Genomic DNA, 144,179 nt, shown 5'->3' on the forward strand with positions numbered 1-144,179 from the left:
ATGTCTGAAGAGCCGGACCCACTGTTACTGTGCGCGGGCGCCCGGAAGTGACGTCTACCTCTGCCAGAAATGCCCCATCTGAAAGTGCCCTCCGGATCATAGCGCCATCTATACACCCTTCCTAGGGAATAATCCTGCTCATCTCGGGTGAACTTAGTGCGCTTACGGGTTTCTATGATTTTCTTCAAATCTCCCACATTGGTCTCAACCTGAGTAAGCAGCTTGGACGATTCTTCAGTTGGTAAGCTGTTAACAATTACTGACTCAATTTCTTTAAGTTTCATTTGTTGCTCCGCTGTTTCTTTATTCAAACAATCCACAGTGAGCACCAACAGGTCCATTGAAAATTTATTTAGTATTTGTTCAAACACGTCACAATAGAACTTGTTATCCCTCATTAGTGTCGGGCGGGCAGTCATTATCAGACCCCGGAGGGATCCGCTTCACCCTATGGTACTCACTCAATGTGGTAGCGTGCAGGTCATAGGCCAATTTCTTTTTTGCTAGTTTCTCATAGTCCTTAGAGACAGATTCTGATTGTGCCATTTTTAAAAAATCTCTAGAACCTTTAGTTAAGGTAGTGATCCTTGCAGGGAAATGATGAATCGCTTCTTAGAGCGTGGTTACCCCAAAACATTGTTGGAGAAGGAGGCTCAATCTGTTTCTCTTATTCCTAGGGCTTCATTGTTGTCTACTGAACCAAAAAATCATATGCCCCTTAAAAGCAAGGAAGAAAGAAAGAAAGGGTGAGTCTAAAAGAATGGTTTTTGTGTCAGAATACAACTGTCAGAGCTATAGGATTAATAATATTATTAGGAAGCATTGGCCTTTATTGTCCAAATGCTATCCTAATATTTCTGAATTTATGGAGAATCCAATGCCTGCCTTTAAAAGAGGCCATAATTTGCAACAAAAATTGATTAGGGCTGATATTGGTAGCTCTAGGATTGGGGATGGTCAGAGATTTTTGACTGACAGGAATAGGGGTTGTTTTCCATGCCTGGGATGCTCATGTTGTGGTAATATGATTAAAGGATCTATCTTTTATCATCCTAGTTCAGGCAAAAAATATCAAATTAAGAACTTCTATACCTGTCACTCAAAATTTGTTATTTATTTAATCAAGTGTCCCTGTGGGCGGAGCTATGTGGGCGAGACCACTAGGCCCATCAGGGATAGAATAGTAGAACATAAGAGCTCTATTAGAATAAAGAATGAAAAGTCCCCTGTTGCTTGTCACTTTAACTCAGCTGGACATGCTATTAACCAATTACGATTTCAAGTGATTGATTATGTCCCTATTCCCAGGAGAGGAGGTAATAGGGAGTTGTTGCTCCATCAAAGAGAGAGATTTTGGATTTTTGAGTTGAACACCCTCCAACCTATAGGGCTTAACAAGGATTGGGATTTGTCAGTGTTCCTATAGAATAACCTTGGGTTTGTTTTCTGTGCTGATGTTCTTTCTTTGTTAAGCAATATTTGTAACTTTTTTTGCATCTCCAATAATTATTTACCTTAGTTTATAAGGAATGATTCTTGCACTATGTGTATATATAGTTAAATATTGTATCAATTTTGATTGTATATTTTGAAACAATTTAATATATATACTTTTTAATCTTTAATTTGTATCTTTGTAATATATTGATTTGGTAAAACGTTTTGGAATGTGCCAAGTAAATGAATGAGTTAAAATGTATCCTATATAGGAGGAAATTACTCTTTGCTGCCACCTAGTGGATGTGGGTATATTAAGAAGCTTGTTACCTCAATGTTTTATGCTTGACAAAGGGAGGAAGCTCCCGAAACGTCGCTGCTTTGTTTGCTGTGCTCCAAATAAAGACCATTTGTTAAACTACTGATTGCTGCCATACTTCTTGGATTTTAACTACATTTTGTGTAGGGTTTGGTGGTACCCCTACATGGCGTGCAAGTGGTTCAGGTGCTGACTGATACTTTCTGGACATTTCTAAGTAAAACAACACCAGGCTAATTTCAAAAAGGTCTCTTCTATAGCGGAGACCTGATTAACGTAAAGCTGACTCGTTCAAATAAGATCAATAAATTTGTGACATTTAAATATTTGCTGAGTAAGCTTCTAAAAGCAGGGAGGTTTCATAACCTCATGGTAGTGCCCCTGACGCGCGTTTCACATAACGCTTCTTCAGAGTTATGCCACATTACAATTTTATCCCAAGGTTGGTTAAATAATGCTGAAAAAAGTAATAGCAGGCATATTTATCAAGCTCCGTACGGAGCTTGATGCCCCGTGTTTCTGGCGAGGCGGAGAGACATTGCCAGAAATCAACCCAATCGAATACGATCGGGTTGATTGACACCCTAGCGAGCGGCCAATCTGCAGGGGGCAGCATTGCACCAGCAGTTCACAAGAACTGCTGGTGCAATGATAAATGCAGAGAGTGTATGCTGTCGGATCACATTAATAAATAGGCCCCATAATGTTCTTGTGCCAAATGCCCTTAGGTAAAATATCTCACTCGCCAAGAACAGACTGGTTGTTTTGTAATCCAGGCTGGTACAAGAAGGAAAAATTGTTTACAGTTCACTTAGCAAAACTCCTCCTATGGAGTTTAGGTACCAAGGCTTTTCATTATGTGTATTAACACTTTAACCACACTCCAACTGGAATCTTGTTATCACATATCAATCCTTCTGCTAATATACTAATAATTCCAGCAAACTGCAGGCTGTATACCAGTGCAAACAGAAAAAAAGTTCTTTACCTTTCACCTATGGAGGAGTCTTGCTAAGTGAAAGGAAAAGAACTTGTTGTTCTCGCTCCAAGTTTTGAATATACTTTTTGTCTAAAGATTTATGGATTGTTATGTAAACATATAAAATATTGTTTTGATTTTTACTTATAGTGTATGTATATAACTAATTATTTTGCCCATATATATTATTTTTATTCCTGTGCTAGCAATTTTTTTTATTTTTTTTTATTTAAATGAGCTACCGTTTCTTTAACATTGTCTGTATAAATGATGTGAAAGATCGTGGCTTCATATGGCAGTGATCAAGTGGTCAATAGTACGAAACGCGTCTGATTTGGAGCCACGGTCTGCCATACTGTTATAATTGTTTTTAAATTGAAATTTAATTTTAAATATGGACACAGACCATGTAGGAGCTGCACATATGTATGCAAATCTAGAACATTCATCTCTAGCAACACAGGGTTAACTTATAATGTAAATACAAGAATTACCTGCAACACTGGCCATGTTGTTTATCTAATCACTATGTCTATTTCAGTACATATGGGTCACTACTCTGACACTAAAATACAGAATTAGGGAACATTTATTAACAACAGAAGACCCTAACTCAAAATCCCTGTCTCAGAACTTTTGGTTTCAGTAAATTAAAAAGCATCTTAACATTTATACTGTCCTTACATGAAACTGAAGTAACTACATAAAGGGTTAGTTAATTAAATATATGGTATCAATAGAATATGAAATTCACAAATTGAAAAAAATATTACATTGTCCTAGACTCCTAGGTTTCCGTTAATTAGTAAGTATCAATACTATTGTAATTGCATTTGTAACGCGTCCGTCGCCGTTGGCAGTTGCACACGCATCCTCAAAAGGAATGTTGGCAGCGCGCAGCCAAAATAATTCACCTGGATGCAGTGAAGATTTCAGTAGCTCTCATCCTATATCAAAATCAGCCAATAGGATGAGAGGTACTGAAATCTTATTGGCTGATTTGAACAGCCAATAGGATTTCAGTAGCTCTAATCCTATTGGCTGTTTTGAAAAATTCAGCCGATAAGAATGCAAGGTACCCCAAATTGATTGGGAAAAAGGAGAGTGTTTGTAACACAAGTATCCTAAATTAGTCCACAAAGGAAGTTTATGGAGGGTGCTGAGTGCCAAAAGTAATGAGTGAATATAAATGGAAAAGAAGCACCTATAGCAGCACTCGCTTATAGAGAGTATGGGGAGGTAGGCACTCCTATCATTAAAATATAACTTTTAATAATGATCCAAAAAATATAAAAATCTGTAGGAGATGGATAACACAAACATCATATAGTTTTAAAAACAGCACAGATGGACAGCACCTACAAACAACAACCCAAACAGTGATGATAGCACTGGTAGTTAAATACTGGGATTAATATAGGGCCCCCTAATATTATATATGCGCATATATTAGTCTATTAAGAGGACACTGTCCAAACATGTTAAAGGGGTAAATACCCCAATAGGGGGTGCCTATATATAGACCCTGAGTTACTGGCCAAATCCTGAATGTGGAACAATTTTCACACAAACGGATATGAAAAACTGTATGAACAATTCAACCACTAAAATAGAGGGAACACAGTATATCTCTCTGGCAAACAGGCCAGAGAGATATACACAGAGACAAACCCAGTATAGTTAGCCTAATCCGAGTGTGGCACAAATTTCACACACATGGACTATACTAATATAACACTAAATAATATTTAAGGGAAAAGCCCAAAACAAGTAGTACCAAGTAATTAGTATTATAGTTAGGCTAAGTTAACAGATCTATGTGGAACATATTTCACACATAGGGATTGTGTATTGAAGGCAGCGGTCGCCTGATTTCAAAGGCGAACATAATGTAGGGTTACCTACCCTTATATAGCATATAGTGGCCAATCAGAATGGGGGTATTGTGTACACACCCCTATTTAAGCCTATCCGATAAAGTGGTGAACCAATTGGTCCATCCAGTCATGTGAACATGTCACGTGATTACAAAGGATGACATCAGTGATGACATCAGTGAGGGGGAGTTTATAATGCACGAATCACAGGACATGGGTGTGTTAGATTATACAGTAAACATTGTCAGAGCTTATTGTGAAATAAATCCCATATTTGGTTATCACGTAATAAACCACACAATCCCATTACATGTCATTGATGTTAGTAGCAGTCATACATGTGTGGCTATGGCAAACACCTAATAGCAGTTTTGAACAAATAACACTGGTGTGAAAGTTACTCATATAATATATATGAAACCATACAGCATAGATTGCTGCAAATGCTATGCACAAAGATGATAATGTCCACAGCACTCCAAATGACAAATTCTTTTATTTCAGGACACAATAAAACAGCAACGTTTCGGGATTAATTTCCCTTAATCATGCATGGGTTAATACTGTGATGTGTGAACTTTTATACCCTGTGTATTGGCGCCAAATGGCAATTTTTCATCACTTAATGCCTCTCTGACACCATCTAGTGGTGACCACATGTATAACTATACAACATTAAAACAGATATATTAAAAACAAAGAAAGAGTTACAAAGTTGTTACACTATTGGTACTGAATAATGCTACATGTATAAAGCATATTATGTATGTACATATTGTATATCTTATTTGAAATTAACCGCTTATTGAGGGTTTTCTACATTTATCTCAATTCTACTTTTTTACTTTTTTACAGGTATACAGACATATCCAACTCTTTATTTAACCCCTTAGGGATCATGGTTTCCAATTTATGTATCCACCAAGATTCTCTTTGTTTGAGAACTTTCTCCCTGTCCTGCCCGTTTCTCTGAGTTTTTACATGATCTATGACTTGCCACCTAATCTGGCAAATATTATGCCCTTTTGTAATAAACTGACTTGACACTGGTGCTTCAGTATTGCCACAACGTATATTAGAGCGATGTTGGCTCATTCTGTCTTTCACCTTGCGAGTGGTCTCGCCAATATAGAACAAAGAACATGGGCATTTAATAAGATATATCACGTGAGTGGTATCACATGTATAGTAGCCATTGATTTCATATTTTGTACCTTTATATGGGTGGTGAAAATTTTTTCCTTTTATTATAGAACTGCAACTCATACAGTTAAGACAGGGATATGAGCCTAAGTTTTTCTTGGTAATACAGGACTGTACACTAATTTTACTAGGGCCCACATCAGATTTTACCAAGTGGTCCCTCAAATTTTTTACTCTCCTGTGAGCTATGAGTGGGGGGTTCTTGAATATGGATACCTTCTCATTGCAGTCCCTCAGCACATGCCAATGCTTACATATACTTTTTGAAACTTCTTTGCTGAGTGGACTGTATTGAGAAATGAATACCATTCTATTGTCCTTATCTTTAGGGTTACTCATTACTTGTTTTCTTTGAAAAATATCAATTTTCTTTTCTTCAATTAATTTTTTTGGATAGCCTCTATTCAAAAATTTATTGGACGGGGGCGGAGCTAAGCCACGCTGGGTGATGGCTGTGTTTCACTAGAGCTCCTTAACCTTCAAGCCATACGAAGCATAGAACAATGACAAAAGTTCCCCTTTTTATAATTATTTAATTCAATTAGTGCGGTGGAGCATCAACGTAACTTTAAAGTGCGACACAGCCCGGGAAAACTTGTGCCGGATCACTAATGGGAGAAACTAGAGGTGATGGAAGCGCCATCTTTACTACTTCCACAAACGCAGGGATAACTACCACCACAAGCGGCACTTGGCATCTGTACACATTACCGCACGGAAGCTGGGAGCAACACGACAGCAGCAACTGACCCCAACTGAGGGGCCGAGGACACGCTGCCATTCTGAGAGGTGAGCTGCACGCCCTCACGGGCTCCCTGAATACACTTAAAGGACGGTAGCGAGGCCTCAGTGCGCCACACATATAAGCACACAAACTTCTTGGCCTGCAACGGCTCGGTGCGGCCCTCTCCTCACCTACCAGTAAAACGTGATACCTCCCTCGGAGTCCCTTACAGCGAGAGAGAAGGGAGAAATAACAAATAATACAAAATAAATATAACTTAAGAGTGCCACCTTCATTCACTTACCTTACTCCATACAGAAGCCATATTGTATCCCGCGCTCCCGGCGGGGGGGAGAGCAGAGTGTCGCACTGACAGTGCTCTATTACCAGCCCAAAACATTAATGACCTAAAAGGATACGATTTGTGTTATATTATAGCCTCCCAAGCCCCTGGACAGCAGATTCAAACAACATATAGAATACTCAAGCACAGGATATAATAAGGCAAGGTGCTTGATTAACAGGCTTGGTCTTGAAACATCTGAAGGCTACTACACAGAGCATAAGATAAACTTATACCTCCGTTGTTACCTTTCTCTGCAAACAAAAGCTCACCTTGAGGTTGATATCAGAAAGAGAGTGGGGGAGGAAGGGAACAAAGTGAACTGACATCTTTAATAAGTTATGTACCCCCCACAGAGACACTTTCACTGCTTTATATAACCTGCTGAAGGACAAAAGGGATGCCTGGCAAAAGACAACAAAGAGAAGTCAAAAGTACTACAACTGGCACTCTAAACAAATATCTTAAACAGGCAGATTTGCTGATCCCTGAAGCGCCTGAGAAAAGGGAAAACAACCCACAAATTGATAACTCTCAACATAAAGACCCAATTATGCAGGGCCAACAGCTAATTACAAAAGAGGACTTACTGCACCTCTCTTCTAAGGAAGATATTAGGGATGCTGTACAAGAAATGCGAAATCTCTTTAATGAACTTAGGAGGGACATCACAGCCTTAGACACAAGAGTCACGCAGGTAGAAGCAAAACAACAAGAACACACAGCCTCTGAAAAAGCCATTACCACAGAGATCCAAATTCAATCTGAAACAATTCAACAACTAAATGATAAAATCGAGGATCTTGACAACAGGGGGCGAAGGAACAATTTGCGTTTTAGAGGAATACCAGAATCCGTTCATCCCCCAGCCATAGACGGTTGCTTGCAGAGTCTGTTCCGCACGCTGAAGGAATCCCCCTCATCGCCAGATATTATCCTAGAACGCGCTCACAGAGCGCTTAGGGCGAAACCTCCACCTAAAGCCCCCCCCAGGGACATCATTGTCCGGTTCCTAAACTATAGGGACAAGGAAGAAATCCTCAAACAGGCACGTCTTAAACATCCCGTACACCATGCAGGGGTGGAGATACAAATTTTTTCTGACCTGTCACCAACCACCCTCCAGAAGAGAAGGGAACTAGGCCATATCACAGCCAAACTGCGGGCCCACAAAATACAATATCGATGGGGCTTTCCGGTATCAATAGTGGCCACTCACCAGAACAAAACAGCTGTATACCACCCAGGGATGGATGAAAGAACTTTTTACTCTGGACTATCTATTGATGGCGACCAACCTCAAAGACCCAACACACACCCCCAGGATCCCTCGACCTCACGTTCTAACATCTGATTTCAGAGACCATCTCCTCATGAAGGAGATTAATATCTCAATCTGAAAAGTCCACTGTTGTATCCTTTTGCACTTTGTCACACTTTGCCGTGACATTAGTTACCTCATACTGGACATTATGCTACAAGGGTCATCCTGGGGAAGGCCTCCTCCGGGTGCACCTTCCTTATAACAATTAGCTTAAAATGTTTAACCTGTTGAATGGAAAAGTTTTTAAAGTTACTGCAAATGATGGTAAAAAAAAAAAAAAAAAAAAAAAAAAAAAAGAGTTATAATAATCTTTTGCCAATGTAAGTACTAGACATTTGTCCGTGTTCCTTCATGCCTGTCTAACATATTTTTTTCTACCTCCTTCCTTCAATCACCCGAATTAAGAACTTGTTACCCTCTCATTACAAATTAGAAAACACCTTGGGACATCCTTTATAATCTCAAAACTAACCTGCTGTACATACTCATAACATACACCTGAAACTTTAGACTAACCCTCATCCCTACTCTCCTAAACTGACCTCCTTTTCGTCATTTACACAAGCACTCCCACTCTCTTTAATACCCTATACCTACCCCTACCTCCATCCCACCTCTTACCTATCATTTACTCCAATGTTCCCCTCTCCCCCTTCACTCATTTATACCCTCTTACTTCTAACTTCCCACGCTTGGCCCATTCCCCTCCCAAACTCCACTCTATTCTTCCCCCCCCATCAGTTCCCAACTAATTACATACCTTTTAACACCTCAATTCCACTCCCTCCCCCACTCTTACCTAACCCCCTTCTTTTCGTCACCTACTCTCCCTCTACAACTTCCCTTTACCACACCCCTCCCCCCCATTACCCCTTTCCATACACTCTCGCTACAAGTTCACATAATTTTATTTAGCTGCATGGATAGGCTCCACCGCACTGACCTAACATTGTTGACAGGGAATTAAGACACATCATCCTTTTTTTTTCGTGTGAGCTTGAGGGTTACGACCCCGTTCACGACCCTATCTCTTTTCTTTATCTTGGTATCACTCACTTAGCAACTTAGTTGCTCAAAAAAGAATAATTCTTGTTTTATTTACTGAATTGTTACTGCATAAGACAGTAAACAGGATTGTACCTTCTCTTTCTTTAATGTCCTCTCTCTCTCTCAATTCTTGCTAAACCCCCTATTCCCCTTAATTTCCTCTTCTGAAAGCACTCAACTTTCTCTTTCTCTCCCCCTCCCTCATCCCACTCTCCTAGTCTGCTTCCCCCTCCTTAACCTCCCTTCCCCTACCCCCCCTTTTTTTTTTTTTTTTTTTTTTTTTCTCCCCCATACAGAATGAATCATCAGCCAAGCAGACTCCGCTCACATGACCTGGTGATGACCACCATCAATGCCAAGGGCCTAAATAATGCAGGTAAAAGGTCTATAGCCTTCAGAGCGTTAAAAAACCTTCATAGTCATATCCTGTTCTTTCAGGAGACTCACTTCCGAAAAGGGAGAGAACCGAAATGGTTCAACTCTCAATACCCTACAGCTCATTTTGCCTCAGGGCTATCCAAAAAAGGCGGAGTGGGCATTCTAATACACCACTCCATACCTTTAAAGATCTCACATGTTGAAAAAGATCCAGAGGGGAGATATTTGATTATCACGGGACTCCTCTACGAACACCCCATAACGTTAGCCACGATATACAGTCCAAACACAGAACAGCATACATTTATTACCAAAATTTCAAAACTTATCCTTGACCTTGCGAAGGGACCGGTGTTCCTCTCGGGAGACTTTAACATCCCGATGGATGTAACGCTAGACACATCAAACGGAGCATCGAGCACCCCATCTAAAATAATAAAATCTGTAAAAAACACAATTGCAAGCCTCCAGCTTCACGACATTTGGCGCACTCTGCACCCAACACTCAAAGATTTCACATATTTTTCGTCCCCCCACAATAAATATTCCCGCATAGATTATTTCTACACAGACTCCAATGGTATAGACATGATTAACGAATGTTATATAGGCCAAATATCTTGGTCAGATCACGCACCAGTCACATGCTCAGTCCAATGGCCAGACTTCCCCCCCACGACTTACATCTGGAAACTCGATGATTTTCTCTTAAACGACCCCACCATTATTGCAGAAATCCAAAAATCACTCGCTGTCTATCTGACACATAATGATCCTAGACAAACTTCGACCACGAACGTATGGGAAGCGCATAAATGCGTAATTAGAGGGGAATTCCTCAAAATTAAAGCACGCATTAACAAACAAAACAGACTTAAACATACCAATCTTCTACAAACTATAACACAGCTGGAGGGTAAACACAAAAGCAACCCCTCAGACAAAGACACCAGAGAGGCTCTGGATGATGCTAGAGGGGCCCTTAGAACACTCCTTCTAGAAGCACATAACCGTAAAACTCTTAACATGAAACAAAAATATCATGAAGGCAGTAACAAACCCGGCAAACTGCTCGCCAGAGCGGTACGCAGGAAGCAGCTGAAAACATACATTCACTTCCTGCAGAACCCAGATGGAACCCTGATAAAAGGTAGCAAACAAATAGCAAACTCCTTTCACTCTTTCTATCAATCCTTATACAACATTAACCAACCCACAGACACCTCACATCTTTCTGCGGACATACGCACTAGGAGCCAACTGATAGATCAATACTTAAAGACATTGAAATTACCACAATTAGACTCTGAACAAAGAGACAAGCTGGATTCACACATCACTACAGATGAACTCCTACAGGCTATTAAGGACTTCCCAAGCGGGAAGAGCCCAGGCCCTGATGGCTTTTCTCTAAAATATTATAAGACATTTAAAGATACACTGGGACCCCTTATGCTCCAACTCTTCAATGAACTAATAGAACACCCAACACTACCAGCAACAATGTTGAAAGCACATATCACTGTTCTGCCCAAACCGGGTAAACCACCGAACTCCCCATCAAACTTCAGGCCCATCTCCCTTCTGAATCTGGATATTAAAATCTTAGCCAAAATTCTTGCAAACCGCCTAAATAAATACCTCCCAACCCTAGTACACACCGACCAAGTGGGTTTTGTCCCGGGCCGCGAGGCCCGCGATAACACCACCAAGGTGACCCAAATAATTAATTATGCACAAGTCGAGGGGGTGCCGATAGCACTGTTTTCGACCGACGCGGAGAAGGCCTTCGACCGCGTCGATTGGCTTTTTCTGCGTCGAGTCTTGAAGGTCATGAATTTTGGAGATCCCTTCATCAACATGGCCTTCGCACTCTATTCATCACCTAATGCTCAGATTAAAATAAATGGCACATTATCAAACACCTTCCCCATATCCAACGGCACACGTCAGGGATGTCCCCTGTCACCATTATTATTTGCCCTCTCTATAGAAGCCCTAGCTCAAAAAGTACGCCTCAACCCCCTGATTGAGGGAGTCCGAATAGGAGACAACGAACATAAACAGGCACTATATGCCGACGATGTTCTCTACACCCTATCTAACATTGAAACATCGATACCTGAACTCCTCGGGGAACTGGAGGAATTTAGTAAGCTTTCTAACTTTCAGCTAAATTTATCAAAATCAGAGCTACTCAATGTTAATTCCCCCCCCGAAAAGATTCAATTCCTCACAATGAACTATAGGGTCCCGATCTCACCAGCCAGGTTAAAATACTTAGGCATATACCTAACAGCTTCCCCCGTAGACTTATTTAAAAATAACTATATTAACCTAAGAAATGAAATAATTAATGACCTTTCCTCATGGAGGAATAAATCCCTATCTTGGCTGGGGAAGATAGGCCTCATCAAGATGAATGTTCTCCCGCGAATCCTATATGTCCTACAAACCCTCCCTATCCATCTGCCTAAGGATTACCTCACCAACCTTCAGAGAACATTAGAACAATTCATTTGGTCAGGAACAAAACCTAGAATACCTAAAAAGACACTCTACCTTCCCAGAGACAGAGGGGGCCTGGGCTTCCCAAATCTCACACTGTATAGAAGAGCTATTCATCTTCAAAGGGTGATAGAATGGGCCCACAACACACAACAAAAACAATGGGTCAGAATAGATGGTCAAATCCTTCAGCATAACAATGTTGCCTCTCTGGCATGGACCCCCTCAGCCAAACGCCCCAAAAATATACACAGATTCCACTTGATTTCAGAAACTCTTTTAGAATGGGATAGAACCATAGCCTCCAGTACTCACATATCTACTCACTCATCTCCATTAATTCCAATCCTGGAAAACCCTGATATTCCCTACTTCACGCTGTGCAGACGCTTAATTGCACCATACAGCCTGAGACAAGGCTCTATATATAGCGCACTTGCTGACGGTAAACTCAGACCTCAAAGGGAAATGGCAGAATGCTATGGTGACATCTTCACATCATGGATGAGATATCACCAACTGTACCACTACCTAATGCACCACAAACATAAAAACGATTTCTGTAGGGACCTCACCCCATATGAATCTCTCTGCTCAGCCCTAACACCACCCAAAAGGATTATCTCAAAAGTATATAAACTACTACTCACTCCACCCGATACACAGTTGCCGACATACACTAGAGCATGGAACAACGATCTACATAACATTATTGAGGAAGAAGAATGGCTGAAGTCATTCCGCATGGTCCAATGCTCCTCTGTCTCGGCGACTGTCCAAGAAATACAGCTCAAATTACTCACCAGATGGTACTATACACCATCAAGACTACACCGCCTCTTCCCATCGGTCACTGCGACCTGTTGGAGGGGTTGTGGAGAGACAGGCACACTGTTACACATTTGGTGGGCATGCCCCAAACTAACAAATTACTGGTCAACGGTTATCGAGACTATGTCAGAGAAACTAAACATACAAATACCAAACACACCTGAAACCCTCCTCTTCCTGCACCTCCCTGAACAAATGGAGAAGCAGAAAAGGGCGCTCCTCCTGATTATGCTTACAGGAGCAAAAAGGCTCATTCCCAGACTGTGGAAGTCTTCAGAGATACCATCTATCTCAGACTGGCGAAATGCAGTGGAGGAACTGCTTGTGCTAGAAAAACTGCATTACTCATTGAGCAAACAATTACCCTTCTACGACGCAATGGTGTCTATGTGGAAATAAAATTGCCACATCTGCTATAGCTCTTAGACTCTGGATACACCCTCTGCCTCCCCAATTTTTTTTTTTTTTTTTTTTTTTTTTTTTTTCTCCCCTCTCCCACCCTCTCCTTTCCTCACCTTCTGCTTCCTTTTCTTTCCTCACCTTCCGCCTCTGGACTGACTCTCTTTCTAAACCTGATGAACATACTATTTTGCTGAATAATATTTAACTGCACTTAAATGTTAATATATGGTTTTTATGTTCAAATATATATAATTTAATGTTGAAAACTCAAGCTAAATACTGACGAAGAGCTTGCAAGCATGCAAAAGGACAATTGTTGTTAAAGTCTGCTGAAAGAGGGAGATAACAATCCGGCCTAGTCTGGGCCCTCCATGGACTTTTACTTTATTTTTATACGTTTTTTTTTTTTTTCTCATACTAAACCAAGGACAATTCGAATTTAATTTCTCCTTCTCTCTAGACTGAATGCTTGTTACTGTCGAGCTCCTCGTTTTTGTAATACTGTTCTTTTCATTTCAATAAAGCTTGTTGAAAAAAAAAAAAAAAAAAAAAAAAAAAAAAAATTTATTGGACATCTCCTCAATCCTCAGATTGCATTTCTGTTCATTGCTCACAATTCTCTTTACTCTGAGCAATTGACTCTTTGGGAGTGATTCCACCAATGGCCTGGGATGAAAGCTGTGGAACCTTAATAGTGTGTTCTTGTCAGTATCTTTTGTGTATAAGTCAAATTCTAAAGTGTTACCTATTTTGCTTATTCTAGTGTCTAGAAAAGTTATGCTTTCTTCACTATAAGTAATAGTGAGTTCCAGGCCTTCAACAGACGAATTAACCTCCCTTACAAATTCTTCCAGGGATCCAATGCTGCCCCACCATATGCCAAAGACATCATCTATATATCTCCACCATACTGAACCAAACTGTTTAAATATATCATTTTCATAGATAAAACGTTCTTCAATTTCATTCATGAATAAATTGGCATATGATGGGGCAACACTGGACCCCATGGCTGTGCCTCTCAGTTGCACATACCAATCATCTTGGAATAGGAAATAGTTCCAAAAGAGTATAAGTCTGAGTAAATCTTCAATGAATATGCCCTGTTTTCTTGTGCATATATTATTGTTCAAGAGATTTTGCATAACAATAGCGATACCTGTCTCATGTTTGATACATGTATACAGACTTTTTACATCCATAGTATATAATATATACCTATTGGACACAAATTCAAGAGATCTGGCCCTTTCTAGAAAATGGTTAGTATCCTTCACATAAGATGACATTTTGTTAACCTCTGGTTGCAAAATTTTGTCTAAAAAGATAGAAATGTTAGAATATGCTGATTGTATACTTGAGACAATGGGTCTGCCTGGGGGCCTTTTATCATGTTTGTGAATTTTTGGGACTGTATAAAAAATTGGAGTACGTGGATTTTGTACATATAAATATTCCTTCAATTTCTTATCGATAACACCATCTTTATGTGCCTTATCCAATATGTGAGTTATTTCTTTTTGTATGGAAAAAATTGGATTATTGTTTAATTTTCTATACGTACTTTTATCCTGTAATTGGTTTTGAATCTCCCCAATATAATAACTTTTATCCATAAGGACTGTGGCCCCTCCCTTGTCGGCCCCTTTCAATATGAGATTGGTTTGTGCTTTTAAAGATTTTAAAGCTTTTTTATCATCATATGAAAAGTTGGTATTAACGATTTTTTATGCTTACTTGTTTCTTTCAATTTTGCAATATCGTTCTCTACCAACTTTACATATGTATTAACACTGTGTTCATTTATAATAGGGTTAAAAGTGCTGTTTTTCTTACTTAGCCCCAATTTTGATAATTACCAATCACAAGTTTGTTGTCTCTCTAGTGTATTACCATTATTACCTTTATTTGCAAACCAGTATTTCAACTTAATATTTCTAAAGAATTTGAACAAATCTTTTTCCAATTCAAAAAAATTCACATTAGTGTAAGGGCAAAAAGAAAGGCCCTTATCAAGCAATTTCTGCTCATATGAAGTTAGTTCATGTCCCAAAATATTAACAACAGTTGAAATGTCATTCTGCAAATTGCAGTTTACTTGCGGTTTTGGACTTTCTTCTTGTTGCCGGGTTTCCTTGTTGTCATGCCTCCCCTTCTGCTTCCACCGGTTGTGCTTTCGGCCCCCTCTCCGGTACTTTCTTCCCCGCTCTGCTCCAAAGGGGATGGTGATAGCTCCGACTAGCTGCCTTGTGACGATGATCCGGAAGTGCCTCTCTGCTGAGGTGTGCGTTGCGCATTGGCTATGCGTCTGCCTCTTCCTCTATTGGTTGGCCTGTTGCTATTGTTACCGGAACGCCATTTGTAAACGAATCCCCTCCGGTAGTCATCTTCATCTCTGAGGAACTTGATCCGCTTTGTTTCTTTGATCTCGATCTGTGTTGTCTTGATATTTCCTTCAATCTGTGTCTCCAAGGCTGACATCTCCTCCGTTGTCATTATTTTCAGCAGCTTGTCACGGCTCTCTTTAATCTTCGTTTCTTGTACCTCCATCTCCTTTAGGAGCGACTCTACGGTGAGTACCATTAAGTCGTAAGAACATTTATTCAGGATCGCCTCAAATGTGTTGCAATATTCTTTGTTGTCCCGTAATAAAGTAGGACAGGTACTCATCCGGAGTCCTCTGGGTATTCTCTTTACTCGGTAGTATTCGGCCAAGGTGGTAGCGTGGAGATCCCATCTCATGTGCTTGAATTTCAATTGTTCATATTCTTTACCCAAATTCTCGCTTGGCTGTATTTTCAAGAAATCTCTTGATCCTTTTACCAGAGTGGTGATGCGTGCTGCATCCATTTCTGTATAAGCAAATGTTCTAGTACCATCAGTACCCATATTAGTGTCCTTTTCCATGTCATACAGGTTGTGTAGAAGTGCATGTTCCTAGGCAGTATAGTATTGCAGGAAAAAAGTAGAATGGAACAGCACTTTCTATGAAATGGGTGCTCGTGTAGACCGGTGAACTGCCTATTCACCAATGAGATATAGATATAGCAATGAGACTAGCAAGCTTGGAAAACACTTTAAATCAAGTTAACAAGCAAATATAAAAAATGGTACTGTGCCTTTAAGAGAAACAAAATTTTGTCAGAATTTGAAAAACAGTGAAAAAATGCAGTAAATCAAACGAAATTTTTACAGTGTGTATAATAGGCTAACAGCATTGCACCCACTTGCAAATGGATGATTAACTCCTTAGATCAAAAAACAGATCAAAAAAACGAAATAGACGTTTTTTAACAGTCACAACCAACTGCCACAGCAAGCTGTGGCCCTACCTTCCCCAATAAATGACTTTGGAAAGCCTTTGGGCCCTTTAGAGATGTCCTATAGCATTCAGAGGGCCTTTGAGGGAAGCTGGATGTCACAGTTTGTAATTTTAACTGCACCAACTGTAACTTTTATATTACAACAGTGGAAAGCCTCAGGAAACTGTTTCTAGTCAAAATTTAAGCCAGCCATGTGGAAAAAAACTAGGCCCCAATAAAGTTTTATCACCAAAGCATATATAAAAACGATTAAACATGCCAGCAAACGTTTTATATTGCAATATCATAAGGGTATTACCCCTGAGAGTAAGCATGATACCAGTCGTTATTAAATCACTGTATTCAGGCTTAACTTACATTAATCCGGTATCAGCAGCATTTTCTAGTGTTTTCCATCTCTAGAAAAAATTATAACTACACATACCTGATAGCAGAATAAACTGCACGCCATTCTCTCGCTGAAGTTTTACCTCATCTGTGTAATCCCCTCAGACATATGTGAGAACAGCAATGGATCTTAGTTACAACCTGCTAAGATCATAGAAACCTCAGGCAGATTCTTCTTCTATTTACTGCCTGCACAACTCCGGTACTATTTAAAAATAACAAACTTTTGATTGAAGAAAATAAACTAGCTATATTTAACCACTCTCTCCTACAACGTCCTGGCTTGTTGAGAGTTTCAAGAGAATGACTGGCTATGACAGTTAGGGGAGGAGCTATATTACAGCTCTGCTGTGGGTGTCCTCTTGCAACTTCCTGTTGGGAATGAGAATATCCCACAAGTAATGGATGATCCGTGGACTGGATACACCTTACAAGAGTAATTGGGTTTAATGTCCCTTTAAGCATCATAACGCCAAACTGTCAATAAAACTGACCGTCCTGCAAGTTATCAAAACAGGGATTTGGGGTGGTAATATCGAGCAGATGTTATTACAGGCTGAAAGCCGATGGATATTTTGGTTCTATTCTATGACACCTAATGGCATGAATGAAAATCATGGTTTTGGAGCTTTCCTATGAAAGGCTACCTATGTTACTACCACACTGTTGGGCATATATATAATTTGCAGATATCACTAACATCATATACCCTATACAATATTGGGCTCCAACAATATATTGTGCTACTTTTTTTATATATATATATCTGATTAAATGCATATATAAACACTGGTTAAATAACATTATGTTCCCATGCACAGATAAATACTTGTGCACATTTAAAGTATGTTGATTACAGTCACAATACCTGCATAGCATTTGCAGGAAAAAAGTAGAATGGAACAGCACTTTCTATGAAATGGGTGCTCGTGTAGACCGGTGAACTGCCTATTCACCTATCAGAAGTCACAAAGATGATAATGTCCACAGCACTCCAAATGACAAATTCTTTTATTTCAGGACACAATAAAACAGCAACGTTTCGGGATTAATTTCCCTTAATCATGCATGGGTTAATACTGTGATGTGTGAACTTTTATACCCTGTGTATTGGCGCCAAATGGCAATTTTTCATCACTTAATGCCTCTCTGACACCATCTAGTGGTGACCACATGTATAACTATACAACATTAAAACAGATATATTAAAAACAAAGAAAGAGTTACAAAGTTGTTACACTATTGGTACTGAATAATGCTACACAGGAGAGTAAAAAATTTGAGGGACCACTTGGTAAAATCTGATGTGGGCCCTAGTAAAATTAGTGTACAGTCCTGTATTACCAAGAAAAACTTAGGCTCATATCCCTGTCTTAACTGTATGAGTTGCAGTTCTATAATAAAAGGAAAATTTTTTCACCACCCATATAAAGGTACAAAATATGAAATCAATGGCTACTATACATGTGATACCACTCACGTGATATATCTTATTAAATGCCCATGTTCTTTGTTCTATATTGGCGAGACCACTCGCAAGGTGAAAGACAGAATGAGCCAACATCGCTCTAATATACGTTGTGGCAATACTGAAGCACCAGTGTCAAGTCACTTTATTACAAAAGGGCATAATATTAGCCAGATGAGGTGGCAAGTCATAGATCATGTAAAAACTCAGAGAAACGGGCAGGACAGGGAGAAAGTTCTCAAACAAAGAGAATCTTGGTGGATACATAAATTGGAAACCATGATCCCTAAGGGGTTAAATAAAGAGTTGGATATGTCTGTATACCTGTAAAAAAGTAAAAAAGTAGAATTGAGATAAATGTAGAAAACCCTCAATAAGCGGTTAATTTCAAATAAGATATACAATATGTACATACATAATATGCTTTATACATGTAGCATTATTCAGTACCAATAGTGTAACAACTTTGTAACTCTTTCTTTGTTTTTAATATATCTGTTTTAATGTTGTATAGTTATACATGTGGTCACCACTAGATGGTGTCAGAGAGGCATTAAGTGATGAAAAATTGCCATTTGGCGCCAATACACAGGGTATAAAAGTTCACACATCACAGTATTAACCCATGCATGATTAAGGGAAATTAATCCCGAAACGTTGCTGTTTTATTGTGTCCTGAAATAAAAGAATTTGTCATTTGGAGTGCTGTGGACATTATCATCTTTGTGACTTCTGATAGGTGAATAGGCAGTTCACCAGTCTACACGAGCACCCATTTCATAGAAAGTGCTGTTCCATTCTACTTTTTTCCTGCAATACTATACTGCCTAGGAACGTGCACTTCTACACAACCTGTATGACATGGAAAAGGACACTAATATGGGTACTGATGGTACTAGAACATTTGCTTATACAGAAATGGATGCAGCACGCATCACCACTCTGGTAAAAGGATCAAGAGATTTCTTGAAAATACAGCCAAGCGAGAATTTGGGTAAAGAAAATGAACAATTGAAATTCAAGCACATGAGATGGGATCTCCACGCTACCACCTTGGCCGAATACTACAGAGTAAAGAGAATACCCAGAGGACTCCGGATGAGTACCTGTCCTACTTTATTACGGGACAACAAAGAATATTGCAACACATTTGAGGCGATCCTGAATAAATGTTCTTACGACTTAATGGTACTCACCGTAGAGTCGCTCCTAAAGGAGATGGAGGTACAAGAAACGAAGATTAAAGAGAGCCGTGACAAGCTGCTGAAAATAATGACAACGGAGGAGATGTCAGCCTTGGAGACACAGATTGAAGGAAATATCAAGACAACACAGATCGAGATCAAAGAAACAAAGCGGATCAAGTTCCTCAGAGATGAAGATGACTACCGGAGGGGATTCGTTTACAAATGGCGTTCCGGTAACAATAGCAACAGGCCAACCAATAGAGGAAGAGGCAGACGCATAGCCAATGCGCAACACACACCTCAGCAGAGAGGCACTTCCGGATCATCGTCACAAGGCAGCTCGTCGGAGCTATCACCATCCCCTTTGGAGCAGAGCGGGGAAGAAAGTACCGGAGAGGGGGCCGAAAGCACAACCGGTGGAAGCAGAAGGGGAGGCATGACAACAAGGAAACCCGGCAACAAGAAGAAAGTCCAAAACCGCAAGTAAACTGCAATTTGCAGAATGACATTTCAACTGTTGTTAATATTTCGGGACATGAACTAACTTCATATGAGCAGAAATTGCTTGATAAGGGCCTTTCTTTTTGCCCTTACACTAATGTGAATTTTTTTGAATTGGAAAAAGATTTGTTCAAATTCTTTAGAAATATTAAGTTGAAATACTGGTTTGCAAATAAAGGTAATAATGGTAATACACTAGAGAGACAACAAACTTGTGATTGGTCATTATCAAAATTGGGGCTAAGTAAGAAAAACAGCACTTTTAACCCTATTATAAATGAACACAGTGTTAATACATATGTAAAGTTGGTAGAGAACGATATTGCAAAATTGAAAGAAACAAGTAAGCATAAAAAAATCGTTAATACCAACTTTTCATATGATGATAAAAAAGCTTTAAAATCTTTAAAAGCACAAACCAATCTCATATTGAAAGGGGCCGACAAGGGAGGGGCCACAGTCCTTATGGATAAAAGTTATTATATTGGGGAGATTCAAAACCAATTACAGGATAAAAGTATGTATAGAAAATTAAACAATAATCCAATTTTTTCCATACAAAAAGAAATAACTCACATATTGGATAAGGCACATAAAGATGGTGTTATCGATAAGAAATTGAAGGAATATTTATATGTACAAAATCCACGTACTCCAATTTTTTATACAGTCCCAAAAATTCACAAACATGATAAAAGGCCCCCAGGCAGACCCATTGTCTCAAGTATACAATCAGCATATTCTAACATTTCTATCTTTTTAGACAAAATTTTGCAACCAGAGGTTAACAAAATGTCATCTTATGTGAAGGATACTAACCATTTTCTAGAAAGGGCCAGATCTCTTGAATTTGTGTCCAATAGGTATATATTATATACTATGGATGTAAAAAGTCTGTATACATGTATCAAACATGAGACAGGTATCGCTATTGTTATGAAAAATCTCTTGAACAATAATATATGCACAAGAAAACAGGGCATAGTCATTGAAGATTTACTCAGACTTATACTCTTTTGGAACTATTTCCTATTCCAAGATGATTGGTATGTGCAACTGAGAGGCACAGCCATGGGGTCCAGTGTTGCCCCATCATATGCCAATTTATTCATGAATGAAATTGAAGAACGTTTTATCTATGAAAATGATATATTTAAACAGTTTGGTTCAGTATGGTGGAGATATATAGATGATGTCTTTGGCATATGGTGGGGCAGCATTGGATCCCTGGAAGAATTTGTAAGGGAGGTTAATTCGTCTGTTGAAGGCCTGGAACTCACTATTACTTATAGTGAAGAAAGCATAACTTTTCTAGACACTAGAATAAGCAAAATAGGTAACACTTTAGAATTTGACTTATACACAAAAGATACTGACAAGAACACACTATTAAGGTTCCACAGCTTTCATCCCAGGCCATTGGTGGAATCACTCCCAAAGAGTCAATTGCTCAGAGTAAAGAGAATTGTGAGCAATGAACAGAAATGCAATCTGAGGATTGAGGAGATGTCCAATAAATTTTTGAATAGAGGCTATCCAAAAAAATTAATTGAAGAAAAGAAAATTGATATTTTTCAAAGAAAACAAGTAATGAGTAACCCTAAAGATAAGGACAATAGAATGGTATTCATTTCTCAATACAGTCCACTCAGCAAAGAAGTTTCAAAAAGTATATGTAAGCATTGGCATGTGCTGAGGGACTGCAATGAGAAGGTATCCATATTCAAGAACCCCCCACTCATAGCTCACAGGAGAGTAAAAAATTTGAGGGACCACTTGGTAAAATCTGATGTGGGCCCTAGTAAAATTAGTGTACAGTCCTGTATTACCAAGAAAAACTTAGGCTCATATCCCTGTCTTAACTGTATGAGTTGCAGTTCTATAATAAAAGGAAACATTTTTCACCACCCATATAAAGGTACAAAATATGAAATCAATGGCTACTATACATGTGATACCACTCACGTGATATATCTTATTAAATGCCCATGTTCTTTGTTCTATATTGGCGAGACCACTCGCAAGGTGAAAGACAGAATGAGCCAACATCGCTCTAATATACGTTGTGGCAATACTGAAGCACCAGTGTCAAGTCACTTTATTACAAAAGGGCATAATATTAGCCAGATGAGGTGGCAAGTCATAGATCATGTAAAAACTCAGAGAAACGGGCAGGACAGGGAGAAAGTTCTCAAACAAAGAGAATCTTGGTGGATACATAAATTGGAAACCATGATCCCTAAGGGGTTAAATAAAGAGTTGGATATGTCTGTATACCTGTAAAAAAGTAAAAAAGTAGAATTGAGATAAATGTAGAAAACCCTCAATAAGCGGTTAATTTCAAATAAGATATACAATATGTACATACATAATATGCTTTATACATGTAGCATTATTCAGTACCAATAGTGTAACAACTTTGTAACTCTTTCTTTGTTTTTAATATATCTGTTTTAATGTTGTATAGTTATACATGTGGTCACCACTAGATGGTGTCAGAGAGGCATTAAGTGATGAAAAATTGCCATTTGGCGCCAATACACAGGGTATAAAAGTTCACACATCACAGTATTAACCCATGCATGATTAAGGGAAATTAATCCCGAAACGTTGCTGTTTTATTGTGTCCTGAAATAAAAGAATTTGTCATTTGGAGTGCTGTGGACATTATCATCTTTGTGACTTCTGATAGGTGAATAGGCAGTTCACCGGTCTACACGAGCACCCATTTCATAGAAAGTGCTGTTCCATTCTACTTTTTTCCTGCAATACTATACTGCCTAGGAACGTGCACTTCTACACAACCTGTATGACATGGAAAAGGACACTAATATGGGTACTGATGGTACTAGAACATTTGCTTATACAGAAATGGATGCAGCACGCATCACCACTCTGGTAAAAGGATCAAGAGATTTCTTGAAAATACAGCCAAGCGAGAATTTGGGTAAAGAAAATGAACAATTGAAATTCAAGCACATGAGATGGGATCTCCACGCTACCACCTTGGCCGAATACTACAGAGTAAAGAGAATACCCAGAGGACTCCGGATGAGTACCTGTCCTACTTTATTACGGGACAACAAAGAATATTGCAACACATTTGAGGCGATCCTGAATAAATGTTCTTACGACTTAATGGTACTCACCGTAGAGTCGCTCCTAAAGGAGATGGAGGTACAAGAAACGAAGATTAAAGAGAGCCGTGACAAGCTGCTGAAAATAATGACAACGGAGGAGATGTCAGCCTTGGAGACACAGATTGAAGGAAATATCAAGACAACACAGATCGAGATCAAAGAAACAAAGCGGATCAAGTTCCTCAGAGATGAAGATGACTACCGGAGGGGATTCGTTTACAAATGGCGTTCCGGTAACAATAGCAACAGGCCAACCAATAGAGGAAGAGGCAGACGCATAGCCAATGCGCAACGCACACCTCAGCAGAGAGGCACTTCCGGATCATCGTCACAAGGCAGCTCATCGGAGCTATCACCATCCCCTTTGGAGCAGAGCGGGGAAGAAAGTACCGGAGAGGGGGCTGAAAGCACAACCGGTGGAAGCAGAAGGGGAGGCATGACAACAAGGAAACCCGGCAACAAGAAGAAAGTCCAAAACCGCAAGTAAACTGCAATTTGCAGAATGACATTTCAACTGTTGTTAATATTTCGGGACATGAACTAACTTCATATGAGCAGAAATTGCTTGATAAGGGCCTTTCTTTTTGCCCTTACACTAATGTGAATTTTTTTGAATTGGAAAAAGATTTGTTCAAATTCTTTAGAAATATTAAGTTGAAATACTGGTTTGCAAATAAAGGTAATAATGGTAATACACTAGAGAGACAACAAACTTGTGATTGGTCATTATCAAAATTGGGGCTAAGTAAGAAAAACAGCACTTTTAACCCTATTATAAATGAACACAGTGTTAATACATATGTAAAGTTGGTAGAGAACGATATTGCAAAATTGAAAGAAACAAGTAAGCATAAAAAAATCGTTAATACCAACTTTTCATATGATGATAAAAAAGCTTTAAAATCTTTAAAAGCACAAACCAATCTCATATTGAAAGGGGCCGACAAGGGAGGGGCCACAGTCCTTATGGATAAAAGTTATTATATTGGGGAGATTCAAAACCAATTACAGGATAAAAGTATGTATAGAAAATTAAACAATAATCCAATTTTTTCCATACAAAAAGAAATAACTCACATATTGGATAAGGCACATAAAGATGGTGTTATCGATAAGAAATTGAAGGAATATTTATATGTACAAAATCCACGTATACAATCAGCATATTCTAACATTTCTATCTTTTTAGACAAAATTTTGCAACCAGAGGTTAACAAAATGTCATCTTATGTGAAGGATACTAACCATTTTCTAGAAAGGGCCAGATCTCTTGAATTTGTGTCCAATAGGTATATATTATATACTATGGATGTAAAAAGTCTGTATACATGTATCAAACATGAGACAGGTATCGCTATTGTTATGAAAAATCTCTTGAACAATAATATATGCACAAGAAAACAGGGCATATTCATTGAAGATTTACTCAGACTTATACTCTTTTGGAACTATTTCCTATTCCAAGATGATTGGTATGTGCAACTGAGAGGCACAGCCATGGGGTCCAGTGTTGCCCCATCATATGCCAATTTATTCATGAATGAAATTGAAGAACGTTTTATCTATGAAAATGATATATTTAAACAGTTTGGTTCAGTATGGTGGAGATATATAGATGATGTCTTTGGCATATGGTGGGGCAGCATTGGATCCCTGGAAGAATTTGTAAGGGAGGTTAATTCGTCTGTTGAAGGCCTGGAACTCACTATTACTTATAGTGAAGAAAGCATAACTTTTCTAGACACTAGAATAAGCAAAATAGGTAACACTTTAGAATTTGACTTATACACAAAAGATACTGACAAGAACACACTATTAAGGTTCCACAGCTTTCATCCCAGGCCATTGGTGGAATCACTCCCAAAGAGTCAATTGCTCAGAGTAAAGAGAATTGTGAGCAATGAACAGAAATGCAATCTGAGGATTGAGGAGATGTCCAATAAATTTTTGAATAGAGGCTATCCAAAAAAATTAATTGAAGAAAAGAAAATTGATATTTTTCAAAGAAAACAAGTAATGAGTAACCCTAAAGATAAGGACAATAGAATGGTATTCATTTCTCAATACAGTCCACTCAGCAAAGAAGTTTCAAAAAGTATATGTAAGCATTGGCATGTGCTGAGGGACTGCAATGAGAAGGTATCCATATTCAAGAACCCCCCACTCATAGCTCACAGGAGAGTAAAAAATTTGAGGGACCACTTGGTAAAATCTGATGTGGGCCCTAGTAAAATTAGTGTACAGTCCTGTATTACCAAGAAAAACTTAGGCTCATATCCCTGTCTTAACTGTATGAGTTGCAGTTCTATAATAAAAGGAAAAAATTTTCACCACCCATATAAAGGTACAAAATATGAAATCAATGGCTACTATACATGTGATACCACTCACGTGATATATCTTATTAAATGCCCATGTTCTTTGTTCTATATTGGCGAGACCACTCGCAAGGTGAAAGACAGAATGAGCCAACATCGCTCTAATATACGTTGTGGCAATACTGAAGCACCAGTGTCAAGTCACTTTATTACAAAAGGGCATAATATTAGCCAGATGAGGTGGCAAGTCATAGATCATGTAAAAACTCAGAGAAACGGGCAGGACAGGGAGAAAGTTCTCAAACAAAGAGAATCTTGGTGGATACATAAATTGGAAACCATGATCCCTAAGGGGTTAAATAAAGAGTTGGATATGTCTGTATACCTGTAAAAAAGTAAAAAAGTAGAATTGAGATAAATGTAGAAAACCCTCAATAAGCGGTTAATTTCAAATAAGATATACAATATGTACATACATAATATGCTTTATACATGTAGCATTATTCAGTACCAATAGTGTAACAACTTTGTAACTCTTTCTTTGTTTTTAATATATCTGTTTTAATGTTGTATAGTTATACATGTGGTCACCACTAGATGGTGTCAGAGAGGCATTAAGTGATGAAAAATTGCCATTTGGCGCCAATACACAGGGTATAAAAGTTCACACATCACAGTATTAACCCATGCATGATTAAGGGAAATTAATCCCGAAACGTTGCTGTTTTATTGTGTCCTGAAATAAAAGAATTTGTCATTTGGAGTGCTGTGGACATTATCATCTTTGTGACTTCTGATAGGTGAATAGGCAGTTCACCGGTCTACACGAGCACCCATTTCATAGAAAGTGCTGTTCCATTCTACTTTTTTCCTGCAAATGCTATGCAGGTATTGTGACTGTAATCAACATACTTTAAATGTGCACAAGTATTTATCTGTGCATGGGAACATAATGTTATTTAACCAGTGTTTATATATGCATTTAATCAGATATATATATATATAAAAAAAGTAGCACAATATATTGTTGGAGCCCAATATTGTATAGGGTATATGATGTTAGTGATATCTGCAAATTATATATATGCCCAACAGTGTGGTAGTAACATAGGTAGCCTTTCATAGGAAAGCTCCAAAACCATGATTTTCATTCATGCCATTAGGTGTCATAGAATAGAACCAAAATATCCATCGGCTTTCAGCCTGTAATAACATCTGCTCGATATTACCACCCCAAATCCCTGTTTTGATAACTTGCAGGACGGTCAGTTTTATTGACAGTTTGGCGTTATGATGCTTAAAGGGACATTAAACCCAATTACTCTTGTAAGGTGTATCCAGTCCACGGATCATCCATTACTTGTGGGATATTCTCATTCCCAACAGGAAGTTGCAAGAGGACACCCACAGCAGAGCTGTAATATAGCTCCTCCCCTAACTGTCATAGCCAGTTATTCTCTTGAAACTCTCAACAAGCCAGGACGTTGTAGGAGAGAGTGGTTAAATATAGCTAGTTTATTTTCTTCAATCAAAAGTTTGTTATTTTTAAATAGTACCGGAGTTGTGCAGGCAGTAAATAGAAGAAGAATCTGCCTGAGGTTTCTATGATCTTAGCAGGTTGTAACTAAGATCCATTGCTGTTCTCACATATGTCTGAGGGGATTACACAGATGAGGTAAAACTTCAGTGAGAGAATGGCGTGCAGTTTATTCTGCTATCAGGTATGTGTAGTTATAATTTTTTCTAGAGATGGAAAACACTAGAAAATGCTGCTGATACCGGATTAATGTAAGTTAAGCCTGAATACAGTGATTTAATAACGACTGGTATCATGCTTACTCTCAGGGGTAATACCCTTATGATATTGCAATATAAAACGTTTGCTGGCATGTTTAATCGTTTTTATATATGCTTTGGTGATAAAACTTTATTGGGGCCTAGTTTTTTTCCACATGGCTGGCTTAAATTTTGACTAGAAACAGTTTCCTGAGGCTTTCCACTGTTGTAATATAAAAGTTACAGTTGGTGCAGTTAAAATTACAAACTGTGACATCCAGCTTCCCTCAAAGGCCCTCTGAATGCTATAGGACATCTCTAAAGGGCCCAAAGGCTTTCCAAAGTCATTTATTGGGGAAGGTAGGGCCACAGCTTGCTGTGGCAGTTGGTTGTGACTGTTAAAAAACGTCTATTTCGTTTTTTTGATCTGTTTTTTGATCTAAGGAGTTAATCATCCATTTGCAAGTGGGTGCAATGCTGTTAGCCTATTATACACACTGTAAAAATTTCGTTTGATTTACTGCATTTTTTCACTGTTTTTCAAATTCTGACAAAATTTTGTTTCTCTTAAAGGCACAGTACCATTTTTTATATTTGCTTGTTAACTTGATTTAAAGTGTTTTCCAAGCTTGCTAGTCTCATTGCTAGTCTGTATAAACATGTCTGACATAGAAGAAACTCCTTGTTTATTATGTTTAAAAGCCACGGTGGAACCCCCTCTTAGAATGTGTACCAAATGTACTGATTTCATTTTATGCAATAAAGATCATTTTCTGTCTTTAAAAAAATTATCACCAGAGGAATCTGACGAGGGGGAAGTTATGCCGACTAACTTTCCCCATGTGTCAGACCCTTTGACTCCCGCTTAAGGGACTCACGCTCAAATGGTGCCAAGTACATCTAGGGCGCCCATAGCGTTTACTTTACAAGACATGGTGGCAGTCATGGATAATACACTGTCAGCGGTATTAGCCAGACTACCTGAACTTAGAGGTAAGCGAGATAGCTCTGGGGTGAGACAAAATGCAGAGCATACTGACGCTTTAAGAACCATGTCTGATACTGCCTCACAATATGCAGAAGCTGAGGAAAGAGAGCTTCAGTCAGTGGCTGATGTTAATGACTCAGGAAAGATACCTGATTCTAATATTTCTACATTTAAATTTAAGCTTGAACACCTCCGCATGTTGCTTAGGGAGGTTTTAGCTGCTCTGAATGACTGTGATACCATTGCAGTGCCAGAGACCGGATAAATACTTTGCAGTGCCGGTGTGTACTGATGTTTTTCCTAATACCTAATACAGAAATTATTAATAAGGAATGGGATAGACCAGGTGTGCCGTTCTCTTCCCCTCCTATTTTTAGAAAAATGTTTCCAATAGACGCCACCACACGGGACTTATGGCAGACAGCCCCTAAGGTGGAGGGAGCAGTACTACTATCCCTGTCGAGGACAGTTGTGCTTTTTTTTAGATCCAATGGATAAAAAATTAGAGGTTACCTTAAGAAAATATTTATTCAACAAGGTTTATCCTACAGCCCCTTGCATGCATTGCCCCTGTCACTGCTGTTGCGGCGTACTGGTTTGAGTCTCTGGAAGAGGCTTTACAGGTAGCGACTCCATTGGATGACATACTTGGCAAACTTAGAGCACTTAAGCTAGCCAATTCTTTTATTCTGATGCCATTGTTCATTTGACTAAACTAACGGCTAAGAATTCTGGTTTTGCTATACAGACACGCAGAACGCTATGGCTTAGATCATGGTCAGCTGACGCGACTTCAAAATCTAAGCTACTTAACATTCCCTTCAAGGGGCAGACCCTATTCGGGCCTGGTTTGAAGGAGATTATTGCTGATATCACTGGAGGAAAAGGTCATGCCCTTCCTCAGGACAGGTCCAAATCTAGGGCCAAACAGTCTAATTTTCGTGCCTTTCGAAACTTCAAGGCAGGTGTGGCATCAACTTCCTCTAATGCTAAACAAGAGGGAACTTTTGCTCAATCCAAGACGGTCTGGAGACCAATCCAGACCTGGAAAAAAGGTAAGCAGGCCAAAAAGCCTGCTGCTGCCTCTAAGACAGCATGAAGGAAATGCCCCCTATCCGGTAACGGATCTAGTAGGGGGCAGACTTTCACTCTTCGCCCAGGCGTGGGCAAGAGATGTTCAGGATCCCTGGGCGTTGGAAATTATATCCCAGGGATATCTCCTGGACTTCAAAGCTTCCCCCCCAAAAGGGAGATTTCACCTTTCACAATTATCTGCAAACCAGATAAAGAGAGAGGAATTCTTACACTGTGTACGAGACCTCCTAGTTATGGGAGTGATCCATCCAGTTCCAAAGGAGGAACAGGGACAGGGTTTTTACTCAAATCTGTTTGTGATTCCCAAAAAAGAGGGAACCTTCAGACCAATTTTGGATCTAAAGATCTTAAACAAATTCCTCAAAGTTCCATCATTCAAGATGGAAACTATTCGTACCATCCTACCAATGATCCAGGAGGGTCAATATATGACTACAGTGGATCTAAAGGATGCTTATCTTCACATTCCGATACACAAAGATCATCATCAGTTTCTCAGGTTTGCCTTCCTAGACAGGCACTACCAGTTTGTAGCTCTTCCCTTTGGATTAGCTACAGCCCCAAGAATCTTTACGAAGGTTCTGGGGTCGCTTCTGGCGATCCTAAGGCCATGGGGAATAGCAGTGGCCCCTTATTTAGACGACATCCTGATTCAGGCGTCAAACTTCCAAATTGCCAAGTCTCATACGGACATAGTGTTGGCATTTCTGAGGTCGCATGGGTGGAAGGTGAACGAGAAAAAGAGTTCTCTATCCCCCCTCACAAGAGTTTCCTTTTTAGGGACTCTGATAGATTCTGTAGAAATGAAAATTTACCTGACGGAGTCCAGGTTATCAAAGCTTCTAAATTCCTGCCGGGTTCTTCATTCCATTCCGCGCCCTTCGGTGTCTCAGTGTATGGAAGTAATCGGCTTAATGGTAGCGGCAATGGACATAGTGCCGTTTGCACGCTTACATCTCAGACCGCTGCAACTATGCATGCTCAGTCAGTGGAACAGGGATTACACAGATTTGTCCCCTCAACTGAATCTGGACCAAGAGACCAGGGATTCTCTTCTCTGGTGACTATCTCGGGTTCATCTGTCCAAAGGTATGACCTTTCGCAGGCCAGATTGGACAATTGTAACAACAGATGCCAGCCTTCTAGGTTGGGGTGCAGTCTGGAATTCCCTGAAGGCTCAGGGATCGTGGACTCAGGAGGAGTCTCTCCTTCTAATAAATATTCTGGAACTAAGAGCGATATTCAATGCTCTTCAGGCTTGGCCTCAGTTAGCAACTCTGAGGTACATCAGATTTCAGTCGGACAACATCACGACTGTAGCTTACATCAACCATCAAGGGGGAACAAGAAGTTCCCTAGCGATGTTAGAAGTTTCAAAAATAATTCGCTGGGCAGAGATTCACTCTTGCCACCTATCAGCTATCCATATCCCAGGTGTAGAGAACTGGGAGGCGGATTTTCTAAGTCGTCAGACTTTTCATCCAGGAGAGTGGGAACTCCATCCAGAGATTTTTGCACAACTGATTCATCGTTGGGGCAAACCAGAACTGGATCTTGTGGCGTCTCGCCAGAACGCCAAGCTTTCGTGTTACGGATCCAGGTCCAGGGATCCCAAGGCGACACTGATAGATGCTCTAGCAGCGCCCTGGTCTTTCAACCTGGCTTATGTGTTTCCACCGTTTCCTCTGCTCCCTCGACTGATTGCCAAGATCAAGCAGGAGAGAGCATCAGTGATTCTGATAGCACCTGCGTGGCCACGCAGGACCTGGTATGCAGATCTAGTGGACATGTCATCCTTTCCACCATGGTCTCTGCCTCTGAGACAGGACCTTCTACTTCAGGGTCCTTTCAACCATCCAAATCTAATTTCTCTGAGGCTGACTGCCTGGAGATTGAACGCTTGATTTTATCAAAGTGTGGCTTCTCCGAGTCAGTTATTGATACCTTAATACAGGCACGAAAGCCTGTCACCAGGAAAATTTAACATAAGATATGGAGTAAATATCTTTATTGGTGTGAATCCAAGGGTTACTCATGGAGTAAGGTCAGGATTCCCAGGATTTTATCTTTTCTCCAAGAAGGTTTGGAAAAAGGATTGTCAGCTAGTTCCTTAAAGGGACATATTTCTGCTCAGTCTATTCTTTTGCACAAGCGTCTGGCAGATGTTCCAGACGTTCAGGCATTTTGTCAGGCTTTAGTTAGAATCAGGCCTGTGTTTAAACCTGTTGCTCCACCATGGAGCTTAAATTTGGTTCTTAAGGTTCTTCAAGGAGTTCCGTTTGAACCTCTTCATTCCATAGATATCACACTTTTATCTTGGAAAGTTCTTTTTTTGGTAACTTTTTTACTCGGCTCGTAGAGTCTCTGAGCTATCTGCCTTATAATGTGATTCTCGTTATCTGATTTTTCATACGGATAAGGTAGTCCTGCGTACCAAACCTGGGTTCTTACCTAAGGTGGTATCTAACAAGAATATCAATCAAGAGATTGTTGTTCCATCCTTGTGTCCTAATCCTTCTTCGAAGAAGGAACGTCTATTACACAATCTGGACGTGGTCCGTGCTTTAAAGTTTTACTTACAAGCTACTAAAGGTTTTCTTCAAACATCTGCTTTGTTTGTTGTCTACTCTGGACAGAGGAGAGGTCAAAAGGCTTCGGCAACCTCTCTTTCTTTTTGGCTAAGAAGCATAATCCGCTTAGCTATGAGACTGCTGGGCAGCAGCCTCCTGAAAGGATTACAGCTCATTCCACTAGAGCTGTGGCTTCCACTTGGTCCTTTAAAAATTAGGCTTCTGTTGAACAGATTTGCAAGGCGGCGACTTGGTCTTCGCTTCATACTTTTTCAAAATTTTACAAATTTTATACTTTTGCTTCTTCGGAGGCTATATTTGGGAGAAAGGTTTTACAGGCAGTGGTTCCTTCCATTTAAGTACCTGCCTTGTCCCTCCCTTCATCCGTGTACTTTAGCTTTGGTATTGGTAACCACAAGTAATGGATGATCCGTGGACTGGATACAACTTACAAGAGAAAACACAATTTATGCTTACCTGATAAATTTATTTCTCTTGTGGTGTATCCAGTCCACTGCCCGCCCTGTCATTTTAAGGCAGGTAATTTTTAAATTTAAACTACAGTAACCACTGCACCCTATGGTTCCTCCTTTCTCGGCTTGTTTTCGGTCGAATGACTGGCTATGACAGTTAGGGGAGGAGCTATATTACAGCTCTGCTGTGGGTGTCCTCTTGCAACTTCCTGTTGGGAATGGGAATATCCCACAAGTAATGGATGATCCGTGGACTGGATACACCACAAGAGAAATAAATTTATCAGGTAAGCATAAATTGTGTTTTTTTTTTTTCTTTCATGATTTAGAAAGAGCATGCCATTTTAAACAACTTTCCAATTTACTTCTATTGTCTAATTTGCTTCATTCTCTTGCTATACTTTGCTGAAAAGCATATCTAGATAGGCTCAGTAGCTACTGATTGGTTGCTGCACATAGATGCCTCGTCTGATTGGCTCACCCATTTGCAATGCTATTTCTTCAACAAAAGATATATAAAGAAAGAAGCAAATTAGATAATAGAAGTAAATTGGAATGTTGTTTAAAATGGTATTCTCTATCTAAATCATGAAAGAAAATTTTGGGGTTTAGTGTCCCTTTAAGAAAATTTCTGGCTACTGTTGTTAAGGTTTTCCCTTTATTGCTATCCTCAGTGCTATTTTTAATGTTGTTAATATATTCACCAAGCCGGGTGCGTACCTCTCTTGTTGTGATCTTCACATAGTATTTATTACAGTCACACTGTAAACATTCTAGGTTTTGCTGTTAGCAAAATCTGTCAATTTTTTTATATCTTTTGGGAAAGTCTGTATTTCTTTGCGGTTATGCTTGAATTTACAGAATGAACAGGACCCACAGCTGTTGGTTCCTGAGAAAGCTTTTTTTCTGGTTTTTACGTATGAAGTGGCTTCTCACTAATTTGTTGCTAATAGTTGGAGCTCTTTTCCAACTAAATGCCACATATTCCCCAACCATATCTCTCAAGTCCTCATTAGTTCAGAGGATATCAGAATGTTTATTCAAAATATTTGTGATTTCTTTGTGTTTTTCATTATAAGTCGTTATAAACCACACTTTCTGATCAAAACCAGTGGTTTTGTTTTTGGTTACTAGTAGGTTTTCTCTGTCCGTGTGTAGCGCTCTATGGAACACTTTTTTAATTACCTTACAAGTATAACCTCTGGTTTTAAGTCTGTCTCTTAGTTCTTTGGATCGTAAGAAAAATTTGTTGAGTTCTGAGCAGTTCCTCCTCAGTCTCAGGAATTCCCCGACAGGTATCGCCTTTTTAGTGTACCAGGAATGGCAACTGCTAAACTCCAGTATAGAGTTGGTACCTGTGGGTTTCCTATAGAGATCTGATTTAATTTATCCAGTGCTATCTTTTGTTAATTTAACATCCAGGAATTCAACTTCATTTGGAATAATAGAGTAAGTCAATTTTAAATTGAAGTCATTAGAGTTCAGAATGTCCAAAAACTCTTTAAACAAATGCTGCCTTTCCATAGAATCAGCAGGTCATCTGTGTATGTAACACAGCCAAAATATTATATTTTCAGTATATTTCGTAAGTTGGTCATTGAATACCATTTCCTGTTCCCACCACCCTAGATAGATGTTAGAGTAGGTGGGGGCGCACGAGGAGCCCATGGCTGTTCCCTGAGTTTGTAAAAAGAATCTGTAATTGAAAACAAAGAAATTGTGTTTCAAGACGAATTCAAGAAGTTTAACAATGAAGTGGTTTCTGTCCTGTTTCTCTTGTGCTTCCATATTAAGAAAGAATTGTACAGTTTCACACCCTTTGTCATGTCTAATAGAGGTATACAAAGATTCAACATCACATGTGATTAGTAGTGTGTCTGTTTCAACAATTATATCTTCTCGTTTACTTAGTACATCCATAGTATCCCTTACGTACGAGGGTAAGGTTAATACTATGTATCTAAACCTTAGATCAAGGAATTTACTCGCTGGTTCACATAAGCTCTCTATGTTAGAGACGATTGGGCATCCTGGTGGTTTGTCTTTGTTTTTATGGATTTTTTTGTAATAGATAGAAGGTGGAGATTTTAGCATGTTTAACAGTTAAAAATGTCCATTCGTTTTCTGTAATACAACCTTTTAATTTAGCACGGTTAATAAGATTATTGCACTGATTCATAAATACCGCAAGGGGATTGGAGAATAATGGTTTATAACAAAGTTTGTCATTAAGCTGTCTCATAGCCTCTTTAATGTACATTTCTTTCTTCAAAATGATGACATTACCCCCCCTTGTCTGCTGGTTTCAGCACATCATCACAGCTTTCGATTTCCACTAGGGCTGCCCTTTCTTCCTTAGTTAAGTTGTCAATAGGTTTATTAGCTAAGTTAAGCAGTTCACTTGTTACTACTTTTAAAAAAGCCTTGATAAGAGGATATTTTTGGGGTGGCATAAATTGGGACTTTTTCTCAAGTACCCAGTCCAAGTTTCGATCAGTATAGTTAACTGTACCACTCTCAGTTTCTTCTAAGAGATCATATAGTATATTGAGTGTTTGTTGGTCAGTATAGTCAGTGTCCTCATGTTTACAATACATTTTTTTCAGAGTTAATTTACGACAAAATAGATTTAAGTCCTTTAGTAGTGAGAACTGATCAAGAGTAGCGGTAGAGGAGAAGGATAGTCCTTTAGAGAGAACATGAATATGATTTGGTGATAGTACTCTCTTAGAAAGATTAATTATCTGTATGTTCTCATTACTTGAGTTTACCACCTTGGTCTCCGGGACCAGTCCTTCCATCTCCTGTGCTGGTTATTGGACCTGTAGCCCCACCTCGTTCTGTCTCTGAGTGATCTCTCCTCTTCCCTTCCCCCTCCTTGTCCTTCTGCTGTTTGTCTCTTTATAGGTGCTTTTTTGGTTACCGTATTTCTGTCTAAAAAAGAAGCCTGCTGTGTGCTATCTGAGGTACCAGCTGTTTCGCCGTCACTATCCTCTATGGCTGAGGTATCATTGTCAGAGGTGTTGTAAGGTTTAGTAGATGGTGTAGGGTTTGTTGATCTGCGTCTAGGCAATCTGTCATCCCAAGTAAACACTCTACCTTTTTCAAAATCCTTAATGTCTCTCTTTATTTTAGCACATTTACGGCTAGATTACGAGTTTTGCGTTATGAGTAAAAAAGCAGCGTTATGGGTTATAACAGTGTAAGATAATGCCTTTAAGGAACTCAATTTACAGATAAGAATTTACAAATATGAGTGCAATTCTTCCAGAGGTATCTTTATCTCTTTGTTATTCCAGTTATGTTTATTGTTTGAATTTCTAAGTGGTTTAAATATGGTTTTCTATCACCACAGAATTTAATTACCCAATTGGAATGAAAGGTAATCTCAGATTTAGTGGTGAGCAATTTTATAGAATGAATTGTGGTATACAGGGAGTGCAGAATTATTAGGCAAATGAGTATTTTGACCACATCATCCTCTTTATGCATGTTGTCTTACTCCAAGCTGTATAGGCTCGAAAGCCTACTACCAATTAAGCATATTAGGTGATGTGCATCTCTGTAATGAGAAGGGGTGTGGTCTAATGACATCAACACCCTATATCAGGTGTGCATAATTATTAGGCAACTTCCTTTCCTTTGGCAAAATGGGTCAAAAGAAGGACTTGACAGGCTCAGAAAAGTCAAAAATAGTGAGATATCTTTCAGAGGGATGCAGCACTCTTAAAATTGCAAAGCTTCTGAAGCATGATCATCGAACAATCAAGCGTTTCATTCAAAATAGTCAACAGGGTCGCAAGAAGCGTGTGGAAAACTCAAGGCGCAAAATAACTGCCCATGAACTGAGAAAAGTCAAGCGTGCAGCTGCCAAGATGCCACTTGCCACCAGTTTGGCCATATTTCAGAGCTGCAACATCACTGGAGTGCCCAAAAGCACAAGGTGTGCAATACTCAGAGACATGGCCAAGGTAAGAAAGGCTGAAAGACGACCACCACTGAACAAGACACACAAGCTGAAATGTCAAGACTGGGCCAAGAAATATCTCAAGACTGATTTTTCTAAGGTTTTATGGACTGATGAAATGAGATTGAGTCTTGATGGGCCAGATGGATGGGCCCGTGGCTGGATTGGTAAAGGGCAGAGAGCTCCAGTCCGACTCAGACGCCAGCAAGGTGGAGGTGGAGTACTGGTTTGGGCTGGTATCATCAAAGATGAGCTTGTGGGGCCTTTTCGGGTTGAGGATGGAGTCAAGCTCAACTCCCAGTCCTACTGCCAGTTTCTGGAAGACACCTTCTTCAAGCAGTGGTACAGGAAGAAGTCTGCATCCTTCAAGAAAAACATGATTTTCATGCAGGACAATGCTCCATCACACGCGTCCAAGTACTCCACAGCGTGGCTGGCAATAAAGGGTATAAAAGAAGAAAATCTAATGACATGGCCTCCTTGTTCACCTGATCTGAACCCCATTGAGAACCTGTGGTCCATCATCAAATGTGAGATTTACAAGGAGGGAAAACAGTACACTTCTCTGAACAGTGTCTGGGAGGCTGTGGTTGCTGCTGCACGCAATGTTGATGGTGAACAGATCAAAACACTGACAGAATCCATGGATGGCAGGCTTTTGAGTGTCCTTGCAAAGAAAGGTCCCTATATTGGTCACTGATTTGTTTTGTTTTTGAATGTCAGAAATGTATATTTGTGAATGTTGAGATGTTATATTGGTTTCACTGGTAAAAATAAATAATTGAAATGGGTATATATTTGATTTTTGTTAAGTTGCCTAATAATTATGCACAGTAATAGTCACCTGCACACACAGATATCCCCCTAAAATAGCTATAACTAAAAACAAACTAAAAACTACTTCCAAAACTATTCAGCTTTGATATTAATGAGTTTTTTGGGTTCATTGAGAACATGGTTGTTGTTCAATAATAAAATTAATCCTCAAAAATACAACTTGCCTAATAATTCTGCACTCCCTGTATTTGTACAACCAAACTAGCACTTAGATTAATGTGGTGATTAATAATGAGGTTAGAAGACCCAGTATTAAGTTTCAAATGAGTTATTATTCTCAGTTAACAGTACTCCTCTTTTGATAAGGAAGTTAATTTCTGGTTTGGATTTCAATATGGCAAGTTTAACAGGTATAAACAAAGTTCCAATATTATTTACATGTGACTTGTTATCATCTGTACCTTTGAATCTTTAGCGAGCAGTTCTGGAATTCCTCTTTGCCTCCGCTCTGTGATTACTGCAGGAGAGATCTCTGCCAACGCAGCTTCTGTGTTTGCGCTAAACCGGAAGTGACCGGTATCGATAGTCCTTAGCGCTTCTGGGAGATGTAGTCCCTGGGTCTGTGAGAGGAATGAAACAGGCGAGGTGAGTGAAATACTTGCGATAGTGATATTTAGGTGAATGAGAGCTGTTGCCAAGAATTGAATCCTTCCCCTTGTAGGACGAAGTAGTTTTAGTAGTACAGTTTAGTCAGTCCTTCTGTTTGAGCAGCAAGTAGTGTTACCAACGGTAGAGCAGGAGTGGTGATTTTCCTCTCAGGTAGTGAGATAGAGGTTTGGTTCTTCAGGTGTTCGTGACTAACGAATTAGAATAACTAAGCAACGTTACTTAGCTGTTGTTGAAATTTAAAGGAGAGGTAACCAATAGGAACAGACATGAAGGAACAATTGCTTAAAGACACAGTAACCCTTACAAACGGTGCTTTTTCACAGCTGTCCCGCACACTTTTTTGGCCTTAACGCAAATTAACTTACGCAATTTGCGTAAAGTCTTTTTTCAATGGGACTTCCATAGCGCCGATATTACAAGCTTTTTCTGGGAGGCCAAAAAGTGAGCGGTACAGCCTATCCCGCAAGATTCATAACGCAATCTAAAGTCAGTAGTTATGAGTTTTACGCTACAAAGCTGTAGCATAAAACTCATAACTTAAGTGCTAAAGAGTACACTAACACCCATAAACTACCTATTAACCCCTAAACCGAGGCCCTCCCGCATCACAAACACTACAATAAAATTATTAACCCCTAATCTGCTGCTCCAGACATCGCCGCCACTATAATAAACATATTAACCCCTAAACCGCTACACTCCTGCCTCGCAAACACTAGTTAAATATTATTAACCCCTAATCTGCCGCCCCTAACATCGCTGCCACTTACCTACATTTATTAACCCCTAATCTGCCACCCCCAATGTCGCCGCCACTATACTAAATTTATTAACCCCTAAACCTAAGTCTAACCCTAACCCTAACACCCCCTAACTTAAATATAATTAAAATAAATCTAAATAAAAATTGCTATCATTACCTAAATAATTCCTATTTAAAACTAAATACTTACCTGTAAAATAAACCCTAAGCTAGCTACAATATAACTAATAGTTACATTGTAGCTAGCTTATGGTTTATTTTTATTTTACAGGCAAGTTTGTATTTATTTTAACTAGGTAGAATAGTTACTAAATAGTTATTAACTATTTCCTAACTACCTAGTTAAAATAAATACAAATGTACCTGTAAAATAAAACCCAACCTGTCTTCCACTAACATCTAACATTACACTACAATTAAATAAATAAAAAAGCCCCCCCAAAATAAAAATAAAAACTCTAGCCTAAACTACCAATAGCCCTTAAAAGGGCCTTTTGCAGGGCATTGCCCCAAAGAAAACAGCTCTTTTACCTGTAAAAAAAAATGGAAACAACCCACCACCCACACAACCAACCCCCCAAATAAAATCCTACCTAAAAAACCTAAGCTCCCCATTGCCCTGAAAAGGGCATTTGGATGGGCATTGCCCTTAAAAGGGCATTTAGCTCTATTTCTGCCCAAACCCTAATCTAAAACTAAAACCCACCCAATAAACCCTTAAAAAAACCTAACACTAACCCCCGAAGATCCACTTACAGTTTTGAAGACCGGACATCCATCATAAACGAAGCTGGGAGAAGTCCTCAGCGAAGCGGCAAGAAGTACTCAACGAAGCCGGGAGAAGTCTTCATCCAAGCCGGCAGAAGTGGTCCTCCAGACGGGCAGAAGTCTTCATCCAGACGGCATCTTCTATCTTCATCCATCTGACGAGGAGCAGGTCCATCTTCAAGACATCCGGCACGGAGCAATTAAAGGTGAAAAAAATCCTATTGGCTGATGCAATCAGCCAATAGGATTGATCTTCAATCCTATTGGCTGATCCAATCAGCCAATAGGATTGAGCTCACATTCTATTGGCTGTTTCAATCAGCCAATAGAATGCAAGCTCAATCCTATTGGCTGATTGGATCAGCCAATAGGATTGAAGCTCATTCCTATTGGCTGATTGCATCAGCCAATATGATTTTTTCACCTTTAATTCCGATTGGCTGATAGAATTCCAGCAAATCGGAATTAAAGGGACGCCATCTTGGATGATGTAATTTAAAGGAACCTTCATTCATCTTTAGTTGTTGGAAGAAGAGGATGCTCTGCGCCGGATGTCTTGAAGATGGACACGCTCCTCGCTGGATGGATGAAGATAGAAGATGCCGTCTGGATGAAGACTTCTGCCCGTCTGGAGGACCACTTCTGCTGGCTTGGATGAAGACTTCTCCCGGCTTCGTTGAGGACTTCTTGCCGCTTCGCTGAGGACTTCTCCCGGCTTCGTTTAGGATGGATGTCTTCAAAACTGTAAGTGGATCTTCGGGGGTTAGTGTTTTTTTTAAGGGTTTATTGGGTGGGTTTTATTTTTAGATTAGGGTTTGGGCAGCAATAGAGCTAAATGCCCTATTAAGGGCAATGCCCATCCAAATGCCCTTTTCAGGGCAATGGGGAGCTTAGTTTTTTAGGTAGGATTTTATTTGGGGGGTTGGTTGTGTGGGTGGTGGGTTTTACTGTTGGGGGGTTGTTTGTATTTTTTTTTACAGGTAAAATAAGTGATTTATTTGGGGCAATGCCCCGCAAAAGGCCATATTAAGGGCTATTGGTAGTTTAGGTTAGGCTATGTTTTTTTATTTTGGGGAGGGGGTTATTTTGATAGGGCTATTAGATTAGGTGTAATTAGTTTAAATATCTGATAATTTGCTTTTTTATTTTGTGTAATTTAGTTTTTTTTTTGTAATTTAGGTAATTGTATTTAATTTATTTAATTGTAGTGTAATGCTAGGTGTTAGTGTAAGACAGGTTAGGTTTTATTTTACAGGTACATTTTTATTTATTTTAACTAGGTAGTTAGTAAATAGTTAATAACTATTTAGTAACTATTCTACCTAGTTAAATAAATACAAACTTGCCTGTAAAATAAGATAGCTTAGGGTTTATTTTACAGGTAAGTATTATAAATGAAATAGGAATTATTTAGTTATTAATAGTAGGTTTTATTTAGATTTATTTTAATTACATTAAAGTTAGTGGGTGTTAGGGTTAGACTTAGGGTTTGGTTTAGGGGTTAATAACTTTAGAATAGTGGCGGCGATGTTAGGGACAGCAGATTAGGGGTTAATAACAGTAATGTAGGTTGCTGCAATGTTAGGGACAGCAGATTAGGGGTTAATAATATTTGACTAGTATTTGCGATGTGGGAGTGCGGCGGTTTAGGGGTTAATGTGTTTATTATAGTGGCAGCGACATTGGGGGCGGGAGATTAGGGGTTAATAAGTATAATGTAGGTGTCATGATGATTTTTGGACTGTGGCATTTGGGGACCGAGAGCTTTAAAATGACACCCTGGAAGTGCCGCCGCTCCACCGGGATCACCCTGAAACCGCCACCCCTGGGTCCTGGGCCTGTGGCTTCTATGGAGGTGCCAGCCAGGCTGTGGTCACTTGCCAGCTACAGAGCTGCAGTCGGCAGGGAGGAAGCAGGACCCGTTTGGCGGAGCTACCCAGTCGGGGTAGCCGGGGTATCCGTCACAGGCGCTATGGAAGTCCCATTGAAAAAAGACTTTACGCAAATTGCGTAAGTTAATTTGCGTTAAGGCCACAAAAGTGTGCGGGACAGCTGTACCTACAAGACTCGTAATAGCAGCGGTAGTGAAAAAGCAGCGTTATAACCCATAACGCTGCTTTTGTACTCATAACGCAAAACTCGTAATCTAGCCGTTTGTATTTATTTTAATTAGGTAGCTAGTAAATAGTTAATAACTATTTACTAACTAGTCTACCTAGTTAAAATAAATACAAACTTACCTGTGAAATAAAAATAAAACTTAAGATAGATACAATATAACTATTAGTTATTTTGTACCTAGCTTAGATTTTATTTTAAAAGTAAGTATGTATTTAGTTTTAAATAGGAATTATTTAGGTAATAATTGTAAGTTTTATTTAGATTTATTTTAATTATATTTAAGTTAGCGGGTGTTAGGGTTAGGTTTAGGGGTTAATATATTTATGTAGTGTTAGTGATGTGAGAGGCTAGAGGTTTAGGGGTTAATAACTTTAGTATAGTGACGGCGACATTAAGGGCGGCAGATTAGGGGCTGATAAATGTAGGTAGGTGGCGGCAATGTTAGGGCCAGCATATTAGGGGTTAATAAATGTATGTAGGTGGCAGGGATGTTGGGGGCGGCAAGATTAGGGGTTAATAACTGTAATTTAGGTGGCGGCGATGTTAGGGGCGGCAGATTAGGGGTTAATAATGGTAATGTAGGTGACAGAGATGTTAGGGCGGCATATTAGGGGTTAATAACATTATGTAGGTGGCTGCAATGTTAAGGATGGCAGATTAGGGGTTAATAACATTATGTAGGTTGCAGCGATGTCGGGGGCAGCAGATTAGGGGTGTTTAGACGTGTTTTTTTAAGTTAGGGTGATAGGTTTATACATAACTTTTTCTTTCCCCATAGACATCAATGGGGCTGCGTTACAGAGCTTTTGTTTCTGCGATCGCAGGTGTTAGGCTTTTTTTTAGCCGGCCCTCCCCATTGATGTCTATGGGGAAATTGTGAACGAGCGTGTCAAAACAGCGCTTGTATTTAGGTGAGGTATGGAGCTCAATGCAACCATATCGCCCGCGCAAGCCATTTTTTTTTAAACCTGAAATAACAGCACTATAGGGAGGTGAAATACCGCTGCTTTTGTGGCGGTCATTAATTTCCCTATAGCGCTGAAAACTCATAATCTAGCTGACTGTCTTTAACAGTTAATAGAATATGTGGGAAAAAGTAAAGTGTGTGTAACATAAGTATATTATATTAGTCCACAATGGAAATTTATGGAGGGTGCTGAGTGCCAAAAGTAATGAGTGAATATAAATGGAAAATAAGAACCTATAGCAGCACTTGCTTATAGAGAGTATGGGGAGGTAGGCACCCCTATCATTAAAATATAACTTTTAATAATGATCCCAAAAATATAAAAATTCTTAGTAGATAACACAAACATCATATAGTGTTAAAAATGGCACAGATGGACAGCACCTACAAACAATAACCCAAAGAGTGATGATATCACTGGTAGTTAAATACTGGGATAAATATAAGGCCCCCTAATATTATATATGCGCATATATTAGTCTATTAAGAGGACACTGTCCAAACATGTGAAAGGGGTAAATATGTGCCTATAAATAGACCCTGAGTTACTGGCCTAATCCTGAATGTGGAACAATTTTCACACAAACGGATATGAAAAACTGTATGACCAATTCAACCACTAAAATAGAGGGGACACAGTCCTAATTACATATAAAGCAAACAGGCCAGAGAGATATACACAGAGACAAATCCAGTATAGTTAGCCTAATCCGAGTGTGGCACAAATTTCACACACATGGACTATACTAATATAACACTAAATAATATTTAAGGGAAAAGCCCAAAACAAGTAGTACCAAGTAATTAGTATTATAGTTAGGCTAAGTTAACAGATCTATGTGGAACATATTTCACACATAGGGATTGTGTATTGAAGGCAGCGGTCACCTGATGTACATTTCGCCGTAGCTTTTTCAAAGGCGAACAGGATGTAGGGTTACCTACCATTATATAGCATATAGTGGCCATTCAGAATGGGGTATTGTGTACACACGCACTTATCCCATCTTGAAAATCGCCCCTGACTGGTTCTGTGTTTTTGTGCATGATGAGGTTATGCTGCTGGGAGTCTGTGACTTACCCCACCGAGACAGAGGAGGCAGTGTTCTGAGTCTGACAGTAAATAACTCAGTCACTGAAGTCCCTTGTAAAGTGCTGTCTGGGTCTGTTGGACTCACTTGGTCCCATGGTTGAGTCGGCTTTGTAAATATGCTACAGTTTGACTGACTTAGCTACATGTTATGCAGTGAATGCTTAGGGGGATATCTATCAAGCCGTCAACCGCAAATACGCTGGAATTCCGCAGCGTAATTGTGGCAAGCTTGATTCGAACAAGTTATCAAAGCCTACAGACCGGCAAAACATACAATCCGCCGGTCTCAATCCAACACAGATAGATGCGTCATTACAGATGTTCCAAATACATATTCAGGACTATTTGACACTTTTTCAAAGTTATCAAATAGTTAACCGGTACGCTCGCGGCTATTCCGGCCCAGCGTACCTGGTTTTCAATCTGCCACCCTGGAGGCCACAGATGCCATAGGAATCAATAGGAGTCTGAAATCAGCAAAAGCTTATGTTTGATGCTGCCAGATATCCCATTAATTTATATGGTAGAAAACCAGTAACGTTTACACCTAACACACTAACATAAGCCCTGAGTCTAAACACCCCTAATCTGCTGCCCCGACATCACGACAACTACATAATTTTATGAACCGCTAATCCGCCGCTCCCGGACCCCGCCGTAACCTAAATAAAGTTATTAACCCCTATCCCACTGCTCCCGGACCCCACCACAACTAAATAAATGTATTAACCCCTAAACCCCTGGCCTCTCACATCACTACCACTAACTAAACCTATTAACCCCTAAACCACCAGCCCCCCACATCGCCATAAACTAAATTAAGCTATTAACCCCTAAACCTAACAATCCGCTAACTTTACATTAAAATTACAACATCCCTATCTTATAATAAATTAAAACTTACCTGTAGAATTAAAAGAAACTATATTAAACTATTAATTAACCTACCCTAACTATTATACTAAAATTGCATTAAACTACCAATTAAATTAACTAAAAAAAAACTAACCCTACTCAAATTACTAAATTACAAAAAACAAACACTAATTTACAAAAACAAACAAACACTAAGTTACAAAAACAAACAAACCACAGTATCAAAAATAAAAACGAATTACACCTAATTTAATAGCCCTATTAAAATATAAAAGCCCCCCAAAATAAAAAAAACCCTAGCCTACAATAAACTACCAATGGCCCTTAAAAGGGCCTTTTGCGGGGCATTGCCCCAAAGAAATCAGCTCTTTTACCTGTAGAAAAAAATACAAACAACCCCCCAACAGTAAAACTCAACCAAACCCCCCAAATGAAAACCTAAACCCCCTAAATAAACCTAAGCTAACCATTGCCCTGAAAAGAGCATTTGGATGGGCATTGCCCTTAAAAGGGCATTTAGCTCTTTAACATTGCCCAAACCCTAAGCTAAAAATAAAACCCACCCAATAAACCCTTAAAAAAACCTAACACTAACCCCGACGATCCACTTACAGTTTTCGAAGACCGGACATCCATCCTCATCCAGGCGGCAGATGTCCTAATTGAAGCGGGCAGAAGTCTTCATCCAAGCGGGCAGAAGTCCTCCTCGAAGCCGGCAGAAGTCTTCATCCAAGCGGGCAGAAGTCCTCATCGAAGCCGGCAGACGTCTTCATCCAAGCGGCAGAAGTCTTCATCAAGACGGCATCTTCTATCTTCATCCATCCGGGGCGGAACGGGTCCATCTTCAAGACATCCGGCGCGGAGCATCCTCTTCTTCCGATCATCACTGGAGAAAATTAAGTTTCCCTTTAAGTGACGTCATCCAAGATGGCGTCCCTTACATTCCGATTGGCTGATAGAATTTTATCAGCCAATAGGAATTAAAGGGGAAACAATCCTATTGGCTGATCCAAGGAATTAAAGGGGAAACAATCCTATTGGCTGATCCCCTTTAATCCCTATTGGTTGATAGAATTCTATCAGCCAATCGGAATGTAAGGGACGCCATTTTGGATGACGTCACTTAAAGGGAAACTTCATTTTCCAGTGATGATCGGAAGAAGAGGATGCTCCGCGCCGGATGTCTTGAAGATGGACCTGCTCCACGCCGGATGGATGAAGATAGAAGATGCCGTCTGGATGAAGACTTCTGCTGGCTTCAATGAGGACTTCTGCCCGCTTGGATGAAGACTTCTGCTGGCTTCGAGAAGGACTTCTGCCTGCTTGGATGAAGACTTCTGCCGGCTTCGAGGAGGACTTCTGCCGCCTGGATGAGGATGGATGTCCGGTCTTCGAAAACTTTTAATGGATCGTCGGGGGTTAGTGTTAGGTTTTTTTAAGGGTTTATTGGGTGGGTTTTATTTTTAGCTTAGGGTTTGGGCAATGTAAAAGAGCGAAATGCCCTTTCAAGGGCAATGCCTATGCAAATGCCCTTTTCAGGGCAATGGTTAGCTTAGGTTTATTTAGATAGGTTTTTATTTGGGGGGTTTGGTTGGGTGGGTGGTGGGTTTTACTGTTAGGGGGTTGTTTGTATTTTTTTTTACAGGTAAAAGATGCCCCGCAAAAGGCCCTTTTAAGGGCCATTGGCAGTTTAGTGTAGGCTAGGTTTTTTTTATTTTGGGGGGCTTTTTTATTTTGATAGGGCTATTAGATTAGGAGTAATTAGTTTTTATTTTTGATAATTTCGTTTTTTATTTTGTGTAATTTAGTGTCTATTTTTTTTGTAATTTAGATGATTGTATTTTAATAATTTATTTATTTTATTTCATTGTAATGTTAGGTTTTAATGTAAGGCAGGTTAGGTTTTATTTTACGGGTAACTTTGTATTTATTTTAATTAGGTAGCTAGTAATAATAGTTAATAACTATTTACTAACTAGTCTACCTTGTTAAAATAAATACAAACTTACCTGTGAAATAAAAATAAAACCATAGGCCTAGATTTGGAGTTTGGCGTTAGCCGTGAAAACCAGCGTTAGAGGCTCCTAACGCTGGTTTTAGGCTAACTCCGGTATTTGGAGTCACTCAAAAAAGGGTCTAACGCTCACTTTTCAGCCGCGACTTTTCCATACCGCAGATCCCCTTACGTAAATTGCGTATCCTATCTTTTCAATGGGATCTTTCTAACTCCGGTATTTAGAGTCGTGTCTGAAGTGAGCGTTAGACATCTAACGACAAAACTCCAGCCGCAGGAAAAAAGTAAGTAGTTAAGAGCTTTTTGGGCTAACGCCGGTTCATAAAGCTCTTAACTACTGTACTCTAAAGTACACTAACACCCATAAACTACCTATGTACCCCTAAACCGCCACTCTATTTTTTTTTTAACCCCTAATCTGCCGACCGCAAAGCGCCGCCAGCTAAGTTATCCCTATGTACCCCAATCTGCTGCCCCTAACACCGCCGACCCCTGTATTATATTTATTAACCCCTAACCTGCCCCCCACAAAGTCGCCGCCAGCTACCTACACTTATTAACCCCTAATCTGCCGACTGCAAAGGGCCGCCACCTACGTTATACTTATGTACCCCTAATCTGCTGCCCCTAACACCGCCGACCCCTATATTATATTTATTAACCCCTAATCTGCCCCCCTCAACGTCGCCTCCACCTGCCTACACTTATTAACCCCTAATCTGCCAAGCGCACCTGAGCGCTACTATAATAAAGTTATTAACCCCTAATCCGCCTCACTAACCCTATAATAAATAGTATTAACCCCTAATATGCCCTCCCTAACATCGCCGACACCTAACTTCAATTATTAACCCCTAATCTGCCGACCGTAGCTCACCGCTATTCTAATAAATGTATTAACCCCTAAAGCTAAGTCTAACCCTAACACTAACACCCCCCTAAATTAAATATAATTATAATCTAACGAAATTAATTAACTCTTATTAAATAAATTATTCCTATTTAAAGATAAATACTTACCTGTAAAATAAATCCTAATATAGCTACAATATAAATAATAATTACATTGTAGCTATTTTAGGATTAATATTTATTTTACAGGCAACTTTGTAATTATTTTAACCAGGTACAATAGCTATTTAATAGTTAAGAACTATTTAATAGCTAAAATAGTTAAAATAATTACAAATTTACCTGTAAAATAAATCCTAACCTAAGTTACAATTAAACCTACCACTACACTATCAATAAATTAATTAAATAAAATACCTATAATTATCTACAATTAAACCTAACACTACACTATCAATAAATAAATTAAATACAATACCTACAAATAACTACAATGAAATAAACTATCTAAAGTACGAAAAATAAAAAAGAACTAAGTTACAAAAAATAAAAAAATATTTACAAACATAAGAAAAATATTACAACAATTTTAAACTAATTACACCTACTCTAAGCCCCCTAATAAAATAACAAAGCCCCCCAAAATAAAAAAATGCCCTACCCTATTCTAAATGACTAAAGTTCAAAGCTCTTTTACCTTACCAGCCCTGAACAGGGCCCTTTGCGGGGCATGCCCCAAGAAGTTCAGCTCTTTTGCCTGTAAAAAAAACCATACAATACCCCCCCCCAACATTACAACCCACCACCCACATACCCCTAATCTAACCCAAACCCCCCTTAAATAAACCTAACACTAAGCCCCTGAAGATCTTCCTACCTTATCTTCACCATACCAGGTTCACCGATCGATCCAGAAGAGCTCCTCCGATGTCCTGATCCAAGCCCAAGCGGGGGGCTGAAGAGGTCCATGATCCGGCTGAAGTCTTCATCCAAGCGGGGCAGAAGAGGTCTTCCATCCGATTGAAGTCTTCATCCAAGCGGGATCTTCTATGGTCATCCATCCGGAGCGGAGCGGCAGGATCCTGTAAGACCTCCGACGCGGAACATCCATCCTGGCCGACGACTGAACGACGAATGACGGTTCCTTTAAATGACGTCATCCAAGATGGCGTTCCTCGAATTCCGATTGGCTGATAGGATTCTATCAGCCAATCGGAATTAAGGTAGGAATATTCTGATTGGCTGATGGAATCAGCCAATCAGAATCAAGTTCAATCCGATTGGCTTATTGGATCAGCCTATCGGATTGAACTTGATTCTGATTGGCTGATTCCATCAGCCAATCAGAATATTCCTACCTTAATTCCGATTGGCTGATAGAATCCTATCAGCCAATTGGAATTCGAGGGACGCCATCTTGGATGACGTCATTTAAAGGAACCGTCATTCATCGTTTAGTCGTCGGCCAGGATGGATGTTCCGCGTCGGAGGTCTTCAGGATCCTGCCGCTCCGCTCCGCATGGATGACCATAGAAGATCCCGCTTGGATGAAGACTTCAATCGGATGGAAGACCTCTTCTGTCCCGCTTGGATGAAGACTTCAGCCGGATCATGGACCTCTTCAGCTCCCGCTTGGATGATGACTTCAGCCGGATCATGGACCTCTTCAGCCCCCCGCTTGGGCTTGGATCAGGACATCGGAGGAGCTCTTCTGGATCGATCGGTGAACCTGGTATGGTGAAGATAAGGTAGGAAGATCTTCAGGGGCTTAGTGTTAGGTTTATTTAAGGGTGGTTTGGGTTAGATTAGGGGTATGTGGGTGGTGGGTTGTAATGTTAGGGGGGGGGTATTGTATGTTTTTTTTTACAGGCAAAAGAGCTGAACTTCTTGGGGCATGCCCCGCAAAGGGCCCTGTTCAGGGCTGGTAAGGTAAAAGAGCTTTGAACTTTAGTCATTTAGAATAGGGTAGGGCATTTTTTTATTTTGGGGGGCTTTGTTATTTTATTAGGGAGCTTAGAGTAGGTGTAATTAGTTTAAAATTGTTGTAATATTTTTCTTATGTTTGTAAATATTTTTTTATTTTTTGTAACTTAGTTCTTTTTTATTTTTTGTTCTTTAGATAGTTTATTTCATTGTAGTTATTTGTAGGTATTGTATTTAATTTATTTATTGATAGTGTAGTGTTAGGTTTAATTGTAGATAATTATAGGTATTTTATTTAATTAATTTATTGATAGTGTAGTGGTAGGTTTAATTGTAACTTAGGTTAGGATTTATTTCACAGGTAAATTTGTAATTATTTTAACTATTTTAGCTATTAAATAGTTCTTAACTATTAAATAGCTATTGTACCTGGTTAAAATAATTACAAAGTTGCCTGTAAAATAAATATTAATCCTAAAATAGCTACAATGTACTTATTATTTATATTGTAGCTATATTAGGATTTATTTTACAGGTAAGTATTTATCTTTAAATAGGAATAATTTATTTAATAAGAGTTAATTAATTTCGTTAGATTTAAATTATATTTAATTTAGGGGGGTGTTAGTGTTAGGGTTAGACTTAGCTTTAGGGGTTAATACATTTATTAGAATAGCGGTGAGCTCCGGTCGGCAGATTAGGTGTTAATAATTGAAGTTAGGTGTCGGCGATGTTAGGGAGGGCAGATTAGGAGTTAATACTATTTATTATAGGGTTAGTGAGGCGGATTAGGGGTTAATAACTTTATTATAGTAGCGCTCAGGTCCGCTCGGCAGATTAGGGGTTAATAAGTGTAGGCAGGTGGAAGCGACGTTGTTGGGGCAGATTAGGGGTTAATAAATATAATATAGGGGTCGGCAATGTTAGGGCAGCAGATTAGGGGTACATAGGGATTATGTAAGTAGCGGCGGTTTACGGAGCGGCAGATTAGGGGTTAATAATAATATGAAGGGGTCATCGATAGCGGGGGCGGCAGATTAGAGGTTAATAAGTGTAAGGTTAGGGGTGTTTAGACTCGGGGTACATGTTAGGGTGTTAGTTGCAGACATAGGAAGTGTTTACGCATAGCAAACAATGGGGCTGCGTTAGGAGCTGAACGCAGCTTTTTTGCAGGTGTTAGGTTTTTTTTCAGCTCAAACAGCCCCATTGTTTTCTATGGGGGAATCGTGCAGGAGCACGTTTTTGAGGCTGGCCGCGTCCGTAAGCAACTCTGGTATCGAGAGTTGAAGCTGCGTTAAAAATGCTCTACGCTCCCTTTTTGGAGCCTAACGCAGCCTTTATGTGGACTCTCAATACCAGAGTTATTTTTATGGTGCGACCAGAAAAAAGCCGGCGTTAGCTACGCGGGTCGTTACCGACAAAACTCCAAATCTAGGCCTAAGATAGCTACAATGTAACTATTAGTTATTTTGTAACTAGCTTAGGTTTTATTTTATAGGTAACTATTTAGTTTTAAATAGGAATTATTTAGGTAATAATTGTAAGTTTTATTTAGATTTATTTTAATTATATTTAAGTTAGGGGGTGTTGGGTTTAGGGTTAGACTTAGGGTTACGTTAGGGTTATGCTTAGGGTTAGGGTTACGATACGGTTAGGTTTAGGGGTTAATATATTTATTTAGTGTTAGTGATGTTGGAGGCCAGATGTTTAGGGGTTAATAACTTTAGTATAGTGGCGGCGACATTGGGGCGGCAGATTAGTGGTTAATAACTGTAATGTAGGTGGCGGTGATGTTACGGGCAGCAGAAGAGGGGTTAATAAGTGTATTTAGGTGGCGGCGATGTATGGGGCAGCAGATTAGATAACTTTAGTATAGTGGCGGCGACATTGGGGTGGCAGATTAGTGGTTAATAACTGTAATGTAGGTGGCGGTGATGTTAAGGGCAGCAGAATAGGGGTTAATAAGTGTATTTAGGTGGCGGCGATGTATGGGGCAGCAGATTAGGGGTTAATAACTGTATGTAGGTGGCGGCGATATCGGGAGCGGCAGATTAGGGGTTAATAGTTTTATTTAGGTGGCGGCGATGTGAAGGGCGTCAGATTAGGGGTTAATAACATTATGTAGGTTGTGGCAATGTCGGGTGCAGCAGATTAGGGGTGTTTAGACTCGGGGTTTATGTTAGGGTGTTAGGTTTAAACGTAACTTTTTCTTTCCCCATAGACATCAATGGGGCTGCGTTACAGAGTTTTTTGTTTCCGCGATTGCAGGTGTTAGGCTTTTTTTTGCCGGCTGTCCCCATTGATGTCTATGGGGAAATTGTGCACGAGCACGTCAAAGCAGCGCTTGTATTTGGGTGAGGTATTGAGCTCAATGCCACCATATCGTCCGTACAAGCCTGCTTTTTGTAAACTTGTAATAGCAGCGCTATAGGAAGGTTAATTTCCCTATAGCGCTCAAAACTCGTAATCTATCTGACAATTTTTTTATTATCCATTGATTCTCTCTTTACTGGGGTTTTAGTTGCTTCTGATTATTCTCCCCATAACATAATTTTCTGTGCCAGTGTTTAGTAAAAACAGTATTATATGGCACAGAGTACTATCCTTTAGAAGTAGGGAAAAATACCTAGTTTAAATATAGTTATTTATCCATGTTTAGGTGTTCTTTTTTCTTTAGACCAGTCAGTTATAGTATCTTTATTTTTCTGAACCTCACTAGAGTTCTTTCTACTTAATGATAAAAACATGCAACTTTAAATATATTCCCTAGATGGCAGTCTTTCTTTAAAAACAAACTTAAATGTGCAATCAAAGCCATAAAAACATTTTGACTTTCTGAAAAATAAAATGAAATACACACTACAAAATATACAGAATCTCTGATAATACCAAAATAATGACACATTTATTCTTGTAAATATCTAAGAAAGAAAAGTATTTTTTAATGGCATAACTATATACAATCAATTAAGCACTGTATTACGCATAAAAACTTAACAAAATCTACAGGATTTGCACTTTTCAGAAAACTCCAAGGATATGTTCATTTAGACCTTTTGAAGAAATGTATCTTATTTCCTGGACTTTGGTCAGTTAGGACCAGACGTAAATTAGTCCCTGTTCTGATTTAAAGGCCTCTATTTATCAAGCTGTCTACTTACCTGCATTCGACGGCCCCAATACGCTTGTCTAAGATTGCCTAACATCGCCGCCGACCTGAATACGTTCGCCAAATTTATCATGAAAGCTGTCAAAAAGCCATGCACCAAGTATGGGGCGATGAGCAGCGGACTGTTGTTAACTAACAGTCATCGATCTCGCTGTTCTTCGGCTTATTCGCAGCTTTCTTGCTACCCTGTCACTAAGCACCCACACTATACTATACAGTTTTACCCCCTAAACCACCGCTCCCGGAGCCCCCTGCAACTAAATAAAGTTATTAACCCCTAAACCGGCGCTCCCGGACCCCGCCGCAACTCTAATAAATGTATTAACCCCTAAACCGCCGCTCCCGGAGCCCACCGCCACCAACATTATACTTATTAACCCCTAATTTGCTGCCCCCTATATCGCCACCACCTACATAAAGTTATTAACCCCTATCCTGCCGCTCCCGGACCCCGCCGCAACTAAATAAAATGTTTAACCCCTAATCCGCCGCTCCCGGAGCCCACCGCCACCTACATTACATTTATTAATCCCTACTCTGCCCCCCCTACACCGCCGCCACTATAATAAACATATTAACCCCTAAACCTAAGTCTAACCCTAACACCCCCCTAACTTAAATATTATTTTAATAAATCTAAATAAATGTACTATTATTAACTAAATTATTCCTATTTAAAACTAAATACTTACCTATAAAATAAACCCTAAGATAGCTACAATATAACTAATAGTTACATTGTATCTAGCTTAGGGTTTATTTTTATTTTACAGTCAACTTTGTATTTATTTTAACTAGGTAGAATAGTTATTAAATAGTTATTAACTATTTAATAACTACCTAGTTAAAATAAATACAAATTTATCTGTAAAATAAAACCTAACCTAAGTTACAATTACACCTAACACTACACTATCATTAAATGAATTCCATAAACTACCTACAATTACTTACAATTAAATAAAATAAACTAAAGTACATAAAACAACAAACACTAAATTACAGAAAATAAAAAAAAAATTACAAGAAGTTTAAACTAATTACACCTAATCTAAGCCCCCTAATAAAATAAAAAAGTCCCCCAAAATAATAAGTGGTCCTCCAGAGGGTCCGAAGTCTTCATCCTATCCGGGCAGAAGAGGACCTCCAGACCGGCAGAAGTCTTCATCCAGGCGGCATCTTCTATCTTCATCCTTCCGGAGCGGAGCGGGTCCATCTTCAAGACATCCGACGCGGAGCATCCTCTTCATCCGATGGCCGTCGACTGAATGACTGGTCCTTTAAATGACGTCATCCAAGATGGCATCCCTTGAATTCCGATTGGCTGATAGAATTCTATCAGCCAATCGGAATTAAGGTAGGAAGAATCCTATTGGCTGATGCAATCAGCCAATCGGATTGAAGTTCAATCCGATTGGCTGATCCAATCAGCCAATAGGATTGACCTTGCATTCTATTGGCTGTTCCAATCAGCCAATAGAATGCGAGGTCAATCCTATTGGCTGATTCCATCAGCCAATAGGATTTTTCCTACCTTAATTCCGATTGGCTGATAGAATTCTATCAGCCAATCGGAATTCAAGGGACGCCATCTTGGATGACGTCATTTAAAGGAGCAGTCATTCAGTCGTCGGCCGTCGGATGAAGAGGATGCTCCGCGTTGGATGTCTTGAAGATGGACCCACTCCGCTCCGGAAGGATGAAGATAGAAGATGCCGCCTGGCTGAAGACTTCTGCCGGTCTGGAGGGCCTCTTCTGCCCGGATAGGATGAAGACTTCGGACCCACTGGAGGACCACTTGTGCCCGGCTGGGTGAAGACGGCTCAAGGTAGGGTGATCTTCAGGGGGTTAGTGTTAGGTTTTTTTAAGGGGGGTTTGGGTGGATTTTAGAGTAGGGATGGGTGTGTGGGTGGTGGGTTTTAATGTTGGGGGGGGTTGTATTTCTTTTTTTACAGGTAAAAGAGCTGATTACTTTGGGGCAATGCCCCGCAAAAGGCCCTTTTAAGAGCTATTTGTAATTTAGTGTAGGGTAGGGATTTTTATTATTTTGGGGGGCTTTTTTATTTTATTAGGGGGCTTAGATTAGGTGTAATTAGTTTAAACTTCTTGTAATTTTTTTTATTTTCTGTAATTTAGTGTTTGTTGTTTTTTGTACTTTAGTTTATTTAATTTAATTGTAAGTAATTGTAGGTAGTTTAGGGAATTAATTTAATGATAGTGTAGTGTTAGGTGTTAGTATAACTTAGGTTAGGTTTTATTTTACAGGTACATTTGTATTTATTTTAACTAGGTAGTTATTAAATAGTTATTAAATAGTTAATAACTATTTAATAACTATTCTACCTAGTTAAAATAAATACAAACTATTTGTAATTTAGTGTAGGGTAGGGATTTTTATTATTTTTTTTTATTATTATTTTATTAGGGGGCTTAGATTAGGTGTAATTAGTTTAAACTTCTTGTAATTTTTTTTATTTTCTGTAATTTAGTGTTTGTTGTTTTTTGTACTTTAGTTTATTTAATTTAATTGTAAGTAATTGTAGGTAGTTTAGGGAATTAATTTAATGATAGTGTAGTGTTAGGTGTTAGTGTAACTTAGGTTAGGTTTTATTTTACAGGTACATTTGTATTTATTTTAACTAGGTAGTTATTAAATAGTTAATAACTATTTAATAACTATTCTACCTAGTTAAAATAAATACAAACTTGCCTGTAAAATAAAAATAAACCGTGAGATAGCTACAATGTAACTATTAGTTATATTGTAGCTAGCTTAGGGTTTATTTTATAGATAAGTCCATTCCTTGGATCAAAGAGTTCCATTACAGTCCACAACATTCTAATGTAGATATTTAACTTTTTTTTTTATGACTTGAACAAACAAATAAATAATAAGCACATTGTAATTCAAACTAGTGGTCCATGCTGTGATCGCCTGGTCTGATAGTTGCTTAACTATTTATGAGTTTATCAAAAGAGGGGACAAAAAGGTGAAACAGAGGTATTTAGAAAACTTTTGAGGTCTGTGTGGAGGGGTGTTTTTGTCTTTATGTATGATTTCATTACTCAAACTAGATACACCAGACATATCTCCAGCTATCACTCAATCCCTGCGCACTCTCCTAGTTCCTTCCTGCATGACCCAAATAAAACCATATCTTCTGAAATTGTTCTCTATTCCCTTGTATTGTAAAAGCTCGCTCTGACATGGAGTATATATTGTTTATTTTGTCAACTACCTCTTGCCATAATGGGGCCCCCACTTTCCAGTATCTATCAATGCAAGTTCTTGTTGCAGTGCAGAGTATCTTAATGAACGTGTTGATTGCTGAGTTAAAGGGTGTGAGGTGTTGGTTTAGACGGGCCTGGACTATTGTCAGGGAGATGGGTTCTTGGAGTGTTTCACTTAGTAGCTTTTGTAATTGAGCCCATATGGGTTGTACCCTGAGGCATTCCCACCACATGTGTGCATAAGTTCCTCTTCCCCCACACCCCATATAGCATAGTCTTGTGTTGGTTACGGAAAAATGTGAAGTTTTTTCAGGGGTTTGATACCATTGGAGGTTTTTATGCAGTTTTTCCTTAGATATGCACTCACTTGGCCCCTGCAAAAAATAGTTGATCCCATTTTCCTTCTGGTTGATCTAACCCTGTGTCGTTGTCCCATTTTTTAATTAGTGTTGATTTGGTGGTATTTTTAGCTTCTTGTAAGTAGATATAATGTAGATATAATTTGTTTATATCTATTGGGGGAGCTGCTTAGACGTTGGAGTGTGGTATACGGTTGTGAGTCTCTAGGTGTGCAGTATGTAGGGATGGCAGAGGATATCTGGAGATAAAGGAACCAGTGCAATTTCATTGGATGAATTCTATCTTGTATCTGTGAGTAAGTTAGTAGGTGTCACCTTTCCAGAAAGTTGGCCACTCTGTAGTATTTCTATATTGAGATAAGTAGTTTAACAGGTATAGCCCTTGATTTTAAAGGTATAAATTTTAGAGACATGATTAGAGACCTCAACAGTTGTATTGTTTCGGTAGTGATAGGGGATTTATAGTCTATGGTGTCAGATTTGCATATGGATTCCCATAAAATCTCTGCAGGCATTTCATACCCCCCTAGCTAAGCCTCTATTCTAGTCCACAAAACGTCTGGTGAGTTTTTGCCTAGGAGGGAGGCCTGAGTCAACCTTGCGGCCCGGTAGTATTCTGTAACATTGGGTAGCTCAACACCCCCTCTACGTCTATGTTGTGTCAAGATATGGGAGGTTATTCTTGCCTGCTTGTCCCCTCTTAGAAAGATGGTAAATTCTGACTGCAATTTTAGAAGATCTTGGTGGGGAACCTTAATTGGTAGGGCCCTAAAGGGGTATAAAATTTGTGGCAGAATGTTAATTTTAATGGCCGATAAGCCATTTCCCCAGGTTGCTAGAGATAGTTTTATAAATTGGTGTATAATTTAGCTTGTACAGTGACGCATGAGTGTCTGAGATTTTAACCCCCAGATAGGTTATCGAAGTTTTGGCACAAGTAAGTTCAAAACTGGCTTCAATAAGCTTCATAGGGGGGTAGTTATCAAGCTGTCAACCTCAAATATGCTGGAATTCCGCAGCATATTTGTGGCGAGGCTGATTCGCCTTAGTTATCAAAGGCTAGAGACCGGCAAAAGTAGAATTTAGTGACGTAAGGTTCGATCCGCCGGACTCAGTCCGACACAGATCGATTCTTACATCACTCCAGATGTTCCGCACACAAGTGCGGCACAATCTGACTACTTTTGCTAGTTATCAAAAAACTAGCAGGTACGTTCGGCACTTTTCCGGCCCAGCATACCTGGTTTTCAATCCGCCGCCCTGGAAGTGGCGGATCCCATAGGAATCAATGGGAGTCTGACCATAGCGAAAGTTCATGTTCGCTGCTGCCAGACATCCCATTGATTCCTATGGGAGCTGTCTACACCTAACACCCTAACATGTACCCCGAGTCTAAACACCCCTAATCTGTCCCCCCCTACACCGCCGCAACTAAATAAAGTTATTACCCCCTAAACCGCCGCTCCCGGAGCCCCCTGCAAGCTATAATAAACCTGTTAACCCCTAAACCGCCGCTCCCTGACCCCGCCGCAACTATAATATATGTATTAACCCCTAAACCGCCACTCCCAGACCCCGCCGCCACCTACATGATACCTATTAACCCCTATCCTGCCCCCCCTATACCGTCGCCACCTATAATAAAGTTATTAACCCCTATCCTGCCAATCCCGGACCTCGCCGCAACTAAATAAATAGTTTAACCCCTAAACCGCCGCTCCCGGACCCCGCCGCAACCTATATTAAACTTATTAACCCCTATCCTGCCCCCCCTACACCGTCGCCACCTATACTAAATTTATTAACCCCTATCCTGCCCCCCTACACCGCCGCCACTGTAATAAATTTATTAACCCCTAAACCTAAGTCTAACACTAAACCTAACACCCCCTAACTTAAATATTAATTAAATAAATCTAAATAATATTTCTATTATTAACTAAATGAATCCTATTTAAAACTAAATACTTATCTATAAAATAAACCCTAATATAGCTACAATATAAATAATAATTACATTGTAGCTATCTTAGGATTTATTTTTATTTTACAGGCATCTTTCAATTTATTTTAACTAGGTACAATAGCTATTAAATAGTTATTAACTATTTAATAGCTACCTAGCTAAAATAAAGAGAAATTTACCTGTAAAATAAATCCTAACCTAAGTTACAATTACACCTAACACTACACTATACTTTAATAAATTATTCCTATTTAAACTAAATACTTACCTGTAAAATAAACCCTAAGATAGCTACAATATAATTAATAATTACATTGTAGCTATTTTAGGATTTATATTTATTTTACAGCTAAAGAAAAATACAACCCCCCCAACGTTAAAACCCACCACCCACATACCCCTAATCTAACCCAAACCCCCTTAAATAAACCTAACACTACACCCCTGAAGATCATCCTACCTTGAGTCGTCTTCACTCAGCCGAGCCACCGATGGAACAGCCAATAGAATGCGAGCTCAATCTGATTGGCTGATTGGATCAGCCAATCGGATTGAACTTCAATCTGATTGACTGATTCAATCAGCCAATCAGATTTTTCCTACCTTAATTCAGATTGGCTGATAGAATCCTATCAGCCAATCGGAATTGAAGGGACGCCATCTTGGATGACGTCCCTTAAAGGAGCCTTCATTCGTCGTTAGTCCGTCGTTGAAGAAGGATGTTCCGCGTCGGCGGGATGAAGATGGATCCTGAAGAAAGAAGATTGAAGACCCCGCTTGGAAGATGACATCGCCCGGATGGAAGACTTCTTCAGCGCCGCTTGGAAGATGACATCGCCCGGATGGAAGACTTCTTCAGCGCCGCTTGGAAGATGACATCGCCCGATGGAAGACTTCTTCAGCGCCCCTTGGAGGATCACTTCATCGGATGGAAGACTTCTTCAGCGCCCCTTGGAGGAGCACTTCTGCCGCTCCGGATCTCCTCTTCGGTTCCATCGGTGGCTCGGCTGAGTGAAGACGACTCAAGGTAGGATGATCTTCAGGGGGGTAGTGTTAGGTTTATTTAAGGGGGGTTTGGGTTAGATTAGGGGTATGTGGGTGGTGGGTTTTAACGTTAGGGGGGTTGTATTTTTCTTTTACAGGCAAAAGAGCTGTTTTCTTTGCCCATGTCCCGCAAAAGGCCATTTTAAGGGCTGGTAAGGTAAAAGAACTTTGAACTTTTTAAATTTAGAATAGGGTAGGGCATTTTTTTATTTTGGGGGGCTTTGTTATTTTATTAGGGGGCTTAGATTAGGTGTAATTAGCTTCAAATTGTTGTAATATTTTTTAAATGTTTGTAACTTATTTTTTTTATTTTTTGTAACTTAGCTTTTTTATTTTTTGTACTTTAGTTAGTTTATTTAATTGTATTTAACTGTAGTTATTTGTAGGTAATTAATTTAATTAATTTAATGATAGTGTAGTGTTAGGTTTAATTGTAACTTAGGTTAGGATTTATTTTACAGATAATTTTGTATTTCTTTTAGCTAGGTAGTTATTAAATAGTTAATAACTATTTAATAACTATTCTAACTAGCTAAAATAAATACAAAGTTACCTGTAAAATAAATATAAATCCTACAATAGCTACAATGTAATTATTAATTACATTGTAGCTATCTTAGGGTTTATTTTACAGATAAGTATTTAGTTTTAAATAGGAATAATTTATTAAAGTATAGTGTAGTGTTAGGCGTAATTGTAACTTAGGTTAGGTTTTATTTTACAGGTAAATTTCTCTTTATTTTAGCTAGGTAGCTATTAAATAGTTAATAACTATTTAATAGCTATTGTACCTAGTTAAAATAAATTGAAAGATGCCTGTAAAATAAAAATAAATCCTAAGATAGCAACAATATAATTATTATTTATATTGTAGCTATATTAGGGTTTATTTTAAAGATAAGTATTTAGTTTTAAATAGGAATAATTTATTTAATAATAGAAATATTATTTAGATTTATTTAATTAATATTTAAGTTAGGGGGGTGTTAGGTTTAGTGTTAGTCTTAGGTTTAGGGGTTAATAAATTTATTACAGTGGCGGAGGTGTAGGGGGGGCAGGATAGGGGTTAATAAATTTATTATAGGTGGCGACGGTGTAGGGGGGGGCAGGATAGGGGTTAATAAGTTTAATATAGGTTGCGGCGGGGTCCAGGAGTGGCGGTTTAGGGGTTAAACTATTTATTTAGTTGCGGCAAGGTCCGGGAGCGTCAGTTTAGGGGTTAAACTATTTTTTTAGTTGCGGCGGGGTCTGGGAGCGGCGGTTTAGGGGTTAAACTATTTATTTAGTTGCAGCGGGGTCCGGGATCAGCAGGATAGGGGTTAATAACTTTATTATAGAGGGCGGCTGTATAGGGGGGGCAGGATAGGGGTTACTAGGTATAATGTAGGTGGCGGCGGGGTCTAGGAGCGGCGGTTTAGGGGTTAGTAACTTTATTTAGTTGCGGGAGGCTCCGGGGGCACCGGTATAGGGGGTAGAACAGTGTAGTTAGTGTGGGTGCTTAGTGACAGCTTGTCAATAAAGCTGTAAAAAAGCCGAAGAGTAGCGAGATCAGATGAGTGATAACTATCACAGTCAGCTGCTCATCGCCCCGTACTTGGTGCGTGGCTTTTTGACAGATTTATTGATAATTTAGGCAAAATTTTGCAGGTCCACGGTGGCGATGGTAGGCGAGCTTAGGCGGGCGTATTGAACCGCCGAAGGCAGGTAAATTAGACGCGTTGATAACTACCCCCCTTAGTGTGCAGTGGTAGAGAGATGGGAAGTGCCTCACATTTATTTAAGTTAATTTTGTATCCCGATATTAATGAGAAATCGTGTAAGGTTTGGTATAGGTTGGGCAATGATACTTGAGGCTTAGGTAAGGTTAGTAGGACGTGATCTGCAAATAACGAAAGCTTGTATTCAGAACCTTTCAATTGTACCCCTGAGATCTCTGTGGAATTCCTAATACATGCCATGAGTGGTTCGATATATATAGGGCGAATAAAAGGGGCAATAATGGGCAGACCTGATGTGTGCCATTTAAGATATCAATTGATCTGGATTGATAACCTGCTCCTCTGTTAACAGCTGATGGGCACAAATATGTCCCTCTAATGGCTTAAATGAAAGCACAGTTAAATCCCATTTCAGTCAAGACTGTGTTCATGTAGTTCCAGTCTACTCTATCAAACACCTTCTCTGCATCCAATGACAGGAGCAGAGAAGGCATCTTAGATGCCATGAGATAGTCGACCACGGTAACAGTTCTCCTAACGTTATCAGGGGCTTCGCGATTGGTGATAAAGCCTACCTCGTCTGGGTGGACCAATTGGGGGAGAATTTTTTTTAGTCTGTTGGCCATAATCTTGGTAAAGATCTTAACATCCTGATTAATCAAGGATATTGGTCTATAGCTTTTACATATCATGGGGGTTTTACTGGGTTTGGTGGTACCTCGCAGCAATTCATCATATCATTACCGAATTTCTGCAGATACGGGCTTAATTCCTTTTTAAATAATTCATAGTATAAGAGAATCACAGCTCATTTTACTAGATTAGTCTCCACTTCGTGAGCTTTTAAAAATGAAGCTTCAGTTGATCAGATTTGCAAAGCAGCGTCTTGGTCTTCTTTGCATACATTTACTAAATTCTACCATTTTTATGTATTTGCCTCATCGGAAGCAGTTTTTGGTAAAAAAGTTCTTCATGCAGCTGTTTCATTTTGATTCCTCTGCTTATGTTTTAAGTTTTTTTTCTTTTCATTTATGAGAAAAACTTATTTTTTTGGTTGTGGATTTAATTTTTAATTTTAACTTTTTTCTATCACCCCACTACTTGGCTATTCGTAAAAACTGAATTGTGGGTGTGGTGAGGGGTGTATTTATAGGCATTTTGAGGTTTGGGAAACTTTGCCCCTCCTTGTAGGATTGTATATCCCATACGTCATTAGCTCATGGACTCTTGCCAATATGAAAGAAATTAATTTATATATTTTTGGTAGTGGAGTGGAGGTTGGTGAGGGCAGGGGTTTGTCACATTTTTTATTTTTTAAGTTGTTTAGAAGGTAGTTTGTGACTTTAAAAAAAAAAAATAAAAAAAAAATTCACTATATTGTTATAGAGTGTATTTTAATGGTAGATTTCATTTTAAATAGCTATTAACGTTGCAGAACACATATGATTTTCTTACATGCAAAGTGACATATCCACTGCTTCTCTGAGTGGAATTTTTTTTGGTGGCGGAGTGGAGTGCAGGTGGATGAGGGCAGGGATTTGTCACAATGTTTTTTTTCTTTTCTTTAGTTGTTTAGAATATAGTGTGTGATTTTAAAAAAAAACAATTGCTATGTTGTTATATGAAAGAGTATTTTAAGGGGAAACTTCCTGGCAAAGGCCATTATAGGTCGCAATATTGTGTGCTGCTTTAGTTATCAAAATCTTTCTGTTAATTATCACTTTCCTAGGCACCATCTGATACTGAATGCAGTGGATCATATAGTAACTAAAGATTCTCAACCAGTAAATATGATTATTTTAATGATTGCTGGTATCAGCTATACTCCGGGACTTTTCTGAGGCTGAGGCCTACCACCCCCCCCCCTCGACAACCCTTGGAGATCTACTGTATCGCAGCTCCGATGGTGCGCTGCTTTATTTTGGCTTCAACAATATGGAAGACAGCTTACTGCGGAACCAGATAAAAGTGTGTTTCTTGGAACATTTTAATAGGATTGAAAAGAGAATTACTACAATCCTCAATCTTGTTAAACAACTAACGGAGCATGGCCTTACTAGCCCTGATCCGGAGGAGCTCTCCGTGATTTCGACAACCTCGGAAGACAATGTCTTGGAAGCCTCTCCATTTACCTTTCTATGTTCCGGTGATGAAGTTTTGATCCTACAGAAGCTTGCGAGTTAGCTGCTACAGCAAGGATGTGATTGACCCACAAGGATTTTTGCGACAACACCCCATCTTTCAAATACTGTTCGGACCCTTAAACTGACGGTGTTCCACATAGATATAGGGTCAGCTCTGAGACCGATCGCCAGGAAGGACTTTCTCACTACATTGATCCGGGCAAGGATTGCCATTGCATCCTTCCGCACATATTACATTAAATCATATTACAATTCCTGAATAAATCTATTGCACTACAAGTTAATCCAAGTATGATTCTTTATCTACCTAATTACTCACACAACATAACCAGCAAAAAGACCTCCCAGGAGACTGCCCACATTCTATAAATGTAATTGTCTTGCACAATAAACATTTTTTCACATTTATTTTTTTTCCTTTTCTTTTTTCTCCCTTTTTTATTATGTCTATTACCAATTTCAACTGTGATTTATCTGGAGATTATCTGCAGTTAAACCTTAAAAAATGAAAATGCCTGATATATACATGCAAGACAATGTTTAACATTTTTCATAAAGAAGTTGTAACAAATGTTCTGCATAAATGTTACTGTATAGTTTAATTTTCAATAAAAATTAAAATAATAAAAAATAATAATAATAACATTACAATTAAAAGAAATATATTTTAATTGTTGTTATAATTTTAAATAGCTATTTATGTTGCATAACACATATGATTTTCTTTCATACAATGTGACATATCCACTGCTCCTCTGAGTGGCATTTTTTTGGCGGCGGAGTAGAGTGGAGGCGGGTGAGGGCAGGGGTTTGTCACAATGTTTCTTTTTTTCTCTTTTTCTTTACTTGTTTAGAACAGTGTTTCTCAACAGCCGGGCCGCGGCCCACTACCGGGCCGCGACGGCCCTGCTGGTGGGCCGCGACCCGACATTGCCTCCAGACACTCGCTCTGACAGGCCCGCCTTTACACATCTCCTAAATTTTGGACGGGCCTGTCAGAGTGCCACTGCACATGTCAGTTTGCGCACTGTGAGCATGTAGCGGCGGGCGGGCGCATTGTGACCGGGTAGAAGCGGTGTGCGGCGTGCAGAGCGTGAAGCATCGACTCACAGGTAAGTAAGCCCACTGACACCAATGACATAATTACGGCCACTGACACCAATGTATATATTTAGGGCGGCCACTGGACACCAATGTGTATGTGTAAACTGTGTATATATATATAATCTTTGTACCCATGGACAGCGCTGCGGAATCTGTTGGCGCTTTATAAATAAAGAATAATAATAATAATAATAATATATATATATATATATATATAGAGAGAGAGAGAGAGATCCCACTGACACCAATGAATTATCATAAAATATTAACCCACTGTAAACTATATATATATATATATATATATATATATATATATATAATATATATATATATGGATCCCACTGACACCAATGCATTATCATATAATTAACCCACTGTAATATATATATATATATATATATATATATATATATATATATTATATGATAATTCAGTGGTGTGGGATCCATATATAATATATATAAATGGTTTATAGTGGGTTCATTTTATAATTCATTGGTGTCAGTGGGATATTAATATGGATCCCACTAACACCAATTAATTATTTCATAATTAAACCACTGTAAAAGAGGGAGGAGAGAGAGAGAGAGAGAGAGAGAGAGAAAGTGAGGGAGGAGAGAGAGAGAAAGAGAGAGAGAGAGAAAGAGAGAGAGGGAGGAGAGAGAGAAAGAGAGGGAGGAGAGAGAGAGAAAGAGAGGGAGGAGAGAGAGAGAAAGAGACAGAGAGAGAGAGAGAGGGAGGAGATAGAGAGAGAGAGAGAGAGAGAGAGAGAGAAAGAGAGAAAGAGAGGGGGAGGAGAGAGAGAAAGAGAGAGGGGAGGAGAGAGAGAAAAAGAGAGAGAGGGGAGGAGAGAGAGAGAGAAAGAGAGAGAGAGGAGAGAGAGAGAGAAAGAGAGAGGGGAGGAGAGAGAAAGAGAGAGGGGGGGAGAGAGAGAGAAAGAAAGAGAGGAGAGGAGAGAGAGAGAGAAAGAGAGAGGAGAGAAAGAGACTGTATGTATATATATATATATATATATATATATATATATATATATATATATATATATATATATATATATATATATATATATATATATATATATATATATATATATATATATATAAAAGGACTTCCAGCTCAGCCCTCCAAATAATCAGCAGCCTGGGTGCAAGAATAGTAGTGCATACATAGACAAAGAATGCACTCACAGGACTTTCACAAAAGAACAATTTAATGTTGAAACGTTTTCGGGGTTCACAACCCCTTCATCAGCATACAAACAAGACATAAATCAAACCTTTTATAGTGTGTATAATCGCAACCAAACACAAACCTTGTGCCCTCCAAAAGTGCTCCAAAAACTTTGAGTGTGGAACGCACATTGCGTTCCACCGTGAAAGCCGAGACCGGAAGTTGTGTTATGTCACTTCCGGTTTTCGGCGATAATGGAAAAACATTGTACATTAATATCACCAAACAGAATAACTTAATTGAGCCTAGGTTAATCTTCATGTGCAGTTCGTGAAGCAAAATAAAATAATATAAGTGTGCATGAGCTTGTCATGCTGTATAATAATCAAAACGCTCGTGTATATATGTGTGTGCACAAATCGTCATGGGGACGGTTGCCATAGTAACAGTAAACAACGCTGCTTAGTGAGAAAGTGTTGGCAGCAATGTGGAATAAAAGGGGGACACACAATCGTACTATGTGCAAAGTAAAATAGGATAATATTGAACTTAAAACAATCATTAGTTATATAAGCTTATAACTAGTGGATAGAGGTAACATATGAGCCTTGTTGCGGAGCTAAAACTGGTAACGCTGTGACACATTAATAATAGATGCATGGAGGATCATATATGAAGAGCCATAATTAGCATGCTAAAAAGCATCAGCTCATAGGATAGCCACATTATTGACAGCATTTGATACAGGAGTATATGTTATTGGATACCACTAGTGATACAATTGGACATATAACAAGGGGAGATTCATCACACATAGGTCAGTGTGGCAGTATCTATATATGCAAAATAACTACAAATACATGGTGAGGCACATAGGTCTCAGAACAGCCTATAAAAATGTATAAAGTGAAAAACCCCTGGTTGCAATAAATAGATCACAAATTGTAGGCTAATATATTCACTATGTGCCCAATTAAATCCAGCCATGGTAGTTATCAATTTTAGAATAGACTGTCCAAACAATAACAGTGGTGTACCAAGGAGGTATATATATAGGAGATGTTCCAATATGCCCACAGAATGGATAATAGGTGCAAAGACGGGTAACAGAAATAGAAGGGCCAGGTTTCCACTAAAGGAGATGGGAGCTAAGTGCTCCCACTCCATAGTGCTGTAAGTAACAAGCCCCCCCTCCCCTAACAGGAAAGGTGAAGCCAGGAACTAAACAGAGCCACAATGCCCCTAATTCATGCCCCCAGTATGTAGCACTACCCATCAGGGTCATACGAGGCTCTTGAAGTCTGGCATGGTGTTCAATCCTCCAGGTTGTATCGTGCCCAATCTAAACATCCACTGGGCCTCACACTTGAGGAGTTGTTTGTTCCGGTCTCCACCCCGGTCCTAAGGGGGTATATGGTCAATCAAAATGTAGCGAATCGAGGAAACAGCATGGCCTTTGTTGGCACAGTGGCGTGCCACAGGCTGTTCAGACTCACCCTGTTTCAATGCAGTTCTTATAGCATGCCGGTGGTTTGCCATGCGCTCGCGTAATGTGCCAGACGTTTTACCCACATAAAAACACGAGCATGGACAAAATAGCAAGTACACTACGTGTGTAGTAGTACACGTAATGGAGTGTTTAATAGTGAAACTCCGGTTTGTGTGGGGATGATGGAATGTTCTAGTGCTCACTAAAGTTTAAATAACTTATATGAATTTATTTATGCAAAGTGACATCCCACTGCTGCTCTGAGTGACATTTATTTGCTGGCGAGTGGGTGAGGGCAGGGGTTTGTCACACTTTTTTTTCCTTTTTTCTATTTGTTAAGGGGGTGTCACTCAACCCAATCGTATTTGATCAGGCTGATTACTGTCCCCCACCTCAGAGGTGCCGGGCGAGTTAAGAAGCAGCGGTCTTAGGACTGCTGCTTCTTAACTTCCACTTCAGGCGGAACTGAAGCGGAGTGCGTCGGAAGCAGCATTCACTGCTTCATAAATCGACCCCATAATCTTGTTTACACGAATATGCTCATCAATATAATCCCTTATATTCCCTTCAAATATATTGAAGAGTGGCACCACATCAGCTTTACACCAATTCTGGGGTACCATGCCTGAGGATAATGAGTCTTGAAAAATTAAGAGTAGAAGTTTGTCTATAATAATGCTAAGTTCCTTTAACTCCCTTGGGTGTTTTTCATCTGGGCATGGAGTTTTATTTACCTTAATATTATCCAGTTTTTTCCTGATATCCTCTATACATAACCCAGTTAATGGTATGTGCTGGCATGTTCTATTTTGTTCCAAAGTATCGTCCAATGGTTACTCTTGTGTATACTAAAGAATAAAACTGGTTTAGTACCTCAGCCTTCTCCCTGTCACTGTTAATATTGCTACCCACCACGCATTTTAATGTACCTATATTGTGCTTTTATGTATTTATATCTGTACTAGTCCTAAAGCCCGTTTACATGGCCATTTTTTGCAGTACAGCGGTCCCACCCCTTGCTCTCTCTCTCCCCCTCTCTTTTGTGCTCTCTCCCCCTCTTTTTTGTGCTCTCTCCCCCTCTCTTTTGTGCTCTCTCCCCCTCTTTTTTGTGCTCTCTACGCCTCTCTTTTGCACTCTCTCCCCCTCTCTTTTGCGCTCTCTCTCGCTCCACCTCGCTTTAGCTCTCTCTCTCCCCCCTCTCTTTTGATTTCTCCCCCCTCTCTTTTGCTCTCTCCCCCCCTCTCTTTTGTGCTCTCTCCCCCTCTCTTTTGCGCTCTCTTGCCTTCTATTTTGCGCTCTCTCTCGCTCCATCTCTCTTTTGCTCTCTCCCCCCCCTCTCTTTTGCTCCCTCTCTCCCCCTCTCTTTTGCTTTCTCTCCTCCCTCTCTTTTGTTCTCTCTCCCCCTCTCTTTTGCGCTCTCTCTCTCTCCCCTCTCTTTTGCGTTCTCTCTCTCTTTTGCGCTCTGTCTCTCCCCCCTCTTTTGTGCGCTCTCTCTCCCCCTCTCTTTTGCGCTCTCCCCCTCCCTTTTGCGCTCTCTCTCTCCCCCTCTCATTTGCGCTCTCTTTCCCCCTCTATTTTGTGCTCGCTCTCTCTCCCCCTTCTCTTTTGCTCTGTCTCCCCCTTTTTTTTGCTCTCTCTCTCTCCATCCTTCTCTTTTGCTCTTTCTCTCCATCCCCCTCTTTTGCTCTCTCTCTCTCTCCCCCTCTTTTTCTCTCTCTCTCCCCCCTCTCTTTTGCTCTGTCTCTCTCCCCTCTCTTTTGCTCTCTCTCTCCATCCCTCTCTTTTGCTCTCTCTCTCCCACTCTCTATTGCTCTCTCTCCCCCTCTCTTTTGCTCTTTCTCCCCCCCCTCTCTTTTGCTTTCTCTCCCCCTCTCTTTTGTGCTCTCTCCCCCTCTCTTTTGCGCTCTCTTGCCTTCTATTTTGCGCTCTCTCTCGCTCCACCTCTCTTTTGCTCTCTCCCCCCCTCTCTTTTGCTCCCTCTCTCCCCCTCTCTTTGCTCTCTCTCCACCTCTCTTTTGCGCTCTCTCTCCCCCTTCTATTTTACGCTCTCTCTCTCCCCTCTCTTTTGCGTTCTCTCTCTCTTTTGCACTCTCTCTCTCCCCCCTCTTTTGTGCGCTCTCTCTCCCCCTCTCTTTTGTGCTCTCTCTCCTCCTCTCTTTTGTGCTCTCTCTCTCCCCCTCTCTTTTGTGCTCTCTCTCTCCCCCTCTCTTTTGCGCTCTCTCTCCCCCTCTCTTTTGGGCTCTCTCTCTCCCCCCTCTCTTTTGCTCTGTCTCCCCCTTTTTTTGCTCTATCTCTCCATCCCTCTCTTTTGCCCTTTCTCTCCATCCCTCTCTTTTGCTCTAACTCTCTCCCCCCTCTCTTTTGCTCTGTCTCTCTCCCCTCTCTTTTGCTCTCTCTCTCCATCCCTCTCTTTTGCTCTTTCTCTCCATCCCTCTCTTTTGCTCTCTCTCTCTCCCTCTTTTGCTCTCTCTCTCTCCCCCCTCTCTTTTGCTCTGTCTCTCTCCCCTCTCTTTTGCTCTCTCTCTCCATCCCTCTCTTTTGCTCTCTCTCCCCCTCTCTTTTGTGCTCTCTCTCTCCCCCTTTCTTTTGCGCTCTCTCTCCCCCTCTCTTTTGCGCTCTCTCTCTCCCCCCTCTCTTTTGCTCTGTCTCCCCCTTTTTTGCTCTCTCTCTCTCCATCCCTCTCTTTTGCTCTTTCTCTCCATCCCTCTCTATTGCTCTCTCTCTCTCTTTCCCCCTCTTTTGCTCTCTCTCTCCCCCTCTCTTTTGCTCTGTCTCTCTCCCCTCTCTTTTGCTCTCTCTCTCCATCCCTCTCTTGTTCTCTCTCTCCCACTCTCTTTTGCTCTCTCTCCCTTCTCTTTTGCTCTTTCCTCTCTCTTTTGCTCTCTCTCCATCCCTCTCTTTTGCTCTCTCTCTTCCCCTCTCTTTTGCTCTCTCTCCCTCTCTCTCCCCCTCTCTCTCCCCTCTCTACTTTTGCTCTCTCTTCCCCCTCTCTTTTGCTCTCTCTCTTACCCTCTCTTTTGCTCTCTCTCTTTCCCCCTCTTATTTTCTCTCTCCCCCTCTCTTTTGCTCTCTTTCTCTCCCCCCTCTCTTTTTCTCTCTTTTCCCTCTATTTTGCTCTTTCCTCTCTATTTTGTTCTCTCTCTCCCTTCTCTTCTGCTCTTTCCCCTCTCTTCTGCTCTTCCCCCTCTCTTTAGCTCTTTCCTATCTCTTTTTGTCTCTCCCCCTCTCTTTCAATGAACCCAAAAAACTCATTAATATCAAAGCTGAATAGTTTTGGAAGTAGTTTTTAGTTTGTTTTTAGTTATAGCTATTTTAGGGGGATATCTGTGTGTGCAGGTGACTATTACTGTGCATAATTATTAGGCAACTTAACAAAAAACAAATATATACCCATTTCAATTAATTATTTTTACCAGTGAAACCAATATAACATCTCAACATTCACAAATATACATTTCTGACATTCAAAAACAAAACAAAAACAAATTAGTGACCAATATAGCCACCTTTCTTTGCAAGGACACTCAACAGCCTGCCATCCATGGATTCTGTCAGTGTTTTGATCTGTTCACCATCAACATTGCGTGCAGCAGCAACCATAGCCTCCCAGACACTGTTCAGAGAGGTGTACTGTTTTCCCTCCTTGTAAATCTCACATTTGATGATGGACCACAGGTTCTCAATGGGGTTCAGATCAAGTGAACAAGGAGGCCATGTCATTAGATTTTCTTCTTTTATACCCTTTCTTGCCAGCCACGCTGTGGAGTACTTGGACGCGTGTGATGGAGCATTGTCCTGCATGAAAATCATGTTTTTCTTGAAGGATGCAGACTTCTTCCTGTACCACTGCTTGAAGAAGGTGTCTTCCAGAAACTGGCAGTAGGACTGGGAGTTGAGCTTGACTCAATCCTCAACCCGAAAAGGCCCACAAGCTCATCTTTGATGATACCAGCCCAAACCAGTACTCCACCTCCACCTCTCTTTTGCTCTCTCTCCCTTCTCTTTTGCTCTTTCCTCTCTCTTTTGCTCTCTCTCCATCCCTCTCTTTTGCTCTCTCTCTTCCCCTCTCTTTTGCTCTCTCTCCCTCTCTCTCCCCCTCTCTCTCCCCTCTCTACTTTTGCTCTCTCTTCCCCCTCTCTTTTGCTCTCTCTCTTACCCTCTCTTTTGCTCTCTCTCTTTCCCCCTCTTATTTTCTCTCTCCCCCTCTCTTTTGCTCTCTTTCTCTCCCCCCTCTCTTTTTCTCTCTTTTCCCTCTATTTTGCTCTTTCCTCTCTATTTTGTTCTCTCTCTCCCTTCTCTTCTGCTCTTTCCCCTCTCTTCTGCTCTTCCCCCTCTCTTTAGCTCTTTCCTATCTCTTTTTGTCTCTCCCCCTCTCTTTCAATGAACCCAAAAAACTCATTAATATCAAAGCTGAATAGTTTTGGAAGTAGTTTTTAGTTTGTTTTTAGTTATAGCTATTTTAGGGGGATATCTGTGTGTGCAGGTGACTATTACTGTGCATAATTATTAGGCAACTTAACAAAAAACAAATATATACCCATTTCAATTAATTATTTTTACCAGTGAAACCAATATAACATCTCAACATTCACAAATATACATTTCTGACATTCAAAAACAAAACAAAAACAAATTAGTGACCAATATAGCCACCTTTCTTTGCAAGGACACTCAACAGCCTGCCATCCATGGATTCTGTCAGTGTTTTGATCTGTTCACCATCAACATTGCGTGCAGCAGCAACCATAGCCTCTCAGACACTGTTCAGAGAGGTGTACTGTTTTCCCTCCTTGTAAATCTCACATTTGATGATGGACCACAGGTTCTCAATGGGGTTCAGATCAAGTGAACAAGGAGGCCATGTCATTAGATTTTCTTCTTTTATACCCTTTCTTGCCAGCCACGCTGTGGAGTACTTGGACGCGTGTGATGGAGCATTGTCCTGCATGAAAATCATGTTTTTCTTGAAGGATGCAGACTTCTTCCTGTACCACTGCTTGAAGAAGGTGTCTTCCAGAAACTGGCAGTAGGACTGGGAGTTGAGCTTGACTCAATCCTCAACCCGAAAAGGCCCACAAGCTCATCTTTGATGATACCAGCCCAAACCAGTACTCCACCTCCACCTTGCTGGCGTCTGAGTCGGACTGGAGCTCTCTGCCCTTTACCAATCCAGCCACGGGCCCATCCATCTGGCCCATCAAGACTCACTCTCATTTCATCAGTCCATAAAACCTTAGAAAAATCAGTCTTGAGATATTTCTTGGCCCAGTCTTGACGTTTCAGCTTGTGTGTCTTGTTCAGTGGTGGTCGTCTTTCAGCCTTTCTTACCTTGGCCATGTCTCTGAGTATTGCACACCTTGTGCTTTTGGGCACTCCAGTGATGTTGCAGCTCTGAAATATGGCCAAACTGGTGGCAAGTGGCATCTTGGCAGCTGCACGCTTGACTTTTCTCAGTTCATGGGCAGTTATTTTGCGCCTTGGTTTTTCCACACGCTTCTTGCGACCCTGTTGACTATTTTGAATGAAACGCTTGATTGTTCGATGATCACGCTTCAGAAGCTTTGCAATTTTAAGAGTGCTTCATCCCTCTGCAAGATATCTCACTATTTTTGACTTTTCTGAGCCTGTCAAGTCCTTCTTTTGACCCATTTTGCCAAAGGAAAGGAAGTTGCCTAATAATTATGCACACCTGATATAGGGTGTTGATGTCATTAGACCACACCCCTTCTCATTACAGAGATGCACATCACCTAATATGCTTAATTGGTAGTAGGCTTTCGAGCCTATACAGCTTGGAGTAAGACAACATGCATAAAGAGGATGATGTGGTCAAAATACTCATTTGCCTAATAATTCTGCACTCCCTGTATCTGTATATATCTATACCTATATAATCATGTATATACTGTATATATGTGTGTGTTTGTGTATGTATGTATATGTGTGTGTATGTATGTGTATGTGTGTGTGTAAAAGCATATTTATGCAATAATCATATTTAATAGGTTTTAACTATGTATTTACAGTAAATATTAGTAAATCTCAATGTTCTACACAAAGTGGAACATGTTCTATGTATTTATAAATAGATATTCCTATATATATCTGTATATATCTATACCTATATAATCATGTATATATATATGTGTGTGTGTTTGTGTATGTATGTGTATGTATGTGTGCGTGTGTGTGTGTGTGTATTAGTGATGTCGCAAACCTAAAATTTTGCGTTCGCGAATGGCGAATGCGAACTTCCACAAATGTTTGCGAACCGGCAAACCGGGCGAACCGCCATTGACTTCAATGGACAGGCGAATTTTAAAACCCACAGGGACTCTTTCTGGCTGCAATAGTGATGGAAAAGTTGTTTCAAGGGGACTAACACCTGGACTGTGGCATGCCGGAGGGGGATCCATAGCAAAACTCCCACGGAAAATTACATAGTTGATGCAGAGTCTGGTTTTAAGCCAGATATGAATTACATAGATCAAAAGATGAAATATACATTTGATAGATATGAATTACATAGATCAATAGATGCAATATACATTTGATAGATACGAATTCCATAGATCAATAGATGCAATTTACATTTGATAGATACGAATTACATAGATCAAAAGATGCAATTTACATTTGATAGATACAAATTACATAGATCAAAAGATGCAATATATATTTGATAGATATGAATTACATAGATCAATAGATGCAATATACATTTGATAGATGCGAATTCCATAGATCAATAGATGCAATATACATTTGATAGATACGAATTGCATAGATCAATAGATGCAATATACATTTGATCGATACGAATTACAGAGATCAATAGATGCAATATATATTTGATTGATACGATTGATAGTTATATAATTTCACTGACAGAGTATTACAATAAGACATGCCGTCTGGGACCCATGGTAAGGTTACTTCCTTTTGCACATTCGAGTATACCAGTTGCAGAAGTTCTGACCCTGCATTGTGGCTGCACCTCTCCCTGCAAGAGAGATCTGTTACAGAGTCTGTGGGCCTCTATGCAAAGAGCTGGCCTGCCTGAAAGGAGCAGCAAGGCAGATCAAAAGATGCAATATACATTTGATAGATACGAATAACATAGATCAAAAGATGCAATATACATTTGATCAATACGAATTACAGAGATCAATAGATGCAATATATATTTGATTGATACGATTGATAGTTATATAATTTCCCTGACAGAGTATAACAATAAAACATGCGGACTTGGGACCCATGGTAAGGTTACTTCCTTTTGCACATTCGAGTATACCATTTGCAGAGGTTCTGACCCTGCATTGTGCTGCACCTCTCCCTGCAAGAGAGATCTGTTACAGAGTCTGTGGGCCTCTTTGCAAAGAGCTGGCCTGCCTGAAAGGAGCAGCAAGGCAGATCAAAAGATGCACTATACATTTGATAGATACAAATAACATAGATCAAAAGATGCAATATACATTTGATCGATACAAATTACAGAGATCAATAGATGCAATATATATTTGATTGATACGATTGATAGTTATATAATTTCCCTGACAGAGTAAAACAATAAGACATGCGGAGTGGGACCCATGGTAAGGTTACTTCCTTTTGCACAATCGAGTACAGGTTGGGGTCCGGGATTGCCTTTTTGTGCTGTCTGATTCTTTCAGGTATACCAGTTGCAGAGGTTCTGACCCTGCATTCTGTTACAGAGTCCGTGGGCCTGTATGCAAAGAGCTGGCCTGCCTGAAAGGAGCAGCAAGGCAGAGGGATCAATTCCTGTTTATAAGAAACCAGAGGGCACGCTAAGTGTGCAGTGAGGCAGAGGGATCTATTCCTGCCTAGAAGCAGACAGGCAGATGGGACGCTACCTGCCTGGGAGCCCACTGAGACCAGCCCAGCTGGGGGAGATACAGCCGCTGGCTTGACCCCGGTCTCAGCCACGATAGCCCTGGTCCCACTATTTTGAGGCAGAGGGATCTATTCCTGCCAAGAAGCAGCCTGGCAGGGGGATTTATTCCTGCCTAGAAGCAGACAGGCAGAGGGGATGATACCTGCCAAGAAAGAGCTGCAGGGCAGAGAGGACGCTACCTGCCTGGGAGTCCACTGAGAACAGCCCAGCTGGGGGAGATACAGCCGCTGTCTTGACCCTGGTCACAGCCACGATAGCCCTGGTCCCACTATTTGGAGGCATAGGGATCTATTCCTGCCAAGAAGCAGCCTGGCAGGGGGATTTATTCCTGCCTAGAAGCAGACAGGCAGAGGGGACGATACCTGCCAAGAAAGAGCTGCAGGGCAGAGAGGACGCTACCTGACTGGGAGTCCACTGAGACCAGCCTATCTGTGGGAGATACACCAGCTGGCTTGACCCCGGTCTCAGCAACTATATCTCTGGTCCCACTATCTGGTGGCCACCCCTGGGTTTGGACAGAGGAAGGGAGACCCCCTAGTGGAGTACCGCTACATCCGGGAGATGGAAAAAGATGTTTGGACACCCAGTACAGGTCGTTCTCCATCAGCCTTTTTATACGAGGGTCCCCGACCCTCAACAGAAACAACAGCATGAAACACCACATATGCCATCCTTTTGCACAATCCAGTACAGGTATGGCATCGATTTTAGGAACCCGGAGATAATTTTTAGGAACCGGGAGATGGAAAAAGATGCTTGGACACCCAGTACAGGTCGTTCTCCTTCAGCCTTTTTATACTTGGGTCCCTGACCCTCAACAGGCACAACAGCATGAAATACCACATATCCCATCTTTTTGCACAATAGAGTATAGGTATGGCATCGATTTTAGGAACCCGGAGATAATTTTTAGGAACCGGGAGATGGAAAAAGATGCTTGGACACCCAGTACAGGTCGTTCTCCTTCAGCCTTTTTATACTTGGGTCCCCGACCCTCAACAGGCACAACAGCATGAAATACCATATATGCCATCCTTTTGCACAATAGAGTACAGGTATGGCATTGATTTTAGGAACCCAGAGATAATTTTTAGGAACCGGGAGATGGAAAAAGATGCTTGGACACCCAGTACAGGTCGTTCTCCTTCAGCCTTTTTATACGAGGGTCCCCGACCCTCAACAGAAACAACAGCATGAAACACCACATATGCCATCCTTTTGCACAATCCAGTACAGGTATGGCATCAATTTTAGGAACCCAGAGATAATTTTTAGGAACCGGGAGATGGAAAAAGATGCTTGGACACCCAGTACAGGTCGTTCTCCTTCAGCCTTTTTATACGGGTGTCCCCGACCCTCAACAGAAACAACAGCATGAAACACCACATATGCCATCCTTTTGCACAATAGAGTACAGGTATGGCATCGATTTTAGGAACCCAGAGATAATTTTTAGGAACCGGGAGATGGAAAAAGATGCTTGGACACCCAGTACAGGTCATTCTCCTTCAGCCTTTTTATACGAGGGTCCCCGACCCTCAACAGAAACAACAGCATGAAACACCACATATGCCATCCTTTTGCACAATCCAGTACAGGTATGGCATCGATTTTAGGAACCCAGAGATAATTTTTAGGAACCGGGAGATGGAAAAAGATGCTTGGACACCCAGTACAGGTCGTTCTCCTTCAGCCTTTTTATACGAGGGTCCCCGACCCTCAACAGAAACAACAGCATGAAACACCACATATACCATCCTTTTGCACAATCGAGTACAGGTATGGCATCGATTTTAGGAACCCAGAGATAATTTTTAGGAACCAGGAGATGGAAAAAGATGCTTGGACACCCAGTACAGGTCGTTCTCCTTCAGCCTTTTTATACGGGTGTCCCCGACCCTCAACAGAAACAACAGCATGAAACACCACATATGCCATCCTTTTGCACAATAGAGTACAGGTATGGCATCGATTTTAGGAACCCGGAGATAATTTTTAGGAACCGGGAGATGGAAAAAGATGCTTGGACACCCAGTACAGGTCGTTCTCCTTCAGCCTTTTTATACGGGTGTCCCCGACCCTCAACAGGCACAACAGCATGAAATACCACATATGCCATCCTTTTGCACAATAGAGTACAGGTATGGCATCAATTTTAGGAACACAGAGATAATTTTTAGGAACCGGGAGATGGAAAAAGATGCTTGGTCGGTCCTCCTACTTCAAATTTGGGGCACTGCGCGTGCAATCTACTGTGCCACCAGATATGAGTGGTGTGTTAAGTAGTACTATTCTTAACAGTTTAATCACTGTTATGTGTCTTTTTTTTTGGTTTGTGTTTTGTAGCCACAGTGCAGCACCAGAGGCCAGAAAAATTAGGCATGTACAAATGCCTGAAAAATAAGTTATTGTTGCAGCCACTGCTGTAGCAGCGGCCAGAAAAATTGATGTTTGTTTGACAGTTAGAAAGTGCCCTAAAACATTGCGGCTTGAACCCTAGTTGTTGGCGGATAAGTCACGCAAGTCATCCGGCATTCGAAGATAAAATACAGCAGCGTGTGTACAATTTGTAGCCCAAGGCAGCTCATCTCATCAGGCCTTTTATACTCTAATGTATCGCACAATGTCAGTCCCTTTGGGATCCATCCCTCATTCATTTTAATAAAGGTGAGCTAATCAAGATTTTTTTGACCTAGGCGACTTCTCTTCTCAGTGACAATACCTCCTGCTGCACTGAAGGTCCTTTCTGACAGGACACTTGAAGCGGGGCAGCCCAGAAGTTCGATTGCAAATTGGGATAGCTCAGGTCACAGGTCAAGCCTGCACACCCACTAGTCAAGGGGTCCATCGCTCCTCAGAGTGTCGAGATCCGCAGTTAAGCAGTTAATGCGAGGTAGTCTGCTACCTGTTGGTTGAGTCTTTCTCTGAGGCTGGATCCCGAAGGGCTGTGGCTTTGCATAGGAGTTAAAAAGGTCTGCATGTCCTCCATCAACAACACGTCTGGAAAGCATCCTGTCCTTGCCGTCGTGGTCGTGGGAGGAGGAGGATTACTTTCATCTCTTCCCCTGTTAGATTCCCGTTGTGCTGTGACATCACCCTTATACGCTGTGTAAAGCATACCTTTTAATTTATTTTTTAACTGCTCCATCCTTTCCGACTTGCGGGAATTGGGTAACATTTCAGTAACTTCATGCTTATACCGGGGGTCTAGTAGCGTGGACACCCAGTACAGGTCGTTCTCCTTCAGCTTTTTTATACGAGGGTCCCTCAACAGGCACGACAGCATGAAAGACCCCATTTGCACAAGGTTGGATGCCGAGCTAATCATGTCCCGTTCCTCGTCCTCACTGATTTCACTAAAGGTATCTTCTTCCCCCCAGCCACGTACAACACCATGGGTACCAGATAGGTGACAACAATGAGCACCCTGGGATGCCTGTTGTGCTTGGTCTTCCTCCTCCTCCTCAAAGCCACATTCCTCCTCTGACTCCTCTTCCTCACAATTCTCTTCCTGCGTTGCCGCTGGTCCAGCAAGCGATGCTGATAAGGCTGTTTCTGGTGGTGATGGAGACCACAACTCTTCCTCTTCACGCTCATCTACGGCCTGATCCAGCAGGAAGAAAACAAACAGTATGATGTCGCTGATGGTGCCTTCGGTGCGACTGACTAGGTTTGTCACCTTCTCAAAAGGACGCATGAGCCTACAGGCATTGCGCATGAGCGTCCAGTAACATGGCAAAAAAATCCCCAGCTCCCCAGAGGCTGTCCTAGCACCCCGGTCATACAAATACTCGTTAACAGCTTTTTTTGTATGGTAAAAGCTGGTGGGCTAAGAGTTCAGACAAGACAGCTGTCAGACACCGGGCAAGGGGGTGACTTTGGGAAATTGGCTTCTTACACTCAAACATGTCCTTGACAGACACCTGACTGTGGGAAGATGACCAGGAACTGCTACGTAAGAGAGACTGAGTGGCGGATGGTTGAGAGGGGGCAAGGAGGACAGCAGTGGTTGACGTGGCTGAAGATGCTGGACCAGGGGGAGGATGGCGGCTTTGAGTTTGTGTGCTGCTTCTACTCATGTGTTCATCCCATCTGCGTTTGTGATGTGAGACCATGTGCCTTCGCAAAGCAGTTGTACCTAGGTGGGTGTTGGACTTCCCACGACTCAGTTTCTTTTGGCACAGGTTGCAAATGGCATCGCTGTTGTCAGAGGCAGACACACAAAAAAATGCCACACTGCTGAGCTCTGCGATGACGGCATTCTGGTGGTGGCAACAGCATGCGTTGATTGGCGTGCTGTCTGGCTGACCCCGGGTGCCGATGCATGCTGTCTGACTGTGCCACTAGCTCCTTGCAACGACCTCCCCCTGCTTCCAACTCGTCTCCTCCTCCTCCTCCTCTCTGTCTCCCCATCTGAACTTTCCCCCTCTTCTTCTTCTCTTCTAGCGGGCACCCACGTGACATCCACGGACTCATCATCATCAACCGTTTCACTTGTATCTGACAAATCAACAAAGGAAGCAGCAGCGGGTACAACATCATCATCATCATCATCATCACACCGTACGTCCATGTCTGTAATGCTGCCTGACTGAGACATATCACTGTTATCTACATCCTCTGTCAATGATGGTTGCGCATCACTCATTTCTTCCAAATGATGTGTGAATAACTCCTCTGACAGATCAAGTAAAGCGGAGGTGGATGGTGCGTCAAGGTTAGGAGTGGAAGCTGTAGAAGATTGGGTGTCCTGTGTTAGCCATTCAACTAGGTCCTCCTCAGAACTTTTCGCGTTCATGGCACCCGCCTCTGAACACTGTGCATAGTTGTAGGGTCAAAGGGAATCAAAGCACCACGACCACGACGGCACCTGTGGGGTGGCCTGCCTCTGCCTGTCATTTTTTTTTAAATGTACACTTACACTACTATTAAACAAAATATGAGTGGTGCCACTGGGCAAGTGGGCACAGTATACGCTGTGAGCCTGACACAAAAAAGCAGACTGATGTTTCACAATCCAAAACGTTTTTTTTTTTAAATGTACACTTACACTAATATTAAACAAGATATAAGTGGTGGCACTGGGCAAGTGGGCACAGTATACACTGTGAGCCGGACACAAAAAAGCAGACTGGTGTTTCACAATCCAAAAAGTTTATTTTTTTGAAATGTACACTTACACTACTATTAAACAAGATATGAGTGATGGCACCGGGCAAGTGGGCACAGTATACGCTGTGAGCCTGACACAAAAAAGCAGACTGATTTTTCACAGTCAAAAATGTTTATTTTTTAAATATTTAAACTACTGTTACAACAAATATGTGTGGTGCCACTAACTTGGCAAGTGGGCCTGGCACACACGCTGGCAGGCAAGCAGGCAAATGCAATAAGATTACAATAGCAGACTGATGTTTCACAGTCCAAAATATTTTTAATTTAAATATTTACACTACTGTTACAACAAATCTGATTGTTGGCACTAGTTGGCAAGTGAGCCTGGCACACACGCTGGCAGGCAGGCAACTTCAATTAGATTACACTAGCAGACTGATGTTTCACAGTCAATTTTTTTTTTAAATATTTACACTACTGTTATAACAAATATGAGTGGTGGCACTAGTTGGCAAGTGGGCCTGGCACACACACTGTCAGGCAGGCAACTGCAATTAGATTACACTAGCTGAATGATGTTTCACAGTCAAAACATTTTTTTTTTAAATATTTACACTACTGTTACAACAAATATGAGTGGTGCCACTAACTTGGCAAGTGGGCCTGGCACACATGCTGGCAGGCAGGCAACTTCAATTAGATTACAATAGCAGACTGATGTTTCACAGTCAAAAAAGTTTTTTTCTTAAATATTTACACTACTGTTATAACAAATATGAGTGGTGGCACTAGTTGGCAAGTGGGACTGGCACACACGCTGGCAGGCAGGCAACTGCAATTAGATTGCACTAGCTGACTGATGTTTCACAGTCAAAAAAGCTTTTTTTTAAAATATTTACACTACTGTTACAACAAATATGAGTGGTGCCACTAACTTGGCAAGTGGGCCTGGCACACATGCTGGCAGGCAGGCAACTTCAATTAGATTACAATAGCAGACTGATGTTTCACAGTAAAAAAAGTTTTTTTATTAAATATTTACACTACTGTTATAACAAATATGATTGGTGGCACTAGTTGGCAAGTGGGCCTGGCACACACGCTGGTAGGCAGGCAACAGCAATTAGATTACACTAGCTGACTGATGTTTCACAGTCAAAAAAGTTTTTTTTTAAATATTTACAATACTGTTATAACAAATATGATTGGTGGCACTAGTTGGCAAGTGGGCCTGGCACACACGCTGGTAGGCAGGCAACAGCAATTAGATTACACTAGCTGACTGATGTTTCACAGTCAAAAAAGTTTTTATTTTAAATATTTACACTACTGTTACAACAAATATGAGTGGTGCCACTAACTTGGCAAGTGGGCCTGGCACACACGCTGGCAGGCAGGCAACTACAATTAGATTACACTAACAGACTGATGTTTCACAGTCAAAAAAGTTTTTATTTAAAATATTTACACTACTGTTATAACAAATATGATTTGTGGCACTAGTTGGAAAGTGCGCCTGGCACACACGCTGGCAGACAGGCAACTACAATTAATAACACTAGCAGACTGATGTAAAAGTTTTTTTTTTTTTAAAGTTACACTAATGTTACACCAGATATGAGTGGTGACACTGAGGATGGAAGTAGGCACAGTATATGCTGGGAGCCTTACACACAGGCTGGCACTAGTGGCAGGCTGGCCTGGCAACTAAAATTAAATAACACTAGCAGACTGATGTAAAAGTTTTTTTTTTACAAAATTTAAACTAATGTTACACCAGATAGGAGTGGCGGCACTGAGGATGGAAGTAGGCACAGTATATGCTGGGAGCCTGACACACAGGCTGGCACTAGTGGCACGCTGGCCTGGCAACTAAAATTAAATAACAATAGCAGACTGATGTAAAAGTTTTTTTAAAAACATTTTACAATAATGTTCCCTTAGGCCCTTACACAGGCTGGCACTAGTGGCACGCTGGCCTGGCAACTAAAATTAAATAACAATAGCAGACTGATGTAAAAGTTTTTTTTTAAAAAATTTACACTAATTTTCCCTTAGGCCCTTACACAGGCTGGCACTAGTGGCACGCTGGCCTGGCAACTAAAATTAAATAACAATAGCAGACTGATGTAAAAGTTTTTTTAAAAAAAATTTACACTAATGTTCCCTTAGGCCCTTACACAGGCTGGCACTAGTGGCACGCTGGCCTGGCAACTAAAATTAAATAACAATAGCAGACTGATGTAAAAGTTTTTTTTTAGAAAATTTACACTAATGTTCCCTTAGGCCCTTACACAGGCTGGCACTAGTGGCACGCTGGCCTGGCAACTAAAATTAAATAACAATAGCAGACTGATGTAAAAGTTTTTTTTTTTTAAATTTACACTACTGCTCCCTTAGGCCCTTACACAGGCTGGCACTAGTGGCACGCTGGCCTGGCAACTAAAATTAAATAACAATAGCAGACTGATGTAAAAGTTTTTTTTAAAAAAATTTACACTAATGTTCCCTTAGGCCCTTACACAGGCTGGCACTAGTGGCACGCTGGCCTGGCAACTAAAATTAAATAACAATAGCAGACTGATGTAAAAGTTTTTTTTTTTTTAAATTTACACTACTGCTCCCTTAGGCCCTTACACAGGCTGGCACTAGTGGCACGCTGGCCTGGCAACTAAAATTAAATAACAATAGCAGACTGATGTAAAAGTTTTTTTAAAAAAATTTACACTAATGTTCCCTTAGGCCCTTACACAGGCTGGCACTAGTGGCACGCTGGCCTGGCAACTAAAATTAAATAACAATAGCAGACTGATGTAAAAGTTTTTTTTTTTTTAAATTTACACTAATGTTACCTTAGGCCCTTACACAGGCTGGCACTAGTGGCACGCTGGCCTGGCAACTAAAATTAAATAACAATAGCAGACTGATGTAAAAGTTTTTTTAAAATTTTTTTACACTAATGTTCCCTTAGGCCCTTACACAGGCTGGCACTAGTGGCACGCTGGCCTGGCAACTAAAATTAAATAACAATAGCAGACTGATGTTAAAGGTTTTTTTTTTTTTTAATTTACACTAATGTTCCCTTAGGCCCTTAAACAGGCTGGCACTAGTGGCATGCTGGCCTGGCAACTAAAATTAAATAACAATACCAGACTGATGTAAAAGTTTTTTTTAAAAAAATTTACACTAATGTTCCCTTAGGCCCTTACACAGGCTGGCACTAGTGGCACGCTGGCCTGGCAACTAAAATTTAATAACAATAGCAGACTGATGTTAAAGTTTTTTTTTTTTTTTTAAATTACACTAATGTTCCCTTAGGCCCTTACACAGGCTGGCACTAGTGGCATGCTGGCCTGGCAACTAAAATTAAATAACAATAGCAGACTGATGTAAAAGTTTTTTTTTAAAAAAATTACACTAATGTTCCCTTAGGCCCTTACACAGGCTGGCACTAGTGGCATGCTGGCCTGGCAACTAAAATTAAATAACAATAGCAGACTGATGTAAAAGGTTTTTTTTTTTAAATTTACACTAATGTTCCCTTAGGCCCTTACACAGGCTGGCACTATTGGCACGCTGGCCTGGCAACTAAAATTAAATCACAATAGCAGACTGATGTAAACGTTTTTTTTTTTTAAATTTACACTAATGTTCCCTTAGGCCCTTACACAGGCTGGCACTAGTGGCATGCTGGCCTGGCAACTAAAATTAAATAACAATAGCAGACTGATGTAAAAGTTTTTTTTTTTTAAATTTACACTAATGTTCCCTTAGGCCCTTACACAGGCTGGCACTAGTGGCACGCTGGCCTGGCAACTAAAATTAAATAACAATAGCAGACTGATGTAAAAGTTTTTTTAAAAAATTTTTACACTAATGTTCCCTTAGGCCCTTACACAGGCTGGCACTAGTGGCACGCTGGCCTGGCAACTAAAATTAAATAACAATAGCAGACTGATGTAAAAGTTTTTTTTATTTAAATTTACACTAATGTTCCCTTAGGCCCTTACACAGGCTGGCACTAGTGGCACGCTGGCCTGGCAACTAAAATTAAATAACAATAGCAGACTGATGTAAAAGTTTTTTTAAAAATTTTTTACACTAATGTTCCCTTAGGCCCTTACACAGGCTGGCACTAGTGGCACGCTGGCCTGGCAACTAAAATTAAATAACAATAGCAGACTGATGTAAAAGTTTTTTTTATTTAAATTTACACTAATGTTCCCTTAGGCCCTTACACAGGCTGGCACTAGTGGCACGCTGGCCTGGCAACTAAAATTAAATCACAATAGCAGACTGATGTAAAAGTTTTTTTTTAAAAAAAATTACACTAATGTTCCCTTAGGCCCTTACACAGGCTGGCACTAGTTGCACGCTGGCCTGGCAACTAAAATTAAATAACAATAGCAGACTGATGTAAAAGTTTTTTTTTTTAAATTTACACTAATGTTCCCTTAGGCCCTTACACAGGCTGGCACTAGTGGCACGCTGGCCTGGCAACTAAAATTAAATAACAATAGCAGACTGATGTAAAAGTTTTTTTTTACAAAATTTACACTAATGTTCCCTTAGGCCCTTACACAGGCTGGCACTAGTGGCACGCTGGCCTGGCAACTAAAATTAAATAACAATAGCAGACTGATGTAAAAGTTTTTTTTATTTAAATTTACACTAATGTTCCCTTAGGCCCTTACACAGGCTGGCACTAGTGGCACGCTGGCCTGGCAACTAAAATTAAATAACAATAGCAGACTGATGTAAAACATTTTTTTTTTAAATTTACACTAATGTTCCCTTAGGCCCTTACACAGGCTGGCACTAGTGGCACGCTGGCCTGGCAACTAAAATTAAATAACAATAGCAGACTGATGTAAAAGTTTTTTTTTAAATTTACACTAATGTTCCCTTAGGCCCTTACACAGGCTGGCACTAGTGGCACGCTGGACGGCAACTAAAATTAAATCACAATAGCAGACTGATGTAAAAATTTTATTAAAAAAAATTTACACTAATGTTCCCTTAGGCCCTTACACAGGCTGGCACTAGTGGCACGCTGGCCTGGCAACTAAAATTAAATAACAATAGCAGACTGATGTAAAAGTTTTTTTTAAAAAAATTTACACTAATGTTCCCTTAGGCCCTTACACAGGCTGGCACTAGTGGCACGCTGGCCTGGCAACTAAAATTAAATAACAATAGCAGACTGATGTAAAAGTTTTTTTAATTTTTTTTTACACTAATGTTCCCTTAGGCCCTTACACAGGCTGGCACTAGTGGCACGCTGGCCTGGCAACTAAAATTAAATAACAATAGCAGACTGATGTAAAAGTTTTTTTTATTTAAATTTACACTAATGTTCCCTTAGGCCCTTACACAGGCTGGCACTAGTGGCACGCTGGCCTGGCAACTAAAATTAAATCACAATAGCAGACTGATGTAAAAGTTTTTTTTTAAAAAAATTACACTAATGTTCCCTTAGGCCCTTACACAGGCTGGCACTAGTTGCACGCTGGCCTGGCAACTAAAATTAAATAACAATAGCAGACTGATGTAAAAGTTTTTTTTTTTAAATTTACACTAATGTTCCCTTAGGCCCTTACACAGGCTGGCACTAGTGGCACGCTGGCCTGGCAACTAAAATTAAATAACAATAGCAGACTGATGTAAAAGTTTTTTTTTACAAAATTTACACTAATGTTCCCTTAGGCCCTTACACAGGCTGGCACTAGTGGCACGCTGGCCTGGCAACTAAAATTAAATAACAATAGCAGACTGATGTAAAAGTTTTTTTTATTTAAATTTACACTAATGTTCCCTTAGGCCCTTACACAGGCTGGCACTAGTGGCACGCTGGCCTGGCAACTAAAATTAAATAACAATAGCAGACTGATGTAAAACATTTTTTTTTTAAATTTACACTAATGTTCCCTTAGGCCCTTACACAGGCTGGCACTAGTGGCACGCTGGCCTGGCAACTAAAATTAAATAACAATAGCAGACTGATGTAAAAGTTTTTTTTTAAATTTACACTAATGTTCCCTTAGGCCCTTACACAGGCTGGCACTAGTGGCACGCTGGACGGCAACTAAAATTAAATCACAATAGCAGACTGATGTAAAAATTTTATTTAAAAAAATTTACACTAATGTTCCCTTAGGCCCTTACACAGGCTGGCACTAGTGGCACGCTGGCCTGGCAACTAAAATTAAATAACAATAGCAGACTGATGTAAAAGTTTTTTTTAAAAAAATTTACACTAATGTTCCCTTAGGCCCTTACACAGGCTGGCACTAGTGGCACGCTGGCCTGGCAACTAAAATTAAATAACAATAGCAGACTGATGTAAAAGTTTTTTTAAATTTTTTTTACACTAATGTTCCCTTAGGCCCTTACACAGGCTGGCACTAGTGGCACGCTGGCCTGGCAACTAAAATTAAATAACAATAGTAGACTGATGTAAAAGTTTTTTTTTACAAAATTTACACTAATGTTCCCTTAGGCCCTTACACAGGCTGGCACTAGTGGCACGCTGGCCTGGCAACTAAAATTAAATAACAATAGCAGACTGATGTAAAAAAATTTTTTATTTAAATTTACACTAATGTTCCCTTAGGCCCTTACACAGGCTGGCACTAGTGGCACGCTGGCCTTGCAACTAAAATTAAATAACTATAGCAGACTGATGTAAAACATTTTTTTTTAAATTTACACTAATGTTCCCTTAGGCCCTTACACAGGCTGGCACTAGTGGCACGCTGGCCTGGCAACTAAAATTAAATAACAATAGCAGACTGATGTAAAAGTTTTTTTTTAAATTTACACTAATGTTCCCTTAGGCCCTTACACAGGCTGGCACTAGTGGCACGCTGGACGGCAACTAAAATTAAATCACAATAGCAGACTGATGTAAAAATTTTATTTAAAAAAATATACACTAATGTTCCCTTATGTAAGGACTCACATTACTGTTGCTTTAAATCCTCACTTTCTCCTTATTGGATACCTCCCCTTATTTAACTTTGGCGCACTTATCACACAGTGCTTAGTATTTTGGAAGTGAACACTTCGTTTTTGCTAAAGCTTTGGATTTACAAATACCTAGAGCGTTGTCTTGCTCTATTTCATAGGATACAACTTCCTTCTTTCGTTATTTTAAGATACTTGCTGTTTGAATATTCTGGCAACTTATTGTTACTTTTTCTAAATACCTTATTGGATACAAGGTTCCTATCTATTGGAGCTGCCTTACGCTCTGTATCGACAGACGCTGCAAATTGAGATTCACCTTCGCTGACCTCACTTCCGGTAGCTACCGAAGACGGCTTTCGGCATTCACACGGAGAGGACTATCGGCTCACAGAAGCTGTTGAATTAATACATCAGGTAAAATTACCTCACACTTTTATTCTGATCTATCAAGACTGCTACTACACAGCAAAAGATTGTATATACATGCTAAGTTGTCACATATTGACTTTCATAGACTCTGCCTGATATGAACTGTGGCTCTAACTAAATCATAGTCTCGGCACTACAAATACTCTGGCTTCTTTACCCCAGGCACAAATTCTGATAGTACATTTAAGAATTGTGTATTTAATACAATATTCTTATCCACTTAACTTCTACTAATCATCACTAAATAACAAGAGTTCATCTCACTATATGGACTACTTATAACTTGGTGAAACAAAACCATTCATTTTGTTAAAGGTCTGCAATTGTGTTTCAGTTGAATCATTCACAGTAACACCTGAGAGACATCTTCTCATTTGTTAGAGACAGGATCTGACATAATACTAAGCCATAAGAAATGGAACCAGCAGACATTTCACAAGTTGTGTATAATCTTTCCCAAAAAGTTGATCAATTAGCTCAAAGATTACATGAAGTGGAAATAGAAAACAGAGCTTTAAAATCTGTGATCAGGGATTCCATTGCTGTAAAGTCCAATCAGTTAGAGATGACTTTGGAACCACAAGTTCCCTTACCTGATGTATTTTCTGGTAATAGGAAACATTACAGACACTTTAAAAATGCATGTCAGTTAATTTTTACTATGAAGCCGCGAACATATCCCACTGAAAGATTGAAAGTATTAACAGCCATTTCACTTTTAAGAGCGGAACCTCGTAACTGGGCTGATAATTTACTGGAAACTGATGATCCCATACTTGGATCCCTAGAATCTTTTTTTTCAGCTATGGATGAAATGTTCCAAGATTCAGATGTGCAATTAACAGCAGAGACATCCATGAGATCCCTTAAACAAGGGAAACGTCCCGTCGAGGACTACATCAGCGAATTCAAACAGCTTGCCAATGATTCTCTCTGGAATCCTATTGCTTTGCGCAATCAATTCAGATTGGGACTTTCTGAATCCCTCAAAGACGAGTTTGCTAGAGTAGAGATACCTAAAACTTTGGAAGGAGTTATGAAACTAGCAATTCAGATTGACCGGAGGCTCAGAGAGAGAAAGGCAGAGAGGTCTTGGACTGAAACTAAAACTAAACCGTTATTCCCTATCCCTACTCCAATGTTTCATTCATCCTCTAAACCAACAGCTGAAGCCATGGAGATTGGTGTTATAAAGGGACCTCTTAGTCCAGAAGAAAAATTACGCAGGAAGGTGAAAAACCTGTGTATGTACTGCGCAAATCCAGGACATGTTGTACAAGACTGTCCTGTTCTTCTTAAAAACAAACAAAGTAAGTTGCAACTTCATATCTCATCTTTACAAAATGTAACCCATCCTTCCTACTGTTTAATCAATCTCTCATTACAGTGGGATCTAAGCCAAGTGACGACTGATGCCATTGTCGATTCAGGGGCATGTGGAAACTTCATTGATCAAGAGTATTGTTCAAGAAATAACATACCCCTTGTATGTAAAAAAATTCCTGTACCCATTAGAGTAATAGATGGTTCCACTATCAGTTCTGGCCCTATCAGCAAACAGACTGTTCCCCTTACTGTGAATATATCAGGGCATATTGAGTTATTGGTATTCGATGTATTACCTTCCCCTCACTTCAATGTTATTTTGGGTTTAAAATTGTTACAAGTGCATAACCCTTCCATTGATTGGTTACCTTTTCAAATAAATTTTCTTTCACCATATTGCAAAACTACTTGCCTACATGATTCTTTTTTATTACAAACTACTGAACCTCTGATTGATATTCCTAAAGAATATAAAGATTTCAGTGATGTCTTTAGTAAGACTGAATCCGAAAATCTTCCTCCCCACCAGGTATATGATTGCCCTATTCAATTACTTCCTGGTGCTAATATACCTGTTGGCCACTTATATCCTCTAAGCCAACCTGAATTAGAACATCTTAAGGGGTATCTAGAAGAGAATTTAAAAAAAGGCTTCATTCGTCCCTCAACCTCCCCAGCTGGGGCGGGTATGTTTTTTGTGCGCAATAAAGACCAGTCATTGAGGCCCATAATAGATTATCGCGAATTGAATAAACTCACTATAAAAAATTGCTACCCTTTACCTTTGATCCCAGAAATGATTGAGAGGCTGTCCGAAGCTACCATCTTTACTAAACTGGACTTAAGAGGCGCCTACAATCTTATTAGAATAAAAGAAGGTCATGAATGGCTAACGGCATTCCGTACTCGATACGGTCTTTTCGAATACCTCGTAATGCCGTTTGGCCTTTGCAATGCGCCTGCCACATTCCAACACTTCATTAATGATGTGTTCAGGGATCTATTAGATGTTTGCGTTGTTGTCTACTTAGACGACATTTTAATTTACTCCAAAACCAAAACAGAACATGTGAAACATGTCAGATGGATTCTCTCCCGACTTAGAACTCACAAACTATATGCAAAACCAGAGAAATGCATGTTCCACACCGATAATGTCTCTTTCTTAGGATATAACATATCACCTAAAGGTATTCAAATGCAACCTGAAAAAGTCGATGCAGTCACTAACTGGCCAGTGCCAAGAACCAAGAAACAATTACAACGTTTCCTTGGGTTCTCGAATTACTATAGAAAGTTTATTAAGAATTTTTCCAAAATTGTGAAGCCACTCACTTGTCTTACAGGAGATAAAACTCCTTTCCGCTGGTCCTCCGCTGCAAACGATGCATTCCTTTATCTCAAAGAAAGATTCACTAGTGCCCCAATTTTACAATTTCCCAATCCTTCCTACCCATATACTCTAGAAGTTGATTCCTCCGATTTCGCTATAGGGGCAATCCTCTCTCAGCAGAAATCATTAACTGATCCTTTACATCCAGTATCCTTCTACTCCAAGGTTATGACTCCAGCAGAACGAAATTACTCCATTGGAGATAAAGAATTGCTTGCAATTAGATCATCTCTGGAACATTGGAGGCACCTTCTCGAAGGAACAAAGGTACCCATTACTATACTGACAGACCACAAAAACTTACAATACCTGCAGAACAATAAGACATTATCAGCAAGACAAGTGAGATGGAGTCTCTATTTTGATAGGTTTAATTTCCAAATCATATATAGACCTGCAGCTAAAAATGGGAAAGCAGATGCTTTATCTCGCCAGACTGAAAAACCTCAACCTGAAGACTTACCTAGGTCTATCATATCCCCTGAACGTTTCATTGGTCTCACAACACCTCTTGTTACACAATTAAGGGCATATACTGAAAATCAGCAGGACTCACCTCATCCAAGCCTCCAAAGGTATGATGGCATATATTATCATGGTACGAAAGTTTTTATACCCCCCTCTCTTAGGTCAGAGATGATAAAAGCACATCATGACTCACCTCTTGCCGGACATCCAGGTGTAAACAGAACATTAGAACAACTGACCAGACACTTCTGGTGGCCAAAAATGAAGTCTGATGTAATAGACTACATTCAATCCTGTATCATTTGCACCACTTGTAAGACAGAAAGGAGACCACCATATGGACTTTTAATGCCATTACCTGTACCTGAAATGCCTTGGCAACATGTTTCTATGGACTTCATAGTTGATCTTCCTTTGTCCAATAACCAAAATACCATTTTCGTTGTGGTTGATATTTTCACAAAAATGGCACACTTTATACCATTCCACAAGCTTCCCACCGCAAGTGAAACAGCTCAGTTATTCCTTGAAAACATTGTAAAATTACATGGCATACCACCCATATTGACCACTGACAGGGGAAGTCAATTCACCTCCCGCTTTTGGTCAAAGTTATGTGAAGCAGCTCAGATAGATCACAGATTTACCACTGCTTTCCATCCGCAAATGAACGGACAAGCAGAAAGGATTAATCAATGGCTCGATCAGTTTATCAGATGTTATTGTGCTTACCACCAGAATGATTGGTTGAAATATCTATCCATGGCGGAATTTTCTTACAACAATTCCAGAAATTCATCTACAAAAATGACTCCGTTCTTTGCAAATTATGCATATCATCCACGTATCACTTTCTCACCTGAAAAAGCCTCTGAATCCCCACCAGTAGAGGAATTTCTCAACTCTCTTCAGGAGAACTTTACCTTCATTCAACAAAATATATTAAACTCTCAAGCGGTTCAGAAAAAGTATTATGATCTACGCAGACGTGAACCTCCTACTTATAATGTTGGAGATCTGGTTTGGCTCTCCACAAAAAACTTGAAACTTCAAATTCCATCAAAAAAACTTGCTAGTCTTTTTATTGGTCCTTTTCCTGTACTCCGTATCATTAATAAGAATGCTATTAAGTTACAGTTACCCAGTACCATTAAAATTCATCCCACCATACATGTTTCATTACTTAAACCTTACAAACAGACTAGTGATAACAGGATTCTGTTGCCTCCTACCCCTCCAGTTCTTGGTGATGAAGAATACGAAGTTGATTCTATTCTGGATTCCAGAATTCGTAAAGGAACCCTTCAATATTTGGTAAGATGGAAACATTATTCTGAAGAGGAGGATTCCTGGGAACCAGTTTCCAACTTGAATGCTCCCAGACTGGTTGCCACTTATCATCGTAGACACCCAGATCGACCACGTCCTACAGCTGTGGAACAGCTCCCTTAAGTGGGGGGTCATGTAAGGACTCACATTACTGTTGCTTTAAATCCTCACTTTCTCCTTATTGGATACCTCCCCTTATTTAACTTTGGCGCACTTATCACACAGTGCTTAGTATTTTGGAAGTGAACACTTCGTTTTTGCTAAAGCTTTGGATTTACAAATACCTAGAGCGTTGTCTTGCTCTATTTCATAGGATACAACTTCCTTCTTTCGTTATTTTCAGATACTTGCTGTTTGAATATTCTGGCAACTTATTGTTACTTTTTCTAAATACCTTATTGGATACAAGGTTCCTATCTATCGGAGCTGCCTTACGCTCTGTATCGACAGACGCTGCAAATTGAGATTCACCTTCGCTGACCTCACTTCCGGTAGCTACCGAAGACGGCTTTCGGCATTCACACGGAGAGGACTATCGGCTCACAGAAGCTGTTGAATTAATACATCAGGTAAAATTACCTCACACTGTTATTCTGATCTATCAAGACTGCTACTACACAGCAAAAGATTGTATATACATGCTAAGTTGTCACATATTGACTTTCATAGACTCTGCCTGATATGAACTGTGGCTCTAACTAAATCATAGTCTCGGCACTACAAATACTCTGACTTCTTTACCCCAGGCACAAATTCTGATAGTACATTTAAGAATTGTGTATTTAATACAATATTCTTATCCACTTAACTTCTACTAATCATCACTAAATAACAAGAGTTCATCTCACTATATGGACTACTTATAACTTGGTGAAACAAAACCATTCATTTTGTTAAAGGTCTGCAATTGTGTTTCAGTTGAATCATTCACAGTAACACCTGAGAGACATCTTCTCATTTGTTAGAGACAGGATCTGACACCTTAGGCCCTTACACAGGCTGGCACTAGTGGCACGCTGGCCTGGCAACTAAAATTAAATAACAATAGCAGACTGATGTAAAAGTTTTTTTTAAAAAAAATTACACTAATGTTCCCTTAGGCCCTTACACAGGCTGGCACTAGTGGCACGCTGGCCTGGCAACTAAAATTAAATAACAATAGCAGACTGATGTAAAAGTTTTTTTTTACAAAATTTACACTAATGTTCCCTTAGGCCATTACACAGGCTGGCACTAGTGGCACGCTGGCCTGGCAACTAAAATTAAATAACAATAGCAGACTGATGTAAAAGTTTTTTTTATTTAAATTTACACTACTGTTCCCTTAGGCCCTTACACAGGCTGGCACTAGTGGCACGCTGGCCTGGCAACTAAAATTAAATAACAATAGCAGACTGATGTAAAAGTTTTTTTTTTTACATATTTACACTAATGTTCACTTAGGCCCTTACACAGGCTGGCACTAGTGGCACGCTGGCCTTGCAACTAAAATTAAATAACAATAGCAGACTGATGTAAAATGTTTTTTATTTTTAATTTACACTAATGTTCCCTTAGGCCCTTAAACAGGCTGGCACTAGTGGCACGCTGGCCTGGCAACTAAAATTAAATAACAATACCAGACTGATGTAAAAGTTTTTTTTTTTAAAAATTTACACTAATGTTCCCTTAGGCCCTTACACAGGCTGGCACTAGTGGCACGCTGGCCTGGCAACTAAAATTAAATAACAATAGCAGACTGATGTAAAAGTTTTTTTAAAAACATTTTACACTAATGTTCCCTTAGGCCCTTACACAGGCTGGCACTAGTGGCACGCTGGCCTGGCAACTAAAATTAAATAACAATGGCAGACTGATGTAAAAGTTTTTTTTTTTTTTTTTAAATTTACACTAATGTTACCTTAGGCCCTTACACAGGCTGGCACTAGTGGCACGCTGGCCTGGCAACTAAAATTAAATAACAATAGCAGACTGATGTAAAAGTTTTTTTAAAATTTTTTTACACTAATGTTCCCTTAGGCCCTTACACAGGCTGGCACTAGTGGCACGCTGGCCTGGCAACTAAAATTAAATAACAATAGCAGACTGATGTAAAAGTTTTTTTTTTTTTAATTTACACTAATGTTCCCTTAGGCCCTTACACAGGCTGGCACTAGTGGCACGCTGGCCTGGCAACTAAAATTTAATAACAATAGCAGACTGATGTTAAAGGTTTTTTTTTAAAAAAAAATTACACTAATGTTCCCTTAGGCCCTTACACAGGCTGGCACTAGTGGCATGCTGGCCTGGCAACTAAAATTAAATAACAATAGCAGACTGATGTAAAAGGTTTTTTTAAAAAAATTTACACTAATGTTCCCTTAGGCCCTTAAACAGGCTGGCACTAGTGGCACGCTGGCCTGGCAACTAAAATAAAATAACAATAGCAGACTGATGTAAAAGGTTTTTTTAAAAAAAATTACACTAATGTTCCCTTAGGCCCTTACACAGGCTGGCACTAGTGGCATGCTGGCCTGGCAACTAAAATTAAATAACAATAGCAGACTGATGTAAAAGTTTTTTTTTTTTTTAAATTTACACTAATGTTCCCTTAGGCCCTTACACAGGCTGGCACTAGTGGCACGCTGGCCTGGCAACTAAAATTAAATAACAATAGCAGACTGGTGTAAAAGTTTTTTTTTACAAAATTTACACTAATGTTCCCTTAGGCCCTTACACAGGCTGGCACTAGTGGCACGCTGGCCTGGCAACTAAAATTAAATAACAATAGCAGACTGATGTAAAAGTTTTTTTTTTTTTTAATTTACACTAATGTTCCCTTAGGCCCTTACACAGGCTGGCACTAGTGGCACGCTGGCCTGGCAACTAAAATTAAATAACAATAGCAGACTGATGTAAAAGTTTTTTTTTAAAAAATTTACACTAATGTTCCCTTAGACCCTTACACAGGCTGGCACTAGTGGCACGCTGGCCTGGCAACTAAAATTAAATAACAATAGCAGACTGATGTAAAAGTTTTTTTTTAAAAAAATTTACACTAATGTTCCCTTAGGCCCTTACACAGGCTGGCACTAGTGGCACGCTGGCCTGGCAACTAAAATTAAATAACAATAGCAGACTGATGTAAAAGTTTTTTTTAAAAATTTTTTTACACTAATGTTCCCTTAGGCCCTTACACTGGCTGGCACTAGTGGCACGCTGGCCTGGCAACTAAAATTAAATAACAATAGCAGACTGATGTAAAAGTTTTTTCTTACAAAATTTACACTAATGTTCCCTTAGGCCCTTACACAGGCTGGCACTAGTGGCACGCTGGCCTGGCAACTAAAATTAAATAACAATAGCAGACTGATATAAAAGTTTTTTTTATTTAAATTTACACTAATGTTCCCTTAGGCCCTTACACAGGCTGGCACTAGTGGCACGCTGGCCTGGCAACTAAAATTAAATAACAATAGCAGACTGATATAAAAGTTTTTTTTATTTAAATTTACACTAATGTTCCCTTAGGCCCTTACACAGGCTGGCACTAGTGGCACGCTGGCCTGGCAACTAAAATTAAATAACAATAGCAGACTGATGTAAAAGTTTTTTTTATTTAAATTTACACTAATGTTCCCTTAGGCCCTTACACAGGCTGGCACTAGTGGCACGCTGGCCTGGAAACTAAAATTAAATAACAATAGCAGACTGATGTAAAAGTTTTTTTTTAGAAAATTTACACTAATGTTCCCTTAGGCCCTTACACAGGCTGGCACTAGTGGTACGCTGGCCTGGCAACTAAAATTAAATAACAATAGCAGACTGATGTAAAAGTTTTTTTAAAAATTTTTTTTACACTAATGTTCCCTTAGGCCCTTACACAGGCTGGCACTAGTGGCACGCTGGCCTGGCAACTAAAATTAAATAACAATAGCAGACTGATGTAAAAGTTTTTTTTTTAAATTTACACTAATGTTCCCTTAGGCCCTTACACAGGCTGGCACTAGTGGCACGCTGGCCTGGCAACTAAAATTAAATAACAATAGCAGACTGATGTAAACGTTTTTTTTTTTTAAATTTACACTTATGTTCCCTTAGGCCCTTACACAGGCTGGCACTAGTGGTACGCTGGCCTGGCAACTAAAATTAAATAACAATAGCAGACTGATGTAAAAGTTTTTTTTTAAAATTTTTTTACACTAATGTTCCCTTAGGCCCTTACACAGGCTGGCACTAGTGGCACGCTGGCCTGGCAACTAAAATTAAATAACAATAGCAGACTGATGTAAAAGTTTTTTTTTTTTTAAATTTACACTAATGTTCCCTTAGGCCCTTACACAGGCTGGCACTAGTGGCACGCTGGCCTGGCAACTAAAATTAAATAACAATAGCAGACTGATGTAAAACATTTTTTTTTTAAATTTACACTAATGTTCCCTTAGGCCCTTACACAGGCTGGCACTAGTGGCACGCTGGCCTGGCAACTAAAATTAAATAACAATAGCAGACTGATGTAAAAGTTTTTTTTTAAAAAAAATTTACACTAATGTTCCCTTAGGCCCTTACACAGGCTGGCACTAGTGGTACGCTGGCCTGGCAACTAAAATTAAATAACAATAGCAGACTGATGTAAAAGTTTTTTTAAAAATTTTTTTTACACTAATGTTCCCTTAGGCCCTTACACAGGCTGGCACTAGTGGCACGCTGGCCTGGCAACTAAAATTAAATAACAATAGCAGACTGATGTAAAAGTTTTTTTTTTTTAAATTTACACTAATGTTCCCTTAGGCCCTTACACAGGCTGGCACTAGTGGCACGCTGGCCTGGCAACTAAAATTAAATAACAATAGCAGACTGATGTAAAACATTTTTTTTTTTAAATTTACACTAATGTTCCCTTAGGCCCTTACACAGGCTGGCACTAGTGGCACGCTGGCCTGGCAACTAAAATTAAATAACAATAGCAGACTGATGTAAAAGTTTTTTTTAAAAAAAATTACACTAATGTTCCCTTAGGCCCTTACACAGGCTGGCACTAGTGGCACGCTGGCCTGGCAACTAAAATTAAATAACAATAGCAGACTGATGTAAAAGTTTTTTTTTACAAAATTTACACTAATGTTCCCTTAGGCCATTACACAGGCTGGCACTAGTGGCACGCTGGCCTGGCAACTAAAATTAAATAACAATAGCAGACTGATGTAAAAGGTTTTTTTTTTAAATTTACACTACTGTTCCCTTAGGCCCTTACACAGGCTGGCACTAGTGGCACGCTGGCCTGGCAACTAAAATTAAATAACAATAGCAGACTGATGTAAAAGTTTTTTTTTTTTTAAATTTACACTAATGTTCCCTTAGGCCCTTACACAGGCTGGCACTAGTGGCACGCTGGCCTGGCAACTAAAATTAAATAACAATAGCAGACTGATGTAAAACATTTTTTTTTTAAATTTACACTAATGTTCCCTTAGGCCCTTACACAGGCTGGCACTAGTGGCACGCTGGCCTGGCAACTAAAATTAAATAACAATAGCAGACTGATGTAAAAGTTTTTTTTTAAAAAAAATTTACACTAATGTTCCCTTAGGCCCTTACACAGGCTGGCACTAGTGGCACGCTGGCCTGGCAACTAAAATTAAATAACAATAGCAGACTGATGTAAAAGTTTTTTTTAAAAATTTTTTTACACTAATGTTCTCTTAGGCCCTTACACAGGCTGGCACTAGTGGCACGCTGGCCTGGCAACTAAAATTAAATAACAATAGCAGACTGATGTAAAAGTTTTTTTTTAAAAAATTTTTACACTAATGTTCTCTTAGGCCCTTACACAGGCTGGCACTAGTGGCACGCTGGCCTGGCAACTAAAATTAAATAACAATAGCAGACTGATGTAAAAGTTTTTTTTTAAAAAAACTTTTACACTAATGTTCCCTTAGGCCCTTACACAGGCTGGCACTAGTGGCACGCTGGCCTGGCAACTAAAATTAAATAACAATAGCAGACTGATGTAAAAGGTTTTTTTATTTAAATTTACACTAAATTTCCCTTAGGCCCTTACACAGGCTGGCACTAGTGGCACGCTGGCCTGGCAACTAAAATTAAATAACAATAGCAGACTGATGTAAAAGTTTTTTTTAAAAAAAATTACACTAATGTTCCCTTAGGCCCTTACACAGGCTGGCACTAGTGGCACGCTGGCCTGGCAACTAAAATTAAATAACAATAGCAGACTGATGTAAATATTTTTTTAAAAAAAATTTACACTAATGTTCCCTTAGGCCCTTACACAGGCTGGCACTAGTGGCACGCTGGCCTGGCAACTAAAATTAAATAACAATAGCAGACTGATGTAAAAGTTTTGTTTTAAAAAAATTTACACTACTGTTCCCTTAGGCCCTTACACAGGCTGGCAATAGTGGCACGCTGGCCTGGCAACTAAAATTAAATCACAATAGCAGACTGATGTAAAAGTTTTTTTTTTTTAAATTTACACTAATGTTCCCTTAGGCCCTTACACAGGCTGGCACTAGTGGCACGCTGGCCTGGCAACTAAAATTAAATAACAATAGCAGACTGATGTAAAACATTTTTTTTTTTAAATTTACACTAATGTTCCCTTAGGCCCTTACACAGGCTGGCACGAGTGGCACGCTGTCCTGGCAACTAAAATTAAATAACAATAGCAGACTGATGTAAAATGTTTTTTATTTTTAATTTACACTAATGTTCCCTTAGGCCCTTACACAGGCTGGCACTAGTGGCACGCTGGCCTGGCAACTAAAATTAAATAACAATAGCAGACTGATGTAAAAGGTTTTTTTATTTAAATTTACACTAATGTTCCCTTAGGCCCTTACACAGGCTGGCACTAGTGGCACGCTGGCCTGGCAACTAAAATTAAATAACAATAGCAGACTGATGTAAAAGTTTTTTTAAAAATATTTTTACACTAATGTTCCCTTAGGCCCTTACACAGGCTGGCACTAGTGGCACGCTGGCCTGGCAACTAAAATTAAATCACAATAGCAGACTGATGTAAAAGTTTTATTTAAAAAAATTTACACTAATGTTCCCTTAGGCCCTTACACAGGCTGGCACTAGTGGCACGCTGGCCTGGCAACTAAAATTAAATAACAATAGCAGACTGATGTAAAAGTTTTTTTTTTTTAAAATTTACACTAATGTTCCCTTAGGCCCTTACACAGGCTGGCACTAGTGGCACGCTGGCCTGGCAACTAAAATTAAATAACAATAGCAGACTGATGTAAAAGTTTTTTTTTTAAAAAAATTTACACTAATGTTACACCAGATATAAGTGGTGGAAAACAGAGCAATTAATCACAGTATATGATGTGGGCCTGACACACAGGCGTGATGGAAAATGAACTTAGATTACACTAGCAAAATGATGTAAAAGCTTTTTTTTTTTAAAATTACACTAATATTAAGCAGATATTAGTGGTGGCACAGAAGAATTAATCACAGTTTATGCTGTGAGCCTCACACACAGGCTGACAGGCAGGCAAATGCAAATAAAATTACAAAAAAAACAACAACAAAAAACGACTGAAGTTCTAGCCCTAAAAAGGGCTTTTTGTGCTGAAGTTCTAGCCCTAAAAAGGGCTTTTTGGGGTGCTGTCCTTACAGCAGAGATTAGATGAGTCATTCAGGACTGTAGTGGACACTGAATACACTAGCCTAGCTATCTATTTCCCTTTAAAATCACCAGCAGCAGCACTAAACCTCCTCTCACTAAGAATGCAGGATTGTAATGAATCTAAAATGGCTGCTGCCCAGGAGCTGGGAGGGTCGGGGGGGAGTGTCTGCTGCTGATTGGCTCAAATGTGTCTGCAGACTGTGAGATACAGGGTCAAAGTTTCCTCAATGATGACGAATAGGGGGCGGATCGAACATCGCATATGTTCGCCCGCCGCGGCGAACGCAAACAAGCTAAGATCGCCGGGAACTGGTCACCGGCGGACAGTTCGCGACATCACTAGTGTGTATGTGTGTGAGTCTGTATGTATGTGTATGTGCGTGTGTGTAAAAGCATATTTATGCAATATAATGTGAATTAGGGTTGCCACCCAGCCGGTATTTTTCTGGCACAGCCGGTAATCAGATATTAGGAGCGCACCACTTCTGCCCATCTGCAGGACCACTTCTGCTGGCTTCGTTGAGGACTTCTTGCCGCTTGGATGAAGACTTCTCCTGGTAAGTGAATCTTCAGGGGGTTAGTGTTAGGATTTTTTTAAGGGTTTATTGGGTGGGTTTTAGTTTTAGATTAGGGTTTGGGCCTGCAATAGAGCTAAATGCCCTTTTAAGGGCAATGCCCATCCAAATGCCCTTTTCAGATAGGGTTTTATTTGGGGGGTTGGTTGTGTGGGTGGTGGGTTTAACTGTTGGGGGGGTTGTTTGTATTTTTTTACAGGAAAAAGAGCTGATTACTTTGGGGCAATGCCTCGCAAAAGGCCCTTTTAAGGGCTATTTGTAGTTTAGTTTAGGCTAGGGTTTTTTTTATTTTGTGGGAGCTTTTTTATTTTGATAGGGCTCTTAGATTAGGTGAAATTAGTTTAAAGATCTTGTAATTTGTTTTTTATTTTCTGTAATTTATTGTGTATGTAGGTAATTGATTTAATTGTAGTGTAGTGTTAGGTGTTAGTGTAACATAGGTTAGGTTTCATTTTACAGGTAAGTTTGTATTTATTTTAGCTAGGTAGTTATTAAATAGTGAATAACTATTTAGTAACTATTCTACCTAGTTAAAATAAATACAAACTTGCCTGTAAAATAAAAATAAAACCTAAGCTAGATACAATGTAACTATTAGTTATATTGTAGCTAGCTTAGGGTTTATTTTACAGGTAAGTATTTAGTTATTAATAGTAATTTTATTTAGATTTATTTAAATTGTATTTAAGTTAGGGGGTGTTAGGGTTAGAGTTAGACTTAGATTTAGGGGTTAATACATTTATTAGGCAGATTAGGGGTTAATAAATGTAGGTAGGTTGGCGGCGACATTGGGGAGGGAGAGATTAGGGGTTAATAAGTATAATGTAGGTGGCGGCGGTGTAGGGGATGGCAGATTAGGGGTGTTTAGACTCGGGGTACATGTTAGTGTGTTAGGTGTAAACATAACTTGTATTCTCCCATAGAAATCAATGGGGTATCGGGCAGCAGCGAACATAAGCTTTCGCTGATTTCAGACTCTTATTGATTCCTATGGCATTGAAAACCAGGTACGCTGGGCCGGAATAGTAGCGAGCGTACCTGGTAAACATTTGTTAACTAGCAAAAGTAGTCAGATAGTGCCAAATTTGTATTCAGGACATCTGTAGTGAGGTAACCATCGATCTGATACCGGCGGATCGTATGTTACGTCACAGATTTCTACTTTTGCCGGTCTGTAGGGTTTGATAACTAAGGGGAATCAAGCTCGCCACAATTACGCTGCGGAATTCCAGCGTATTTGCGGTTGACGGCTTGATAAGTAGGGGCCTTAGAGAGAGGGAACCAAAAATATATAATTTGTGAACTTCCGCTCATTCCCAAATCCCAATATTAAGTAATTTATTACACAGTAACACAGATAGATTCCATTCCAGGTAGTCTCAGCTAGTAACCCAAAGCTTTGCACAAATGCTGCTTCAAGGGGACTCTTGCTCTAGCGAGAAAGATATTTACACTAAAATCTATGCCAGACCCAGTAAGGCAACAGTTTCATCAAAGGATTCCAAAAGAATCTAAATATAGATTGTTTTTTTTTAATTGTATGCTCTATGTAAAATAAATTCCATGTCCCTTTAAGTTTTATAAAATGGACATTTATAAAATGCTTCTAAAACCTTTTTTTTTTTTTGCAGATCTTTTACACAATAGTAATTAAACTGCTGATTTATAGGGGCATGTTACATTCAGAGGCGTAACTAGAAACCACAGGGCCCAGGTGCAAGAATCTAAGCAAGCCCCCCCCCCCCCCCAAAAAAAAGTGAATTTGAGATATATATATATATATATTACATTTAACACAGAAAAAAAATGTGAATCAGATTACATGTCTGCAAAAGGAGGTACCCTGTGCCCACAGTCTGTGAGATGGTCTGACCTTTATTACTGTATATAGTGACACTGTTTAACCCACCAGTACTGTATATAGTGAGTCAGTGACACAGTCTGTAATCTGCTGGTGAGATGGCTGGCCTGACCCTACCCGCCCCAGTACTTTATAAAGTGACCACAGTAGTCTGTGACATGGTCCAGCCCCCCCGTACTGTATATAGTGGTACTGTATAGACTAACACTGTTTACCCCCCCCCCCCCATGCAGTAGTAACAAGGGGGCCTATCTATCAAGCTCTGAATGGAGCTTGATGCCTTGTGTTTCTGGTGAGCCTGCAGGCTCGCCAGAAACAGCAGTTATGAAGCAGCGGTAACAAAGACCGCTGCTCCATAACCCTGTCCGCCTGCTCTGAGCAGGCAGACAGACATCGCCGGAATTCAACCCAATCGAGTACGATCAGGTTGATTGACACCTCCCTGCTGGCGGCCCATTGGCCGCGAGTCTTCAGGGGGCAACGTTGCACCAGCAGCTCTTGTGAGCTGCTGGTGCAATGCTGACTACAGAGAGCATATTGCTCTCCGTATTCAGCGAGGTCTGGCGGACCTGATCCGCACTGTCGGATCAGGTCTGCCAGACTTTGTTAAATATCCCCCAAGGTCTGTAATTTTCTGGTTCCACAAACATACACACACACACACACACACATACATGCATAAATACACACACATAAATACACACACAGTCACATACATACATACATACACACATATACAGACACACACACACATAAACACCAATGGGTAAAACAGAAAAACTAACCCCTGTAGTCAGAGACACTAGTGAAGCATCATGTCACACGCACATGATAACAGTGCAGGCAGTGGCAGGTCAACGTTTTTTATTGTAAAAAAAATATATATATTTGTTTTAAGCTGGGCCCCCACCCTTGGGGGCCCAGTCACAATTGCGACCTCTGCACCCCCTGTACTTTCGCCCCTGGTTACATTGAGTGAATGTAGGGGCATGTAGGAAATGTAGGTACAATGTAGGGAATGTATGGGGCATCGTAGGGGCATGTTACATTGAGTGAATCTGCATATTTTAGGCCACGCCTTTTTGTGACCACACCCTTTTATGGCCCCGCCCATCCATGGCCAGTATTTTTTTTAGGAAAAGGTGGCAACCCTAATGTGAATGTATTGCATATGTATGCAATATTCATATTTAAAAGGTGTGTATGTGTGTGTATGTATTGCATATTTATGCAATATTCATATCTAATAGGTGTGTGTGTGTGTGTGTGCGTGTTTGTGTATGTGTGTGTATGTGTGTGAGTATATATGTGTGTGTATGCGTGTTTGTGTATGTGTGTGTGTGAGTATGTATGTATGTGTATGTATGTTTATGTGTGTGTGGGTAAAAGTAATACAAGTAAAAATGTGTGCAATATTCATATTTAATAGGTTTTAACCATGTATATAGTTAAAACCTATTATTTACTACTATATTTACACTGGCATTCATTTAATTTTTGTGTCCATTAGACAGTGAAGGCAGTATGTGAGTGTCTGTATGTGTAGTATTTTTATACATATGTGATGTTTCTGTAGTGTATTTTTGTACATCATGGGATCTGTGTAGTGTGTTTAAGAAGAGGTGTTAGTGTTTAAGTGGTGTGTGTTCATGAATGTGTATAGTTTTTGTGTGGTGTGTGTGATGCGTCTGTAGCATTTTTGTAAGGGTCTAGTTTGAGGAAGTTTGGTAGTTTTTGTTTAGTATATGCAGTGATAGTTACTTATGTGGTGTTTAAGGGTAGTGTGAGTAATGTTTATGTAGTGTGTGTGTGTGTGTGTGTGTGTAAGAAGTATTTGGTAATGTGGATTTGTGCAGTGTGCACTTATGTGTGGGTAGTGTTTGTGCAGTGTATGCTTGTGATGTGGGTCTGCGTATAGTGTGTGTGTAATATTTGTGTGGCATGTAGTATGATTTGTGTGGCATGTAGTATGTATGATTTTTTATGTTTTTTTGTGTATAATCTTTTTTGTAGTGTATTTGATGTATATGTGATTGTGTTTGATGGGTTGTATAGTGTGAGTGTGCATGTGGTTAATATTGTGTATGTTGTGTGTACTGTTTTTTGGAGTTCTTGCATATTGTTTTGTGATGTGTGTGTATAGCAGTGTATTGTGTAGTCTGCATAATATATATATATATATATATATAGATATATATACTGTATATATATATATATAAATAAATAAATGTATACACATATACATATGCATATACACATATACACAACCATACACCCATATATACCCATATATACATTCTGCACAATAGTATGGGTTTGGTGAATAGTTTGGCTTGGGTGAGTTATGTGGTCACAATGAGGTCACAGTCATTACTATGACGTCACAAAGCCACCATAAAGACTACTTCTCACACCTGCTACATGTCTTTTCTTTAGTTGCTGATAATCTACAGTGAATACTGACTTCAGTTGCTCAATACTTCAGTATTGAGATTCAGTGAATACTAGCCACAACTTCTGCTGAACTTCATGGAATAATACTAAGAGGTATTTATAACAGTTTTATATAACTTAAACGACATAACATTTATACTATGCATCCATAGTTTTAATTGATTTAGATTGAATTCAGCAGGAAATTATCTTTAATTTGACATATTAACATTTGCATTTGGTGCAAAATAGCATTTACTATAAGCCTGTAAAAATGCAAAACATTAAAATTTCAAAAAGTGTCCACAATTTTTTCCACCACTGTATATTTAAATATATACACATGAGCTTGGATTGGCTGAGTTATGTGGTCACAGTCATTACTATGACGTCACAAAGCCATCAAGGCTTCTTCTCACACCTGCTACATTTCATTACTTAAGTTGCTGATAACCTACAGTGAATACTGACTTCAGTTGCTATTGAGATTCAGTAAATACTAACCACAACTTCTGCTGAACTTCATGGAATACTAAGAGGTATTTATAACTGTTTTATATAGCTTAAACAACATACCATTTATACTAGGCATCCATAGTTTTAATTGATTTAGATGTTCTATCTTAGATCCAAGTTTTACTCATTTATATTAACAACTAGGGGTAAAATAGTGTAGTTTAGTTTTGCTTAGCAGTCACTATACTATATCTAGCTCATTATATACACAGATGTAAAGGCTCAGATTGAAACTATAATAATGTTGCTCTTGCGTGCACAAGATTCAAAACATTGAAGGACACTTCAAACATGGTTCCTCAATCCTACCAGAAGGTAAAACCTCCAAATAAGTAGTACCCCTAAGTGCCTCATTAATTTGCTGACAAAATACTAAGACTGACTTGATCCCGTTTGACACCCCTTTTAAGTAGCAGTTGACCGAAGCTTATTTCCGGTCCAGTGCTGAGTTCCAGGAGCCCGGATAGGCCGGAAAGGTTTAGTCGGTGCTCTGGTATTTACCTTCTCTCCATGACAAAATATGCATTGCCATGTTTAAATGTAGATTATTTAAAGTATTGGAGATATCTTAAAAGGGATTTAATGGTTGATTGCTATTATTTTAAACTTAAATATAAATTTGAAAATATATGTTTATGTTTAAAATAATATTAAGCAGTCATTAAATCCTTTTTACGATATCTACAATACTTTGAACAACAAGCATTGTATATGACTATACAAATAATTTAAATATTGACCCCTAATCTGCCATAACCTATAACTAACTGTAGAAACTAAGGCCCTACACATAATTTTCAATATTTAAATGAGGCATTGTTATGTAGAATGCATTGGCCTATATTTAAGAAGCACCAGGTGGTCAAGGCTCGCTCCACCGAACCTGTCTGCCCCGTGTCCCAGCCACTGGGCAGCAATACACTGCCCGCATTTATCATTGCAACAGCAGCTGCTAGTGCAATCGCACCAGCAGCTGCTAGTGCAATCGCACCAGCAGCTGCTAGTGCAATCGCACCAGCAGCTGCTAGTGCAATCGCACCAGCAGCTGCTAGTGCAATCGCACCAGCAGCTGCTAGTGCAATCGCACCAGCAGCTGCTAGTGCAATCGCACCAGCAGCTGCTAGTGCAATCGCACCCCTTGCTAGTGCTCAGCCAATTGAGCACCAACACAGGCTGTCAATCACCCCGGTCGGACTTGTCCGGGGTGATATTAGTCCGCTAGCTGAGAGCTGGCAAGCAGGTTAGGAAGCAGCGGTCTGATGGCAACTGCTTCTTAACTATCAGCTGCAGGCTCTCTTATGTAAGCCTTCACTGAGGCTACATAAAACTGCAACTCACAGCTTTATACATTTCACCCATAATGTTTAAATATTTGCATATAAATAAAAAAGTAATTAATGTTGCTTGTTGTGTTTATTACTTCTAATTAAAGACAGTATAATTAATATTATAGGTCTACAGAACTGCATGCCTGCTTTCATCGGGGATCCCTCTTCTTCATGCGTTTGCAGTCTCAAGCTGAAATCCCGGAAGCGTGGAACCCCAATATATAGGGGTACCACTTAATTCCAATTGGCTGATTTCAAATCAGTCAGTCCCTATTGGCTGATTTGATTCAGCCAATAGCAAGAACTTTTTTAAATTTAAATTCTAATTATCCTTTTCTATTGAATGATTAGAATTTTAAGTTAAAAAAGTTCTTGCTATTGGCAGATTCAAATTTACCAATAGGAATTGACTGATTTGAAATCAGCCAATTGGAATTAAGTGTACCCCTATATATTGGGTTCCAGGATTTCAGTGTGTGGAGGTGACTGCGAGAAGAGGAGGGTTCTCCAATGATAGACAAAGAATAGAAGATTGCGGAGCAGTGGAGTCAGAAGAGGCCATGGAAGTCTACGTCAGCCGCCCCGAAGATGGGCCCCTAGTGCCCGGACCTTGGATGATGAGGGCCCTGGCTTTGAAGAATATTGCCCAGCAGAGGCGGCAGAAGAGGCTGTGAAAGTCTGCCCCTGGTGCCTGGAGCCATCAACTGTGAGTAACACTTTTGGGATTAGATAGGGTTTTTTTTTTTGGGTTGTTTTTTTATTTTTAAAAATATGATTTGTTATTTTTGATTTTATCTTTTAGGCTAGGTTTTTTTAGTTAGAATTAGTTACTTTGGAGGTTCTTTAATGTAGATAGGGGGTTTTGTAACTTTTTTTGCAAAAAAAGCTAAGATCATTACAAAAGGCCCTTTTAACCTCTTAATGACCAGCGACATACCCTGTACGTCGCTGGTCTTTCTATGTAGATGTGGTTTTTAATATTGCAGTCACGCCGCCAGTGTCAAGTCCTGCGCTATTACAACTAGACAGACCCTTAACATCCAGCAACGCACAGGGTACATTGTGGTGTTTAAGAGGTTAAGGACTATTGTAATTTATTTTAGTGTTCGGGTTTAGGGGTATAATTTTTTTTTATTTTGGATACTTTTGTTTATTTTTTATGTAAATTTGCTTTTTTAATTTATTTTTTTGCTTAGCTTTTTTTCCTGTAACTTAGTGGGTTTAGTTTAGAGGGGAGTTAGGTGTTATGTATAGTGGGGTTAGATTTTATTTGGGTTTTGGCAGTTTATTTTTTAATTTTTTATTTTTAACAGATTTTTAAAATATTTCTAACTTTTAGTTTAGAGGGGGTCAGGTGTTAATTTAGTTTGCGTTTGGGGTTTGTGGCGGCATAGGGTTTTATAGTTAGCGACATAGGGGTAAATAGTTAGTTGATTATGGGGGATATATGGTGGCATGGGGGTTTATACTTATGGCATAGGGGTTTATAGTTGATTTCTGTGGATATGTGGGGGTTTAGAGGTTAATAGTTAGCAAATTGTGGTGGGTATGTGGTAGAATAGGGGTTAATAGATAGATACTTACGATGGGTATGTAAAAGTTTAGATGTTTACTAGTTTACTGTTAGTTTGCGATCGTGGAGTACTTTGTTTAGAGGTATTAGGATTAGCGGTTAGGCACGGCAGATTTATTCTAGGGATCCTTTAGTATACATTGCTAATATGATCAGCAATTCAGGTTGATGCTTAAGCCAGCATTGCTGACCAATGGCGTGTATAGTAAATGCCTCTCGGCGATGCTGCTATGTCGGGAGCTTGGAATATTCCTACAAGCTTGCTCAACATAGCAGCGGATCTCTTAGAATATTTTGCCGCCTCGTAGCACTTTCGATCATCAGGGCCTTAGTCTGAACTTCAAATAAGTAGTAGATTTTTTTCTGAGGAATTTCTAAATTATGTCTATTTCCACTCCCACTGAATCATGTGACAGCCATCAGCCAATCACAAATTCATATACATATATTCTATGAATTCTTGCACATGCTCAGTAGGAGGTGGTGACTCAAAAAGTGTAAATATAAAAAAAAACTGTGCACATTTTGATAATGCAGGTACATTGGAAAGTTGTTTAAAATGTAATGCTCTATCTGAATCATGAACATTTTATTTTGACTTGAGTGTCCCTTTAATCACGTAATAAAATATTGCCAGTTAATGTATTTGACAAGTGAAAAGAGTGTGTATGTATAGCTATATATATATAAATACAGCATATATATATATATATATATATCTTGTGAGCTGCTGGTGCAACGCTGACTCCCGCAGACTCGTGGCCAATCGGCCACCAGCAGGGGGGAGTCAATCAACCCGATCATACTCGACTGGGTTGAATTGTGGCGATCTCTGTCCGCCTGCTCAGAGCAGGCAGACAGGGTTATGGAGCAGCGGTCTTTAGACCGCTGCTTCATAACTGCTGTTTCTGGCGAGCCTGCAGGCTCGCTAGAAACACGGGCTCTCAAGCTCCATTCGGAGCGTGATAAATGGGCCTCTATGAGTGTGAAAATGTATTTTAATGAGTGTTTTTATTTTAAATTCATATTTACATTGCAGATTACATACATTTTTTGTTATTTTATAAATCATTTAGATTTTTTTTCTATTAATATATTTTTTAATTATTATATGTTACATTTACTATTGTTTTAGGTAATCACTTTTATTTTAAAGTTGTAGCTATTGTTAAATTTGTCAGCCTAAACTAGCTTTTTAAATACAGCTAGGCAGAGTAACAAATCCACTGCTCCTCTGAGTGGAATGTTTGTGGTGGCGGAGTGGAGTTGGAGGTGTTTGAGGGCAGTGGATTGTCACACTGTTTGGTTCTCCTTTTTTATGTCTTCAAAATGCAATTTGTAACTTGCTAAAACTGTAACTATGAGTTTATATCAATGTGTATTTTTATGGAGTTTTTTATTTTATTAAATATTTTAAATGCAGAATAAATGTATTTTGTTTGCTTTTTTTAAAATCATTTAGACTGGTTTTTTTTTAACTATTTTTTTAATTATAAGATATATTTACCCTTACTTTTGGGCAATACTTTTTTCATCAAAAAGTATTTTTTATTAAAAGTGATCGAAATCCAAGAGCTGTCTAAAGTTTAAAGGTCCTTAAAAGTGACACAGCCACTGTTCCTCTGAGTGGATTTTTTTGGGGGCCGGAGTGGAGGTGGGTAAGGGCAGTGGTTTGTCACAATGTTTATTTGTTTTTTCTTTAGTTGTTTAGAATGTAGTTTGTGGTTTTTTTAAACAACCAAACTTTCAAAAGCTTTCTTGGCGTCCGTTGAGAGGAAGAACATTGAGGTTTTTTGATCTAATGACGTTTACAGTATCTGTAAAACTCTTGTGGTGTTATCTTTTGCTTCTCTTCCTCTCACCAACCTGACCTGATCTGTATGGATTAGTTGAGGGAGAATCCTGTTTAAGCGAGTGACTAGGAGTTTGGCGTATATTTTTATGTCAATATTTAGTAAGGCTATGGGTCGGTAATTTTGCACTTTATCTTCTGGTTTTCCCGGTTTTGGAAGTACTATTATTGAGTCCTCAATGGGTGATGGGAAAAGGTGGAGCCTTCATCTACAGATTGGTACAGTGTCAACAGCCTTTTGCCAAGTTGCATTCTGAACAGCTGGTAGAATTTGGAAGTGAGGCCATCTGGACCTAGGGGTTTACCTGAAGAGAGTGCTTTAATAGTCTCAATGTGCAGGTACTCCCTGCTTCCGCTGTCCAATGCAATCTGCCCGTGCTTCACCCTCAAACAAGCACAAATAACAAGATAGAGACAAACACACCTCCCGCAGCTCCCTGCATCAGGTGTGCTCTATCAGAAACTCAAAGTCCGTTGGGAGGCAGATACATGTAAAAATTAGGCCGTTAAGTAATAACTCTCAAGTGGCGATATACAACCTGTAAGCTAAGTGCTTTGACACATCCAAGAAAATACTTCCTTGTGACCAAGTCGTAAATAGTAAAACATAACTTTTATTTAAAAGTATAACCTAAGATCTACAGACCTGGAAGTTGTCAATGAGTACTATGAACTGGTTACAAATACCTCCGACCCCCGTGATGCGTCATCAGACACGTTTTGCCAGCTTTTAAATATCGCTCCGATCACGTGACCTCCTGCCCAAAAAACGGAAGTTAAGTGTTGCCGATATTTCTACCAATTAGAAAAAATTGGAAGAAATACTAAGCAGTTGCTAGGCAGAATATCTGTCAATACTGCATAAACATTGATACAAAATAAATCATTCAATCTATTCAACTGCATCATATTTGAACTTTCCTTTTATATTTCAGACGTCACGCTATTATATACATAACCTGTCATAATGGGAAATACAGGAAAGTTAATTATAATCTTTTTTAAATTCTTGCTAAACATTTTGTACATCTTAATTAAAATTCTTCAAATATTAAAAGCTATTGTCTAATTTGTATTTGTTTTGAAAACAAACTAATCTAGAGATTATTTTACGCTTTATGTATTTTGTACAGAGCTTTGTCGGACCTTTTTCAGAACTTTCTCAGAACTTTTTTTTAGAGTTTTTTTATACAATTGCATAAGTCTCATGTATTTATTTGTTTTGTTGTTAAGTTGATGTTCTATATGAAAGTATTTAGAAAAAGATGTGTCTATTAAATAGGGAATACCTTTTCTTAAATAAATAGATACAGTAGTATCTAATTGTATTGGTATTACTCTAGAAAAAGGTATTACACTAGAAAAAGGTCCACATCCCATCTTGCATTTATTCCATTAGGTTCTTTTGTTTGCAAAAAGAATATCCATTTTGTCTCTTTGAATAACAACTCACTAAACCTATTACCTCCCCTTGGGCATTTTGGATGATAGATAGATGATTGGAATGCTTTGGTAGGGTTTTTGATTTTTGCAGAAATGTTTAGCTACTCTGGTCTTTGGAGGATCACTCTGTGTGTTATTTAGATGTTCCCTTGCTCTATCTTTAAACATACGACTAGAGCATCATACGTATTGTATTTTGCAAACTGAACAGGGTATTAGATATACTACATATGTATATGTACAATCTAAACAATACCTTATTTTATATTCCTTATTCATAGTTTTATTTTTATTTTAATGATTGCTTGTATCATCTATATTCCTGGACTTTTCTGAGGCTAAGGCCTACCATCACCCCCCCTCGACAACCCTTGGAGATCTGCTGTATCGCAGCTCGAAGGGTACCCTGCTTTTATTTTGGCTTCACCAATATGGAAGACAGCTTACTGATTAACCAGATAAAAGTGCTTTTATTGGAACATTTCAATAAGATTGAAAAGAGAATTACTACAATCCTCAATCGTGTTCAACAGCCAATGGAGCATGGCCTTACTAGCCCTGATTTGTAGAAGCTCTCAGTGATTTCTACACCCTTGGAAGAAGCTGTCTTGGAAGCCTCTCCACTTACCTTTCTATGTTCCGGAGATGAAGTTATGATAAGCAACTACAGCGATCCTACAGATGCTTGTGAGGATAGCAGCTGCAGCGAGGATGTGATTGACCCACAAGGATTTTTGCAACAACACCCATCCCTCCAACTACTGCTCGGGCCCTTAAGCTGACGGTGTGCCACATAGATATATGGTCAGCTGTGAGACCGATCGCCATAAAGGACTTTCTCACTACATTGATCCGGGCTGGGATTGCAATTACATCCTTCGGCACATATCACAATAATAAAATATTAAAGCTAATGAATAAATCTATTGCACTACAAGTTAATCCAAGTATGATTCTTTATCTATCTAATTACTCACACAACATAACCAGTAAAAAGACTTCCTAGGAGACTGCCTACATTCTATAAATATAGTTGTCTTGCACAACAAACATTTTTTCACATTTGTTTTCTTTTCTTTTTTTTCCCTTTCCTTTTATTTCCCTTTTTTATTATGTCTATTACAAATTTCAACAGTTATTTATTTGAAGATTATCTGCAGTTATACTTTAAAAAAAAGCCTGATATATATAAATGCAAGACAATGTTTAATATTTTTCATAATGAAATTGTAACAAATTTTCTGCATAAATGTTACTTTATAATTTAATTCTCAATAAAAATGTATATAATTAAAAAAAAAATAATAACATTAAAATTAAAAATTAAAAAATATATATTTTAATTATTATTTTAAATAGCTATTTACATTGCAGAACCCATATGATTTTCTTTCATGCAAAGTGACATATCCACTGCTCCTCTGAGTGGCATTTTTTTGTGGTGGATTGGAGTGGAGGCGGGTGAGAGCAGGGATTTGTCACAATGTTTCTATAGTTGTTTAGAAGGTAGTTTTTGACTTTTGTTGTTCTAAAACAACTACTCTGTTATCATGAAAAGTATATTTTAATGGTAGTTTTTAATTTTAATAGCTCTTTACTTTAAATAACATATATGAATTTATTTATGCAAAGTGACATCCCACTGCTCCTCTGAGTGGCATTTATTTGGTGGCGGATTGGAATGGAGGTAGGTGAGGGCAGAAAAAATAACAATAATAATAATAATAACTATGTTGTTATATAAGAGTGTATTTTAATGGTAGATTTCATTTTAAATAGCTATTAACGTTGCAGAACACATATGATTTTCTTTCATGCAAAGTGACATGTCCACTGATCCTCTAAGTGGCATTTTTTTGGTGGCGGAGTGGAGTGGAGGCGGGTGAGGGCAGGGATTTGTCACAATGTCTTTTTTTGTTTTCCTTTAGTTGTTTTTTTTTTTTTTTTTTATAATAATTTTTTTATTGAGGTTCCAAAAAAGAAAAACAACATACACAATCAGTAGGACTCAACATTACAAGAAATAATGGTGTGTAACAATCAATCATACAGAGGACTATAACCCTGTTGACATACAAGAAAAATCTCCAGCTGTGAATGACATAAAATACAGTAAACTTAGTTTATAAAAACAGTGTTCCACGGGTACATAAGTACATTTTAAGAAATAGATCATATAATAATAGCTAAGCAATGTTGAGTTCAGAGAAGGATGTCCTCAATTTTCACTATAAGTTATATTATGATAATAATATGATAACTAGGCCCAAGTATATTACAGGTTAAGGGATAGACAAAAACGTAAGCGGAAATTAGTGATAGTTTAAGATGGCCCATCTGGATTAGGATAATAGTAAAAGGTTCTATAAGAAATTTAAAACTCATATATGGTGAGCCTAGTTAGTGAGCCAAGTGATAGAAAAAAGAAAATAAAGGGGGTGCAGCGGGCAAGATCCGCTCTAGAGGGGGAGGGGGGATGTTCTAATAATAATGTAAACCGACCTTCTTAGAGTGTGTTATTAAGGGTAGAGAGGTAACTGTGAATTAGTGACGGAGACACATTTGTAGGAATAACTTGCTATGTGGGGGTAAGGGAGCTCAAGGGGAAGTAGAAATAATTAGAAATAATTAATTGGGGGCAAGAGCTAATCCCTTATGATACAAGGCATCTGGTGGAAGCTATGTTGAACACCAAACTATATAAGATGGGGTGGTAAGGGGGAGGGGGGTACCTTATTATGAATTGCTACATATTAAGAATAATTCCTTAAACATAGGAGACCATTAGGTATAGATCTAGTAAAAGGGTGAAGGGGGGTGATGCTAAAAGTAATCCCATGGGTTGAAGATGAGGGGGAAAAGGAGTGTATAGTAGTGTTATTAGGTTGTCTATGTATTTCATTCTGTCTAAACTCAAGCCCCTTAACGACTAGACATCAGTGCTATAAGTGAGATTTGGGCTATTAGTAGAACAATTAGAGTACTAACCTCCTGGTACGAACAGCTCAGACCACTATGTGGGTTAAACAAAAATAAACAAACATTAGGTAATTCAACTTTCCCATTCAGAGCGAAGGTGTGCGTTAGGCCACCGTTAGGAGCTAACGCTTACCTAGAAATGTGAAGGGAGCAATTACATACAAGATATAAAAGGGAAATGTGTAGCATAGAGATGATCCCTTAATTTAAACAACTTCGAAGTGGGATAAATCTAATAGGTTTTCCCCAGACAGCCAAACAGGAAAAATAATGCAAACATAACAAATCAAAGGATAGTACCCCCACCTATAAACAATGATTAGATTATAATAGACATGTAACTGAAGATTTAGGACTAATCAGACCCTGGGCTGAGAGTATAAGTCCGTAGCACCAGAAGCAGCTGTGTTGTATCATCCGATACCAGTCATTTTGTGAAGACAGGAGCATGGGTGGTCAGACCGGATAGACTCAAACTCAGTGCAAACAACTGTCCGCCGATGGAGCGCTGCAGCAAACAGAAAGGGATCCAAGAGCTTTGAAAGACCACACGCTGAAAAGTTCAAGGCAAGGCCCGGTAAGGCTATAACAGAGTGTGTCAGAGCAGAGCCTAGACCAAACCCCCTTTTGACCGGCCGCATCTCCAGCGGGTCTAGCTTCGGCTCGGTACCTCCGCGGTAGTTGTCAAAGTGTGGGTGTGTTGGAAGCGTGGTGTCCGGTGCAGCATTACCCTTTGTCGTTTCAGAGGTATCGGGAGAGTTAGTTGAGCAATCTGCACCATCTGGGCAATAGTGACAGTCAGTGTTGTACACAGCCTCTAGTTCTGATGTAGTAGCAGATAAGTTGTCCTCTGAGCTGCGAGTTCCAGCTTCGAGACTGTCAGCGCTTTCATATTTCCAGTCCGCCTTGAGGGAGGAATGATGGTCGTCCATTTTGTGTAAGAGCTGTTGCAGAAGAGCTGTTATTGAATCCTCCATTATGGGAAGGAATTTGGTTGATGTCTTTCTAAACTTAGTAGATTTTGCCGCTCACCTCACTGCCAGATGAGAACTGCTCCGTGTTTGACTGTAATCAGTCTACCCAGCTAAATTTGAGGCCGGGGGGGGGGGAGAGATGGTAAAGTGGTGACAAAGGCCACAGCACATGAACTCAGTCGTAAATGATCGTCTTAGGTATTGTAGTAAAAAAAAAAATAGCTTCATTGAGGGTCTGTCCCCTTCTCCAGTGGGTATAGAGTAGACAAGGTAAGGATAAGGTTACAGAAGCTGAAGATAATAACCTAATTCTTCTAGGTTGTAACGGAGCTGCTAAGAGACACGTCTGATAATGGCTGTGGCTTGGACACGCCCCCTTCCTTTAGTTGTTTAGAATGTAGTTTGTGACTTTTTAAAAAAAAAAAAAAATAATCGCTATGTTGTTATGTAAAAGAGTATTTAAAGGGTGAACTTCCGGGCGAAGGCCATTATAGGTCGCAATATTGTGTGCTGCTTTAGTTATCGATATCTATCTGTTAAATATCACTTTCCTAGGCGCCATCTGATACTGAATGCATTGGATCATATAGTAACTAAAGATTCTCAACTAGTAAATACAATTATTTTAATGATTGCTGGTATCAGCTATACTCCGGGACTTTTCTGAGGCTGAGGCCTACCAACACCCCTCCTTGACAACCCTCAGAGATCTGCTGTATCGCAGATCCAATGGTGCGCTGCTTTATTTTGGCTTCAACAATATGGAAGACAGCTTACTTCTTACCCAGATAAAAGTGCATTTCTTGGAACATTTTAATAAGATTGAAAAAAGAATTACTACAATCCTCAATTTTGTTCAACAGCCAACGGAGCATGGCCTTACTAGCCCTGATCTGGAGGAATTCTCCGTGATTTCTACACCCTCGGAAGACCATGTCTTGGAAGCCTCTCCACTTACCTTTCTATGTTCCGGTGATGAAGTTATGATGAGCAACAACAGCGATCCTACAGAAGCTTGCAAGGATAACAGCTGCAGTGAGGATGTGATTGACCCACAAGGATTTTTGCGACAACAGCCCATCTCTCCAACTACTGCTCGGGCCCTTAAGCTGATGGTGTGCCACATAGATATATGATCAGCTATGAGACTGGTCACCATGAAGGACTTTCTCACTACATTGATCCGGGCCAGCATTGCAATTGCATCCTTCGGCACATATCGCAATATAAAATATTAAAATTAATGAATAAATTTATTGCACTACAAGTTAATCCAAGAATGATTCTTTATCTACCTAATTATTCACACAACATAACCAGACCTCCCAGGAGACTGCCCACATTCTATAAATTTAGTTTATTTCATGTAATTGGCAAGAGTCCATGAGCTAGTGACGTTTGGGATATACAATCCTACCAGGAGGGGCAAAGTTTCCCAAACCTCAAAATGCCTATAAATACAACCCTCACCACACCCACAATTCAGTTTTACAAACTTTGCCTCCTATGGAGGTGGTGAAGTAAGTTTGTGCTAAGATTTCTATATTGATATGCGCTTCTCAGCATTTTAAAGCCTGATTTCTCTCAGAGTACAGTGAATGTCAAAGGGATGTGAAGGGAGTATCACCTATTGAATGCAATGTTTTCCTCACGGGAGATCTATTTCATAGGTTCTCTGTTATCGGTCGTAGAGATTAATCTCCTACCTCCCTTTTCAGATCGATGATATACTCTCATATTCCATTACTTCTACTGATAACCGTTTCAGTACTGGTTTGGCTATCTGCTATATGTGGATGGGTGTCTTTTGGTAAGTATGTTTTCATTACTTAAGACACTCTCAGCTATGGTTTGGCACTTTATGTATTTATAGAAAGTTCTAAATATATGTATTGTACTTATATTTGCCATGATTCAGGTTTTCAGTATATTTCCTTTTGCAGACTGTCAGTTTCATATCTGGGAAATTATTTTTTTGGCGCGAAGTTACATCTGTTGATGCAAATTCATAATTTCCGGCGTCTTAGTCGATGCCGAGTCCTTCACAAGGTTGCGTCTTCTGTGACGCGAGTGTGTCATTTTCGGACGTTTTTCGCGCCAAAAAATATTTTTCTGTTTGTTGTGTGTCATACTTGGCGCCAAATATTTTCATTATTTAAGACCCCATTCCTATATGCCTCTTGCCTTTTTTTTCAATCAGAGGGCTATGCTATTTGCAATTTTTCCCATTTCTGAAACTGCCATATAAGGAAATTGATAATTTTGCTTTATATGTTGTTTTTTTTCTCTTACATTTGCAAGATGTCTCAATCTGATCCTGTCTCAGAAATCACTGTTGGAACCCTGCTGCATGATAACAGTTTTATCAAAGCTAAGTGTATTTGTTGTAAACTTGTGGAGGTTATATCTACTGCTGTGGTTTGTAATTGTTGTCATGATAAACTTTTACATGCAGAAAATGTATCCATCAGTAGTAGTTCATTACCTGTTGCTGTTCCCTCAACATCTAATGCACAAGATATACCTGTAAATTTAAAATAATTTATTTATGATTCTATTCAGAAGGCTTTGTCTGCCATCCCGCCTTCTAATAAACGTAAAAGGTCTTTTAAAACTTCTCATAAAGTTGATGAAATTTCAAATGATCGGCAACATGCTGATTTATCCTTTTCTGATGGGGATCTATCTGGTTCAGAAGATCCTGCCTCAGATATTGACAGTGACAAATCTTCTTATTTATTTTAAATGGAGTATATTCATTCTTTGCTAAAAGAATTGTTGATTACATTGGATATGGAGGAAACTAGTCCTCTTGATATTAAAACTAGTAAACGTTTAAATTCTGTTTATAAACCTCCTGTGGTTATTCCAGAGGTTTTTCCAGTTCCTGATGCTATTTCTGATATGATTTCTAAGGAATGGAATAGGCCTGGTACTTCTTTTATTTCTTCTTCAAGGTTTTAAAATTTTTTATCCTTTGCCAGCAGTTTCTTTAGAGTTTTGGGAAAAGATCCCCAAGGTTTATGGGGCTTCCTACGGAAGATAGTACTTCTTTTAAAGATTATTTAGATAGGAAACTTGAATCTTACGTAAGGAAAGCCTAATTATATTCAGGTCATCTTCTCAGGCCTGCAATTTCTTTTGCTGATGTTGCAGCTGCTTCAACATTTTGGTTGGAAACTTTAGCGCAACAAGTATTGGATCATGATTTGTATAGCATTGTTAACTTTATTCAACATGCTAATAATTTTATTTGTGATGCCATTTTTGATATCATCAAAATTGATGTTCAATCTATGTCCTTAGATATTTTAGCTAGAAGAGTTTTGTGGCTTAAATCTTGGAATGCTGACATGACTTCTAAGTCCAAATTGCTATCTGTTTTTTTTCCAAGGTAATAAGTTATTTGGTTCTCAGTTGAATTCAATAATTTCAACTGTCACTGGGGGGAAGGGAGTTTTTTTGCCTCAGGATAAAAGACCTAAGGGTAAATCTAAAGCTTCTAACTGTTTTCGTTCCTTTCGACAAAATAAGGAACATAAACCTAATCCCTCCCCCAAGGAATCTGTTTCCAATTGGAAGCCTTCCTCAAATTGGAATAAATCCAAGCCATTTAAGAGATCAAAGGCAGCCCCCAAGTCCGCATGAAGGTGCGGCCCTCATTCCAGCTCAGTTGGTAGGGGGCAGATTAAGATTTTTCAAAGATGTATGTATCAATTCGGTCCAAAATCAATGGATTCAGAGTATTGTCTCTCAGGGGTACAGAATAGGATTCACAGTAAGACCACCTGTGAGAAGATTTATTCTCTCATGCATCCCTGCAAATCCAGTAAAGGCTCAGGCTTTCCTGAAGTGTGTTTTAGACCTGGAGTTATCAGGGGTAATCATGCCAGTTCCGTTTCAGGAACAGGGTCTGGGGTTTTATTCAAATCTATTCATTGTCCCTAAGAAAGAAAATTCATTCAGACCAGTTTTGGATCTAAACATTTTGAATCGATATGTAAGAGTACCAACTTTCAAAATGGTGACTATAAGGACTATTCTGCCTTGTGTTCAGCAAGGGCATTATATGTCCACAATAGACTTACAGGATGCCTATCTTCATATTCCGATTCATCCAGATCACTATCAGTTCCTGATATTCTCTTTTCTAGACAAGCATTACAAATTTGTTGCCCTTCCTTTTGGCCTAGCGACGGCTCCAAGAATCTTTTCAAAGGTTCTCGTGGCCTTTTTCTGTAATCAGAGAGCGGGGTATTGCGTTGTTTCCTTATTTGGACGATATCTTGGTACTTGCTCAGTCTTTACGTTTTGCAGAATCTCACATGAATCAACTAGTGTTGTTTCTTCAAAAACATGGTTGGAGGATCAATTTACCAAAAAGTTATATGATTCCTCAGACAAGGGTAACCTTTTTTTTGCGACAACAGCCAATCTCTCCAACTACTGCTCGAGCCCTTAAGCTGATGGGGTGCCACATAGATATATGATCAGCTATGAGACTGATCACCATGAAGGACTTTCTCATTACATTGATCCGGGCCAGCATTGCAATTGCATCCTTCGGCACATATCGCAATATAAAATATTAAAATTCATGAATAAATTTATTGCACTACAAGTTAATCCAAGTATGATTCTTTATCTATCTAATTATTCACACAACATAACCAGACCTCCCAGGAGACTGCCCACATTCTATAAATATAGTTTATTTCATGTAATTGGCAAGAGTCCATGAGCTAGTGACGTTTGGGATATACAATCCTACCAGGAGGGGCAAAGTTTCCCAAACCTCAAAATGCCTATAAATACACCCCTCACCACACCCACAATTCAGTTTTACAAACTTTGCCTCCTATGGAGGTGGTGAAGTAAGTTTGTGCTAAGATTTCTATATTGATATGCGCTTCTCAGCATTTTAAAGCCTGATTCCTCTCAGAGTACAGTGAATATCAAAGGGATTTGAAGGGAGTATCACCTATTGAATGCAATGTTTTCCTCACGGGAGATCTATTTCATAGGTTCTCTGTTATCGGTCGTAGAGATTAATCTCCTACCTCCCTTTTCAGATCGATGATATACTCTCATATTCCATTACTTCTACTGATAACCGTTTCAGTACTGGTTTGGCTATCTGCTATATGTGGATGGGTGTCTTTTGGTAAGTATGTTTTCATTACTTAAGACACTCTCAGCTATGGTTTGGCACTTTATGTATTTATAGAAAGTTCTAAATATATGTATTGTACTTATATTTGCCATGATTCAGGTTTTCAGTATATTTCCTTTTGCAGACTGTCAGTTTCATATCTGGGAAATTATTTTTTTGGCGCGAAGTTACATCTGTTGATGCAAATTCATTATTTCCGGCGTCTTAGTTGATGCCGAGTCCTTCACAAGGTTGCGTCTTCTGTGATGCGAGTGTGTCATTTCCGGACGTTTTTCGCGACAAAAAATATTTTTCTGTTTGTTGTGTGTCATACTTGCCGCCAAATATTTTCATTATTTAAGACCCCATTCCTATATGCCTCTTGCCTTTTTTCTCAATCAGAGGGCTATGCTATTTGCAATTTTTCCCATTTCTGAAACTGCCACATAAGGAAATTGATAATTTTGCTTTATATGATGTTTTATTTTCTCTTACATTTGCAAGATGTCTCAATCTGATCCTGTCTCAGAAATCACTGTTGGAACCCTGCTGCATGATAACAGTTCTACCAAAGCTAAGTGTATTTGTTGTAAACTTGTGGAGGTTATATCTACTGCTGTGGTTTGTAATTGTTGTCATGATAAACTTTTACATGCAGAAAATGTATCCATCAGTAGTAGTTCATTACCTGTTGCTGTTCCCTCAACATCTAATGCACAAGATATACCTGTAAATTTAAAATAATTTATTTATGATTCTATTCAGAAGGCTTTGTCTGCCATCCCGCCTTCTAATAAACGTAAAAAGGTCTTTTAAAACTTCTCATAAAGTTGATGAAATTTCAAATGATCGGCAACATGCTGATTTATCCTTTTCTGATGGGGATCTATCTGGTTCAGAAGATCCTGCCTCAGATATTGACAGTGACAAATCTTCTTATTTATTTCAAATGGAGTATATTCATTCTTTGAAGTGTGTTTTAGACCTGGAGTTATCAGGGGTAATCATGCCAGTTCCGTTTCAGGAACAGGGTCTGGGGTTTTATTCAAATCTATTCATTGTCCCTAAGAAAGAAAATTCATTCAGACCAGTTTTGGATCTAAACATTTTGAATCGATATGTAAGAGTACCAACTTTCAAAATGGTGACTATAAAGACTATTCTGCCTTTTGTTCAGCAAGGGCATTATATGTCCACAATAGACTTACAGGATGCATATCTTCATATTCCGATTCATCCAGATCACTATCAGTTCCTGATATTCTCTTTTCTAGACAAGCATTACAAATTTGTTGCCCTTCCTTTTGGCCTAGCGACGGCTCCAAGAATCTTTTCAATGGTTCTCGGTGCCCTTTTCTGTAATCAGAGAGCGGGGTATTGCGTTGTTTCCTTATTTGGACGATATCTTGGTACTTGCTCAGTCTTTACGTTTTGCAGAATCTCACATGAATCAACTAGTGTTGTTTCTTCAAAAACATGGTTGGAGGATCAATTGACCAAAAAGTTATATGATTCCTCAGACAAGGGTAACCTTTTTTTTGCGACAACAGCCCATCTCTCCAACTACTGCTCAAGCCCTTAAGCTGATGGGGTGCCACATAGATATATGATCAGCTATGAGACTGATCACCATGAAGGACTTTCTCACTACATTGATCCGGGCCAGCATTGCAATTGCATCCTTTGGCACATATCGCAATATAAAATATTAAAATTCATGAATAAATTTATTGCACTACAAGTTAATCCAAGTATGATTCTTTATCTACCTAATTATTCACACAACATAACCAGACCTCCCAGGAGACTGCCCACATTCTATAAATATAGTTTATTTCATGTAATTGGCAAGAGTCCATGAGCTAGTGACATTTGGGATATACAATCCTACCAGGAGGGGCAAAGTTTCCCAAACCTCAAAATGCCTATAAATACACCCCTCACCACACCCACAATTCAGTTTTACAAACTTTGTCTCCTATGGAGGTGGTGAAGTAAGTTTGTGCTAAGATTTCTATATTGATATGCGATTCTCAGCATTTTAAAGCCCGATTCCTCTCAGAGTACAGTGAATTTCAAAGGGATTTGAAGGGAGTATCACCTATTGAATGCAATGTTTTCCTCACGGGAGATCTATTTCATAGTTCTCTGTTATCAGTCGTAGAGATTCATCTCCTACCTCCCTTTTCAGATCGATGATATACTCTCATATTCCATTACTTCTACTGATAACCGTTTCAGTACTGGTTTGGCTATCTGCTATATGTGGATGGGTGTCTTTTGGTAAGTATGTTTTCATTACTTAAGAAACTCTCAGCTATGGTTTGGCACTTTATGTATTTATAGAAAGTTCTGAATATATGTATTGTACTTTTATTTGCCATGATTCAGGTTTTCAGTATATTTCCTTTTGCAGACTGTCAGTTTCATATCTGGGAAATTATTTTTTTGGCGCGAAGTTACATCTCTTGATGCAAATTCATAATTTCCGGCGTCTTAGTCGATGCCGAGTCCTTCACAAGGTTACGTCTTCTGTGACGCGAGTGTGTCATTTCCGGACGTTTTTCGCGCCAAAAAATATTTTTCTGTTTGTTGTGGGTCATACTTGCCGCCAAATATTTTCATTATTTAAGACCCCATTCCTAAATGCCTCTTGCCTTTTTTCTCAATCAGAGGGCTATGCGATTTGCAATTTTTCCCATTTCTGAAACTGCCACATAAGGAAATTGATAATTTTGCTTTATATGTTGTTTTTTTTTCTCTTACATTTGCAAGATGTCTCAATCTGATCCTGTCTCAGAAATCACTGTTGGAACCCTGCTGCATGATAACAGTTCTACCAAAGCTAAGTGTATTTGTTGTAAACTTGTGGAGGTTATATCTACTGCTGTGGTTTGTAATTGTTGTCATGATAAACTTTTACATGCAGAAAATGTATCCATCAGTAGTAGTTCATTACCTGTTGCTGTTTCCTCAACATCTAATGCACAAGATATACCTGTAAATTTAAAATAATTTATTTATGATTCTATTCAGAAGGCTTTGTCTGCCATCCCGCCTTCTAATAAACGTAAAAGGTCTTTTAAAACTTCTCATAAAGTTGCTGAAATTTCAAATGATCGGCAACATGCTGATTTATCCTTTTCTGATGGGGATCTATCTGGTTCAGAAGATCCTGCCTCAGATATTGACAGTGACAAATCTTCTTATTTATTTTAAATGGAGTATATTCATTCTTTGCTAAAAGAATTGTTGATTACATTGGATATGAAGGAAACTAGTCCTCTTGATATTAAAACTAGTAAACGTTTAAATTCTGTTTATAAACCTCCTGTGGTTATTCCAGAGGTTTTTCCAGTTCCTGATGCTATTTCTGATATGATTTCTAAGGAATGGAATAGGCCTGGTACTTCTTTTATTTCTTCTTCAAGGTTTTAAAAAATTGTATCCTTTGCCAGCAGTTTCTTTAGAGTTTTGGGAAAAGATCCCCAAGGTTTATGGGGCTTCCTATGGAAGATTGTACTTCTTTTAAAGATTATTTAGATAGGAAACTTGAATCTTACGTAAGGAAAGCCTATTTATATTCAGGTCATCTTCTCAGGCCTGCAATTTATTTTGCTGATGTTGCAGCTGCTTCAACATTTTGGTTGGAAACTTTAGCGCAACAAGTATTGGATCATGATTTGTATAGCATTGTTAACTTTATTCAACATGCTAATAATTTTATTTGTGATGCCATTTTTGATATCATCAAAATTGATGTTCAATCTATGTCCTTAGATATTTTAGCTAGAAGAGTTTTGTGGCTTAAATCTTGGAATGCTGACATGACTTCTAAGTCCAGATTGCTATCTGTTTTTTTCCAAGGTAATAAGTTATTTGGTTCTCAGTTGGATTCAATAATTTCAACTGTCACTGGGGGGAAGGGAGTTTTTTTGCCTTAGGATTAAAGACCTAAGGGTAAATCTAAAGATTCTAACTGTTTTCGTTCCTTTCGACAAAATAAGGAACATAAACCTAATCCCTCCCCCAAGGAATCTGTTTCCAATTGGAAGCCTTCCTCAAATTGGAATAAATCCAAGCCATTTAAGAGATCAAAGGCAGCCCCCAAGTCCGCATGAAGGTGCAGCCCTCATTCCAGCTCAGTTGGTAGGGGGCAGATTAAGATTTTTCAAAGATGTTTGTATCAATTCGGTCCAAAATCAATGGATTCAGAGTATTGTCTCTCAGGGGTACAGAATAGGATTCACAGTAAGACCATCTGTGAGAAGATTTTTTCTCTCATGCATCCCTGCAAATCCAGTAAAGGCTCAGGCTTTCCTGAAGTGTGTTTTAGACCTGGAGTTATCAGGGGTAATCATGCCAGTTCCGTTTCAGGAACAGGGTCTGGGGTTTTATTCAAATATATTCATTGTCCCACAATTCAGTTTTACAAACTTTGCCTCCTATGGAGGTGGTGAAGTAAGTTTGTGCTAAGATTTCTATATTGATATGCGCTTCTCAGCATTTTAAAGCCCGATTCCTCTCAGAGTACAGTGAATGTCAAAGGGATGTGAAGGGAGTATCACCTATTGAATGCAATGTTTTCCTCACGGGAGACCTGTTTCATAGGTTCTCTGTTATCGGTCGTAGAGATTAATCTCCTACCTCCCTTTTCAGATCGATGATATTCTCTCATATTCCATTACTTCTACTGATAACCGTTTCAGTACTGGTTTGGCTATCTGCTATATGTGGATGGGTGTCTTTTGGTAAGTATGTTTTCATTACTTAAGACACTCTCAGCTATGGTTTGGCACTTTATGTATTTATAGAAAGTTCTAAATATATGTATTGTACTTATATTTGCCATGATTCAGGTTTTCAGTATATTTCCTTTTGCAGACTGTCAGTTTCATATCTGGGAAATTATTTTTTTGGCGCGAAGTTACATCTGTTGATGCAAATTCATAATTTCCGGTGTTTTAGTCGATGCCGAGTCCTTCACAAGGTTACGTCTTCTGTGACGCGAGTGTGTCATTTTCGGACGTTTTTCGCGCCAAAAAATATTTTTCTGTTTGTTGTGTGTCATACTTGGCGCCAAATATTTTCATTATTTAAGACCCCATTCCTGTATGCCTCTTGCCTTTTTTCTCAATCAGAGGGCTATACTATTTGCAATTTTTCCCATTTCTGAAACTGCCATATAAGGAAATTGATAATTTTGCTTTATATGTTGTTTTTTTTCTCTTACATTTGCAAGATGTCTCAATCTGATCCTGTCTCAGAAATCACTTTTGGAACCCTGCTGCATGATAACAGTTCTTCCAAAGCTAAGTGTATTTGTTGTAAACTTGTGGAGGTTATATCCACTGCTGTGGTTTGTAATTGGTGTCATGATAAACTTTTACATGCAGAAAATGTATCCATCAGTAGTAGTTCATTACCTGTTGCTGTTCCCTCAACATCTAATGCACAAGATATACCTGTAAATTTAAAATAATTTATTTATGATTCTATTCGGAAGGCTTTGTCTGCCATCCCGCCTTCTAATAAACGTAAAAGGTCTTTTAAAACTTCTCATAAAGTTGATGAAATTTCAAATGATCGGCAACATGTTGATTTATCCTTTTCTGATGGGGATCTATCTGGTTCAGAAGATCCTGCCTCATATATTGACAGTGACAAATCTTCTTATTTATTTTAAATGGAGTATATTCATTCTTTGCTAAAAGAATTGTTGATTACATTGGATATGGAGGAAACTAGTCCTCTTGATATTAAAACTAGTAAATGTTTAAATTCTGTTTATAAACCTCCTGTGGTTATTCCAGAGGTTTTTCCAGTTCCTGATGCTATTTCTGATATGATTTCTAAGGAATGGAATAGGCCTGGTACTTCTTTTATTTCTTCTTCAAGGTTTTAAAAAATTGTATCCTTTGCCAGCAGTTTCTTTAGAGTTTTGGGAAAAGATCCCCAAGGTTTATGGGGCTTCCTATGGAAGATAGTACTTCTTTTAAAGATTATTTAGATAGGAAACTTGAATCTTACGTAAGGAAAGCCTAATTATATTCAGGCCATCTTATCAGGCCTGCAATTTCTTTTGCTGATGTTGCAGCTGCTTCAACATTTTGGTTGGAAACTTTAGCGCAACAAGTATTGGATCATGATTTGTATGGCATTGTTAACTTTATTCAACATGCTAATAATTTTATTTGTGATGCCATTTTTGATATCATCAAAATTGATGTTCAATCTATGTCCTTAGCTATTTTAGCTAGAAGAGTTTTGTGGCTTAAATCTTGGAATGCTGACATGACTTCTAAGTCCAGATTGCTATCTGTTTTTTTCCAAGGTAATAAGTTATTTGGTTCTCAGTTGGATTCAATAATTTCAACTGTCACTGGGGGGAAGGGAGTTTTTTTGCCTTAGGATAAAAGACCTAAGGGTAAATCTAAAGCTTCTAACTGTTTTCGTTCCTTTCGACAAAATAAGGAACATAAACCTAATCCCTCCCCCAAGGAATCTGTTTCCAATTGCAAGCCTTCCTCAAATTGGAATAAATCCAAGCCATTTAAGAGATCAAAGGCAGCCCCCAAGTCCGCATGAAGGTGCGGCCCTCATTCCAGCTCAGTTGGTAGGGGGCAGATTAAGATTTTTCAAAGATGTTTGTATCAATTCGGTCCAAAATCAATGGATTCAGATTATTGTCTCTCAGGGGTACAGAATAGGATTCACAGTAAGACCACCTGTGAGAAGATTTTTTCTCTCATGCATCCCTGCAAATCCAGTAAAGGCTCAGGCTTTCCTGAAGTGTGTTTTAGACCTGGAGTTATCAGGGGTAACCATGACAGTTCTGTTTCAGGAACAGGGTCTGGGGTTTTATTCAAATCTATTCATTGTCCCAAAGAAAGAAAATTCATTCAGACCAGTTTTGGATCTAAACATTTTGAATCGATATGTAAGAGTACCAACTTTCAAAATGGTGACGATAAGGACTATTCTGCCTTTTGTTCAGCAAGGGCATTATATGTCCACAATAGACTTACAGGATGCATATCTTCATATTCCGATTCATCCAGATCACTATCAGTTCCTGATATTCTCTTTTCTAGACAAGCATTACAAATTTGTTGCCCTTCCTTTTGGCCTAGCGACGGCTCCAAGAATCTTTTCAAAGGTTCTCGGTGCCCTTCTCTGTAATCAGAGAGCGGGGTATTGCGTTGTTTCCTTATTTGGACGATATCTTGGTACTTGCTCAGTCTTTACGTTTTGCAGAATCTCACATGAATCAACTAGTGTTTTTTCTTCAAAAACATGGTTGGAGGATCAATTTACCAAAAAGTTATATGATTCCTCAGACAAGGGTAACCTTTTTAGGTTTCCAGATAGATTCAGTGTATATGACTTTGTCTATAATGGACAAGAGACGTTTGAAATTGGTTGCAGCCTGTCGGAACCTTCAGTCTCAGTCATTCCCTTCAGTAGCTATGTGCATGGACGTTTAAGGTCTCATGACTGCAGCATCGGACGCAATCCCCTTTGCTTGTTTTCACATGAGACCTCTCCAGCTTTGTATGCTGAACCAATGGTGCAAGAATTATACAAGGATATCACAATTAATATCCTTAAATCCCAATGTTCGACTATCTCTGACTTGGTGGTTATTGTTCTAGGGGCCTCTTTCGTTCGTCCAACCTGGACTGTGATCACAACAGATGCAAGTCTTTCAGGTTGGGGAGCTGTTTGGGGATCTCTGACAGCACAAGGGGTTTGGAAATCTCAAGAGGCGAGATTACCAATAAATATTTTGGAACTCCGTGCGATTCTCACGGCTCTTCAGTTTTGGTCTCTATTGAAGAGAGAACCGTTCATTTGTTTTCAGACAGACAATATCACAACTGTGGCATATGCCAATCATCAGGGTGGGACTCACAGTCCTCAAGCTATGAAAGAAGTATCTTGGATACTTGTTTGGGCGGAATCCAGCTCCTGTCTAATTTCTGAGGTTCATATCCCAGGTATAGACAATTGGGAAGCGGATTATCTCAGTCATCAGACTTTACATCCGGGAAAGTGGTCTCTCCACCCAGATGTGTTTTCTGAAATTGTTCAGATGTGTGGTTTTCCAGAAATAGATCTGATGGCATCTCATCTAAACAAGAAACTTCCCAGGCACCTGTCCAGGGATCCTCGTGCGGAAGCAGTGGATGCGTTGACACTTCCTTGGTGTTATCAACCTGCTTATATTTTACCGCCTCTAGTTCTTCTTTCAAGAGTGATCTCCAAAATCATCATGGAGCAATTGTTTGTGTTTCTGGTGGCTCCAGCATGGCTTCACAGGTTTTGGTATGCAGATCTTGTTCGGTTGTCCAGTTGCCAACCTTGGCCACTTCCAATAAGACTGGACCTTCTGTCTCAAGGTCCGTTTTTCTATCAGGATCTCAAATTATTAAATTTGAAGGTATAGAAATTGAAGCCTAGTGCTTAGTCATAGAGGTTTCTCTGATTAATACTATGTTACAGGTTCGTAAATCTGTTTCTACAAATATTTATTATGGAGTTTGGAAGACTTACATTTCATGGTGTTCCTCTTATAAATTCTCTTGGCATTCTTTTAGAATTCCTAAAATTTTACAGTTTCTTCAGGATGGTTTGGATTAAGGTTTGTCTGCAAGTTCCTTGAAAGGACAAATCTCTGCTCTTTCTGTTTTATTCCACAGAAAAAAATACTTAACTTCCTGATATTCATTGTTTTGTACAGGCTTTAGTTCATATCAAGCCTGTCATTATATTAATCGCTCCTCCTTGGAGTCTTAATTTGGTTTTGAAGGCTTTACAGGCTCCTTAATTTGAGCCTATGCATTCTTTAGACATTAAACTACTTTCTTGGAAAGTGTTGTTCCTTTTGGCAAGAGTCCATGAGGCCCACCCCTTTTTTATGGTGGTTATGATTTTTTTGTATAAAGCACAATTTTTTCCAAATTCCTTTGTTGATGCTTTTTACTCCTTTCTTTATCACCCCACTACTTGGCTATTCGTTAAACTGAATTGTGGATGTGGTGAGGGGTGTATTTATAGGCATTTTGAGGTTTGGGAAACTTTGTCCCTCCTGGTAGGATTGTATATCCCATACGTCACTAGCTCATGGACTCTTGCCAATATGAAAGAAATTAATTTATCAGGTAAGTTCTTACATAAATTATGTTGTCTTGCACAACAAACATTTTTTCACATGTGTTTTCCTTTTTTTTCCCTTTTTTATTATGTCTATCACAAATTTTAACTGTTATTTATTTGAAGATTATCTGCAGTTATACCTTAAAAAAAGCTTGATATATAAATGCAAGACAATGTTTAACATTTTTCATAATTAAATTGTAACAAATCTTCTGCATAAATGTTACTGTATAATTTAATTTTCAATAAAAATTAAAATAATTAAAAAAAATAATAATAACATTAAAATTAAAAATTTAAAAAAATATATTTTTATTGTTATCATTGTAAATAGCTATTTACATTGCAGGACTCATATGATTTTCTGCATTTTTTTGGTGGAGGAGTGGAGTGGAGGCGGGTGAGGGCATGGATTTGCACAATGTTTCTTTTTTTCTCTTTTTTTTTCTCTTTTTCTATAGTTGTTTAGAAGGTAGTTTTTGACATTTTTTTTAAAAAACAAATACTCTGTTACCATGAAAAGTACATTTTAATGGTTGTTTTTATTTTTAATAGCTATTCACTATAAAAAGCTTATATGAATTTATTTATTCATAGTGACATCACACTGCTCCTCTGAGTGGCATTTATTTGGTATCGGAGTGGAGTGGAGTGGAGGTGGGTGAGGGCAGTGGTTTGTCACACTTTTTTTTTATTTTCTTCAGTTGTTTAGAAGGAATTTTGTGACTTTTTAAAAAAAATAATCACCATGTTTTTATATGAGTATATTTTAATGGTAGATTTCATTTTAAATAGCTAATAACCTTGCAGAACACATTTGATTTTCCGTCACGCAAAGTCAAATATCCACTGCTCCTCTGAGTGGAATTGTTTTGGAGGACCGTGGTTTGTCACAATGTTTGTTTTTTTTACTTTAGTTGTTTAGAATGTAGTTTGTGACTTTTTTTTAAAAAGCAATCGCTATGTTGTTATATAAAAGAGTATTTTAAGGGGGAACTTCCGGGCAAAGGCCATTATAGGTCGCAATATTGTGTGCTGCTTTAGTTCAAAATCTTTCTGTTAAATATCACTTTCCTAGGCGCCATCTGATACTGAGTGCAGTGGATCATTTAGTAACTAAAGATTCTCAACCAGTAAATATGATTATTTTAATGATTGCTGTAATCAGCTATACTCCGGGACTTTTCTGAGCCCCCCCCCCCCCTTGACAACCCTCAGAGATCTGCTGTATCGCAGCTCCAATGATGCACTACTTTATTTTGGCTTCAACAATATGGAAGACAGCTTACTGCTTAATCAGATAAAAGTGAGTTTCTTGGAACATTTTAATAAGATTGAAGAGAGAATTACTACAATCCTAAATTTTGTTCAACAGCCAACAGAGCATGGTCTTACTAGGAAATTGAAAAAAAGTTCTGGAGTCGCAGAGTTGAAAACAAACGTTTTAGCTTTATTATCCATAAAACACAGGTATACAGGAATGCTGCCCTTCAGATAGCATCAACAAGCTTACGCGTTTCGGCTGTATGCCGTAGTCATAGCTCATGGTCTTACTAGCCCTGATCCAGAGGAGCTCTCTGTGATTTCTACAACTTCGGTAGACAATGTCTTGGATGCCTCTTCATTTACCTTTCTATGTTCCGGTGATGAAGTTATGATGAGCAACTACAGCGATCCTACAGAAGCTTGTGAAGATAGCAGCTGCAGCGAGGATGTGATTGATCCACAAGGATTTTTGCGACAACACCCCATCTCTCCAACTACTGCTCACGCCCTTCAGCTGATGGTGTGCCACATAGATATATGGTCAGCTGTGAAACCGATCGCCATGATGGACTTTCTCATTACATTGATCCGGGCCGGGATTGCCATTGCGTCCTTCAGCACATATCGCAATAAAACATATTACAATTCATGAATAAATCTATTGCACTACAAGTTAATCCAAGTATGATTCTTTATCTATCTAATTACTCACACAACATAATCAGCAAAAAGACTTCCTAGGATACTGCCCACATTTCACATTTGTTTTCTTACCTTTTTTATTATGTCTTTTAAAAATTTCAATAAGATTGAAAAGAGAATTACTACAATCCCCAATCTTGTTCAACAGCCAACGGTGCATTGCCTTACTAGCACTGATCAGGAGGAATTCTCTGTGATTTCTACACCCTTGGATGACAATGTCTTGGAAGCCTCTCCACTTACCTTTCTATGTTCCGGTGATGAAGTTATGATGAGCAACTACAGCGATCCTACAGATTCTTGCGAGGATAGCAGCTGCAGCGAGGATGTGATAGACCCACAAGGATTTTTGCGACAACACCCCATCTCTCCAACTACTGCTCAGGCCCTTCAGCTGACGGTGTGCCACATAGATATATGGTCAGCTGTGAGACTGATCACCATGATGGACTTTCTCACTACATTGATCCGGGCTAGCATCGCAATAAAACATATTAAAATTCATGAATAAATCTATTGCACTACAAGTTAATCCAAGTATGATTCTTTACCTGCCTAATTATTCACACAACATAATCAGCAAAAAGAACTCCCAGGAGTATTTATTCAAAGTAACATCCCACTGCTCCTCTGAGTGGCTATTTGGTGGCGGATTGGAGTGGAGGTGGGTGAGGGCAGGGGTTTGTCACACTTTATTTCTTTTCTTTGTTTAGAAAGTAGTTTGTGACTTTAAAAAAAATAATCACTATGTTGTTATATAAGAGTGTATTTTAAAGGTAAATGGTCTTTTAAATAGCTATTAACGTTGCAGAACACATATGATTTTCTTTCATGCAAAGTGACATATCCACTGCTCCTCTGAGTGGAATTTTTTTGGTGGCGGAGTGGAGTGGAGGCGGGTGAGGGCAGGGATTTGTCACAATGTTTCTTTTTTTCTCTTTTTCTATAGTTGTTTAGATGGTAGTTTTTGACTTTTGTTTTTCTTTAAACAACTACTCTGTTAATATGGTAAACGTGTATTTTAATGGTTGTTTTTATTTTTAATAGCTATTTACTTTAAATAACTTATATGAATTTATTTATATAAAGTGACATCCCACTGCTCCTCTGAGTGACATTTATTTGGTGGTGGAGTGGCGTGGAGGTGGGTCAGGGCAGGGGTTTGTGACACTTTTTTTTATATAAGTTGTTTAGAAGGTAGTTTGTGACTTTTTGAAAAAAATAATCACTATGTTGTTATATAAGAGTGTATTTTAAGGGTAGATTTCATTTTAAATAGCTATTAACGTTGCAGAACACATATGATTTTCTTTCATACAATGTGACATATCCACTGCTCCTCTGAGTGGAATATTTTTGGTGGCAGAGTGGAGTGGAGGTGGGTGAGGGCAGGGATTTGTCACAATGTTTCTTTTTTTCTCTTTTTCTATAGTTGTTTAGAAGGTAGTTTTTGAAATTAGTTTTTTTTTTTAAACTACTACTCTGTTATCATGTAAAAGTATATTTTAATTGTTGTTTTTATTTTTAATAGCTATTTACTTTAAATATGAATTTATTTATGCAACGTGACATCCCACTGCTCCTCTGAGTGGCATTTATTTGGTGGCGGAGTGGGGGTAGGTGAGGGCAGGGTTTTGTCACACTTTATTTTTCTGTTTTTTTTAGTTGTTTAGAATGTAGTTTGAGACTTTTAAAAAAATAATAATAATCACTATGTTTTTATATAAGAGTGTATTTTAAGGGTAGATTTCATTTTAAATAGCTATTAACGTTGCAGAACTCTTATGATTTTCTTTCATACAATGTGACATATCTAGACATGTGCACCGCTAAAAAATTCGGTTCGTTTTCGGTTCGGATCGATTCGGACTTTTAGAATTTCGTTTCGGATCGAATCTGATTCGGCAAAATTTGAATAAATTCGTTTCGGATTTATTCGGATCCGAATAAATTCGTTTCGGATTTATTCGGATTCGGCTGAATTCGGTTCTATTCCGTTCCGAAATTCGGTATGTTTTTACTACACTAACACCCATTTAGAACACTAAGTCACTAACACCCATAAACTACCTATGAACCACTAAACCGAGGCCCCCCCACATCGCAAACCCTATAATAACATTATTTAACCCCTAATCTGCCGATCGGATATCGCCGCCGCCTACATTATAGCTATTAACCCCTAATCTGCTGTCCCTAACACCGCCGACCCCTACATTATAGTTATTAACCCCTAATCTGCCTCCCCCAACGTCGCCGCAATCTAACTACAAGTATTAACCCCTAATCTGCCGACCCGATATCGCCGCCGCCTACATTATAGCTATTAACCCCTAATCTGCTGTCCCTAACACCGCCGACCCCTACATTATAGTTATTAACCCCTAATCTGCCTCCCCCAACGTCGCCGCAATCTAACTATAAGTATTAACCCCTAATCTGCCGACCGCAAATCGCCGCCACTATAATAAATGTATTAACCCCTAAACCGCCGCACTCCCGCCTCGCAAACACTATAATACATTTTATTAACCCCTAATCTACCCTCCCTAACATCGCCGCCACCTACCTACAATTATTAACCCCTAATCTCCTGCCCCCATCGTCGCCGCTACTATAATAAGGTTATTAACCCCTAAACCTAAATCTAACCCTAACACTAACACCCCCTAACTTAAATATAATTTAAATAAAACGAAATAAGTTTACTATAGTTAAATAAATGAAACCTATTTAAAACTAAAGACTTACCTGTAAAATAAACCCTAAGATAGCTGCAATATAACTAATAGTTACATTGTAGCTATTTTAGGATTTATTTTTATTTTACAGGCAACTTTGTATTTATTTTAACTAGGTACAATAGTTATTAAATAGTTATTAACTATTTAATAACTACCTAGCTAAAATAAATACAAATTTACCTGTAAAATAAATCCTAACCTAAGTTACACTAACACCTAACACTACACTATCATTAAATTAACTAAATAAATGAATCATATTTAAAACAAAATACTTACCTGTAAAATAAACCCTAATATAGCTGCAATATAACTAATAGTTACATTGTAGCTATTTTAGCATTTATATTTATTTTACAGGCAACTTTGTATTTATTTTAACTAGGTACAAAAGCTATTAAATAGTTATTGACTAATTAATAGCTACCTAGTTAAAATAATTACAAAATTACCTGTAAAATAAATCCTAACCTAAGTTACAATTAAACCTAACACTACACTGTCATTAAATAAATTAACTACAAGTACCTACAATTATCTACAATTAAATAAACTAAAGTACAAAACCCCCCCACTAAATTACAAAAAAAAACAAACACTAAATTACAAAAAATAAAAAAATATTACAAGAATTTTAAACTAATTACACCTAATCTAAGCCCCCTAATAAAATAACAAAGCCCCCCAAAATAAAAAAAATGCCCTACCCTATACTAAATTACAAAAGTTAACAGCTCTATTACCTTACCAGCCCTGAACAGGGCCCTTTGCGGGGCATGCCCCAAAGAAAACAGCTCTTTTGCCTGTAAAAAAAAAAACACAATCCCCCCCCCACATTACAACCCACCACCCACATACCCCTACTCTAACCCAAACCCCCCTTAAATAAACCTAACACTACCCCCCTGAAGATCTCCCTACCTTGAGTCGTGTTCACCCAGCCGGGCCGAAGTCTTCATCCGATGGGGCAGAAGAGGACATCCAGACCGGCAGAAGTCTTCATCCAAGCGGGGCAAGAAGAGGTCTTCCATCCATCATACAAGTACCAAAATACAAACAAACACTAAATTACAAAAAATAATAAAATATTACAATAATTTTAAACTAATTACACCTAATCTAAGCCCCCTACTAGCTATTAATATAGCTTCAATATAACTAATAGTTACATTGTAGCTATTTTAGGATTTATATTTATTTTACAGGCAACTTTGTATTTATTTTAACTAGGTACAATAGCTATTAAATAGTTAATAACTATTTAATAACTACCTAGCTAAAATAAATACAAATTTACCTGTAAAATAAATCATAACCTAAGTTACAATTACACCTAACACTACACTATCATTAAATTAACTAAATAAATGAATCCTATATAAAACTAAAGACTTACCTGTAAAATAAACCCTAATATAGCTGCAATATAACTAATAGTTACATTGTAGCTATTTTAGCATTTATATTTATTGTACAGGCAACTTTGTATTTATTTTAACTAGGTACAATAGCTATTAAATAGATATTTACTGTTTAATAGCTACCTAGTTAAAATAATTACAAAATTACCTGTAAAATAAATCCTAACCTAAGTTACAATTAAACCTAACACTACACTATCATTAAATAAATTAACTACAAGTACCTACAATTAAATACAATTAAAAAACTAAACTAAAGTACAACCCCCCCCCACTAAATTACAAAAAATAAAAAAATATTACAAGAATTTTAAACTAATTACACCTAATCTAAGCCCCCTAATAAAATAACAAAGCCCCCCAAAATAAAAAAAATGCCCTACCCTATACTAAATTACAAAAGTTAACAGCTCTATTACCTTACCAGCCCTGAACAGGGCCTTTTGCGGGGCATGCCCCAAAGAAAACAGCTCTTTTGCCTGTAAAAAAAAACACAATCCCTCCCCCCACATTACAACCCACCACCCACATACCCCTACTCTAACCCAAACCCCCCTTAAATAAACCTAACACTACCCCCCTGAAGATCTCCCTACCTTGAGTCGTGTTCACCCAGCCGGGCCGAAGTCTTCATCCGATGGGGCAGAAGAGGACATCCAGACTGGCAGAAGTCTTCATCCAAGCGGGGCAAGAAGAGGTCTTCCATCCATCAGAAAAGTACAAAAAAACAAACAAACACTAAATTAGCAAAAATAATAAAATATTGCAATAATTTTAAACTAATTACACCTAATCTAAGCCCCCTACTAGCTATTAATATAGCTTCAATATAACTAATAGTTACATTGTAGCTATTTTAGGATTTATATTTATTTTACAGGCAACTTTGTATTTATTTTAACTAGGTACAATAGCTATTAAATAGTTAATAACTACCTAGCTAAAATAAATACAAATTTACCTGTAAAATAAACCCTAACCTAAGTTACAATTACACCTAACACTACACTGTCATTAAATTAACTAAATAAATTAATCCTATATAAAACTAAATACTTACCTGTAAAATAAACCCTAATATAGCTACAATATAACTAATAGTTACATTGTAGCTATTTTAGCATTTATATTTATTTTACAGGCAACTTTGTATTTATTTTAACTAGGTACAATAGCTATTAAATAGTTATTGACTAATTAATAGCTACCTAGTTAAAATAATTACAAAATTACCTGTAAAATAAATCCTAACCTAAGTTACTATTAAACCTAACACTACACTATCATTAAATAAATTAACTACAAGTACCTACAATTAAATACAATTAAATAAACTAAACTAAAGTACAAAAAAAACAAACACTAAATTACAAAAAATAAAAAAAATTACAAGAATTTTAAACTAATTACACCTAATCTAAGCCCCCTAATAAAATAACAAAGCCCCCCAAAATAAAAAAATGCCCTACCCTATACTAAATTACAAAAGTAATCAGCTCTATTACCTTACCAGCCCTGAACAGGGCCTTTTGCGGGGGCATGCCCCAAAGAAAACAGCTCTTTTGCCTGTAAAAAAAAACACAATACCCCCCCCCCACATTACAACCCACCACCCACATACCCCTACTCTAACCCAAACCCCCCTTAAATAAACCTAACACTACCCCCCTGAAGATCTCTCTACCGTGTCTTCACCCAGCGGGCCGAAGTCTTCATCCGATGGGGCAGAAGAGGACATCCAGACCGGCAGAAGTCTTCATCCAAGTGGGGCAAGAAGAGGTCTTCCATCCATCAGAAGTCTTGATCCAGGCGGCATCTTCTCTGTTCATCCATCCGGAGCGGAGCGGCAGCATCCTGAAGACATCCCACGCAGAGCATCCTCTTCTTTCTTGATCCGACGACTAGGTGACTGTACCTTTAAGTGACGTCATCCAAGATGGCGTCCCTTGAATTCCGATTGGCTGATAGGATTCTATCAGCCAATCGGAATTAAGGTAGGAAAAATCTGATTGGCTGATTCAATCAGCCAATCAGATTCAAGTTCAATCCGATTGGCTGATCCAATCAGCCAATCAGATTGAGCTCGCATTCTATTGGCTGATCGGAACAGCCAATAGAATGCGAGGTCAATCTGATTGGCTGATTCCATCAGCCAATCGGATTGAACTTGAATCTGATTGGCTGATTAAATCAGCCAATCAGATTTTTCCTACCTTAATTCCGATTGGCTGATAGAATCCTATCAGCCAATCGGAATTCAAGGGACGCCATCTTGGATGACGTCACTTAAAGGTACAGTCACCTAGTCGTCGGATCAAGAAAGAAGAGGATGCTCTGCGTGGGATGTCTTCAGGATGCTGCCGCTCCGCTCCGGATGGATGAACAGAGAAGATGCCGCCTGGATCAAGACTTCTGATGGATGGAAGACCTCTTCTTGCCCCGCTTGGATGAAGACTTCTGCCGGTCTGGATGTCCTCTTCTGCCCCATCAGATGAAGACTTCGGCCCGCTGGGTGAAGACACGGTAGAGAGATCTTCAGGGGGGTAGTGTTAGGTTTATTTAAGGGGGGTTTGGGTTAGAGTAGGGGTATGTGGGTGGTGGGTTGTAATGTGGGGGGGGGGTATTGTGTTTTTTTTACAGGCAAAAGAGCTGTTTTCTTTGGGGCATGCCCCCGCAAAAGGCCCTGTTCAGGGCTGGTAAGGTAATAGAGCTGATTACTTTTGTAATTTAGAATAGGGTAGGGCATTTTTTTATTTTGGGGGGCTTTGTTATTTTATTAGGGGGCTTAGATTAGGTGTAATTAGTTTAAAATTCTTGTAATTTTTTTTATTTTTTGTAATTTAGTGTTTGTTTTTTTTGTTCTTTAGTTTAGTTTATTTCATTGTATTTAATTGTAGGTACTTGTAGTTAATTTATTTAATGATAGTGTAGAGTTAGGTTTAATAGTAACTTAGGTTAGGATTTATTTTACAGGTAATTTTGTAATTATTTTAACTAGGTAGCTATTAATTAGTCAATAACTATTTAATAGCTATTGTACCTAGTTAAAATAAATACAAAGTTGCCTGTAAAATAAATATAAATGCTAAAATAGCTACAATGTAACTATTAGTTATATTGTAGCTATATTAGGGTTTATTTTACAGGTAAGTATTTAGTTTTATATAGGATTAATTTATTTAGTTAATTTAATGACAGTGTAGTGTTAGGTGTAATTGTAACTTAGGTTAGGGTTTATTTTACAGGTAAATTTGTATTTATTTTAGCTAGGTAGTTATTAACTATTTAATAGCTATTGTACCTAGTTAAAATAAATACAAAGTTGCCTGTAAAATAAATATAAATCCTAAAATAGCTACAATGTAACTATTAGTTATATTGTAGCTATATTAATAGCTAGTAGGGGGCTTAGATTAGGTGTAATTAGTTTAAAATTATTGTAATATTTTATTATTTTTGCTAATTTAGTGTTTGTTTGTTTTTTTGTACTTTTCTGATGGATGGAAGACCTCTTCTTGCCCCGCTTGGATGAAGACTTCTGCCGGTCTGGATGTCCTCTTCTGCCCCATCGGATGAAGACTTCGGCCCGGCTGGGTGAACACGACTCAAGGTAGGGAGATCTTCAGGGGGGTAGTGTTAGGTTTATTTAAGGGGGGTTTGGGTTAGAGTAGGGGTATGTGGGTGGTGGGTTGTAATGTGGGGGGAGGGATTGTGTTTTTTTTTTACAGGCAAAAGAGCTGTTTTCTTTGGGGCATGCCCCGCAAAGGGCCCTGTTCAGGGCTGGTAAGGTAATAGAGCTGTTAACTTTTGTAATTTAGTATAGGTTAGGGCATTTTTTTTATTTTGGGGGGCTTTGTTATTTTATTAGGGGGCTTAGATTAGGTGTAATTAGTTTAAAATTCTTGTAATATTTTTTTATTTTTTGTAATTTAGTGGGGGGGGGTTTGTACTTTAGTTTAGTTTTTTTAATTGCATTTAATTGTAGGTACTTGTAGTTAATTTATTTAATGATAGTGTAGTGTTAGGTTTAATTGTAACTTAGGTTAGGATTTATTTTACAGGTAATTTTGTAATTATTTTAACTAGGTAGCTATTAAATAGTCAATATCTATTTAATAGCTATTGAACCTAGTTAAAATGAATACAAAGTTGCCTGTACAATAAATATAAATGCTAAAATAGCTACAATGTAACTATTAGTTATATTGCAGCTATATTAGGGTTTATTTTACAGGTAAGTCTTTAGTTTTATATAGGATTCATTTATTTAGTTAATTTAATGATAGTGTAGTGTTAGGTGTAATTGTAACTTAGGTTATGATTTATTTTACAGGTAAATTTGTATTTATTTTAGCTAGGTAGTTATTAAATAGTTATTAACTATTTAATAGCTATTGTACCTAGTTAAAATAAATACAAAGTTGCCTGTAAAATACATATAAATCCTAAAATAGCTACAATGTAACTATTAGTTATATTGAAGCTATATTAATAGCTAGTAGGGGGCTTAGATTAGGTGTAATTAGTTTAAAATTATTGTAATATTTTATTATTTTTGGTAATTTAGTGTTTGTTTGTATTTTGGTACTTGTATGATGGATGGAAGACCTCTTCTTGCCCCGCTTGGATGAAGACTTCTGCCGGTCTGGATGTCCTCTTCTGCCCCATCGGATGAAGACTTCGGCCCGGCTGGGTGAACACGACTCAAGGTAGGGAGATCTTCAGGGGGGTAGTGTTAGGTTTATTTAAGGGGGGTTTGGGTTAGAGTAGGGGTATGTGGGTGGTGGGTTGTAATGTGGGGGGGGGATTGTGTTTTTTTTTTACAGGCAAAAGAGCTTGTTTTCTTTGGGGCATGCCCCGCAAAGGGCCCTGTTCAGGGCTGGTAAGGTAATAGAGCTGTTAACTTTTGTAATTTAGTATAGGGTAGGGCATTTTTTTTTATTTTGGGGGGCTTTGTTATTTTATTAGGGGGCTTAGATTAGGTGTAATTAGTTTAAAATTCTTGTAATATTTTTTTATTTTTTGTAATTTAGTGTTTGTTTTTTTTGTAATTTAGTGGGGGGGTTTTGTACTTTAGTTTATTTAATTGTAGATAATTGTAGGTACTTGTAGTTAATTTATTTAATGACAGTGTAGTGTTAGGTTTAATTGTAACTTAGGTTAGGATTTATTTTACAGGTAATTTTGTAATTATTTTAACTAGGTAGCTATTAATTAGTCAATAACTATTTAATAGCTATTGTACCTAGTTAAAATAAATACAAAGTTGTCTGTAAAATAAATATAAATGCTAAAATAGCTACAATGTAACTATTAGTTATATTGCAGCTATATTAGGGTTTATTTTACAGGTAAGTATTTTGTTTTAAATATGATTCATTTATTTAGTTAATTTAATGATAGTGTAGTGTTAGGTGTTAGTGTAACTTAGGTTAGGATTTATTTTACAGGTAAATTTGTATTTATTTTAGCTAGGTAGTTATTAAATAGTTAATAACTATTTAATAACTATTGTACCTAGTTAAAATAAATACAAAGTTGCCTGTAAAATAAAAATAAATCCTAAAATAGCTACAATGTAACTATTAGTTATATTGCAGCTATCTTAGGGTTTATTTTACAGGTAAGTCTTTAGTTTTAAATAGGATTCATTTATTTAACTATAGTAAACTTATTTCGTTTTATTTAAATTATATTTAAGTTAGGGGGTGTTAGGGTTAGGGTTAGACTTAGGTTTAGGGGTTAATAACCTTATTATAGTAGCGGCGACGATGGGGGCGGGAGATTAGGGGTTAATAATTGTAGGTAGGTGGCGGCGATGTTAGGGAGGGCAGATTAGGGGTTAATAAAATGTATTATAGTGTTTGCGAGGCGGGAGTGCGGCGGTTTAGGGGTTAATACATTTATTATAGTGGCGGCGATTTGCGGTCGGCAGATTAGGGGTTAATACTTGTAGTTAGATTGCGGCGACGTTGGGGGGAGGCAGATTAGGGGTTAATAACTATAATGTAGGGGTCGGCGGTGTTAGGGACAGCAGATTAGGGGTTAATAGCTATAATGTAGGCGGCGGCGATATCGGGTCGGCAGATTAGGGGTTAATACTTGTAGTTAGATTGCGGCGACGTTGGGGGAGGCAGATTAGGGGTTAATAACTATAATGTAGGGGTCGGCGGTGTTAGGGACAGCAGATTAGGGGTTAATAGCTATAATGTAGGCGGCGGCGATATCGGGTCGGCAGATTAGGGGTTAATACTTGTAGTTAGATTGCGGCGACGTTGGGGGGAGGCAGATTAGGGGTTAATAACTATAATGTAGGGGTCGGCGGTGTTAGGGACAGCAGATTAGGGGTTAATAGTTATAATGTAGGCGGCGGCGATATTCGGTCGGCAGATTAGGGGTTAATAAAATAATGCAGGTGTCAGCGATAGCGGAGGCAGCAGATTAGGGGTTAATAAGTGTTAGATTAGGGGTGTTTAGAGACTCGGGGTACATGTTAGGGTGTTAGGTGCAGACTTAGTGTTTCCCCATAGGAAACAATGGGGCTGCGGTGTTAGTTTTTTTTCAGCCGAAACTCCCATTGTTTCCTATGGGGAAATGCCGAATCTTAACGAGCTAATTCGGATTTATTCGGAGATACGGCAGCTATTTCGGATTCATTCGGTAGATTCGGAAGTATTTTAATTCGGAAATCCGAATCGATCCGAATCTCCGAATTTACCGAATTTACCGAATTTCCGAATTAATCCGAAACGAACCGCACATGTCTAGACATATCCACTGCTACTCTGAGTGGAATTTTTTTGGTGGCGGAGTGGAGTGGAGGCGGGTGAGGGCAGGGATTTGTCACAATGATTTTTTTTTTACTTTAGTTGTTTAGAAGGTAGTTTGTGACTTTTGTTTAAAAAACAATCGCTATGTTGTTTTATAAAGAGTATTTTAAGGGGGAACTTCCGGGCAAAGTCCATTATAGGTTGCAATATTGTGTGCTGCTTTATTTTTCAAAATCTATCTGTTAAATATCACTCTCCTAGACGCCATCTGATACTGAATTCATTGGATCATTTAGTAACTAAAGATTCTCAACCAGTAAATATGATTATTTTAATGATTGCTGATATCAGCTATAGTCTGGGACTTTTCTGAGGCTGAGGCCTACCACCACCCCCCTCCTTGACACCCCTCGGTTATCTGCTGTATTGCATTTCCAATGGTGCTCTGCTTTATTTTGGCTTCAACAATATGGAAGACAGATTACTGCTTAACCAGATAAAAGTGCGTTTCTTGGATTATTTTAATAAGATTGAAAAGAGAATTACTACAATTCTCAGTTTTGTTCAACAGCCAACAAAGCATGGACTTACTAGCCCTGATCCGGAGGAGCTCTCCGTGATTTGCACAACCTCGGAAGACAATGTCTTGGAAGCCTCTCCACTTACCTTTCTATGTTCCGGTGATGAAGTTATGATGAGCAACTACAGCGATTATACAAAAACTTGCGAGGATAGCAGCTGCAGCGAGGATGTGATAGACCCACAAGGATTTTTGTGACAACACCCCATCTCTCCAACTACTGCTCAGGCCCTTCAGCTGATGGTGGGCCACATAGATATATGGTCAGCTGTGAGAACGATCGCCATAAATGACTTTCTCACTACATTGATCCGGGCCGGGATTGCCATTGCATCCTTCGGCACATATAGCAATAAAACATATTACAATTCATGAATAAATCTAGTGCACTACAAGTTAATCCAAGTATGATTCTTTATCTATCTAATTACTCACACAACATAACCAGCAAAAAGACCTCCCAGGAGACTGCCCACATTCTATAAATGTATTTGTCTTGCACAACAAACATTTTTTTTTTACATTTGTTTTCTTTTCTTTGTTTTCCCTTTTTTATTATGTCTATTACAAATTTCAACTGTTATTTATTTGAAGATGATCTGCAGTTATACCTTTTAAAAAAAAGCCTAATATATATAAATGCAAGACAATGTTTAAGATTTCTCATAATGAAATTTTCTGCATAAATGTTACTGTATAATTTAATTCTCAATAAAAATTAAAATAATAAAAAAAATAATAGTAACATTACAATTAACAATTAAAAATGATATATTTTAACTGTTGTTATCATTTTAAACAGCTATTCACGTTGCAGAACTCTTATGATTTTCTTTCATACAATGTGACATAACCACTGCTCCTGGAGTGGAGTGGAGGCGGGTGAGGACAGGGATTTGTCACAATGTTTCTTTTTTTCTCTTTTTCTATAGTTGTTTAGAAGGTAGTTTTTGACTTTTGTTTTTTTTAAAACAACTACTCTGTTATTATGGTAAATGTATATTTTAATGGTTGTTTTTATTTTTAATAGCTATTTACTTTAAATAACTTATATGAATTTATTTATGTAAAGTGACATCCCACTGCTCCTCTTAGTGGCATTTATTTGGTGGCGGAGTGGCGTGGAGGTGGGTGAGGGCAGGGATTTGTGACACTTTTTTTTTCTTTTTTTAAGTTGTTTAGAAGGTAGTTTGTGACTTTTTGAAAAAAAATCACTATGTTGTTATATAAGAGTGTATTTTAAGGGTAGATTTCATTTTAAATAGCTATTAACGTTGCAGAACACATATGATTTTCTTTCATACAATGTGACATATCCACTGCTCCTCTGAGTGGAATTTTTTTGGTGGCAGAGTGGAGTGGGGGCGGGTGAGGGCAGGGATTTGTCACAATATTTATTTTTTTCTCCTTTTCTATAGTTGTTTAGAAGGTAGTTTTTTAAATTAGTTTTTTTTTTAAAACAACTACTCTGTTATCATGTAAA

Source organism: Bombina bombina, chromosome 1, assembly GCF_027579735.1.
Source record: "Bombina bombina isolate aBomBom1 chromosome 1, aBomBom1.pri, whole genome shotgun sequence".
Taxonomy (NCBI): domain Eukaryota; kingdom Metazoa; phylum Chordata; class Amphibia; order Anura; family Bombinatoridae; genus Bombina; species Bombina bombina.